We start from the raw sequence: 121,896 nt of genomic DNA on the forward strand, positions 1-121,896 counted from the left end.
CATTGTTGGGATTGTGCTTTTCCCCCAGTCCTGAGCAGACTAAAATTGCTGTGGTTTTGCTGAGTTTCTGGACGAGCTGGAGCCGTGGGTACAGCAGGGTAAGGACACTCAGTGGAGAATTTTGCACCAGAGATCCTGGGCAGCTCCAGCTCTGCTCTGCCTGTAAGCCCCACATCCTTACAGGAGAGCCTCTGGGGCCTCTTCTTTCCCTGCCTCGTGTTTCTGGGCACTCAGGGTGGAGTTACACTTCCTAGAAACATCAGAGATTGTGCCTCAGCTTTTCAGAGACCCAGAGAGAACTCTCCTGTTTCTAATGGACATGTAAATACTTCAAATCCTGGTCAGGTTCCTGCCCTAAAAGCCTCTCAAGGGTGTTTTGTGCTTCTTTCAGGACCTGTGGGCACAGGTGCTGCATGTGCAAGCTGCTCTTCACATCCCCTACAGCAGGATTTCCCTGATGCTCACTGCTGGCCCTGGGAGACTTGGCAGCCCAGCCACACCTTGGCCAGGAGCTGGGGCTGTTCAGCCTGGACCAGAAAATGCTCCAGGGAAACCTTGCAATGCCTCCTGGTATTTAGAGGGGCTCCAAGGGAGCTGGGGAGGGACTTCTGAAAAGGGCAGGTGGTGGTGGAGCTAGGAGGGATGGACGAGGGCAGGGTTGGGTGGGGCATTTCAGGGAGGAATTCTTCCCTGTGTGGGTGGTGAGGCACTGGCACAGGCTGCCCAGAGAAGTGGTGGATGCCCCATCCCTGGAAGTGTCCCTGGCCAGTTTGATGGAACTGGATGGCCTTTAAAGTCCCTTCCAACCCAAACCATTCCATGAAACAACTCTGTGGTCCTTTAAGAATGAACTGGAAGTGCAGAACAGCAAAATGTTTCATGCTTCAGTGACAGAGTGCTTGTGCCTCACCAGATCAATATCATGGAGACCATGGTGCACATCTGATTTTGGCCAGGATGCTCCAAAAATCCCACACCCAAACCAGAATAATACCACAAAATCCTGTGGGTGGTGTGCAAAGGAAAAAACTTCTTAAAAACTTTCTGTAGACCAAGCTGTGTTAACCTGCAAAACAGCACTGGTCAGGCTCCTTTTGCTATTTATATAATCACCAACCTTTATGTTGATTATTATTAAAATGAACATATCAACTAAAACAATGGATAAACATGGATAACAATTTGTTATCACTGAACTATATCAACTAAAACATGGATAACAATTTGTTATCACTAAAACATGGATAACAATTTGTTATCAATGAACTATATCAACTAACACATGGATAACCATTTTTTATCAATGAACTATATCAACTAACACATGGATAACAGTTTGTTATCAACGAACTATATCAACTAAATATGGATAACCATTTGTTACCAACTAGCTATATCAACTAACACATGGATAACAATTTGTACCAACTAACTATACAACTAAAACATGGATAACAATTTGTTACTCAACTAAAACATGGATAACAATTTGTTACCAACTAAAACATGGATAACAATTTGTTATCAACTAAAACATGGATAACAATTTGTTATCACTAAAACATGGATAAGAATTTGTTACCAACTAAACATGATAACATTGTACAACTAAAACATGGATACCATTTTGTTACCAACTAACATAACATGTCAAACTAACAACATGGATAACAATTTGTTATCAACTAAAACATGGATAACAATTTTTATCACTAAAACATGGATAACAATTTGTTACCAACTAACTACATCAACTAAAACATGGATAACAATTTGTTATCAATGAACTATATCAACTAAAACATGGATAACCATTTGTTATCAACTAAAACATGGGTAACAATTTGTTACCAACTAACTACATCAACTAACACATGGATAACCATTCGTTATCAATGAACTATATCAACTAACACATGGATAACCATTTGTTATCCATGAGTTGCCAGCCACACACATGACAGCAGTGATGCTTTCACAAGTGCTCTGTGCCACACCAGGCAGCACCTCAGGATTCACGTGAGGAGGTAACTTTGTCTTCAGCTTTTGAAGAACTACAGAAACCATGTTAAAAGTTGGAGGCTACTGAAGTAGGGAGGAAGTTGGGACTTTCAGAGGTAACTCAACTTCATTCATAAGGGTGGGATTCACTGGTGATAAATCCTTTTTGTGCTAAGTGAGGAGGACAGATTCTAATCCCTGGCTGAAGTTCCAGCTCAGCCAGAAGAGCTCAGCCCACTGGGTGAAGAGCACGGATCTGGTGGTCTGTCAGAGGCAGCTCTGCAGAGCCCCTGCTCCCCCAAGCACAGGGCTGAGGGGATGAAGGTGCCCAGACTGAAAATCCACCCCTGGTGCCTGATTCAGTTTGTAAATCCCATCAGGAAGGGGATGCAAGCACAGGCTCTGTTTGTACTGAGGTGAACTGGAACCCACACGAAAGAAATGACTCATAGGAGAGACTCAAGGACCTGGGAGAGATTGTAATACTGTGTCTAATTTTGGAAACCCTTCATGATTTGTGTCCTCTTTCAATGCCAGTGGAAATAATGAATGGCACTAGCAGGTGCACCAGGAGTCCTGGCAGTGGTGACCTTTAGGAGAGGGAGCTGGGATTTGCAGGATTCCCTGCAAGCACATCACACCACCCTGAGCTGCTGATTGTCAGGCTCCCTAAGATTTACTAAAACCCCCCAGCCCATACACCAATAGTCCAGCCCCCACAGGAGGGGAAGTTTCATAACAAATATCCCAGTCTGGAATTTTCACCAGGAATTCCCAAGACCCATCATGTTATCCAATATGATGGTTATTTTTATACTTTTGTATTTTTCCTCATGGCACTCATCAGCATTACACAGTGCCAATCCAACACTAAGGCTTTTTCCTTGCACACAGACACAGCAGAAACATGAGCAGGATGCAGAATTGGACCACCTGATACTAAAGTCCAGTGCAATTTCAGGCTTCTGGACAGCAAAATTAATTTAGGCACTAATGGAAGAACTTGCTTTTTTGCTGCTTTCCTTTTGAAGGTGTTTACCTAACTCACATGTCCACATCTCTTGTAAATCTCCTTTCCTCATAAAAGTGAAAAATAAACCCTGGAGGAGGCATCCCATTTGTGAGTTGAGGCATCAGCTTTCACCATCTCCCTAAAGTATGTTTGTGCACCTACAGATGTACATAAAAAAGCAAACCTTCATTTAGGAATTAGTTCTTACCTGCACACATTCATACAGGATGCTGATTGAGGTCTGCAAGCAATATGAACAATAAATTAGGGCTGGGCTGGATAAGCAATGCAGCACTTTGAACCAGACTTCTCTGAAGCAGTTGAGAACTTTATCTGTGCCCATTTCATTATAAAACTGTTGTTCCAGCTCTCCCAGCTTCATCTCTGGCCTTGCTGGGCTCTGGAGATGGAGACAAGCTCCAATTGCTGGGATTTTTTTTGTCCCACATAATACTGTGTTTTTCTTGACATAATACTGTGTTTTTCTTGACATGTGTGGACATGATGTGTGATAGTACCAGTTGTGGTTTCTCTGGCTCTGGACTGAAGGCACTGAGACAGTAATTCATGTTCACACTCAGGTGTTTATTATTTCTTATCAGTGAAACAGTCTCACTGCTGGGAGTTCAGCAGCTTTTCATTAGAAGGCACAAAATGCCCAACAATCTCTGGTTCCAAGGGCTTTGAAGACTGAACTATCCAATTAAGAGCTGACACCTGGATTATTTTCCCTTTTAACCCAATAACTGATCCCACAGAGCTGCCATGGGGACTTTTCTGCCCAATTCCAAAATGCCACCCAAACCATGGAGAAGGAGGAAGAAGCAGCATGAAGAAGAAACCCAGGACCACACCCTGTGCTCTCCATCTTGCTGCCATCCACAGCACACTAAAAACCCCAAACCCTCAATTTCTCACCCAGTGACACACCCACACTGCTCTCTATAATCTATTGCACACTTTTGTGGGGCTTTTCCAGCACTTGATACCCCAGGGAATCCTTTATTTACTGTACTCTGTGATCCAGTGGGAAGTTCTTCACACATTTCCTGAGCAGGGAGAAAACCCATTTCAACAACAAAAAAAAAAGATTATTTAAGTTTCAGTAGTGCAGTGCCACAGCAAAAAGTTGTTCTGCCTTCATAATATATCACTGCAATGTTTTATTTACAGCAGAATTTGTTCCAGAGACTAGTGACTAAAATATGCTGTAGGCTAAGGTCATAAATTTTCAGATCTCATCCAATAAGTTTTAGGATGTTAAGTGCATTACATTTTTAATTGAAAAGTAACTCAACTGCAATGTCATGACTTGAAAAGTTCAGAAACCTTATGAAGTCCAGCTTGCATTCACTGATACTAAAAACATAATATATATATATATATATATACATACTATTTTTGCACAAAAACCACATATTTCTATATGTGTCTGAATTTGCCTCCAGTTACACTCAGACTTTTCTTCCAGTTAAGTAAATTCACTCTCACCTTCAAAGCTGAAAGAAGTCCCAGAACAGCCTCTCAACTCCCAGGGCCAGAGGCCTCCCTCTGCCTTTAATACTTTTTGCAGCAGATCCTGGAAGAGCCTGTGTTGATAGATAACTTCATTTGTCACTAGAGTGGCCCACAGGCCTCTAGAACCAAAGTTTTATTAAACAAACATCAAAAAACCCCAGGATTTAATTTTCACATTCATAAGGGATATATTTTTTCTTGTATCAAGGCCTTTTAAAGATAATCTGTATGTATTTTTTAAAATCCAATTTATATCACCTTGAATGCTGAGTAAATTTACATGGAACAGCAACACATGCTGGCTTTTCATCAGCAAAATATTTCATAAGCATGATCCCAGCTTTGTCCAATCAGCCTGAAATGTACCAAATCTGGAGTTATCTGAGCCAAACTTTATTCAAGGATTTACAATAATGATAATCTTTGGGTGTATAAGAAGCAGAAGAAGTTTTTGCTACCTTTAACTGATATTTGCCTGTTTTTGCTCTGTAAAAATATTCAGTGTCGTGGCCTAGAACAGTAAGAGACATTGCTGTAATAATGCTTCCAGGATGGAATGAATAATGCTCAGCATTTAATAACCAAGGGATAAGCCTTCATCCTGATTGGAAGGCAGACAGGAAAACCTCCTGGGAGCCCCAGTGTGATCCTGCTCACTGAGGAGCAGAATCTGCTCCCCTTAGGGATGGGTTTGCTCCTTGCTGTGTCTCTCTCCAGGAACAGTCCCTGCACTGACTGTGCTGTGCTGTTTGCACTCAGACACAGAAATGACACTGCTCAGTCCAAGCCAGGTGCAGCTCATCCCTGTTTCACCCCAAATCAGCCCCACAGAAACAGAAGAAAGCTGTTCCCCAGCCCACCTCCCCTCCCTTTGCCTTGTCCATGAGATCAGGTGGCAAGTAGGGGTTGCTGCAAACACAGACCACAGCACCACCTGATTTTCTTCCCTTCCCAGCAATTCAAAAAACCAAAAAGCTGTGGCCCACAAAGGCCTTATGAATTTCCTTTATTGATTGAAATGTGAGACACAAGGCACCTCACAGCTCCTGAGCCACACAACAAAACCAGAGCGAGGACCAGCGATGAAAAAACACAGGAATGAAACAAAAGAAATGATGAAAAGTGAAGCTAGAGATCAATATGCTGCTCTCCTGAAAGACTGTGCTCAGCTTGAGGAGCAGAGTTGTTTGTGCTGAATGTTTGATTAGCTATAGATCACTAGAGAAGGACTCCAGACCATCTGGAGTCTGTTCTGTAAGCTGATCTGGAAACCTCTAGCTCAAAAATAGTCCCTGTGTGAAGGCACAAACACACCACAGCCTCATCAGCAACTCCCTGGAATGTATTTCAGATAAAAATATGCCATCCTCATCTCCTGGGAAACCTGAGATGAAAAGGAAAAGAACCCAAACACCAAAGGACTGGAAACAATTGGAGAAGCAAGGCATTGTTTCTTTAAGGAGCACCAAGAGGGAGGGGAGCACCAAAAAGCCTGATGGGCAGCTTTAGCTGCTAAACAATGAAAGATGCAATTATTCACCAATGTCAGATAATCACCCAGATGATAAATATACATCTGCTGAGCTTTAACAAGGAGCCCAAAATAAAACTTGCACTGTGGCAGAGGAACAGAAGCCCCCAGTGCACTGGGAGGATGCAGAAACTGGAGCATCACACAGACACTGAACAAAAGCTGTCTTGAAATAGAACTTGGAATGATGCCATGGTTAATAGCTATAAATACAGGGCATGCTGGTGTGTTAAACATGGTTCTCAAATACAGCTTTTATCAGAACAGAGAAGAAAGGCAAGCCTTGACAAAGATTTTGGTCACCATCAGCAGGGCGAAGAGAACAGAAATAATTCTAGACAGTGACTAGGGAAATACTTTTATTTTTATATTTAAATCAGGTTGGGTCAGACTAAAAGGCTTCCTGCCTGTTTCTATCCCAAGAATAGAACAATTAGCAGGGGTGTCTTGGAAGGAGAAGCCAGTCTGTGTGCAACACTTGAATTGCAGTCAGGTGGTGCAGCATCTCCAAGGGCAAACAGCAAATAATATCCTGGAGGTGGCAGAAGAAAGAGATCCTTACTAAGCAGCTGAAAATCAGCCTGCACAAGAGATCTTTGCCCCTAAGAACCAGGGGAAACCTTTCCAGAGTGCATTTTAATAAAGATGTGCTGGGAGTCTAAAGAATAGGACTGGAATCAGAATTTGGTTCATTTTTACATCTGGAAAGGTTTCCAGAAAGAAAGTCAATGAAAAAGAAAAGCCATAAAATACGAACTGCCTGAGTGTTAAAAAAAAGGAAACCAAGATGCAGTCTGGAAGTGATAAATGTGTCTCCAGGCTGGCCATGAGTGAGCAGTACAATCAGGCAGGGTCTCACCAGAGGCAGTCCAGGCAAACTCCCCAGGCTCTCCTTCCCACCAGGCACAGCCTGTGCTCACAGCAGAGCATCCAGGGGTGGGGATCTGCTCTCCTTTCTGACAGGGACCCCCTGGTGACAAAGACTATGTCAAGCATGAAACACATTTCCCTGTGACCCAGGTGTGTTGTGAAGTACAAATGTGGCACTTGGAGATCTTCAAGAGCTGGGAGAACTGCTTCCAGTGAAACCTCCAACAAAAATGTCAGGAAAACAAAAGGAAACCTTTTGTTTGGGGAAAAGGGAGTCTTATGTCATTGCCTTCTTGGCTCACTTTTGAATCTTGGGAGGAATGGTTTGATGAGTTTAGAATTTATGCATCTATTACCATTTCAGCAAGCTAAAATGATATAATCATGTGGATTAAAGATAAAGCAACAATAGCAAAACCTGCTAAGAAAGTAAAATAGAAACCCCCTAAACATTTATGTCAGAGTGATCCCAGACATGTTCTCCAGCCATATCTTTTTTTTTTCTAAAAATATTTTTTAATAGATTTCCTGTGCTTACAATGGTTCTGCTTTTGAAAAACCTCAGCCTGTGCAAATACATATTCTACCCCAAAAGAAAGGAAAATGGAGACCAAAGCTCATCACTCAAGCAGCAGAAATGTGAACTGCAGATGTAAAAGTGTGTGAGATAAACAATACCTGTTTACCCTCATCTCTCTAGTTTGTTTTCTCATTATACAAATCACAAACAAGCAAAGACACTGTGACAAAACCAGCAACTGGGAACAATTTCCAAGTGCTCCATGCTCAGGAACAGTCAATCATTTGACAGAGACCAGGCACAGGATATTTACTTTTTATTCCTAGCAGATGAAACTGAGCTTGCACCTAAAACTGTGTCAGTGCTTAGGAAGCTGGAGTGAAAAGATCCCTGCTTTAAAATGATGGATGAAATTTACTGCTGCCCCTTGTGCATTTAAATACTCAAAATTGTCCATTAAGGTGTATTTGAGCACTCAAAATCGTCCATTAAGGTATATTTGAGCACACAAAAGTGTCCCTCGTTAGGTTCTGTGAGATCTTATCTCTTGGCACATGCATCTCTGTGGCTCCTGCAGACAAACCAGCTTGTTTGAATCTCAGCATCAAAAAAGGACAAAGAGCTTTCTCAAGAAGGTGGGCTTGGCAGGGGGAAGCTGCTCCTTTGGAGGCAGTGAGAAGCTGCTTGCTTTGGCTGCAAACACCCTGCACACTGAGGTGTTTTTATTAAAAATGAAATGACAGCTGTTCTGTGCACTGAGGTCCACACACACCCTCAGCAGATGGCCAAGGCATCTGCACTGATTTGAACCTCTGGGCTCTAACAGGTTCCCTTGGTGGATGTGCATCCTTCCCTCTGCTTTGGCACACTGACTGTGTCACTCCCAGCAAAGGCTTCTCTTCTGTTTGCTGGGAATGTCCTGGCAAAGGCAGGAATGATGGATCTGACTCCATGCTTATGGAGATTTTATTATTTACTCAATTTATTAGTTATATTGTATTTATTTATAGATAATCATATATTTATATGTTTATATATTTATATATATTTCTTTATATTTCTTATTTACTCAATTTATTATTTATACTCAATTTATTATTTTATGACACTATATTATAATAAAGAATGCTATTCTAAACTATACTAAAGAATACAGACAGGATACTGACAGAAGGCTAAAAAGATCATAATGAAAACTCCTGACACTTTCCAGAGCCCTGACACAGCTTGGCCCTGATTGGCCAAAGAGTGAAAACAACTCACATGAAACCAATGGAACAATCACCTGTGTGTAAACAAACTCCAACCACATTCCAAAGCAGCAAAACACAGGAGAAGCAAATGAGATAAGAATTGTTTTCCTTTTCTCTGAGGCTTCTCACCTTCCCAGGAGGAAAATCCTGGGAGAAGGGATTTTTCAGAGAATGGGAATGGCACAGGTTTGACTCAGCACTTCCAGATGTGCCACAGCTTGACAGCTACACAATTTACCCTCCCTAAGAGAAGACAAAAGGCACTTATGTCCCATTATCCTCACCAAAGCCTGGCCTAAGACTGTAGGAGCATTGAAATTTCTCTATTTGCTGCAAAAAAGGAAACTCAAAATTGACTATTTTTTCCTTCTTTTTAAAAGGCTCTTGGTGCTTGGTTCAGGGCCCATTTCTCTGTCAGGCAGCTGATGCAGAGCAGCATTAATGACTGGTACAGTGCCTTTCCTCACAGCCCACCAGTGGTTCTGTGTGGCCACATTTCCCTCCCCAGAGAAAAGCAAGGCACAACTTCCCAAGGATATTTCCTGGGAATTGCAGCCAGGAACCCCAGAGAAAGAAAAAGCAGTTCTTATCTCATTTGCTGCTCCCATGTGTTGTGTTCACATGTGGAATGTGCTGGAAGAGTGTCTGGAGGAGTTTGTCAGTTGGATTCTGCTGAGGATTGTTTTGTTTCCCTGACCAGTTGGACAAAGCTGTGTGCTGGCTGTCCAGAGACAGACACGAATTTTCTTTAGTATCTTTTAGCATTCTTTGTAGTATAGCACAATAAAGTAATTAATTAGCCTGCTGATCTCATGGAGTTCTGCTCCTCATCCTTTCCAGACAGCAGGAGCTCCTCATGTCACAGCATTTCTGTGTGACAAACAGCCCAGGTGCTGAGTGGGACCTTCACAACCCAACAGCAGAGAAAACCAGGCCAGGTTCTTCACAGAAGGTGCTGATGTGGCTCCAGGTGCCAGGGGGGCAGCTCTCATTCCCACCAGCAGAAAGTGCAATCCTGAGCTTTCAGCCAGAGGACAGCTCCAGGATTGTGTGCTCCAAGGGCTAAATAATTCCAGCAGTGCTTCTGGTCCATTCTGGACTGAAAAGGACATTCTGGCAGGAGACATCTTCCCAAATCCACTCTTCACCTGGATCCCTGAGGCCAAGGTGCATTTCCAGTTACTGCATCACAGCAGGTGATGGATAATCTCCCTCTTCACTCTTTAGGCTCACTGTATTTTGGAATAAATTAAAATGGAGCTGGGAGAATCTATCAGTCTTATAAACAGGATTTTTCCTGTTTCAATGATAGGTTGATGAAAAGTGCATTTATCCTGGGAAAACTTTTAGAACTCTCATTTAATCTTAGCACTCTCTCAATACACTTTTTTCCTTAAGATATGATCCAGACCCTACTATACTTAATAGCAGAGGTTTTCATTGACCTCAGCAAGCTTTGAATCAGACCTGTAAATTAGAGCCTGACCCCTTTCACAGAATTTATGATCTTTACAGCCTATCCCTGCAAAATTGGCACATTGTGGACTCCATGCTTCACAATTCTTAAAAGAACTGCCAACAGAGAGTGCAAACTGTGCTGTTCATTTCAGGACATCCTTGAAGCCTGGATATTTGTCTGATTTTACTCCAGCAGACCCCTTGACCCTGATCAAGCTTCCTCCATCCCAGTGGTTCTAGGCCACCTGTCTGGATGAAGCTCAGGCATGAGAGAAAAGGAGGAGCTGCTTGGCCACCTAATCTCATATGAATCATTTAAAACAGAGTTCTTGCAAGTTTTTCTTCTGCTATATGAAAGGAAGCATAAGATGAATGGTTAGCAACAATCACCCTTGACTGTTGTAATATGGAGCATGGAGTTAATATTTAAATAATGTACACATTCATGTGCAGAGAGAATAAATGGTTTGGAGCAGAACTGATGGCCCCAGGACAGGGGATATCAGTGCCCTCAGATGACAGTGAGGGAAACAAGCTAACAAAACAAAACAAAACAAAACAAAACAAAACAAAACAAAACAAAACAAAACCAAACCCCCTGAGAATCACCTGGCTCAGCCTTTCCCACTTTGCAGCTTCCCCTGGCAAGGAGCAAATTCCTCTTCTGCCTGCACCTGCCAGCTGCAGTGCTCAGTGCCAAGAGAAAGGTGTGTGCTGAAGCAGCATCACGTCCTGCTGCCAGCCAGTGCCTCCAGACCAGAAGGGAGAATGTTAAACCCCTCTCCAGGAACTCACAGGCAGTTCTGCTGTGGCTCATCCTCCCTGCATTAAAGGGTTACAGCCCACTGTCACACCTGGAAAGCACTCAGAAAGAGGGGCTCTGATTTAGCAGCATTTTAAAGGCTCTCTTTGGAGGCCTGAGTCCACAGACAGGGAGGCAGTGAAAAGTCAAGGGTAGCAAACTCCTGTTATTCTGCATTTCTGCAGTTACAGAGGCTGGTACAGCAGCAGGAAGCTTTTCTGTCCCCATACCACATCCCCTGACAGCTTTGTAGCCCTCTCATCCAAACCTTTTACCATTAATATCATGTAGGTCTTGGAGGAAAATGTAGGCAGAGCCAAAAAACTTTTCTAAACTTTTCACAGCAAGGGACAAAGGATAGTTAACTATTTCTTATGTGAGAAGCTATTTGGCTGGTATATTTAATCATTCTGTAGGATCCATTCCTATCAGGAAAATAAAATGCTTCACTGGAGCCCAGCTGACACAATGAGAGAATTCAGGGTTTATTTGCATTACTTGCAAGTCCCTGACCAGTCAGGGTGACTTTGCTGTTCTTTCACACTCTGCTGGGCCACAGCTGCAGAGATTTTCTCTGTTCTGAGCCTCCAGGTTTCCAGGGGGCTGCAGTGAGTTTCTCCATTGGAGGCTCCCTCTTGGTGCCTCCAGGCTTTCCACAATGTTTCCTAACAAACAGATCTGATTTTAATTAAGGGAGGTACAGAACAGCCCAGGTGCTCTGCAGTCACACAGGTCCCTGGTCAAATCTTGTGTCAGAGCAAACCCAACAAAACACTGGCCTCGTGCTGAGCAGCACACAACCAGAATTATTCACTCCAGAGGGAGGGAAACACTCTGGGGTCACTGGGGTTTGGGATGCAGTTTGATTCCCTGGCAGCTCCTTCAGGTAAAAACTCACTTTTACTAAAAACCCCAGAGATAGCCTGGATAAATCTTCTTTCCAACAGGATTTATTTTGAAAGGCTGTAGCTAAGACAGTCAAAAGTGACCCAGAAGCTGATGCACCTGTTTAGGCCCTGAATCACTTGTGGAAAATTGCAAATACATGTGGCCAACACAAGCACTGTGATGAACTGATGTACTCTTGGAATTGACACCAAAATAATTACTCAGAGCTTTCCTAGGAGTAGGAAAGAGCAGGAGAATGATCACACTGAAAATAAATGGAGTCAAGTTTTCTGTCTGCTAGTGGGGATTTGCTGCAATGTGTGCATGGAATTAATCCAGCATTTAACATTGATGCTAGCTTACATCTGTTTACAAGTCCCACTTCCTACTCAATCGAGTAGCAGGACCCTTTTCTCACATCAGCCAGGAATATCATTATTAACTGATAACAACCTCAATTTGCAAATTACTTAAACCTAATGGGGCTATGTTTCATTACCACACTGGCTGTAATTCCAAGTCAACATTCATTACTGACAAAATTCCATTTTAATGCAGACAACTATGCATTGCTGAGAAGTTATTGATAATATCCTAAATATTTTCCTATGACAGAAATGTGCCCTTCTGCCTGGAAAAAGGTAAGAAAAAACCCAACACCACTGTGTAAAGAAATGAAGAGCTGGATTCAGGACTTCCTTGCCTACAATCATGTAGAACATATAATTAAAGAGCTATATGCCCAGACAAGGTTCTACACAGCAAGGAGGTATTCTTTCCCTTCCACATCTGCTTCCTCACCATATCAAGAGCATCCTTAGCCAAAACCTGTTATTTTCTTCCCACTTTCAAGCCCTAAAGAGCCAATTACTGCAGCGTGTTATTAATTCATTTCCAACCTGTGCCACACAAACATCTGAGTCAGAGCTCGTTCTTTTCCACAGTGCCAGGCAACAGGAGCACAGCACATCCTGGAGCTGTCACTGGTTCAGTGCTCCTCCAAGTCCCAGTGGCACAAAATCCTGGGGAAGGAGCAGAGGGACAGAGGAATTGCTCTCTAAGGACAGCAGCAGGTCCAACCACAACAAGCCCAAAGGGAACAGCTCTGGGAAGTTCCCCATTATTTGCAGCTCCACTGCATTTGCAGGCTGGATGTCCTGCCAGGCTGGACAGCTGCCTCCAGGACTGACTTCCTGAAGGAAGTTATATTTCTCCCAGGGGTTAAAGTCTGTGCCTTAACCCAGAGTCTGAAATGTGTCCAGCTGTTTTCCAGATTGGATTTTTGTCTGTCAGCCTGATTCCAGTCCTAGGGCAGATCAGTGTTGTGGCTCATTGCTTCCATTTCCTTCTCTCCCCTTGGATGGACAGCTCCTGTTTTCTACCTCTAATTGCATCTTTGTGGATTAATGCTCCCCAGCTCAGAGCCTGGCTCCTCTCTCCAGCAGCAGAAGATCAAACCTTACCTGGTCAGCCACTGCCACCTGAAAGAGTTACCTGATGGCAAGAAGGCAGCAAATTTAAATGCAATGTGCATAACCTGCTTCTAGCAGGCCCTTTTCCAAAAATTCTTTTAGGTAGGTAAAGCAAGTGGAGTTGCAGAAGTTTTCCTTGGATGGGTCACTGCCCATGAACTGTTAGGAAGCAACCCTGGCAATTTACTTTGCATGAGCCTTGGCAAACAGTCAGGAACACTCAGGAGTCTCAGGGAATGCCAGAGGCTCTTTTCCATTTCCTCTGTTGGGTACATTTCACACCTTCCAGAGGATGCTTATTTAAGCATAAGACATCACCTCAAACTGCTTCATCAGGAGCCAACCATTCAGAGACTGAGACTTTAGTCCCAGAATTCTGCTACCAACCAAGTATGAGCCAGGAATTCTGAACTCAATTACTCACTCAGTAACAATTTTAACTCCAGCAAATGCTCAAATCCACCAGAATCCAGAGGGGAATTGTTTGCAGCTCACCATGGTAACAGTGCACCAAGGCCAGCTATAAAAATTCACCCCTCTCCACCAAATGATTTTTCCTGCAGGAATGAACAGAGCACCAACAGCCCCTTGCCCAGCCCCCCTTGGATTCTGACACAGATGTCATTGCCAAGCTTTGGAAATGGTGTGGAGGTCATTTGTGGTATTTTCTTGTTGGGGTTCGGTTTGGATTTTGGGGCGGTGAATTTTTGTTTGGTTGGTTTGGGTTTGGTGGGGTTTTTTTTTGTTTGTTTGTTTGTTTGGGTTTTTTTTGTTTGTTTGGTTTGGTTTTTTTGGTGTTTTTTTTTTTGTTTTTTTTTGTTGTTTTTGTTGGTTTGGCTTTTTTAATTTTTATTTTTTAATTTCTGTACCTAACCAAAACACTGCAGAGCTCTTTGTGCAGCCCCTGTACAAGCCAAGCCTGCTCCCATCAATGCCAACAGAACCTCACAACTGACTTCCAGGGGGAAGAGCAGTTTGTTCTTAGGTACAGTAATACTTGTTAACCTCTTGAAAGGTTGATTTTTATGGGCAGCAGTGCCTGCCCCTGCTCTCAGAGGGGCTTTGCAAATGCATGGCTCTAACCTGCCATTTGATTTTCCACTTGATCTGGTGTCCTCTCCCAGGCAAAGAGCAGCACCAAGGTGTGTTGGTAGTGGCTCCCCCGGATAGATCCATGCATGTTTCACATCACACTGTGACCCTGGCAGGTTAGGCTCTGATTTTCCCACAAAAGGGGATTTGCATCCAGCTGGAGTCCTTCCAGATGGTGACCAGGGAGGGCACGGGAGGCTCTCACAGGACACCCTCAGCATTCCAATGGCCTCAGTGGGACTTTTTGAGTGTCACTGTGTGAGACCAAGGCCACCCTCCAGCAAGGACAGCTGCCCTGCATTAGCACTTTGCTCTCACCTGGCCCAGAGGATGCTTTTTAGTTCATTTGGTTGGCAGAAGGAAGCAAGGAAAACATCTGAGTCCCATCACAGGGTGCACCACACACCTGCTGTGCCTTCCTCTGACTCCTCCTGCTCTGAATCCTCGTGTTATCTCCCAGCTGTACCTTGCACTTCTGATGCACTCATTTATTGCAAAAGCATTTCTAGGCCATCCCATTCCTTTCTAATGGAGCATCTCAGATAAAAGCAATAAACAGGCTCAAGAATTGAATCCTTTCCTCTGCAGAGATTGCTGCAAGCTGCACAGAGTGAATTGCAGTGCTGCAGTTCAGGCATGGTTAAAGTGATGCCCTGTTCATTCTCAGGTATGGGGCTTGGGTAGGTCAGTCAAATAAAACAACAACTCTGGTTTGCCAGGGAAATGGCTGAGAAACATTTGATTCTTTCCTGCCTATAATCCCTGTCTTCTGATGGCCCTGAAGGAGCAACCTCTGCCTCCCTGTGCTCCCTCTCAGGTGGGCTGTGCTGCTGCTGTGCCCTTCCACCCCTTCCACAGCAGGCATTCCACACTGACTGCTGCTGTCTGTGCTCTCACACCCCACCCCTGTGCACTCACACGGGATCCAAAATTTGACCCCAAACTTCTGACAGTGCAGGTTTAGGTTTATGCAACAGCTCCACGTGAAATGGGCTCTGCCCTTTTGCTGCTCACCAGTTCCTGGGCTACCCCTGCTCCCTTCACTCCCTGCTGGTGCCCACCAGTGGCTCTGACTCACCTGAAGGACCCAGTGCACATAAATGTCACATCAGGATGGCCCCTCTGGGCTCACCAGGGACAGCAGGCACAGGTCCAGCTCCCTCCCTCCATCGGACAGCTCTCTGGAGAGGAGCTGGCTAATCCCCACATTCCAGGCACCCCTTCCAACAGCAGCTGCTCTGAGCGAAGTTTTGGAGCTGAGACACCTTTGCTGCTCCAGCACAGGCTCTCCCAGGCTCCAGGGCTCACAGGGTGGCTGCAGGGGGCCAGAGCAGCCTTGGGGTTCCATCTCCAGCCTCGTGTCCTGCTCAGAGCTCCATATCAGTGCTGCTCTCTCCTGCTCATGCTCTCAGCTTGCTCCCCAGGCAGGCACAGCTGCCCACTAGAAGTTTCTCAGACCATACAATTTATCATTTTTATAAAGATTATGAATGCAAAGTAGAGAAACAGATATCAAAAGAAAAAGCCATTGCTTTCCCCCAGGAAAGCACTGCCACCAGGGCTCCACACCTGGCTTCCAAACACAAGGTGACAGCACTGAACATGTTACCTGCAGAAATACTCCAGAAAGGCACCTCGGTGACACCCTGCTTGCAGGTAGCAGAGCTGGAATTGCCCTATCAGTGTTCTGCAATCTCCTATCCAGCACTCAAATGCCACCTCCCACCTCAAAAATTAACTCTGTGCTGACACAGACTATTAGCAAATTAACAGGACTTCAGTCCGTTCATCAGCACTCACAGCAACTCTGCTTTAATTAATGAGCCATTCTTACCATTTATGTAATGTTCACTGTCCTTAATGTCCCAACATCTCAATAGAAGCAGATTTCAAAAGTCATTATTATTCATGTAGCCTAAAGCCTTAAATTTGCATATTAATCTCTGCTTCCTAAGTCACATGGAAAGGTATTGAAAGGCTGGGCTCTGATCCTGTTAAAATAAAAGTGTGAGAATTATTCAATTCTCAGCACCTTTTGGGCAATGGCTCTAAGATCACAGATCCTCTTGTTTTTTCTCCCATGACAGCTCTAGGTCCTTCCCTGGGAACTGGGACTGGAAACAGTTTGATTCTGTTCCTGGTGCAGTCCTAGGAACTGGATGGAGGGTGTAGAGCCTAGAGTGCTGCATGGCAAAGAAATGTCTTAAATTAGTGAGTTTTCAAAGCAAGACTTTAGCACATCCAGGGTTAAAGCACAATGCTGATTTTGCTGCTTGTGTGATTGCAGCAGAGACAATTCCAGACAGAACAGGGGTGTAAATGATGGGAGGGGTCTTACCCTGGTCACCCTGGAGTCCTAAACCAAGTAGTATTTGTTAAATTAAAATAGAGAGCAGCACCCATTCCATCCACACACACACACACACACACACAGAGCAGCTGAAATGCACTCATAGCCTGTAATATTGGTGTGTCTTTAACACAAAAGATAAAAACCCCTTCAGACTTCCCACAGAAATGAAGAACAAATCCATTTAGCAGCACTTCACACAGCCAGGGAGCCACAGGGAAGCAGCTGGACTAAGCCCAGGGAGTGAACTTTGCCCCATCAAACAGAAGAGCATGGAAAAATAAAGATCCCAACAGCCTCTGCCAGTGTAAGCAAGGGAGAGAGGGTGGGAGAGAGGAGGCAATTCCCTGCTCCCCTCCAATCTGCCAACTGCACAGCAGATGGCATTGCCAAGCATGGGTGAAAAACATAAACAGGGTCATTAAGATTTCCCACAGGAATAACAGTATGGCACGTTCACACTCCCATCTTCAGTTCCTAGCAAACAAACCAACCCAGCAGAGGTAATGATGGGGAAAAAAAATAACATATAGTGGAAAGACAGGAAAAAAAATTATTATTCAATCCTTCAGGTAATTAGTGACAATCCTCAACTAAGATAATTGATTAAAACCCAAAGTTTAACAACTCTTCCTAATCCATTTAAATATTCAAGAGCCTCCCAGGGAATCATAGAGCTCCTTCCTTGAATTCATCAAGACCTATTTTCAAATCCTGGGCTCTTCAGCCTTCTGCTCTACTTCAAAGTTAATTTCCTAAATTCATAAATTCAGTTGCAGTGGTGAGCTAGCCATGAAAACACTGGGCAGAGCACAGAATCCCAGCTCTGCCATCCCTGCTGATGGCTTTGTTTAAGAACATTCAATAGCAGAGAACAGTGGAAATCTATAAACTTTATTATCGTCATGTTTCAAATCAAAAGAGGCATTTCATTACCACCAGGATTTCACACCTGGCTTCCAAACACAAGGTGACAGGATTGAAAATGTTATCTGGAAAAATACTCCAAAAGGCACCTCAGAAAGCACAGAGTGTTATACAGGAAATAAATGTGTTATTATACAGGAAATAAATGAGTTAAACAAAACTCCCCCTTCCTCCTCAAGAGCCTCACTGGCTGCCTTTTTCAGACATCAGTCCAACCCAAACAACCCCAGACTTTCCCATCATGTCTTCTCTACCAGACACAGCTCTCAACCTGGCTTCTCCCCCTGTAGAGGTCAGTTTTATCTTAGTTTTTCATCCTCATTGCTTTAGACTGGCTTTACCTTCAGCTGTAGTGCTGCCTCTCATTTCCTGCTCCCTAGATGAAGAGAAAATTAGGTTCTCAGTGCACATCCCAAATCCTATCTTCTTTCTTTCTTTCTCTCCTGCCAAAAATAACTGATTTCAGAGAGCTCTCTGGAATCATCACAGTGCTCAGATTTAGCAAGGCTGTTTTTTATAGCCTCTTTAAACAATATATTTGATGGTGTCCCATCTGCAGCTGCTCTGAACCAAACCAGAAATATACCCACACAGTATTTGTTAAGCCACAGTCTCCACAGTTAGAATCATAAATAATAATAATACACATGGCATTTCCTTCAGAGCCCCTTCCCTGCTCATCTCAAATGCTTAACAAATACTGTCTTGCTCAGCTAAAGTTGGACAACAACATTTGCAAAAAGCAAGACTTGCTGTGGAGGCAGCACGCCTTCAAAGCCTTTGAAATAAATTTTAAAGGACTGAGCCAAGGTTTTGGTTCCACCACAGCATTCCTGGTTACTTTGAAGGTGCTTTTCACCTGCAAGGGGACAAATCAGAACATAATCCAATGCCATTGAGCAGCACATTTCAGAGCTGAACTGACATGGGAAACACCTGGGAACGACCTTCAGGAGCAAGGAATGGTTCAAAGCCCCCACTTTGTACTCCACACACACATCAAGGTTCACTTGATATTTGGCAGGACCCTGCTAGTAAATCTTCACTCAGTGTGCAAGCATTAAGGCACAATTTCAGGTTGTTACAGTGCAAAAGGTACTGGGGATTTCCTTGAGCAATCTCTGAGCTAACGCCACCCAAACCTTTCTCCAAAGCACGTTACTCACTCAGGAGAAATCCTAAATGTGCTGCAGCCCCCTTACCTTACCCCCAGTCATTTCCTAGCAAGGGATTAGCATGCCACAGAGATTGCTGCAAGCCTGCACTGAGCCATGCACCCAAAGCTCTGCAGCATCAGGGCAGATGTGAGTGAGAGGAAATTATTCCAGAGACTGCATGGGCTGGGTTGGGGAGTTCCCAGTCTTCCAGAACACAATTAAAGGCTTTAGGCTGGCAGCAGCTGTTAGTGCTTGTTTGTAAAACACAGTCGAGGTCTCTGTTTCTCAGTAGATTTTTCTTCCAGTCTCACCCCACGTGTTCTCCACAAAACCTGCTGCCTGCCAGCTTTTGCTGCTGGCAGTGCCATCAGTGCACATCACTTGTACAGGTCTCTCTTCCCCCCTGAGGCTGGAATTACAAAAGCTCTTCCACAGCTCTGTGTCTTGCAGAGGAGTTCTCAGAGCCCACACCTCGCTTTGCTTTCAGTAATTTTCAATAACATCTGACCTTGGTGTTGGCAATGGTGGAAATGAAGCAGCTTTCCACACTCAGTGCAGGACACAAGCATCCTTTTCTCTTCTGGCTGCTCCTTCTGCTGCAAACAGTTCTGCTCTCCAGCTTTTACTCTTGCACACAAGGAAAGGAAGAAACAGCTGCCCCCAGAGCACTGAAATGCACATCCCTGCTCAGCCTCCTTGTGTGAAGAGTTGGGATACTGTCAGGGGTTTATCTCCTTTTTGTTACCTGTGAGAAAACTCACGGCAGGTTTCTTCCCCTGGCAGGTTTATTTATAATCTGGATCTCTGTAACAGCCCAGCCATGGGCAGTGAAGCCACTGCATTCCAAAGTGCAGCTGCTGCTCCTGCTCCCAGCCTGCTGCAGCTCCCACAAGTGGCACAGAGCAATCTGCTCTTCCCCAGGACTGCAGGGACTCCTAAACAGCCTGGATGGGTTGGGGATCTCAGCACTTCTCCCAGCTAAGCTCCCATTTCAAAGACTGAAAGCTCCCTGCATTTCCAGTCCCACATTCCCACATATTCTCTCCTTACTCAGGAGCTCTGCAGGAGCTCCTCTCTTCACTCAGCCTTTCCCTGGCTTCATTTCTATCTGCAAACTCCTTTACAACTTCTCATTTACCTTTCTTTTTGTTCCAAGACCCTTCAGCTTCTTCTCCAACATCTCTGAACTTACTGTAGGTCGTAATCAGTTTTTTATTTTCTCTTTCCTACATCTCCAACTGTGCAGTGGAATGTCTGCACCTACAACCTTTCACCTGCCAGGCGTGACGAACTCTACACAAATATTTAATGTACAATTTTACATCAAAAGTCTCCCTTGTCACCTCAAAGGATGTCTGTTTTTACAGCTCTGCTACAGCAAGGCATGCACCAGGCTGAAGTTGGGCTGTTAGCAAGGCTTGGAGCTGCCCACACTGCCTGAGAAGGTTTTCCACAGCCCAAAAACCTCTGTCTGCCAGATTTGTTACAAGCTGGTCCTGGATAAGCATCCCAGAGATCTGAGGATTTACCAAGAGGATTAACTTATATATTTTTACACATTAACAACTGAGCATTTCACCTTAACACCCTGCTTTTGGCCTTTATTTATTTATTATTTAACTCTCCCCCATCTACAAATGGCAGAATATGATCCAATTTCTTCTTAGCAACACTGTGTCAAGCAGAACATTGATTCATTTATTGTGCTCCTCTCTGGGCAAGCCAATAGAACAGAGAATGCTTGGGATTAGGTGATCTGCATTGTAGTTACCACACATGTTACCCCTTAAAAATTCATACACAGCAAACAGAACAGACACTCATCTCAAACCTGCCCCTGTAAAATCTTGGCTTCTGTTTTTCTGGTGTTTTTCAGCTTTAAGTCCATTCCACATCTGTTATGTGGCAGAAAGAGAAAGTGGAATGTTGCCCAAGGATCGCTTCTAATAAATCCTTTCCTTTATCAGCAGAAACAATGTTATTCACACAGAGCATATGTTCCTATAATTATGTTTTGGAGCAAAAGTATTAATGACATTTTGGCCATATGTCTAGTTATCCTTCTCAGAGTAAGTCTGGGGATTTTTGACACATTTGCATTGCATAATGGTCAGAAACTTTAATTAAAAGTTTGGGGTTTTAGTATCTCTTATTTACAGTAAAATAGAAGCCAAATGCAGCCCCATCCAAAGATTTTGAGCAGTGCTCAGCTACTCAAAATCATTTTTATGATTTTCCAACATTCCAACACTATGTAGGCCTTTGAGGAATCTGCTTTCCAATGGTTCATACCCTTTATCAGGGTATGAACAAACAGAATTTTAAATCTTTACCTCTGTCTATCCTTGTAATTCCAACACAAATCCTTAAAGCATGGAGAAGTGAATTGGGAAGGGGATTGGAAACAGAGCATTCCCCTGGTTTTGAGGGAGAAGTACATTAATCTGGTCCTAGTTAACAGTGTCTCTGCCCATTCTTTCATGACTGAAGCAAGTTTTGAAAAGGAAATAATCCTAATGATGTCTGTGTTTCTTCTGAAAATTCTAGTCATTCAACATGGCTTTCAGGAGCCAAGCAACTACCAAGATATTCTATGAAAATTGCACACATGGATCCTGACACAAACTTGGATTGGTATTACTCTAGCAATGAAAATAAATAGGCCATACTAAAGTCAAGTGTAAAGCAAAAATTCAGCATTTCCTTCAACCATCTGATATCTCTATTGTGCTCTTTACCTGCTGTTGTACTACATCCTCTGAATAACCAGAGAGGATAATGTTACCTGTTCTTTCTTTTGGTGCTTTTAATGCTTAGCAAGTGTGGGAAGCACTGACTTTCAAGTCCTTAGAAATGAAATCTGTTTGTTTGTGGGTCAGGTAGACAATTCTGGGATTAACACGGGGTAAAGCTGCATCAGGGAAGTTTTGCACTTGTCTTACAAGTGCCACTGTGAAGGTCAGGGACACCTCACTGCCCTGTGTCCTCCAAGTGTGCTTCCAGCCAGCCCTGAAAAACACAGGAAAAGCCAAACCCTTTTTAAATGCTTTCTGGAAGGATAAATTGACCTAAACACGAGTGTTTACACTTCTGGGTTAAAAGCAGTGACCCACAGACCCCATCCCTGCTGGTCAAACCAGTGAGAGTTGTAAAACAACCATATGAATTTCAAACCACTGATAACCAGAACTCTCATCCACCAGCAAGAGGAGAAATTAATTTCATATAGCCTAGTAAAAAAAATAGCTGCTGACTTTTACCAGTGTGGGTGGGATGTGAATGTGATCAGTAGCACATTTCATCACCAATTGCCTCAGTTACTCCATTTCCTTAAACAATCCCAGTTTTCTGCTACAGGCTTGAGTTCTCTTCCTCTTTAAAGCGGGAGGAGAAAAATTTCAATTTCGATTTCCTTTGAAAGCCAGGCTGGTCCTGCTGGCAGGATGAGTGAGGGAGGAGCTGCTGGAGAATATCACAGGCTGTGTGTGACCAGGAGGTCGGATCCAGGCTCTGTCTCTGTTTCAAGGCAGGAGAGGGGCAGGGATGGAGGTGTGCTGCCCTGCAGCAGCCCAAACAACCCCCAGGGTTTGGAGCTGCCCTTCTGAAGCTCTCCCTCACTCACTGCTGTGCCCTTGCAGCATCTCAGGATGCAGGCTGGAGGGAGACATCAGGCTCACCAATGCAGATAGCAGGTGCATTTCTTTGGTTTCCTTGCAGTCCCTGCTGGGGAGGGGCGAGGGAGCAGAATTCAGCATTCCTTGTCACCCAAGGACCTGACTCTATCCTCCCAACATCATTTATAGCCACAGCTTCCTTCCTTCAGCCTTTCTAGAGGTGTGTTCAAAGCCACAGAAGGAAACAATCCTGATGGAAAGTTCCTTTCTGGGGGGATTCACTGTGAATTGCTGAAGATGAGGAGACCTGCACCAATTAAAAATCCCCAGGTACATTAAAGAACAAATTAAAGACTCAGGTCATGCATTCCATTTGGCAAAGCTGAAACACAGGAATTTTGATATCCCTGAGCATTAAATCCAACACCTGGAGATGTCAGAAAGTTACACTTGCAGGCTGAACCTGCCTTAATCCTAGAATTGCAAACCAAGTGACTACCTGTCACTAAAACCATATCTTAAGCATGGTGGATGTTGAGAAACTGAAAGAAAATGTAAGAATTCCCTTTTGTGCTCAGCATAAAAGCTTTCAAGCAAATGAAAATACAAGACTGTAAATATTTTTTTGTTTAAGTATTATTGCACACCAGCCATTATTTCCTGGAAATAGTAACAGTTGCTATCCAGAACAGCCAAGTACATCTTCATTGCTATAGAAGAGGCATTTCTCCAGGCTGTCATGAAAAATGCCCTCCTGATTTAACAATGAAAATGGTCTTTATAAAACAACCATATGAACTGGAAAGTATTGTTCTTCAGCTCACAACTCATGCTGTGAAATCAAAATGGTAATAATAAAAAAGAAAAAAGGATCTGCAGTCTTGGGAAGCTCAACTTTATCCAGAAAACACAGTGAGGATTCCTGTCTTTCCAAGCTTTTATTAAAAATGGGTAAGGCCAGATTGGTAGGCCTGGTTTTAGAATCAGAATTCTGGTTTTAGAATCAGAAACAAACTTGACCTAATTCTTTTAGAAGTTGGTCAATGCTGCCCTGAAATAAAACAAAGGTGTTGCCCAGAGTTAACTGAAGGTCAGAGCTTCTGATGGCTCAAACAGCAGCTCTTTCATCTTTCCTGATTATTTATATGGGGAGGGAAAAAAATATTAAAAACCCCAGCTTGAATGACCTTTCTTTTCTCCTGTTTTTATGTTCTTACCCTAAAATTCTAACTCAGCTGTTGACTTCAGGGAGAGGAGGATCAAACCTTGAATGAATAAAAAGACTCAGTGGACATGGGGGGAAATGTGTGTCAATCTGAAACTAAATTCCTGTGAGTGCATTTGAAACAATCAGATGTTGCTGCTGAAATCTCAGGAATGCAACTGCAGTGTTAACTAGAGTCACAGCAAAAATGACACAGTTTCAACACAATTCATCATTTCCATTGTGAACACAGCAAAAAAAAATGAATGAAACCCATCCAGTCCATGCCTGATGCTGATCCACAAGCGCAGGTAACACAAATGAGCTATCAGAGCTTGTTTCCCATACTGGATAAATGGAAATATTCAAACATCCAGGGCCTCCTGGCTGGTGCAGGTGGTGTTATTCCCTGAAGTGATGCTGCCATCTTGTGAGGGAAAGGCTCAAATCCACTTTTCATTTCATTCCTGAGATGTCCCCACAGTGACTGGAGATCTGGGACACCCAGGGCAGGGATGGGAGCTGGACATTGCCCTCCCTCCCCAGACCAGCTCTCTGGACACACAGGGAGAGGACAGCAACACTGTCCAGGGGTTAAAATTCTTCAAAGCAAGCTCAGCCTTGGAGCAGAATATTCAAACTTCAGTGGGGCATTGCAAACAAAGAGAACTTGCATTTCAGGTGGGAATGGCAGCAAAGGAACCAGGGGCAGTCTGTGCTAAATGTTGGTGACTCCACTGCCTTTCCTCTGAATTGCACTATGCAGCTGGCACCTTGGGCTGCTGGGTGGGGAAACCCAGCAAATTTAAAAAATGCCCTTTGCATGGCCAGATATTCCATCCATCCACCAGTCCTGACAGCAGGGCACAGCTGAAGTGGACCAAGAAATTTCTTGAGTTTCTCACCAAACAACACACCATTGTTATTCTAATATAATATCTTACACTTTTCTAAATCTCTGTCTCCTGGTTGTCCATGCTCTCACCCAAGTGCACACAGACCAGATCTCAAGACAAGGACCAGGAGCACCTACAGTAGGACTGAATGTCATAGCAGGGGCTAAAGAAACACTGACTGCTATTAAATCCAGAGTGAAATCTCCCAGCAATGCTTCTACAACTGAAAGTGCCACCTCAAGTGTTGCCTGCACTCAGCAGGAATCTATTTTGGAAAAGCAATAAAGCAGCTTCAGTATGATCAAAATATTCTGACTTCATGTTTGGGAATGGAGTATTTAAATCTTCTCTTTTCACGTTTGTAATATGTAATGCAGAAAATACAATTTTATAACATTTCATCTCTTGAAAGCAACTAGAAAATGTATGGTATTCTAGAGGCCACACACCACAGAGTCTGTGCACATTCAGCATTCACATGGCAGTACAGAGCAATGCCCCTAAAATTAATTTTATTAAATGTAACCTATAATTTGAAATTGAACATATAATATAATATATAATATAATATAATATAATATCATTAATATAATATATATAATATAATACTATATATAATATAATATCACTATAATCATCTATAATTAATATCTTAATATAATTATTAATATAGTATTATTATAGTTTATATCATCAATATATTAATTATATAATATATATATGATTCTTATTTATCCATATCCTTTTATTTTTTTCATCTATTAATTTTATTACTTTATATTATTCTCTTATTTCTCTTTATTCCTTCATTTATTTATTATCTTATCTTTCATATGACCTAATTATATCTATAATCTATGATTATCTATTATTATTATTATCTTATATATTACCTATTATTATCTATATTATTATATATATATCTTATAATTATATAATATTATACATCATATAATATGTATTAATTTCTATACTTTATCTTTTTATTTTACTTATCTATCTGTATTCTCTAATTATATTATATTTATCTTTCTCTATTTCTCTTCTGTTATCTTCTATTCTCTTTTCTATTCTCTTCTATTATCTTCTATTATCTTCTATTATATTCTCTTATTCTATTATCTTCTATTCTCTTATCTTCTCTTATTCTTCGTTTCTTCTCTTATCTCAGCTTTTATTCTCTTATCTCCTATTATGTCATATCAGATTTTATAATCTATTAGATATTTGTATTATATTTATTATATATTTCTATATTATGTATAATGTATTATGTAAATTATCATATCATATTATTATATTCTAAAACTATACTACAGAAAGAGAAAGGAGACATCAGAAGGCAGGACAAGAATGAATAATAAAAACCCCTGATAGAGCAGAGAGTCTGACACAGCTGGACTGGGATTGGTCATTAATTAAAACAATTCACATGGAAGCAATCAAAGCTGCTCCTGTTGGTGAGCAACCCCCAGACCCATTCCAAGCCATCAGATAATTATTGTTTACATTTCTTTTCTGAGGTATCTCAGTTTCTCAGGAGAAAAATGCTGGTAAAGGGATTTTTCAGGAAATATCCTGGTGACAAACGATGTGTGATGTGTTCATGAGCTGGCATCAGCACCCCAGCATGCCCACTGTGAGCCAAGCACACCTTTTTCTCCCTGCCTGCTCCTTCAGAAGGGCTGGCAGAAGAGGGGAAGTTCTGCCCCAGGCTTCCCAAGGAACAGATCTTCACTGGGAAACTGCAAACCAGACAATCTGGCCCGACATAATTACAAAATGTTTTTGCTGCTTGACTTCACAGCAAGATCTGCTCTTTGTAATTACTTGGAAGAGCACTGAATCAAGAGATTTATTCTGCTGCCTCCTCTGAAAAACACATTGCTTTTTATTCACAACAACAATGGCCCTGAATTTTATTTTTAATTCAAAATGCTTAGTGAGTCTGGAGCCTCTACCCTCTGTATTCACTTACCTAATCAGAAATCACAGCCTAAAATAAACTGTGCCAATCAGAGATTAGAATGTGTTGTACTTCTGCTCCATCTGCAAACCTGTTGTGGGCTTTGAGCTGCATCCTCTGAGTCCTTGGTGCTCCACATGGCCAGGTGAGCTCCTGTAAATGTGAATGTTTCTGGCCTGAGAGAGGAGCAGGGCAGGGGAAAGGATGATGGGACCCACACTGATGTGAAAAACACCAATCACTTGTTTTTTAATTTTTAAATATTTAATAGTAATAAAATAGGTATAAAAATAGCAATACAATTAGAGTAATAATAATTTAGACAATTTGAATGAAGACAATATGAGACAATAAAAACAAAGAGTTATGGACAGTCCGGGTACCTTTTTCTGGGCAGCACAAGCCCGAAAAAGGACACAGTTAACAAAGGATTAACCCTTAAAAACAACAGCCTGTTGCATATTCATACACCTCATCCATGATGCATAAATTCCATTCAAACACAGGATTCAGCCTGGTCATCCTTAATTTCTTCCTCCTAATCCTAACAGCACCTCAAAGGCAGGAAGAAGTTCCTTTCTTCTGATAAGGGAGCAATAAATTCTCTTTCTCTGAAAGATTTAGGTGTCCTGTGGCTGCTATCTCACTGCAAGTCCTTTCTTTATAAAAAGTATCCTACATGGCACAGTTTCTATTTTAACAATTCTTATAACCTAAAACTATATTTACCACACTACTGAAGAGAATTAATGCAGTGTTACTTTCTAACACAACACATAGAATATTCACTTTAATATTTGCAAAAAGCCAATCATAAAATACACATTTTTCACACTGACAAGCAAAGCCCTCCCATTGCATTTCCTGGTACTGGTGACCCAGCTGACCAAGGGAGCTTTTTAACCTTCTGGAGTCTGAGAACTCTGAAAAATGGACTCAGGAGATGCCCCTGTTTCACTTGGAAAGTGCTTGACAGTGCCAGCACGCAGGTGTCCCTTCAAAGCTAAGAATAAATGGGATTTATCTCTCTATCTCACCTCAGAATGCTAGTCTGCCTGCCCTCAGGTGTTTCACCTCTCCTGCACACCTGAGCTTACTTTGCTGTTTTGAACCTATTAAAAATAAAATAAAATAAAATAAAATAAAATAAAATAAAATAAAATAAAATAAAATAAAATAAACCAACCCCAAAACACCCAGCTGCATTAGGACTCTGGAATACAGGGGACATGTCTGCAAGGATGGAGTGTGCACACTGCTATTCCTCCAAAACATGACAAGCCAGAAAACCCATCCAGGTGAGCAAGCAAGGACATCTCCAGAGTCAGCAAATGCCCTGGGGGGGCTCAGGACAGAGTCTGGGGGTCACTGTGTCCCCACAGTCCCTCTGCAGCCCTGGCTACCAGCCAGCCCCAGCCAGCAGCCTCCTGCAGGGGCCAGGAGCAGCTCTGGCCACCTGGCAGCCCAAATTCTGCTCCAGACAATCCCAGGAGTTTGGGAAGCAGAACAAGAACAAGAGGTCTGAATCCCTGAGCTCCCCTGAGCTGATTTGAGCTTCCTACAGGAATTCTCAGGTCAGAAAAACCTTTTCTTGGCAAGCAGTGAACATTCTCAACTCCATTGGAAGTGCAAAGGAGCTGAAAAGACTAAGGCAGTACCAGAGTTGCAAAATTCTACTTCCATCTTCTGTTTTCTTTAAAAGCTTTTATTCCTTCCTCCTTTTGAAGGAGTGTCAGTCATGGCTCCACGTTCCTGGGGAAGATCTACAAAAGCATCTCCAGCTGAGCTGAGCCAGGTATCCATCACACCTGCAGGGAGAGGATCATTACCAGTACCTGCAACCATCATCAATATTCAGATTTTAACTGCCTGCCTCTCTGGTTCTAAATGCACTTCTTTACAGAAAAGTTCTAAGAAAAATGAAAGATCACTTTCTCAAACTGGAGGAGTTCTTACCAAACAAAATTAAAAAAACAGTTTAGAATGAGAATGTTTGGAATGAGAATGTTTCTGAGCATTTTTCAGCAATGCAATTCAGCAACTTAAAATATCCATGTAAGTTAAGACCCAGCTCCCTGCTCAGCCAAAGCATGACTGAACAGGAGACATCCTGTTCCCTCTGATTCACAGAGGACATCTTGAGAACACTGTGGGGAAAACTGTCTATGCATTTATTATCTGATGAATGATGTGTGCTGAAACTGGTTTTAGTTGTTCATACAAGCATGGTAAGGGATGCAGAATTCTAAAAATTTCCAGGACAGTTTCTGGAAAAAAAGGTTATTTCCTGAATCAACTGCTAAGGATTCAGACCTGTTCAGGGTACAGTTGGCCCTCCCTCAAAAAATTAAACCAAAATACCAAGTGCTTCACCTTGCAGGTGTAATTTAATGTATTACACACATCAATTAAAGAATGACTGCTTATCCCAACTGAGGCTCTAAGAGAGATATTTTCCTTTATAAATGCTACACACAACCAATATCACTGCTTAAAAGAATGGTATTGTCCAAAATGAGATTTAAGAGAAGTAGCAGACTTTAAAGAAAACAAAATTCAAAGAAAAGTTACCAAAGACTTTATTTTTTTTTAATCACGAGGCTGCTGAAAACCATTAATTTCTAGAATAAATTACCCTCACCTGAACTATTCATCACACTTAAGCTTGTACTGGATATTAAACGACTTTCTTTTTATTAATTTCTTCTTTGGTTATCATTGCTGGCTGCAGTAATTATTTCTGCACAGCAAATAACCACACAACAATACACACAGTGAAATAATTACAGAGGAGCCAAAAATTAATGAAACCTGTCAGCACAGAAGTAAAGGGAAAAGGGAGCCCCAAATTACTTGGAATTTTGGGGAATGCAGGACATCACTTGCAGAACTTCCCTGTAACAGCAGGAAGCCTTCAGAAAGTGTAACCCATCCAGCAGAAAGCCCAAAAACCAAAGCAGTGGTGCTGAGGTCTTCTTGTGTTTTCTGGAAGATGTGAATAACAAGTTCTTGGATGAAAAGGCAGGGCAAGATTAAGAGAAGGGCAGCCTGGCCCTGTTCTGTTGGAGTATGCCTTAAATATTTAAGGAGTTACATCTGAAGGTGTAAAAAAGAATCTGTGAGTGGTGCAGATTGCTGGATGAAGGAGAAGGATCATGTTCCCTGCATACAAATGCAGTCCTGAATTTTACATTAATGCAGGGCTTTCTAGAAAATATACAAGAAGCACTAAAGAACTTTATTGAAAAAACTGCATTATTTCAATCAAAACTGAGCAGAATTCTTTTGATGAATGAGAAACTAATCTGCCATAAAGGATTACCAAGACCAGTAAAATATTTTCCTAATAGTTATGTCAGTATTTTTGTAAACAGCCAGAACACACAGCATTTCTTTGGCATCCTGTGAACTCCTTTCAGTGTGATAGCCCCAAATCCAACGTGCAGTTCATCCTTCTGCCTCCCTTTTTCTCGTTTCCCAGCACAACAAACAGGGATTTGCTGGGTGCTCCCTGAAACCCAACACATTCTTAAAGCAGTCTAACTAGAACCCACAGAGAGTTCTTGCAGGAGCTCCCAGATGGCCAAGGTGGACACACGTGGTGGCACCAAGGACAATTCCTGCAGTGCCAGAGAAGAGCAGCACCAACCAAGGCTTTTCTGGAATGCTGACCTCTCCTTCCAGTTACAGAACCCAGCATTAGCACTGAGTAACTCTTGGGCTTGAGTTGTTCAGCTAGAACCTCATTAAACTGTTCCCAGCTCAGAAATTAGAAATAAGTATATTCCCATAGACATCCTGACTGGCTGGTGGTGGGCAATGGAGCACAGAGGTCTCTGTTATCTCTAGTAGAGATAAATTCTTTGTCTCTGCTAGAGGTGTAATAATTTCAATTTAAGGGCACACTTCTTTACAATCCACTCCCTACATTCTACTGCACTGAAACAAATCAGCCCTAACAACTGCCAGTGAATCCATGTAAATCCATTCCTTGTAGTTTGCTCCGCAGTGGAACACAAGGATGTTTTAGTCTTATTAAATTCCTGGTGGGTTTGGGGTTTTTTCACCCTGTTTTCTGGCACTGGATTCATGCCTGGTGTTCTGGAAAACTCAGCATCTGAATCACCTTTGACTGCAAAGAAACAAGATTAATGTAGCAGCATCTGATCATAATATTAAATATTTATTACTTGGTGAAATCAGGGTTTTCCCTTTCCTGTGAAAATCCTACACCTGCAGGAAGATCTTTAATTGGCCCAAATATTTACACATGCTTAGAAAATACATGGAAATGTCAGCAGCAGCTTCTAGTGAGGAAAGCACTCCTTGTCATCACTCCTCCTAACTCTGCAGGGCAAACTGAGCCAGCCTGCAGGTGTTTCCCTGCTCCAGGAGGAGGTGCCTGGAGAGCTGGGAATGGTCTCTGCTTGCATTGCTGAGGAGTTTCTCTTCCCATCTCACTGTCAGGCTGCAGTGAGACACCTGACTCTCTTCACCACACATTTCTCTGCTCAAAGAAACCTGGAGAAAATGTAAAATGCCTCGGCATCATGGGGAAGGGAGAGGAGAGGGCAGTGGGCAAGGCTTTCCACTCCTGAGTGTGTCTGTTAGAATCACTCAAGAGCAGTGCTGGCAGAAACAGCTTCTGGGTTCAAAAAGCTCTGGTCTCTGCTCCAAAGCACCACATTTACCCACTCCCCCAGGGTCTGGGCTGTGAGGGAAATTAACCCACCAACACCTGAGGTTTATGGCCAAAAAGGAGACAGAGGAGTCCCTTTTTGGCTTTATTCCAGTCAAGGCAGAGGCCATGGGGCATCCCCTGGGATCTCTCACATTTTTGGAGGACGCAGCCTCCTTCTTATCCTAATTTCCAACCACATTTCCCTTCTCTCTTTCCCCATTTCTGAGGTACTTGAGAGGTTCAGACTTCCCAGAACACCTGATCTCAAAGATTCCCCTCTAATGTACAACCCTCCCTTTTCATTTTTAATTCTTACTGAATTTAGGGGTTTTTCTTCCCCGTTGCTTCTTCCATCTTTCAGTGTCTAATTTCATTTCTCAGCAAACCTACAGTTCATTTGTAAAAGCAAATATCTTTTTCCATTCATCAATCAATGGAATCCTTCCCAGTGTTTTTTGTATCTCCCAGTGCTGGTTTTATCTACTGTGAAAGATGTGTGGTTTATGATTGGCTTTTTGCAAATATTAAAATTAATATTATATGTGTTGTGTTAGAAAGTGATGCTGTATTAATTTTGTTAAGTAGTGTGGTAAATACAGTTTTAGGTTATAACATAATGTTAAAATAGAAACTGTGCTGTGTAAGATACTTTTTTAAAGAGAGGGCTCACACCAGATAGCAGCCACAGGACACCTGAATCTTTCAGAGAAAGAGAATTTATTGCTCCATTATCAGATAAAAAACAAACTTCTTCCTGCCTCCTCAGCCCTGCAGATGCCATCAGGATTCAGAGTTAGAAGCTGACCCTGCCCAGCCAGAATCCTGTGTGTGAATGGAATTGATGCACCATGGATGAGCTGTGTGAATGTGCACCAGGCTGTTGCTTTAAGGGTTAATCTTCTGTTAACGTGGGGCCTTTTTCGGACTTATTTTGCCCAGAAAGAGGCACCTGGACTGTCTGTAACTCTTTGTTTCTATTGTCTCATATTGTCCTAACCCAAATTGTCCAAATTACTACTACTCTAATTGTAGTACTATTTTTGTAACCATTTTATTATCATTAAACTTTTAAAATTTCAAGAACAAGTGATTGGCATTTCCCACATCTAGCAGCAGCCCCTGAGCTTGTTTGGAAAGCCAAATCCCTCCCTCCTCTCAGTGCCAAGCTCCCTGACCCCAGGGGCTCCCCTGAACTCAGCCCCTGAGCTCCAAGCTTCCACAGCCAGTCCTGTCAGGCTGGATGACAAAAGGGACACTGTGCTGTGCCCAGCTGTTGATTCCAGTGCCACTGGCTCCCAGTAAACATCCAACAGAGCATCCTTATGCAGTTTCCCGTTCTCCTCAAACCCTGCCCCAGTTCCACCCCAAAGCAGCTGGAGCATGGCCACAGAGCTCCTGGCCAGAGGTGTCCCACTCCTACAGCTGCCTCTCTGTCCTGTACCTTAGGCTCAGCTTCTCAGCAGCAAGATTATTGGGAGATAGAAGGAACACAGAGATTGATTTTTTCACTTGGTGTTCATGTTTTGGTGTTTTTATAATAGATTTTTTTAATCAGGCTTTCTCAATTATCACTGTCTAGTGCAGTACCAGGAAGTTGCTTTATTGCTTTTGCTTTCTGTCCTATAAAAGCACCTGGGCAAATCTTTTGGTTCTTCCCAGAATGTTTTTGGGTGCAAAAACAATAGAAAAAAGCAGCTGGACAGTGTCCTGCTTGTTCTTTTGAAGATGTTTATTCCTACTGTGATCACCATCATGGCTAACCATGCATTTTCCCAGGCACACAACTTTCATTTGTAGAGATCACATTTCACTTTCTTTTTCTCACGTTTTCTCTCATTCTTTTCCAAACATTTTGGATTTGCCTTTGACCTTGCCATGTCCATTTCTGGGAGGTTCTTTATCATCACGTTAACCTTCAAATTTACAAAACTTAAGCAAGTTTAGTTCCTTCTTCCAGGTTTAACTGGGAGAGCTTGGGAAAAAAACAGAAGCATTGAAATTATTGTGAACAAAAATCTAGGCTATGGAGTAATTTGCAAAATTTGAAGTGTCACAAATGGCATCATGCATGGTACAGACTAATGTTCCCATGCATCTATGCTGTGCTGTTCCCACACTTCCCACATTTGGAATTTCCATCTCCTTTTCACGTGCTCTCTGCCTGTGGGATCACTGAGCACAAGGAAACTCAGCTAATGTGCTGTCAGAGCCTGCTGTTACATTAGAAATGTAGACCCCAAGAGGTGGGAGTCTGTTCACATCAAACCTCTTAGCACAGTGACAGAGGAAGCTCTAGCCATGCTCTCAAGAAAACCCTAAGTTGCTGGTTTCCTAAATGAAATCAAGGCAGAAAAAACATCAGCTGCAGTTAACATTTCACAAAAGGATTCTAGCACCTAACCAGTTTACAGCAGAAGAGACTGCCTGAGTTACTCTCAGTTGTGAAAACCAGAAATTTCCTCCTCTGGGTTCAAAATAGCAGCACTCATCATGACTTTAATTATCTCAGGATTTGTATACTTGATACAAAACTCGGAGCTCAACTATTCCAGCTGTGACAGTGTGGACTCAGATGTGTGCTAAGCAGAAATAAACAATGCAAATAGGCAAAGGGACTTCCCTTTTAGAAATGCAAGAAAATGCAAAATTGCTAATGACATGTAAGTAGATGTTCCAAATCATAAACCTCAGCTATTTCCAAGACTCAAAGCTGCAGCAGCACTGAACATCTGATGTTCCTAAACAATAAATCACAGACTGCTGTGATGCACGGCAGCAATCAGCCAAGGGACCAAACATAACCTTGTATTCAAAATCAACCTTCTCACACTCAGGCCTCAAGGCTTTAGAAGATGAGGCAAGCACTGCAGAAGTGCCTTGGGTTTGTATTTCATCTCTCTCTTTAGTGAATGTCCCCCAGCTATTACAGTTTTAACCAGATTTCTTCACACTGCATATTAGCACCAAACTAGCTCTGGCTGAAACACCACCTTACCTAACCACTGTTTTACAACCCAGCAGTGCCCAGAAAAAAGGCATTAAGCAATCCAAGTGAACTGAGTAGCACCAGTCTCAGTCATATGATGGATTTTAAACAGCCAGAGCAGCACCAGTAACTACTCCAAAATCTCAATTAACAATCACTTTGGTTAAAGATTTAAAAAAATTGCATGTCCACTTTAATTCTTAGTGGTTTCAGTTTCCTCCCTTCCTCAATTAAAAAGAAAAAAACCCAGCTAAATATTTCATCCTGAGGCAGTGCCATGGTTGAAGCAGCCAAAGGACCAGAATCAGAGTAGCTGTGAGGCTTTGAGAATCATTTCTTATGCCATCAATTTATTTCCAAGAATTAAATCACAAAAGCATCTTCAAGACACCTTTGTATGAACATTATTTTTGTTCATTTCAGCAACTCAGGAATTCTTGGTTTCATTACCTGTTCATGAAAAGCTGCCCCTTCAGTTTTCAGGAGGCACCACAAAGTGCTGCTACAGCCAAGGACTCCCCTCAAGACCCTGATAAATCTCCTTTGGCTGTACAGAAAGGAGGCAATCAAAGAGGATGAAAGTCCTTGGATGTGGCAGGAACCACCACCCCGAGGCTGCCAGGAGCATGGATGTTATCATGAGGCTGTCAGGTCAAGCCTCATTAACCTCTTCATGCCTGAAATGTGTACTTCATTAGTGCCACCCTGGCTGCATTCAAATGAAAATGAAGAGCATGGGGACACAAAAAGCAGATTAACAAAAGACAAAGTACAGTTTCAACCTGTCTCTGAAGGAAGAGGCTAAGGGAGTAGCCATAAAATGAGGAAGAACAGACTGAGGAATGATCAGGGGATTAGCAGAAAATCTGCAGTTAGGAAAGTGTGTTATCATCCTGCTTTTATTTTTCTTAGAATTCAGAGGTCAGAAGAGATAAAAACCCTAAAAGACAAATACAAGTGCTTTAATTATCTTTGTTTATAACTTCTTGGGCAGCAGGGACAATAAGCCTCTGACTGTCTGAGGCTTGCATTTTCCCCATTTGAGAAACCCTCCTAGACTTCAAAAGCACAAACCTTGACAATCCCAGACCTGGGATGCAGAGCAGGACAGGAGCTTTATTGTGCATCCAAGTTTTCCTGCAGGCAGAAACAAACCTAGAACATCAAAATCTGATGGGTGACTCTGATCCTAGTAAAGAGCATTCCCATCAGCAAGTCTGGAATTTGGTTTCCTGGAAGTATTTGGATTGCTGGTGATATCAAAAGCACAGCTCTAGTACCTGTAAGGATTTAAAATTGCTCTGGGCTGCTTAACATAAATCTTTTGTTGCCATAAGGAACACAAAGGCAGCACCTATGCAAAGGCACACACTTCCAGCACAAGGAAGGGCCCAGGTTAATTCCATATGCAATGCACTGTGGTAAAGACTGCAGCAGCCAGCCTATGATTGTATCTCTGAGCCTGGCACTGAGACCCTGCTGATTCATGCACCCCTGCATTCCATGGATGCACACCACATTAGTCACCAGCCACCCCAAAAGCCCAAGGAGCCCTCTTCCTTTAACAGCTGCAGAGAAAAGAATGCCCTGCTGAAGACTTGAATCTCAGGAAAGGATTTGGATTCAGTCCAGATTTTCTGGAACCCGTGTGGACACCTCTGGAAGATGTGCTTGCATCCAACAGGCCCGATTAAGAAGCCTGGTTTAAAGCACAGGTGAGAGGTAAATGGGTAAGCATCTAACTTAAAATAGCCAGCACAATTCACTGCAAAGAAGTAACAATACTGAAAGAAAGCTATTTCCCCTTCTAACAGCAAACACAAGATTCCAATTCTGCAGCCAAGCCTTCTAATCCAAATGTTGAAGAAACAATTGCTCTCCAGACACATCTATTCACAAAGGCAATGATGACAAGCAAGAACAGTAGTTACAATTTTTTTTTTATTTATCCCATGTTAACTCAGTTCAATCAACAGATAAATTACAAACATTTGGAAGAAAAAGTCCATTAAAAGGAATTAAAATTCAGATACATGTGACAAAAATTACTGCTTTCAGAAACTACATTCTCTCAACACTCTCAGCACCCATGCTTTGCCCCACTCTCCCAGACAGAAGAGAGACTCCCAGCACCACGGGATCACTTTATCAGTGCACAGCCCACACTCTGACAGCTGCTGCCAGCCAGGGCTGAGCACAAACCACAAGAGCCAGCAGCGTTTCCGTGTGTATGACCAAAGCAGCTCGGGTGCCAGCCTGCTGGGAGATTGCAAAGGGCATTTCACCAACCACAGGATACTCTGTACTCAAGTCCCTGCCCTGACTGACTCACGCTGTGTCCACACTGCCATCCCTGCACTCGTCCTCTGACAACATCCCCCTGCCAGAGCTCCAGTGCTGGCAGCTGCTGTGCTCTGGCAGCTGACATTTTAAATGCTATGTAAGACCTCTGGCAGCTCCCTTTGCTGCTGCCAAAGGTAAAGCTACATTAATTAATGCAAGAGAGAGCTCAGCAACCCCCACTGCAGTGGCCCTTAAAGCCCCAGAAGGCTGCAGATGTTCAGGACACAGAACATTGCAAAACAAGGACAAGGTTGAGCTGGGAGAACCATGGAGCCAGCAGCTGGTTTCAGACCAAGCTATGCACAGACTGCCTAAAAGCTGCTTTAGAAAGGTCTCAGAACAGCCTGCTCCAAGCCCTGCCGTGAGGGATGATGGCAGAGATCCTAAACCAGCTATAAAATAACCAGGTCCAGCCCAGTACTCCTCAAAGTACAAAGTTCCTCCCAACACCAGTGGAATGACGTTCTCTGAGAGCACAGAGCAAAGCAGAGAGTGGTGCCAAGCACTGAGAGGAAGCCCCAATGAAGCAGGAATGGGGAGATGCTGACAGTCCCTTCCTGCCTTCCAGCCCTGCCCAGTAAAGAGGCTGGCAGGTCTGCACTGCCCAGGCCAGAGGCAGATCACATCAAGATCCTGCTGCAGCTACTGTCCTGGCACTCCATGCCATGGCACTTGAGACACTCAAAAGTTGCCTTTTCTTCCCTCTTCTCAGTGAGGGCAGCTGCGAGCTCTTTACACTGATTATCATGAAGCCTTACAAAGAAAAGTTGAAGAAAACAACTTTCATCCATAAGGCCACCTAGGAACCTGACTCTGGGAGGATGGAATGTTCTCTATGTGCTAGGGCATGCTGAGGATGGGAAACCACTTCCTGCTTGCCCCAAGAGCTGCAAGCAGCATAATTAGCACTGGCTTGGAATATGAAACGTCACCAGATGTAATCTGAAGGGTCACTGGGAAGCCCTGTGCAAACCCAAACTATTACATTCCCCAGGAGCCAAGGGCAGCTATAAATACCTTGACTGTCCATCCTGAGAGCTCCTGAGTACCGAGGGCACACTGAACCAGGCTGCTCTGCTCCTTTTGCACATGACAGCCTCTTGTTTCCTGCTGCCTTTGTGCTCCCAGGCTGACTATGCAACAGCAATTCCTCCATGCAGCAAGTGTTAATTCAGTGCTTTTAAATACACTGGCCATGGCACAGCGAGCTCTGTTTGAACCTCTAAAGTAACTGAACCATGCTGGTGACTTAATTATTGTCATGGTATGAACTCAAGGCAGCTCTCCTTCCTTCTTGCTTTCCCATAGGCAAGCCTTTCTGCGCTGTGCACACACTCCTCACCCCACTGCCACCTCAGAGGGCTGGATAACATGGGAGCCCACATCCCAGAAAGTATGCAAGCACTCCACCAGGCTGCACATTTAAACAGACAGCAGATTTCCAAGCTGCTGCACATGTCTTAGATCCAGCAGGGTCAGCCTGGCCCTGTGACCAAGCCAGCAAACTCCTTGTGAGATGCCCTTGGAACTCACAAGCTCTACCTGAGAGCAGCCCACGCCTCTTCCCAAACTCTCACCACACACATTACCCCCAGTAACACCAGGAAGGTTTTGACAAGTGCATCAAGAGGTCAAACACCGTGGAACTGTGTTTTGTTTAGGCTGCTAATGCCAGAAACTGCTCTGTAGACACACACACACACACACACACACACACACACACACACACACACACACGATGCTGACAATTTTAAGCCAAGCTGGTAAAAGAATTCAGGGTTAATAAAGGAATACAGGTCCTGCAAAACTCTGTGCAGTACTTCTACTTCTCTTTACAACTGTAATTTTGGCTCCAAACTCTTGTGGGAATTCATACATAAGATTAATGCTGTCATGGAAGAGACAAACAACTTCCTAAGCTAGTATCTGAACCCGTGGTGTCTTGAAACTAGAATAATAAGATAATCTTTAACAAAAAATGTTAATGAATCTAGGCTGCTGATTTATAATTAATTAAAATAATCCCCTACTGGTTTTGATCAAAAAGATCTTGGCATGAAATACCATGTCAGAGGAGAGAAAAGCACTTGCCTGTTCGTAAAGATTATGGCAGAAAACACTGCTTAAGAACTGCAGAACACAATGTTTAGCACTGAACAAAAACCATTTTCTTCCTTAATCTCATGACATTTCACTTCAGAGGGCTGCTTATCTACCTATTACAACCACAAGACCTGCAACATTGGTCCACCTAAAGCAAAATAATACTTTTTCCATAGTGTATCTCTTATTTAATGTTCTCCTTTCCCCCACCATTCTCAACTCTTTCAAATTATTTCTTTACTTTCTAAAATTCTGCTTCAAAATTTTCCTCTTCAGTCACAACAGTCTTTAGGGGGGTTTTAAAATACATATAATAGAAAATAATTTCAAAATGTTTTATCTTTAAATTAGTGTCATGATTCAAGTGCTTAACACATTCAGGAAACAGTCTAAAACACTAAAATATAAAAGCATTTTAACAGATTAGAATAATCATAAATAATTAGTGTTCTTTCTTCAAAGACCTTAATTTGCTCTTTAGCCTTTTATTGATCGGTTTCATACTAAAGGAGCTAAAATCAAAGAGATTATCACCTAGTAAAAAGGCCATTTAAAGATGCTGAATTCTATAATTTTCTCTTTTTTACTTCTACTAATTCTGTTTATTCTTCATATTAGTTCTCCCCTCTGTCCACGTAAGGGCTGAACTTACTGATTATGTTTTTAACTTTCCTTATTGAAAGGACTGGATGGTACAGGCAGATTTTCAGAGAAATACTCCAAATTTTGCTGTGCAATTGGGGAAAAGTTACTTGAGGCTCAAACAGCAAAGTAACCAGCAGTGCAGTGACCTGCTGGACTGTGATATCCTGAACTTTCACACACCTCCTCTTCTATCAGATGTGGAATTGCCAAAGATTGAAAAGGGAAGAGGCCTTGAGCTGTATTTTCTGAGAGTGCTGACAGTGCAGATGAGCTCTGGGTGAACACTGCTGGCAAACACACAAGGGCTGGGACATTTGGGGGAAATGGCAGCAACTTGCCAAGGACTGCAAACCTCATGTTCAGGGGTTTTGAGGGTTTGGGGATTTTTTGGGCTTTTTTAGTTGGTTGGTGGGAAGGAGGTTTTTTTGTGGTTTTGTTTGGTTGGGTGTTTTTAACAGGACAATACAGAAAAAACCAAGCAAGTTGGCTCTACCTCTGAAACAGGACATGATCTCCCACTGACAGCCTATTTGAAATATCAAACCCAGGAGTTTCAGAGAAGACATCCCAAATCCATGGCATTAATCTACACAATCCTCTTTCCATTTCAAAGAGGTAGGCTAACATTACTTTGGGAAAGACACCAGTTTACAGCATTTAACTGCACATATGAAAGAGCTAGATGGCAGCACTCCATTTCATTCTTAGAACTTTCTTCAAAACTTTGTTAATTATTTGTCAAATCCTGGAACAAGATTCAGTGACTCCTTACAGAGAAGGAGGAATGATAAATGCACAATCTTTAAAGAGGGATCCCATTCCTACAGACTAATTTACAAGTTCAGCATCCTTTAAAATAGAGGTTTGCCATTTACTTTAGCACACTGACAGTGCATAACTGTATTTCCATTACTCCAGTGCATACATTAGTGTGACAAGCATTGGACTGACTGAAAACTGACACACTGCAGCACTTGTGACTCTCATTAATGTGTCTCTGAGCAGGTTTGACAATCAACAGCCCAACAAATTTACCTGTGCCTGCAAATCCAGCATCAATCCACGCAGTCTGAGACATCAGTTTTTCTCCTTCACATTAACAACAAGTTAAACCTGGGCTGTATTAAATGAGCCTTTATTTAAGGCCAGGATTCCCTTCATGAAACTCAAATACTGAATATTCCTCTTTAAGAAGTCTCACATAAAGAGATTAAATGCTGTAGCATCCACAAATTACAAAAGCTCCTGGAGATTTAATTATTAACTAGAGATTATTACTCCATTAAAGATGTTTTATGCACACATGCTACACTGGATGTTTGCACAGTTTTAAAGGCTGACAGTAGGATCTAACAAAGTATTTCTTAAAAAAACAACTCCTGATTGTTATCTAGCAGGCACATATTTGTGGTAGCTACCTCTTTATTCTAACAGAACAATATATTTCAAATAAAGTCACTGAGTTGTGCAGCTTTTCCCCTTGTTATGCACAAAAAGCAGCAAAAAATAACGTGTAAGAACATCAGGTTTTAGAGAGTCCAAAGAACTTTCCAAAGTAACATCTTCTTGTCCCTGAATTCTGGATTCCTTATAACCCAGAGGAAGAATCCTCCAAGTCTGAGAGGTTTTGTGGGGTGTGTCCCCAGAGTGGGGGGAGAGGGGAAATTCCAGCAGACCAGTCAGTCACACACAGTTTTGCTTCAGTGCTTGGATCCCTTGTTCTGGAAGCTTGGCTCTCTTCTGGCTCTTCAACTCAAGCACCTGCTCAATGATCTCCTGGATCTCTGGGCACCTCTGGACAACTGGAGGTCACCAGGAGCTGTGCTCCTTCAAGCAGCTACAGATCTTGACATCATTTGTCACTTCTGCAGCTACACCTTCTCTCATACCTAGATGCTTACAAAAGTCCCCCTCAAATAAAACCCAACTAAATCCCAAACCTTTCCATGCACAACACAGCTGATAAGCACGAGGAAAACACCTCTTTTCAGAACAACATGAGTTCATTCATTTCACACTGCCTTTCCCATTAAAACCACCACTATTTTAGATATTTTTCATGCTCTTGTAGAGGGGTAGCTCTACAAAACCCCGTGCTAACATGAAATAACAGGAACAGCAGGGGACTCGCAGGTTCCTGTCTCAGAACTTCATTTTATCATAATAGAGCTCAAAGGTCTAAGATGAGGGGCTTTCAGGTCCAACATATTTCAAACCCACGGGGCAAGAGCTTCTGTGCCAAAGAACCCTCTGAGCTTAACAAGATAAACAACTTGAACCCATTAAGTTATGTAATGCAAAACAGGTTAGAAATATACTTCAAAACTGCTTTAAGTTTCTCAATGAGAAGATTTCTGTGCTCAACTCAAGGAGCAAAAATTTAAGAAAAAACAAACAAACCACAACAAAGCCAGAAATATAGCATTTCCACAGCATACCTGAAAGATGAAAATAAAACCACTGATGTTATTTACGGAAATTACCATTTTGAAGCATTAACATTCTATATGAATAGAAACACTAAAAACATATTCTGATTCTAAAAGATGCCACTTATCTCTGTGAAAGCAAGAGGAACCTGACAAGTTACATACTTTGAACATGAAAAGGGAGATGAGATCATTCAACTTTATCAAATCTTCAGCAGCCTCCAGTGAAACAGGTTTCAAAAATTACCCCAAAACTTCATGGACACAAACGAAAAACTATCCTCAGTACTGCATTTTTCCACAAGAGGACACTAAAATAATAAGAAAAACAGTTGTGCAGAAATGTACAGCCACCAAATAGCATCGTTGTTAGCCAAGCAGAATGCTTTTCACTTACAAACTATTTTGCAGTGAAGTAGACATCAACTACTTTCCCACTAGAATGACTACTTTTAGTCATTCTAGTGATTTGGCTTTTAGCGTGTTTCAGGTGGCACAAAAAAACCAGATGTAGTTCAGCTTGTCGTGGACAAAAATCAACAATAATCAATGCCACAGAAACAGCCTTGCACTCGGTTTGAAAACGAGCTATCAGCCTCGGATTTACAGCGAGCACACGCTGAACTCCATCGCATGACTTCAAGGAATAACTTCTGGGCACCAGGAAGGGCTCGCATGCCAGCGGGAGCAGGCTGTGCCTAGGCGTCCACTCCAGCTGGCACCATCGCTGTGACGGAGCGAGGGAATCACACCGAGACAGCCTCCGGTGTCCCCGCAGCCCGGGTTCCGGGAAGGGCGGCTGGGGCAGCGCTGAGAATGCACGGAGCTGCTCTGGCGGGGCTGGGCGCTCCGAGCACGGCCGGCAGCTAACGAGCTCCGAGACCGGCTCCGAGCCCCGCTCCCTGAGCACCCCGCCGGCCCTCCGAGCCCGCTCCTGAGCCCCCGGCCCGGCTCGAGCCCGCTCCTGAGCACGCCCGGCGGCCCGGCTCCGAGCCCGCTCCTGACCCCGGCCGGCCCGGCTGCGAGCCCCGCTCCCTGAGCACCCCGGCGGCCGGCTCCGGCCCGCTCCCTGAGCACCCCGCGGCCGCTCCGAGCCCCGCTCCCTGAGCACCCCCGGCCGGCCCGGCTGCGAGCCCCGCTCCTTCAGCACCCCCGGCCGGCTCCGAGCCCGCTCCTGAGCACCCCCGCCGGCCCGGCTCCGAGCCCCGCTCCCTGAGCACGCCCGGCCGGCCCGGCTCCGAGCCCCGCTCCCTGAGCACCCCCGGCCGGCCCGGCTCCGAGCCCCGCTCCCTGAGCACCCCCGGCCGGCCCGGCTGCGAGCCCCGCTCCCTGAGCACGCCCGGCCGGCCCGGCTGCGAGCCCCGCTCCCTGAGCACTCCCGGCCGTGTGCCGATGAACCCCGAGCCGCAGCTGGGGCAGTGCCCCCGGCGCGCTCCCTGCCCGCTCGCCTCCCACTGCTCAGTTAGTTAGAAAACAGCTCTGAGATCACCCAGTCCACCCCATGGCCGAACCCCACCGCGGCACATGCAGTCTTTCCCTAGATAAGTCCGCAGACGGCGCCCATTCCATTTATTGCCTCCCTGCTCCCCCGCAGGCCCCATGCCGCTCCCCAGGGCCGGATAACGTGACGGGGCCGCCGCGGCGGCCCGGCGCCATTGATAACCCGTGCGCGGGGCAGCTTTGGCCAGGCCGCCCACGGAGGTTCCGCGTTGCGGCTCCGACACCGCCCCTCGTGCTCGGTGAACACCGCGCGGCCAGGCCGGGCCAGGCAGCGGCAGCAGGAGCGGGCCCGAGCGCGGCTGCGGGACCCGCGGCGGCCGGGCCGTAAGCGATGAGCGCGGCGGAACGCAGCGAGCCCGGGGTGGGGCGGCTCTCGCGAGAACCGCGCCGGCGGCCATTTTGCCATGGATTGGCGGCGGGGCGGGGCCGCGGCGCTGCCCGCGGGAGCGGAGGAGGTGGAAGCGGAGGAAGAGGAGGAGGCGGTGGAAGAGGAAGAAGAAGAAGAGGAGCAGGAGGAGGAGAAGACGGGGGAGGATGAGCCGCGGGCGTCCCCCCGCCTCCCGCTGCTGCTGACGACGGCTCTCGGTTCAGCCTGCTGCGGGCTCCGCGCCGCGCCGCCGGCCATGGTGCCCAGCGAGGAGAACCAGCTCGTCCCCAAAGAGGTGAGGCGGGAGATGGAGGCGGCGGGCAGGAGGCCCGGGGCACCGGCGCCGCCCGAGGAGGGAGTGGAGGAGGCCCGGCCCGGCCCGGTCCGGCCTGGCTCGGCTCCGCTCCGCTCCCTCCGTGCGCGGCCCGGCGGCGCGGGCCTGTCTTTGTGCGGGGCCGGGGGTGATGGTGGTGCGCGGGTAAAGGGGCTGGCCAGGGGAGGAGGAGGAGGAGGCTGGAGCTGAGCCCGGGCTGCGCAGGGCCCCGGGCGGCCCGAGGGCTGCACCTGTCCGTGCCGCGGCATGCGGGGAGCCCGGCCTGCGCGGCGGGGCCGGGCCGGGCCAGGCCGCTCCGGTGTCACGGGCTGGAGGCAGCGCGGCTCCTGCCGGCCCGCGGGGCTGGGGCCGAGGGGCAGAGCAGGGAGCCGGCCCTGGTAACCAGGCGGGTCTAGGCCGAGGGACCGGGGCCGGTGCGGGGCAGCTCCGCGCTCCTGGAGCGGGGCAGAACGGGCGGCAGTGCCCAGGGTGTTTGCCGGAGGGAACGGGTTGAGCAGCGGCTTGTTTCCTCTGTTCTGGGCCCCTCATCTCTCCCCTGCTGTAGAGAGAAGGGGAAAGGCTTGGTTTTGGCCATAGGCTAGAGATAAGCGCTGGAGTGAAAGAGGAAGGCGAAGCCTCTGTCCTGCAGCGATAGGCGAGTGACACGTGTCAAGTTGGAGCGATACTGTGCAGAGGAAGGAGTTCGAGTGATGGCATAAAATGTTTGGAAACAGCTACTGGTAGAGTAGAATCAGCAGAAACTTTGTTTCCTGAGCAGGTACGCATTTTGCCAACTTTTCGGACAGTTTTGCAGTTCTGATAAACTACTCAAACCCTTCCCGGAGTTTTTGTCAAACGTCAGTGTTTGCTACATTTACCTGTTCCGCCGTGTGTTCCTACGGGAAGCTTTGTCAGGCAAGGGCTCCGTTTTCCTGATCCTTAAAAGGTATTCTTGAGTAGATCTGGGAAGGAAATAACACTGAATATTAGAAGCGATTTTTTGTGTAGGCAGCTCTGCATGTAAACACAGTATATATGAAGGAAAAAGGTAACTTTACCTTGTTTCCTTTCTTAAAATACTAAGGCTATATTTTGTCTTTTTACAGGAAAGTGAAATCTCTAGAAACTTTAAAAAAGAGATGGAGTGTAGTAGCTAAAATACTTAATTATTAGCTTTTAACAAAAATCTTCACAAATATAAAACTAGGGTCAGAGGACAGAGTAGCTGATTCAGATTTCGTTTCAAAACCAAAGAAACAGATAATGGATAGTGGCAGGAGAAACATTGTGGCAGTAGCTGTAGTTAAGTGGAATAGACAAGATATTAATAAAAGCAGCTAGCCAAGGCTGTGTCTTTAGTTATATGTATTAATAGTATCCCCCTTGGCTTTAGAGTTGTATTCAGAATATACTTATGATTCAGATGTGTATTTTTAACTGACTCATTGGAGGAGGCTTTTGAATGCACTTTTATCTGTAGGGGGGGAAGTATGGGGAAAGGAAGATGAATATATGTGATTATAGATATGGATATCTTAAACAAACAGTGTGAAATCTATAAACTTTGTACATTGATAATGCTAGTGAGAGGAGTTGTTTTTTCTCAGCAAGCTTTGTCAAGTTCTTTGTTGTGTCTCTTTGCATTTTTAAGATGAATTAAACTGAACAGAATATTAATGAAATCAAATTGAGAAAGAAAACAGATGAACTACTTGTGTTAAGTCCATCTGGTTATATGTATATATATGTTGTAACAGAAGTTTATCTTCAACTTTTCCAGTGTTTTTCTGTATGTCCGTATTTTTTTAGTGACAGGGAGTTTTAACAAATGCTACACTGCAGCATTCCCATTAAGTGCTTCTGAGATTCATTAATAGTCCCATTGCAGAGAACACTGAGTTATGAGTAAACAGAATTCTCCAAGTCTCTGAGTTCTCAACAGCCTGCTCCTAAATATTCCTGTTATGCCCCTAGGAACAGTTGGAGGCAAAGCAGATCCTTTGGAGTTTCAGCTGTGCCCTCCAGGGAAGGATAAAGGAGCACAGTCGATGGTTTTCTCCCTTCCTGGTGGGCTGGTTGTATCACTTGTGCAGCTCACTGTCTGTGCTGCTTCAGAGACTTCAGCTGGGCTCTGAACCAGCATCTGCTGAAGATGAGCACGCAACCAGATTTGCCTTGGCATTGCAGTGTGAAGGAAGGAGAAGAAATGTAATGATGTTTGTTTTAGGCTGGTTTAGGGAATGACTAATCATCCAAAGCTCTGGATGGGAAAAGGATTTTGGTTCTTGTCTACAAGTTAGTGATGCCTTGGTAGATAAGTGGTAGGAGGTGTCTCTAACACTACCAGTCTGCGTGTGGTGGAGTGGAAGGATGGGTATTAAGTTTATTATTTGTGGTTTTATCCATATTTTTGTATATTAACAGGAGCTCAGGTTGCTGTTTGCCAAGTAGAATTGCTAGGAGTTTTTCATTAGGTTTTGTAAGTAGTACTATGTTTTCATGGATACAAAGTCGATACAAAGGTTCATCTTTTATTAGTCTTTTATGGAAGGTTTTCCTTTGGACATTGCATAGCTTCAGCTGCTTCTCTGAAGTCCAAGTAATCAGGGATTGTTATTTTCTCTTGCTCATAACTTTGGGACAAAGTTCTTTTTCCTTTGGAAGAGCTGTATGAAAGCAGTTTCTAACAAATCAGTGTTGGGATTTCTTTTTGCATAAAGGTTTTTGCCTGGGCTGTGCAGGTACTTAGTAAGTTCATTCTTGCATCCCTACTGCTGCCTAATGCTTTCCCATTTGTTCCTGCGGTAGTGTGACCAGTAATTCCCTATGGTGGGGGCAGTTAGAGTCCCTCTTCACTGCATCTGGGGTTCAGATCTAGTAGCAAACTGGTCCCTGTTCCTTTTCCTTCCTTCCTTTTCCTCATCCTCAATTACTTTGCTACCTTCATCTAAAAAATGAAAAGGTTCAATTCAGTTTTCTTTTATATCCAATAAACAGAAGGCACTGAGTAAAACACTCTTCATTGCTGGTAGCAAAATTTGAGCATGTTCTATAAAAACTGCTATATTACTAGGTGTGGATTTTTACTCAGTAACCCTGGGAAGGGAGGGCGAATAGTATGAGTTAGATAAATATGGAAATAAGAAAATGATGCTGTCAGAAGGGCAAACATTTCCATGGCTCTCAGTGTTTCTTACGGGAAAAATTGACTTGAAACTTTTGGGAAAATTTACCTCAAATAGAAAATAATAAAATATTCTTGTCAACACAATTGGTGAGAAAGATGCCTAAGTGTGTTTAGTGGTAATATAAGTGAACTTTACAAAGATTTATCTTGAAAATCGAGATGTATGAGAACTTACTGAGTGTTGGTCAAAATATGAGAAGTGTGTTCTGCTATGAGGTTTTTGAAGTGTTTGTGCTACTGATTAAATAAATGCTGTGCAGATGCTTTTTCAACATGTTCTAGCCTGAACTATCTAAAGTACACCTGTCAGAATAAATAAATATATATATAAATATATACTTGCTGCCATTAAATCGGGCAAGGTGGTGTGAGTTCTCTCTCAGCTCACTAATGTGAGTCTTCTCATCCCTGCACTAATGAATCCATTTTAATCATCTGCACTGAACAAATCAAATGTGTCTCTTGATGGATATCATTCTGACTTCCTCATTAGAAGAGCAGGAATCTGATTAAGATATTTTGCAATTCTCTTTAGTAAAGGATGCTGTTCTTTTCAATGCTGATGACATCCTTGTTTTTTCATTCCCATGTATCAAAAGATTCTACAAGTGGTTGCAGCTTGCATAATTTATCAGTTTTTCCTGCTTTCCTTCTCGTGTGCTCCATTAGAAAACATAAAGGCATGATTGTGACAACTAGAGAAACTAATTCATTGACTGAGAAGGTATTTTGGAAATCAAATTTGGGAAACGAACAGAAAATCCTCATGGAATTCCACCAAATAATTTGTTCCTTGCAAACAGACACTTTCTGGATGATGTTCATGTAGGTATTGAATTTGGTGAATAAAGCTTGGAGTAGAATTCAAGAGCATTCCTGCTTTTTTCCAGCCATTGGCTTCCCAGTTAGCCTTTACTTTCCCTTGCTATCCCCTGGGTGTTTAATCTGCAGCATAGAAAGGTGATCAGGATAATGAAGTATCAGCAGCTCTAGACCATCTGATGAAATGTTTTTGCCTAAGAGCTACCAGCTGCCTGATGGGCACCACTTGGGACTGGAGCCTCAGACTGGAAATGCTGCTGGCAGAGGTTACTACTCAGAATAATCTGACAACTAAATAACTAAATACTTCTTTTTTTCCCTGCAGTGATACATTTTGAACACCATCACAAACAATAAATGCCATTTTATGTCATTCATGTTTTGTGTGTCACTGGTGATTAAAATTTCAGAATCAAAAGCATCTGTAGTGAAAATATTTTTTTGGTCCCATTTTCTGTTCTTTTTAAAACCTGTGGATATAATCAAGGCAGCTGTGCATTATAATTTTAAAATGTTAGTCATACAAACACATACATAGTGATTAAAATTATTATTGTGCTGCCTCTTTTTCTGATAGAATGTAGTGATATCAATGTAAAATTAAAACTTACGGTGATTTACTGAAATAAACCAGTGCCTTGAATTTGTGCTACCTTTGAATTACATGTTTCAGTCTTGTCAGAATTAAATGGGAGTGGGGGTAGGGTTTTGTTCTAAACTTCCCCACCAGTACATTACACTGTAATGCACTATATTATGTACAAAGGTCCATATATATACATAAATGTTCACAGATATTCACAGCTTCACTCTTTTTGTTGTGTTTGAAAATATGTTGAGTTTTATCTAGGAGAATAAAGGTGAAAGCTACGTTTGTAGAAAATTGAGTGATTAAATTACATATACATTTTCAGCCTTTTTATTCAGTTTGAAAAATTTTTATTTCCTTTGTGAATATTTAAAGCTGCTATTTTATATTTTTCCCTTTAAGATTTAATGTGGTATACCTTTGGGTAGGCTGCCATTTAGCATCTTCTTATTTTTCTTGTCTTGAATGAAATGTTCACAAAACAATGCCACTAGTTACTAAAGAACTGATAATTTTGAATTCTAGTAAGTCACAGGTTTTTTTGTGGAGCTCTGATAAATTAACAATGAACTTGACCACAGTTTTAGGCACTGTGAAATGCTGGGATTTTTATTTTCTTTGGTTTTGCAATGCTTGGCATGTAGTCAGCTTGCACTGAGCAAATGCTCTTGCACAGCATTGGCAGATGAAATAATTTCTAAAAAGGATGTTGTGCATGTTCTAAAAATACTAAGGGGTGAAATTGGTACAGATCATTTGATTCAATATAATTGTTGAGATTGTGATCACAAGGATGCTTTAGGTGCTTCTGAAAAATGGCAACAGATTATTTTTAGATTGGCATTTCTGTGAATAGCTTGGAGCTGGGTATCGTGCTGCAGTTCAGGTGTAGCTTCTCAATAAGCACATGTGCTGAAAGCTGCCTCAGTAACATGAGCAAGTGTGCCTGAATTCCTGAGGATTGGTGAATGCCCTGGTTTTGGAGCTTCATGAGAAATATGTTTGATATAGTGTGAAGGTTTTCCCAGTAAATAATGGCTGAACATGTAAATAGCATTTTCTGAAGAAGTTTGGCAGCGAAGGAGCCAAAGGAATGGAAGGCAGCCATGCTCACTGATTTGTGTAGGTATGGGGTTGAGATCAGCAACACTGAGGGAAAAGAAAAAATAGCAGGTACAGAAACTCTTAGGTAGTACCTTTTTTTTGTTGTTCATCAGTTTGTATATGGAAAAATTGTCTAGGTCCTTTCTCACATGTGCATTGTCATCCCTGTTCCTTCTGTGGGGACATTGCTCCGGAGTTCTGTGTTCTCCCTGCAGCCCTTGGTGGCAGTGGCAGCAGGCTGAGTTTATGCCCAGGTGCTTCCATGCTGAGCTGGATCCTTCATTCTGTGCAGAATTCCCAGAGAGCTGCACAAAGAAGGCCTGCTAACACACCTTGCTGTTCAGTTTCTAGCTTTCCTTCCCCAACAGAAGCTGGACAGCTTAAAATTGGAGAGCTGTTAAAGAATTAAAAACTTTGCCTGTAGTCATGTTTTAACGTTTGAACTGTATAGGATTTTAATTTTTTAGCGTACATGTCTGTTGGTGATTTTGTAGGGAAGTAAGCTTTCATTTCCAAATTCTCCTTGAGAATTCTCCATGGAGAAAACTCTTCTGAGTACTGGTTTTGCTCAGACTCTTAATTTGATTTTATGCTAGTGTTGCCTTTGTAATTCAATCCAGCAGAAAGTTCTTCAGAATAGAAGCAGCAAAGGAAAATGTTTCCATAAAATTCATACTTGAAGAAATGAAAGGCGAGTTCATCCTCTACTTCTGCGACTCTCAGTAGGAGACAAACATTGCAAGTATAGAGCAATATATAAAAGTGTAGTGAGTGTCTTGTGGTGTTCTCATATCCCCTTTTTAGCTTTTATAGGTTTTGTATTTTAAGGAAAACTGAGGAGCATGCTGATTAGGAAGGTGGAGAGAAGTTACAAGCAAAGGAAGCTGTATAAAAATGAGGCTGCTTCAGATCTGAGTGTAAAGGTTATACTGTAATAAATGTAGAGAGTCTGGCAGATAGATTGTGAATGTAGAGAACTTCATTGACATTTAATTCTCACAATTATTTTAGTGTGGTTACAAAACCCTTTGCGAGTTCAACAGCTTTGGGTCAGAGGAAAGAAAATAGGATCAGCTGAAATTATAACTTTTAAGAGTAAGAGAGTGAAATACAATGTCTAGTGGTTAAGAGGTAGCTATAGATATTGAAACTATTCTTTATTACCCCTGAAGAAAACTATGTTTGTTCTTGTGTGGTCTGCAGGTATGACCAGGAAATACTTGCCCACTTTTGTTATTGACAGCTGCTTTGTTTGACTTTTTTAAAGGAAGTAACTAATCTTGAAACACCTTAATTTACTGTATTTAAAAGACCATAAGGAGATAAGTGTGAGAAGACTGGTTCTTCAGGATGTCCTTAGTAAGACATATTTAAAGTCTTACTTTAAATATGAAAAATACCTTCTGTAAAACTGAAAAGTGGATCTTTTGGTCTCTAGTTCAGCTCTCCCAAGACATGTGTCCCCTTACACTATATCTTTCTCTATAGTCTTTGGAACAACCTCCTGGCTTGTACTTATTTCTGGCCCCATCCCAAGTTTTTTGTCATTCCTATTCTTTTGTTAGTGTTTTTTACTAATGACCCAGTAATACACAGCAGTGGGAACAAACTCTCAAAGGGAAACACTAGCCTCATAACACACTCTTTATTTCTGAGGCATAGGGTTATTTTTGGACATGTTTGGAAAGTTGGAAATAGTAGACTTTGAAGTGTATATGTATTATAAAAATAATTTGTCCCTGTACATTTTCCAGGAGTGACAGTTGACAGCTGGCGTGCAATTGATTCAGTGAGGTGGCACTTCCAATTCTTTTTAGCTAAAATTTTGTTACTAAGGAAGCATTTCTGAGAAGGTGCCTTTGAAAACAATAATAATTTACACAGGACAGAGAAGAGAGTAAAACATACACCCCGTTTTCCAAAGGGAACAAGATCACAGAGGCTCTGTTACAGAACTGACTTTGTAGCTCCTCCCTGAATCGGGTCATGCCCCATAGGGAGAGCATTTGAGGGGTTCACTTGGCATGGGTGTCAGTGTGGGTTCACTTAGCATGGTGTCAGTGTGGCCCAGCTGCCCCCAGGACCTGCCCAGGCCATGGTGTCGGTGTGGCCCAGCTGCCCGCAGGGACCTGCAGCAGTTCGCCTGTACGTGTGCAGGTGGGAACAATGGCAGTGCCACAGCCGTGACACTTTTTGCTCTTCTAGGCCTTTCCAAAGAGAAGGGGGAGTTACTGCTCTTGTCCCGTGAGCAGCACTGCCATTTACAGACTCATGCCCTACCTAAGGATGGAGGGTCTCATTGCAGTCTCCTAGGATACCACAGAAAGTTACAGTATGTCCAGGTGGTGTTGGTATTAGTGATGTAAGCACTACTGCATGTAATACACACTTTTAAAATACTGCTACTACTCCTCTGCTGGTCCTGTTAACTCCCCTGAAAGCCCTCCAGCAAACCAGGAAAGGGGTAAAGGTCCAATTATTAGGAAAATGGTCAGAGTCAGGATATATATTCTTGAGTTTTGTTGTATTTTAGGCTTGTTGTGAAGCAATTTTTTTCCTTACTTGTAAAGAGACAGAAGACCTCTGTTTAGTTTCACTAGCTTCAAAACACTACTGTTGGATTTTGCCTGAAGTCTCCCCAGGTATAATGAAGAATTCAAAGGTGAGGATAAAGTATGTTGTTGAGGTACTCACAAACCTGATACTTCAAAATCAGTCAGATTCAAGATTAAATGGTTTTGTCTAAAGGTTGTTCAGAATTTTTTTTTTCTTCATGAAACATTCCAACACACAATATATCAAGTGAACAGCTCAAAGTTACTCTGTTTAAGACCTCCTGGGATCTGTGTTTTAAAAAGTGTGTTCAGTTTGCCGCAAGTGTGCTATAAAATATGTCTTTAAAGTGTTTCGGTTCAGACATTTGTAACAGGATTCTAAGTGCATTGTTCTCTTATTAACTCAGGCTGGGCTGTGGCAAAGCTCCTGTGTTGAGTAACAAACACCTCAGTGCTCTGACAGGATTAGTTTAGTAACCTGTATTTCAAAAAGAAGGTGCTTCTTTCCTGTGAAATAAAGCCTGATGTGAGTCTGAGACCACCTGCTTAATGCCTCCTTCATTATGAGAGCCTTTATCACCCTGTGTTCACCTCCCTTCTTACCTGGCTGTACCAGGGAAGTTGGCCTCTGAAAAGAGCTTCCTTGGGCTTGGAAAAAGCCGTGCAGAATGAGTAGCTCTGCTGAGGGTAAAAGGGGGTGGTGGGTTGTAAGGACTCTCTGGAGTCCGTGGTTCAAAAGCACAGGGTAGAAAGAGAGGAAATGGTGGACATGGGTGGAAATGGTACCCCAGTGCTCACTGACTGTTCTCCCTTATTTGCTGTCTATTGGAAAGATCTTTGATCTTTGCATTTTCTGCAGGAAGCAGTGCTATCCAGTGTGACATTTAATGGATTGGACCTCTTGAAATAGGAGGGCAAATTCCTCAGTTATGGTTGTGGATTCTCAGGGAGGTGATTTGGTAGTATTTGGTCATTGCTGAGAGAGAAAGAAACATTCAGATGCTAACAATGGTTCAGCTGAACAGAAGCTTGTTTCAACTATGTGATTATACTTCAGAAGTAAAAGATACAGATGCAGACTGCTTGTGTGTCACTGAAGGTTCCAGATTTCACTTATCCTTGTAATTGCTGGAAATGTGCATCCAGTCCTTTACACAGACCTGGAATGTGCACCCCAGAGTTTGCCCAGCAGTGACTGGCAGTAGTCACTTATGTGCACTTCATATGGGAGTCTGAAGTTACTGAAGCTACATTAGGTTTGAGAATTGCTGTCTTAGGCTTAATCATCCAAATAATTCTCTGAACGCGAGTTTGATATCTGCTGCTTGCTACTGATCCCTTTGTCTTTCCTCTGTACTGCAGTGATTTGTGAGAATTATTTACAGGGTGTGGACATGTAGAGTCTTCTCTAGTGGGGATCCTTTTAAGTCTCAGTAGGCCATTAAATTTACTTAGCAGTAAAACTTGACTTATCTAACGGTTCAACTCTTGACCATTTGGAAATATTGGGTAGAATCTGTATGTAGTTTGACCTTAGCTTTAGGTTTTGCTTTCAATCTCTGAAAGTAATTTTATAAAAATGAAGCTGGAGTTAAAATAGTGAAATGCTGCTATAGAATTTTAATTAACTCAGTGATTCAAGGCTGAAAAATAGCAAGCCACATCTAAATGCAGTGTTAAAACCACTGCAGTTGTACATTTGAATATTGTTGTGACAGGTCTAGTAACACTCTATTTTTATTGTTCCTTTATTTTCAACAAATACAGAACTTATATGGTCAAAGCAAATGTCTGTCTTGCAGATGGCACTAATAACAATGCTGCCTTTGTATATACAGAAATACAGCTTGAATTGCTTCAGTGCAACAACACGCTTTATGCTCTGCAACTTGCAGGTGCAGATCTTTTATGGAAGAAAGATGAAATATGTTTTAGAAATGGGGTGTGAATTCTAGTGTAGCTTGGCTCTGTAGAATGACAGACCTATGTGTTGATTGCACATTTCTATTGTAAAGTCTTTTATAAGTCTGATCTAATAGTCAGAAATCTTGTACATGCAGGTTTATCATCATCACCTGTCTAGAACTGGAGCAGTGTAAAGGGCCATAGAATGGTGTGGGTTGGTAGTGACCTTTAGCATCATCTAGCTCCACCCCCCTGCCATGGGCAGGGACACCTTCCACTAGAGCTGGTCACTCAGGGCCCCCATCCAGCCTGGCTGTGAACACTTCCAGGGATGGGGCATTCCACAGCGTCCCTGGGTAAACTGTGCCAGTGCCTCACCATCCTCTTGTAAACAATTTCTTCCATATATCTAGTCTAAATTTGCCCTTTCAATGTGAACCCATTACTCCTTATCTTGCCACTACAGTTCCTGGTGAACAGTTGCTCTCTGGCTTCCTTGTATGCCCTTCAGATACTGCTGCTGTGAGGTCTTTGTGCAGCTTTCTCTTCTGCAGGCTGAACAGCCCCAGCTCTGTCACCCTGTCTTTGGAGGGGAGGTACCTGAGTCCCCTTATCAACTTCATGTCCCTGCTCTGGACTTGCTCCAACAGTTCCATGTCCTCCTGATGCTGTGGGCACCAGCAGTGTCCCCAGCACCTGGGGCAGGGGCTCACAAGGGCTGAGGGGAGGAGGAGGATCCCCTCCCCTGACCTGCTGGTCACACTCCATTTGATGCAGCCCAGGATACTTTTGGCTTTCTGGGCTGCTAGCTTGTGCTGCTGGCTCATGGTGAGTTTTTCATCATCATCACCCCCCAGTCCTTCTCATCAGGGCTGCTCTCAGTCACTTCTCTGCACAGCCTCTAGGTGTGTTCAGCATTGTCCCAACTCAGGTGTAGGACCTGCACTTTGCTTTGTTGAAATTCATTAGAGTCACACAGCCCCCCCCCCCCCAAGCTGTCAGTGTCCCTCAGGATGGAATCATTTCCATCCAACAAGTTGACAGCACCACACAGCTTACTGTCATCAGCAGACTTGCTGAGGATGCTCTCCATCCCACAGGATTCCCACCCTCAGCAAGATGGAGTGACTTGGGATGAAAGTGTTGGTGTTTCAATATTTTTTTAAAATAAAGTTAACAGTTGAAATTAAAATTACAAATATTTGCTGACCAAAATATTAGCCTGAGAAGACTTCTGTGCTAAAATAATCATGGGATGATTTTGTGAATTATAGCCTTAATTAACAGTCTGCTTTTGCCCTTTAGGTCCTTATGCAGTTGAGGGTCTGCAGCTGAGGGTAAGCTTGTTTTCCTAAGCCACTGGTGTACTATGTCACACTTTGGCAAAGTAGCAGCATGGAACTTTGAGCACGGAGCTTTGAGGACTTCTCCCAAGTACTGGATAGATGTGCTTGCTACCTGAGTAGTTGCTCTTACTTCTTCTGAGGAAAAGGCAGTAAGGTGTTTCTGCATTTGCCTGTGAATAGTGTGTATGTTAATTTGAAAGCCTCGAACTGTGTAGTTAATTGCCTATTGATTTAGTGAGGTGCAAAAGTAATTGGCTTGGTGCATTCCAGAATAACTTTTATCAGGGTAAAATTAAACAACTCTATAGAAGACCTTTGGTCTCTTAATTGTACCTTAAATATGTTTCCGTGATGACAGGAGCTTTTTTGTAAAATGTAGAATTGCACTAGTGGTTATTATAAAGTTGATTTGGAGTGTTTGAGTGAAGGCTTTAATTGAAAAGTAGAGAATGCTGTATTTGAGAGATGGACACATCCTTGTGATTTCAACAAGGCCAGGTGCTGTGTCCTGCACTTAGGTCACAGCCCCATGCTTTGCTACAGGCTTTGGGGAGCCTGGCTGGAATGGGGCCCAGTGGAAAAGGACCTGGGCTGCTGATTGACAGCAGCTGAAAGTGGCCAGGGAGGCCCATGACACCCTGGCCTGTGTCAGCAATAGTGGCCAGCAGGAGCAGGGCAGGGCTGTCCCCCTGTGCTGGGCACTGGTGAGGCCACGCCTCGAGGGCTCTGTCCAGTTCTGGGCCCCTCAGTTCCAGAAGGACATTGAGGGGATGGAGTGGGTCCAGAGAAGGGCAGTGGAGCTGGGAGGGTCTGGAGAAGCAGTTGAGGGAGCTGGGGATGTTCAGCCTGGAGCAAAGGAGGCTCAGGGGTGACTTTATCCCTCTCTAGAACTGCGTGACAGGAGGGTGCAGCCAGGTGGGGATCAGCCTCTCCTCCCAGGCAGGCAGTGACAGGATGAGAGGACACGGCCTCCAGCTGCACCAGGGGAGGTTCAGGCTGGACATCAGCAGGAATTGCTTCACAGAAAGGATTGACCAGCACTGGGAGGGGCTGCCCAGGGAGGTGGGGGAGTCCCCATCCCTGGAGGTGGTGCTTGGTGCCCTGGTCTAGCTGACATGGTAATGGTCAGTTAAAGATTGGACTCAGTGATCTTGGAAGTCTTTTCCAACCTGAATGGTTTTGTGATTCTGTGACTTGTGATTTGTCTTGTCAGAGTAGCTCTCAGTTACTTCTAAAATTTTTGAACATCATATAAACAGTGTAATTTATAAATCTGATTTGTTTGATGTGTTACATGGAATTTGTTTAGTGAGGTAGCTCTTGAAAAATCTTCCAGCAGACCTTAACTGAACAAACAAGAGCTGAGAACCCAGCAGAGGAATATTTTTATAAAATAAGCAACCTGTAGATAGTTCTGTGCAGGTGATACCTGGAGCCTGTCCTTCCCTTCCAGCCTCCACTGTGTGCACCAAGTCAAACAGCACACTGCAAAATTACATGTGCCCCTGTGTGTACCAGACTTAGCTTGCCTGTCTCTGGAGAGAAGGAATTCAGGCTGAAGTCAGGGTTCTTTGGAGTCCCTGATTAGGAGGAAAATTGGAAGTCTTAATTAAGTCCTTGACACAGGGCAATGAATTTGCTTACAATGATAATATTACAAATCAGCAGTTTCAGATTTGTGATTCTGGGGCTCCATTAACCTTTGGGTTTTTTAACAAAATGTATATGGCTTTTGATTAGGAGCAGGTAAAACCAGAAGGCAGCAAAACATTTAAATTGTGTGATTTAAATCAGAAATCTCTCAAATCTGAAATTACAGACTGGTGTGTAAAGGAAACTGCTAGACACAGTCTTGTCATATTAAAACTTCCAAACTGGATCTTCAGTTCAGTACGTGAAGAAAAAAATCCTGGGGCAAACAGGGCACGTCAGTACAGATCATGTCAGTGCTTTTTGTTTTGGTAATCTTATCAAGGGTGCAGTTGAAGGAGTTTGGAGATCAGTGATGTTATGAGCATCTTCATTCTCACTTCCTTTTTTTTCCTTTCTGGAGGAATACCAAGTGTACCACTTGAGATTCAGAAACTGGTTAATCTGATGTTCAGTCAGAAAACAATTTCGTGCAGTTAATGTTTGTCGTTGAATTTTTGATGATTCATCAGAGATACCAGGGCAGGCGTTCTTTAAGAGTGGTAGGAGTAAAATCAGTCACTTCATCTCTTTACTACCTTCAGCTACTTACATAAAAATGGGCTCATAATAATAAAACTTCCCTACAGGAAAAAATTCAGGCAGGAAAGAACAGTTTCCTATGAAACTGGACAGCTTCATAATTTATAAATGCATTAATAAACAGAACTGCAGGGTTATATGCTAATTCTGCTCTTGAACCATTTGAGGTAAAATATTTGCCAAGGTCTGTGGCATGTCTTAAAGATAATCAAGGAAAGTAAAGATAATCAAGGAAAGTGTTAATATGAATTTATATCTTGAAATGTTATTTACAATTTCTTGTCCTTTCACTTCTTTCTTTATGAGATGTAGTCTGTGTATTACAACTTAACTGACATTGTAACACTGCTCTTATGATAATTTAAATATTAAAATAGGATCTTCCTTCTTGAGTTACTCTGTGAATGGTGTTTCCAAACTCAGTAATGATATTTTTTTATAGTATAAAATAAAAGTCGATTTACAACTTTCAGTTATTATGACTTGTTAATTTTGTTTTTATATACTGTAGGATATGTTTTGGAGTTGCAGACAGAGTATCTTTGCTGAAATGAAGAAGAAGTTTTCACAGGTAGACAGATGAAATCAGCTTTACAAAATGATAACCAAGAAATATAGCAGCAGCATGATGCTGTAGCATCTATTTATTTTAACATGAGCATGAGCTATTGACACTAAACTCTGTGCATGTTCTTAAATACAAAGATGATGTACATATTCAATTCAGCCTTAATGGCAGCTTCAAACTGAGTCTGTGTTGATATGCTTTTACACTGGTGTGTGAGGCTTTGGCTGTCTCTGTCTCTGCATTAAAGAAAGGAATTGTTTTGCTCTCATATCAGATTATGTAATGGTTTAAATTAACTTCTGTGTTCCTGTTGTGGATTTGGTTTGATAACAGCCTGTCAGAATAGCTGAGGGATCTATCACTGGCCAGTCTTGCTTTTCACACTATTTCTGTAGTAAAGTAGCCCCAGAGAAGGTGTTGCATTGTTGTCTCCTAGTTCAGCTGGTGTGTGTGAATGCCCTTCGTGAGTAGAGTTGGGCTGAGGTTATTTTTGCTTTATCTATTTACTACTAACGACTTGAAGTGGTGACAGTGTGAATGAATGACAGCTTAATACCTTTGCTATAGTGACCCTGAGTTAAAGCAGTTCAGTCTGTCAGAATTACATCTGTGAAGAAGAAAGAGAGGATTTGTGTGACGTGCCACATCCAGCAGCCCAACCAGCAAATCTTCTGTAATCGTCTCTAATTTGTTCCCTTCATGTTATTTCCATCCCTCAGATACTGTGCCTAATTATTTTCTGTAGCAACTCTAGTGCAAGTCCCAGCTGATTCAGCATCCAAGGTACCAGGGAAAGTGGGAGTGGGAGGAGTTCCCTTCCCAGGGAGCTCCTGCAGGGAGGAGGGGAGTCAGTGTTGGTTATGTAAAGGCAGTACCACAAGGATCTGAGTCTCCAGTGCAGAACTGCTCATGACATGATTATGCACAGTTACATCAAGTTACAGCATCAATACAAAATCAGCCTGGGGATAATTAAATCCAAATTAACTTCTGTTTTTGGAGATGATCCTGGATGAATAGTAGTAAATGCCTCCTAACCCCCCTGCAGTGTTCTGTAGAGGAGGGTGGGCTCCCACCCAGAGCAAGCCTTTACCATTGCTGAGGCACCTGCATGTAAGTTTGGGTTGATCTTACAAGTTTGTTGGGTCTTAGCAGCTGCTCCCCTTCTCAACAAAAAAAAAAAAAAAATCAGAAAAGAAGACCACTGAACAAGCTTTACCTTCTCTTTCCTAACCAAGCAGTGAATGAGAGAACTTGCTGCTTCAGCAAAAAAGAAAAAAAAAAAACAAAAAACCACCAACAAAATAAAAAAGATGCTGTGCTGGGAAATTTCAAGGGAAGAACCCAGGAGAAGAAATCACTGGTGAAATTTAATTTTAGTCTACCTAAGTACAGCCTTGTGTGTCTCTGTGGGTGCTGTAGATGAAAGTGAGGAAATAATACGTCAAAATTACTTTCACTTCCAAACTGTTTTCTTCTTAATGTGTGGTTAATGTTTCAGGAATAGTTTAGTGTGTTTTCTTGGAAAGTAGTTCATAAAAGTAAAATTCTCCCATAAAGATGAAATGTATGAAGTGTTACAGATTTGCTGCAAATAACACTTTGAATATTTTGAGCGTGCAGTTAATGAAGGCTTCCACACAGGATATTTCATTTAATAAACCTAAAGAAATTGGACTCCAAAGTCTTTAAAAAAATCCAGTCAAAAGCAAACTAATGTCATACAGATTGGATGGAGGGGGGTTTTATTTGCCTTCCTCTAACAACTTTTTTGTGATGCTGATAGGAATAGATGCTGCAGTCAGCTAACATTTTATTCTATCCCTGTGTGAGCACTGCCAGCAGATCTTGCAATCCCCTGGAATGAAGGCATCAGCTGGAATGTCCGTGTTCCTTTTCCAAGGGTTTGGTGATGTGAGAGCTCTCAAAAGGGGCTGTACCACTTTGGTGGTGCTCATCTGTGTTGTGTAGAAATACAGGGGATACTGAAAATGTTCAAATTTGCTTTGTAGCTCTCTATTCTCTAGAATCTGCTTGTGATGTGGCTGAGAGTTTGAGCATGAATGTAATTATTGCCATTTGTTGTTCTTATCCCCTGGGAATCCTGATAGCACTGCATGTGGTTTTTGCCTTTTTGGGTGCTGTGGCCTTTAGCCATGGACTGAGATTTGGGCACTCTGACAATGCATTACTAATGCTTCTGTGTGGTACAACTTGAAAAGACTGGGTCCCTGAAGGGCTAATTCCTTTTACTTACCTGATCTTTTCCTTTGAGATGTGTATTTAAATATCAGTTATTCTTGTTCTACAGTTTTGGATATTAAGATAATTAATTGATTGTGCTTAGATTTTTTTACTTCCTTTGTTTTCAGTGTTGGAAAAATGCTGTTTTTCTTGACTTATCTGGGTCCAGAAACTTTTATTATTATTCTATTACCACTTTCATTCAAGACCATTATTGTTGTGATTTCAGATACATTGAAGTTTCTAGTTAAACTCTCCTTACTTTGTCCAGTAGCCATTTGTTCTTACTTTGTTCCTGCAGCTCAGACAGCTGTGGAGTTAGTTGAAGTTGGTGGCTTGATTATGAAACTTTTTGTTTAGTGGTCAGCTTCCAAGGTTGCTTGGAAGCTTGCAAATTTTCTGGGTTGCATTCCTGAAAGTCACAAAAGGTATATTCTGCCTCAGCAGGATTTATGATTGTGTCAAAGCTGGGAGTGATGACTTGGAAGTCTGTTCCTGATTTTCAAGGAGTCTCCTATCCGCTTGCTTGCTGGAATTCTTTGTGGAACCTGAGTGGTTTCTCTGTCCCCACACCAAAACAAATTCCTTCTTGTTCTATAAAAATGAAGCTTGTGTTTATAGATTTTTTTCAAAACTGGAAGGTTCTTCATTTTCTCATGCTCACTTCAGAAAATAAAGTCCAGTTTTAGGAACCTTAGTTTTTAAAAGTGTACTACATTTTATTGGTGAAGTCTTGTTTTGAAGTCTTGTTTTGATGTTTCAGTTAAACTCCTGAACACTCCTGCCTTTGCTCCTGAATTGCTGCGTGCTGTCGTTGCAGGCAGAATGTGCTGCCGAGGAGCCCAGGGTGCTGTGTATAATCCAGGACACCACCAATTCCAGGAGGGTGAACGAGCGCGTCACCCTGAACCTGCCCGCCTCCACCCCGCTGCGCCGGCTCTTTGCAGACGTGGCTGCCAAAGTGGGCTACGTGAACGGCTCCTTTGACCTGGTCTGGGGCAATGGAGACAGTGCCACTGACACGGTAGGGCACCTGGGCTCGCTCTTCTCTGGGCAGCAAGCCCTTCACACTGCACAGAACCTCCCTCTCTCTTGCATGGTGCTGTGTAATTCCTGTAACGTTTTGGGCTGGGCGCCCCACAGCAGGCTGATGGCACTGTGGTGATTTGGCTGAATTTTAGTCTCAAAGTGTGCTCTTTAATGATACATCTGTTTAATCATTAAACAAAAACTAATATGATCATTCAAATGCAATATTAGTTTTTGTTATCAGTATGTATTTTAATAATAATACCATGATAAATAGTCTCAATTTCCTGTAGCCTTTTTTGAGAAATGTTTTCTTCTCAGCAGCAGCATGTTGTGTAGTGAGTCCTGATGTTTCTTAGACCTATTTGAATACAATTTTAAAAAATTAAATCACTCCTATGCTTTATTGTAAATCAGTGTTGATTTTAGTTAATATTATTTCATAGATGCACCTAGAAAACTTTATAAGATTTGTTAAGAAACAGACATTAGTTTATTACAGGTCATGTTTATCCCTGCTGAAAGTATTTTTTTCTTCTTCTTTTAAAGAAAAAAAAGTGCATGCTGTAGAGGACACTGGCTAATGTGATGTTCACAAGAAACTTACAGGCCAGTGTCTGATTCCTGAATAGATCAACAAACTATTAAGATTAACTAACTGCATTAGACTGTAATGTTTCTTAAACTGTTCCTGAGTTATTTCAGTACTGATGATGTGTGTATTGTTTACTGGATAATTATTTATTTTCATTTGGTCTTATGGTGTCAGCAACCACATCAAGCAATGTACTTGGATGGAATCTGTTAATTTCACATAGATCTGTTTCTAAACAGTGTTGTTTCTGTTGTTTTTCTCTATTTGAGCAGACTCCAATAGATCAGAACAGTGACAAAACCATTCTTGATGCTGGTTTTGAGCCAGGGAAGAAGAACTTTCTGCATTTGACAGACAAGGATGGTGAGCAGCCTCACGTAATGCAGGTAAAATCTTCACTCAGCTACATAAGGCAGTGTTGTGGGAGAGGTGTGTATTCTTTGTAGTGCTTGTGTGAGATCAGAACATGAAATAAAACTGGGCTGAATATTTCATCCCAAGCTTCTTTGGGAACCTTCTCAACAGACTTGGACTGTATTTACATCTGTGTTCACATTTCTCCTGAGTGCCACCAATTCCATTAGTAATGATTTGCTGTCATTCTGTTCATGCTTGTCAATATTTATGTGATGTGTTCTGCAAGCAATTTTCTAAAGTTATATAATTAATTAATCTTTGGCACATTCAGAGATAAGTCTTAACAATACCTATTTAATCATATATCCAGTCCCTTTCCTCTGGGTGTTTGAAAGCAATGTTTGGCCTTTCTGGCAGAATTCTCAGAAATGGCAGGCCTGCATTGACAGCAGTGAGCTGCTTCCACATTTATCTTTAGGGAAAAATGAATGAATAAATTAATAAATAATTATAAAAGAAGAGTTGGCAGTGTTGCTAGAAGCCACTGTTTGCCGTAACAAATACTTCAGAATTTTCTGTTTCTCAAATACATGATGCACACAGCTGCAGTATCCTCAAATCAAGGATTGGATAGACTAGTTATATATTAAGATTTATTACTTAGCTCTTGGATCAGCATAATGCTGGCTTACTTAGCCTTTGTTGTGGAGTTTAATTACCTGAAAAATAGGAAAGAAACCCCATGTGAAAATAATGGTGCCCAAGATCAGAATTTAAGAGTAACGGAGTGGAATTTGTATGTCTGGAAAAAAATCTTACTCTGTATTGCAGTGCAGAAAACTTGAGGCACAGGAGATGCTAACTTACCAAGTTGCTTGTTGAGTACATAGTAGGAGTGTATTTGGTTGTGCAGTGTTCCAAAGGACCTGTCTTTCTGCCAGTGCTAAAGAGCAGTGTGTCAAGGCAGAACTAAAGTTACACTGTGTATCTGCAGTGTTGAAAAATTGTGTGATGTGCCTAGGAAAATTGGTTTCTTGGCCACAAGAGAAAAGTAGATCTCATAGGTACTTGAGTAAAAATGTGTTGTCTAACTTGTGCACTCCATGGGTGTGTTTGTGTTTCCAGGAGGAGTCAGGTACAACAGAGGATGGTGCACAGGAGAGATTTATAGGCCCCCTTCCAAGAGAAGGCTCCATTGGATGTACCCATGACTATGTCAGTCAAAGCTATTCTTATTCTTCAGTCCTGAGCAAATCAGAGACAGGTATTTGGTTCTCTCTTGTAAAGGCAATGCTAGTTTGTAATTATTTTAGCACATTTTCAAATAGCAGCACCTCAAGATTTATTTTTTCTTTAATAAATTGCAATTTATTTTAAAAATACCCACATCACTGCTACATTTTTTTATTCATGTTTTTTATGGTATTCTCCCATCACTTTAGAAATGGAAGAACTGTGTTCCATCCTTTCCTTACCTGGGACAGGGTAATTCAGACTCTGTCAGGGTTCTCCTTTGCAGTGTTGGTGTGCTGCCCATCCCTAGTTCATATTCAGGGTTGGATCAGCAGAGTGCCCAGCTGAAGGAGGACTGGATACCCTCTTACTGGGGGGGCTCCTGCCACAGCTCTGCTTGGTATGGGAATTCCTGCCAGGGGCTGCAGGGAGAGGAGGCTTCCCCTCTTGGAGAGGCTCCTTCTGCATCCCCCAGCCAGCCTGGGGCTCTGGGAGGCTGCTCAGCAGGGCAGCAGGAGACAGAAAATTACAGCTGGGAGGAGGGTAAGGGTACTGAGCAGCCACCAAGCTGGCACTCAGTTGCACTACTTCTCACCTGCTTGAGGCTTTTTGGCAAATAACAAAGTTTATCTGCCTTTTTTTCATTTAATAAAACTGAAAAGATGATTTATATAGTGTGGAGTAAAAACTAAAGTACAAATGTTCTGATTCAGTCACTTCACAGAAAATGCCTGTGTGTGAAGTAGCTGCCTTTTCATTACTAGTATGGTGCTGAGATGATTTTTTTCCAAGAATTTTCGGAGTATAAACAGGCATTTTTAATTCCTTTATTATACAATGCTTGCTTATCAGTTGTTGCTAATATTGCATATTTTGGAGAAAATCTTACCATTACAGCTTAGATTAATATAAGTAAATAATTTCATTTTCAGCTAGTAAAAATGACAGTGTTTTAGTAGTTCAGTTAGTTTTTTTAATTAGTTATTTAAGGGGGAAGGGTTTAGAATAGTAGTGTTGTGTGGGCACTTGGGATTATGGTTTTTTATTTCTGATTTGAAAACAATAATAAAACCAGTGCAGATACAAATTATAATAACATTATTACTGGGATACTTTTAGCAGACATAAAGCAATAAGCAAGCTGATACACAATTGATTCTTAGAAAATTCTAGTTTATTCTGTAAAATATTTAAAGATGCTATTATTCATAGTTACCTACATCCCCATTAGTGTAGTATTCAGCATTAAATATTGCTTTTTAATGTGATTAAAAAAACAGCTTCATGTCATTCAGGAGAACTATTATTCTCTGTTGCTTTCAGAAATTATAATATTCCCTTCATTTATAGTGTAAATAACAATAAATAACAACAGATGAATGCAGTTCTTAAACACTGTCACAGAATTGTTTTCTTGTCAAGTGTTTTAACTCTTGAATTGATGTGCCATCTTTCTGCATTATTTCCATCTCATTATTCTCATATTTTTAGGTTATGTGGGGCTGGTAAATCAAGCAATGACTTGCTACTTGAACAGCCTTCTGCAAACACTTTTCATGACTCCTGAATTTAGAAATGCATTGTATAAGTGAGTATATAGAATCAACAACTTCTTAAATTTGTGCTGGTTCATATTGGTAGGAGACCCTTTGGAATTTCACCTGTCAAAATTTCCTTGTTTGGAAATCATAATGAAAGTCAAGCTGGATAGACTTAAAAATGATATCTGCTTAAAAGCTTCAGCTTTTCAGTAAAATACAAGTTACTGGTTGTGGCATGGACACTTTTGAAAGAATCTTGAAAACATCAAACTGAAAGTTAAATTTGATGCTAAGTGCAGTTCATGTCTGTACAGTGAATGTCTTCAAAATTTTTGGTTTTATGTTTATACATTTGAAGAGTATCATTGCCACTTACTGCAGAAATGGAAAGCAACTGCATTTGACTTCTCCCAAGAAAGAGAGCTGCACTTAACCTGGGACATGGCAGACCTGAAATATAGTAAATTTTGATTTAATGCCTTTTTCAGTAATGTTTTCAAAGCAATTTTATTTGTCAAATATCTTGTGTTCCAAATAGGTGGGAATTTGAGGAATCTGAAGAGGACCCTGAGAGGAGTATCCCCTACCAGCTACAAAGACTGTTTGTTTTACTGCAGACCAGCAAAAAAAGGGCAATTGAAACAACAGATGTTACCCGGAGTTTTGGATGGGACAGTAGTGAAGGTAATGGCTGTTAATCTGCTATGGTTTGCCTCAGCTGCTGCCTGCTGGGGGCTAAACTGCTGTTCATGGGGGAAAATACCAGAATAATTAAGAGTAATTAATAGAATCGACTATTTCTGTGGAAACAAACCAGCCTACATGGATACTTTGTTGTGTGGTATGTTTGATTGTTAAAGGAATGGCATCTGTGAGTTTTAGGCTGTTTTAAGTAAAAAGCATTTTTTTGTAATTAAACTGTCATTACGCATGTAAATGGTTTCTAAAAAAGTAATTCTTTATAAGAAACTTGCTTCTGTTTTGAATCACAATTGTCAAATGCCCATGTTGCATTTATGGAATTACCCATATTATTGTCTACTTCAAATTAAGCACTGTGTGTGTCTTTTAGCACATGATGATGAGAAGTGGAAGTTGGGTTTTGGAGAATCAGTGCTAGGTGGGACAGAAATTAGAAGCAATTTGTTTTATGCCAGAGTACAGTAGCAGTTTTGTATTTTTCACATATTCTTGCTTGTGTACACAGTTCTTGTTTATGTACAAACATAGTGAGCAAGCTGGTTGTTATTTTTCTGGCTTACATTGAGAGGCAGCTGCCTGTGGAATTGAACCCTGGCCCAGTAGTGAATGGGTAGTAGTGTGGGTACACACTTGAACTAATGAGTAGTTTTTTAGGAAGCATTCTCAGGCTACAGTCAGTATTGGGACTAACAACATCTCCTGTTTTAACTAATAATAACTTCAATTTTTAACAGCATGGCAGCAGCATGATGTGCAGGAGCTTTGTAGAGTCATGTTTGATGCTTTGGAGCAGAAATGGAAGCAAACGGAGCAGGTAAGCTTGGAGAAACTGTCTTCATTCAGTGGTATAGTATTGTGGGCATTTGTTGGGTTTTCTAATGATTGCAAAAATCATTTACTAAATTTTAAATACCAGCTTATTGAATATCTGTGGCAGTTTCCAGTTTTTTGGTTCCTTGTGATAGTTAAGGTACTGTGATGTATGACTTTGAAGAGTGTGGCATCTGTTTTCCTGCCCCAATTAAAAGTTGAATGTTCTGCATTCTGGAATATTATACTCAGCCTTTACTTGAAGCACAGAAAGTGACTGTGTAACTCCTACAATAACTTCCTTGCTGTCAGTATTTATTAGGCTTTGTTGTTGCCTCTAGAAGCTCAAGCTCTGCCTTCTTAATGCAGGAGAAAGTAAAGAATATATTCCTGGCACAGGATACATTCTGATAAATGGCCACCTTCTTGCAGGCCAGTTTTGGTAAATAGGAGTAACTGGTAAATTGTCTCTGGAAACACAGGAAAGGACTGCAGGGTCAGTCTGTTAACAATGTCTGCAAGATCAGACTTGTTTTAAAATTCAGTTTGGTGCTTTTGTAGTCACTTAAGACATGACCATAAAGGACAAATGAAATGTATGTAACGTGATTTGAGAAGTTTGTTTGACACATGTTTTGGGCAGGGGAAAGTTAGAAATCAGGAGATGGATGTCCTGCTGGGGAATGGTATTTCAAATGTGTAGCCATGCAATTAAGACTTAATTGACAAAAAATATTTTCTTGTAAAACCAAAGAAATAGAGTATTGGTCATTTTTTAAAAATCCCTGTTGCTGCATCTGTTTGTTTCAGGCTGATCTTATAAACCAGCTGTACCAAGGCAAACTGAAGGACTATGTGAGGTGCCTGGAGTGTGGCTATGAAGGCTGGAGAATCGACACGTACCTGGATATCCCCCTGGTCATCCGGCCCTATGGCTCCAGCCAGGCCTTTGCTAGCGTGGTGTGTACTATTATGGTCCTAATAGTGCATCCATACACACATAGAATACATAATGCCCCAGTGGTAGAATTGGTTCCCTGGTAAGTATCATCCTAGATACTCCATCTTGGGGTGTTCGTCTTTGTGCAGTCAACCAGCTAGCAAGTTCTAGAAGATTTTTCTTTTTTTTGCCTTTTTGGTTTATTTTTTGTTTTAGTTTTTTTTTCTTTTGCCCTTCAATGAGTCCTACTGGTGCATGTATAAGGGGAGGGGAAGTGCAACTTTATTGCCTTAGGGCTGCAGTAATCAGTTATTTTCTTCCTGATAAAATCTTCAGCACTTACTTGAGAGATTTTTATGAGATCACAAAGTTTTATTTGGGTTGGTTTTTTTACTGGCACATCTGCTAAATTTTCCTAGCTTTATTGAAAGTGTTAGTGAAGGAACAGAACATTGACATAAAATTTTTACTTTAATTGCCATGTTGTTGCTGTGCTTTTTAAAGGTCACTTCTTAGATACCACATCCTTTTAATAAGCAATTTGATGATGATTCAAAAATCTTGTTCTACATCAGTGTTTGTAGTCTCTTTTGCTCCAGCTTTACTGATGCTGGCAAGCATAACTATTGCTTAGTAAATCTGTGAAAGTTCTTTTGTTTGAGTTTTTCCACCCTGATAAAAAAGTATTACAAACTGTGAAATTCCACAGTATATTGTAGATGGAGTTGTGAGAAAGAATAAGAATAAATCAAACAAGTCTTTCAGTAAAGGTTGTTTTAAACAAACACTTGTGTAATTGGCTTGTCTGTTAAACATTAAGTATTTTTCCTCTGGATTTAGTGTGCTGGCAATGTTTTTAAAGCACTAATAGTCCATAATTCTTAACAGTGATTCTGTTAAGAATTGTTAGAATTAATTTAAACTGCAGTGTAGCTTCAAAGTACTTCATACTTTGAAACTCAATCTTGAGAAGTAGTAAAGGTGAGGGAGATTGATCTTGGAAAAAGAATTCAAGTTAGTAATGTCCTACAAATTCTTTTTAAGATTGCATCAGAATTTTCTGGAATTGTCCAGCTAATTGAAGCTGTCTCAATACAGATTGATATTTTATACAGATGGCTTCCCTTTTCACCTTTTAACCCTAATTTCTAGCAGTATTCCCTGAACTAAATTTTATTTGTTGTAATTGTTATTCAATAATTAGATTTTTATGATATAATAAAAACAATGAAAACTCTTCAGTTTATGTAGTTAAATTCTGCATTTAACAATGCATTGTTCGTATGTCTCAAATGGAAAGGATTTTTCTTCAATGGACAAGTCTGTAATGGAATGCTAAAAAAAGACTTTGTCTCTTTGTAAAAACAGAACTTGAACAAGGACTTAAAGATCAGATTACTTTTAATAGTACATGATATTTTTCCTTTCAGTCAGCATTTACTGGATTCACTACATTGAGGAATGTAGTTTTAAGATTTTTTGTTACACAGACTTACATGGTTGCAACTTGTATTGATGCTTCAATTTTTGAGCTTTTTCAATTCCTATTCTGATTACATTCAGTTGATTCTCCTCCCTGCATATGTATGATCTATGGCAGAGGTAATTTTTAGTTCTGTAGTATTCAGCAGTGGGGAGATATGGAGGATACTTGCTTTTGGAGAAGGGAAAAATCGCCTGTTTCTAAATGGAATTCTCTGAAGGTAGTATCCTCCATTGATCCATAGATGATGTGGTTTAGTAGGAGTAGGTAAAAGGGTCTGAGAGATCAAAAACTTCACACATGCGCTAATAGGGCTTATGGAAGGGAATGGAAAACTTTTTAGACCTTGCTAGTCAGCTCCTGAGGGAACTTGCAGCAGGCGACACAACCCAAGATAGGGGATCTAAGGAGGATACTACCTTCAAAGAACTCTAGTTAGAGGTAAGTGATTTTCCATTACTTTCCAACAAGAGAGAATGGATGGATGAGCCTTGAATATTAACCTGTAGATTGCCAATAAAGGGCATTATCCCACTGTTTGACATTGTGTATTACCAAAGAAATGCAGATACTTGAAACGTTGCATTAATTTATATGTGTATTCCTTCTCAATGCATGGGGACATGGAAGAACTGGGAAGGATTATGTCATGCTTTCTTTATTTCCTACTGTGAACTAATTCTGAAATTCTTCAGTGTGGTCTTAAGGTTTGCATCTGGAATTTCTCTGATTTCCCACTCTATCCCCCAACTCCATGTAGCCTAGCTGCAAACTCACTAGGGCAGCTCTGGGGCATTGAGATGTTGTCAGTGTGTGACTCAAGATGGTTTCTGAAAAAGCACTTATATAATCTGCATTGTTCAAGGGTATGGTGTCAAAAAAACCCTGAATCAGGCTTTTCTTGAGGTCAGTGGAAATCCAGACATAAAAACACTTGCCTTATTTCAGGGAGGTAAACAGGAGCAACAATTCACCTTCTGATTTTTATAGGTACTAGTGTCTTTTTGAATTTAACAGCACTAGGCATAAGCTGAAATGTTTTGCAGTAAAAAAAAAAAATATTTTGCAGGATGAACAGTGGAGAGAGAGAAAGACACAACTGGGAGCTAGCAGTGATGCTGAAATTCTGATACTAAAACAGTGAGAGTTGATGTGCAGTACCAGAAAACTAGTAATGATCCAAGTATTCTGGAGGTGTAGCCAATGCACTTGTGTTTTGTTAAGTATTGTTAGTTTTCAAGATGTTTTGTACCATAGCTTTTCTTTTGAGAGTGTAAGTATGTGTGCAAGCAGTCCTTCTTAGGGCAGAAATTGCTCTGAACTTTATGTGAACTTACTTTGTGGTGTCCTTGCCAAACTGTTGAAGGCAGAATATGGACGATGTGATAATTCCTTTTTGTTTTTAAGGCTAGATCAGTAACAACGAGGTCTTGTATTTTTCATTGAATATATTCTTTGAGCACAGGAAAACTGATGAGCTCTGAAAACCTGAGATGGCAGTTAGTTTCTGGCTTTTTCCAACAGCAGTTTTGCCTAAATGCCATTTGTTGTGTAAGGCTTCATAAAGGTCCTACTGCTCCTATTCACAGGTTTTACAAATTTACACATTTCCCATGAATGCTTGCAGTATGGCACTTGTCAAACTACTGACTAGATCATAATGCATTTTTGTGGGGAGAAAGTTCTCTGCAGTGCCTCTTAAGACAGACAAAAATTAGGTGGAATTGTTACAGCATTTTAGTGTGCTAAGTGATAAAAATCTCGGAATATTCAGAACTGAATACACTCAGAACTTGGCTGGACAAGGCTCTGAGCAATATGCCTAAAGTTTGACCTGATTTGAACAAGGGATTAGGATCAGATGATCTCCAGAAATTTCTTTCAGCCTGTATTGTTCTTTTGATTCTTTGAACTAGAAAGAAGTTTAAATAGCTTTTGTCACCCTAATCTGTAGCTTGATCACTTAGGCTTTATTTTGATGTGTGTGTGTAGGGGATTTTGGAAATGCTCAGTGACTCCAAGGGTAGATAACAGCTGCCAGGGTGACGGTAACTCCTAAGGTAACCCTGGCTTCTGGTGGCACTGCAGGGCAGGGGGTGTGTGCTGTGAAAGGCTGTGCAGCTTGGCAGCCTTGTCCCTGGTTTTGCTGAATAAACTGTCAGAGCAGAGAGCAGGGAATTGGGATTCACTGAATTGGGAATTCCTTAATGCAGGAATTGTATTAAGAAACCTCCTAATCAACAGAACTAACCTTGGTGTAAAGATTATGTAAGAGGCAAGAGAGTCAGCCTGGGGAGCAGCAATGGTCACTATCCAAGGATTGAAAAATACATGGCTGAATATATAGTTCCAAAGCAGTGGAGGTCCCAGGAGCTTCAGTCAGGCCTTTCAAAACACAGCTCACTATGTGTGCTAAGCAGTGAAACCTCAAGAGTGATGTAATAATGCTTCATTGCCTTCTCAGGGGTCTAAAACATCATCGCTTCTTACCTTAGGTAAAAATTTGTAGGGTCTTTCCTTGTTAAATTGCACATCACATGAGTCTACATAAGCATTACACAATAATTTATGTCCCATCCTCCATATATTCCCATTTGTATTCATGTTGATACATGAGCTGCAACTTTTTCTTACACTTGAAATATATTTTTCTTGCCTTAACTGGCATTTGGCTCACAAGACAGTTCTGTCACTGACTGTGATGTCATATGTGATGTTTTCTGATTCATGTTTTCTGTGTTGGCTTTAACTTTTGTGCTTTCACTGAAATAGTTGTGAATAATAGTCAAAATACAGCAATGCATTTCTTCTGCTTTCTTTTTAAGCAGGTTCTAACTTGTTTAGTCTTTTTTCCTTACATTTTAGGATGAGATTCCTCACATTTCAGTACATAATTTTACTAAACACTAGCTGTCTGTGGCCCTGGAGTAAAAAGCAACTCGGCTTCTGTAGCATTTAGGAAGTAAAGACATAGACAGTAGTTCAGTTCAGACTCTGAAAGGTTTTCACAGGTCTGGAGAGTCTCTGCCCAAGAGCTGTGATTTCAGGCTGTTCAAAAGCCTTTCTGGCTGGCTCAAAAAATGGGAATTTGAGATGACTGCCTTCACTGTACAGTTGTTTGGTGGAGTTTGGCAGGTCTTTCATTGTGGATAGTTGTCACCTGGAATAGAGTCCATTTTTTAAGAGTCCTTTCTCCTAGAATAGCAACAGAGCTTTTGGAAAATACTTGCTTTGTTGTTTTTGCTGCTTGCCTCTGTTCTTGGAAAGAAAGAAGGGAGGAGGGAAGAACTGGGGACTTTTGTGAAGAATTTTGTCATATCCTTGATTTGTTCCCAAAGTGGGATTTGCCAAACAACACGTTTAGATACCAGTTGTAGGTTCTTTGCCAGCCATGTTATGACTGCTGAGTTTACTCTGCCCAGTTAAGCCCCTTCTTACTTACTCAGTACTTCAGGAGAACAGCCACAGACCTTCATTAACACGTGATGATTTTAAAAATGCTGTTGCAAGTTGTATTTGTTTTCACCTCCATGGCTGAACAGAGAACTTTTGGCTGCACTTGGAGTTCAGGAACCTGGAGCCTATTGGCTTGCATGCTGACTGGGTTATAGGTTTTAACTTTGAAAATCTCTGGGTAAAATTCTTCATTGAACCCATCTCAATACTCCTAGTGAATTCTGTTTGAACAAGTGTGTTCTCAAGTATTTACACCTTAATGTGCAGTGTCATTGCTGCAAATTGTGTTAGGGAAAGGAATAATGATCAAGTTGGTTGTATTTTGAATATTGATTGCTGTAGTGAGGAGCAAAGTAGAAATCATTGAAGTCTTGGGTGTAAGCATTCATGACAGAACTTGTGGGGTTTTTCGAACTACCCCAAACTAGGCAGCTGTCAGAAGACAAAATTCCAGTTGCCTCTTAAGGTTTAGCTAGGAAACTTCTTCTGTCTTTATAGGAGATGACCTTTTCTGATTCTCACTCCTTTGGGAGCAAAACTCAAATACTCTTGCCCCTGTCCTTTCCCCAGCTTTCACTTAAAAATAGAATCCTCAAATGTAATTTCCTGACCCTTGGTAGAACAGGACTAAGGCTATCTTCATGCAGGGCACTGAGAAACTGAGTAACATTTTTTTTCTGCCCCTTCCTCTTTCTCCCTCTAAATATCAGATTGGATCTCTTGAGAAAAACTCCTTTAGAAATGCAGAAGAACCATCTCAAAATTCTGGGAGAACAAGGACAAGGCAGGGTTTAAAAATAAGCTCATTTTCACAGCAGATGACATTACAGACATGACTAAATGTGATGTGCAAGGTAACAGGATTGAACTGAAGACAGTTGGGATTGATCAAATACTGAATGAGATACAGTTAACAGTAATTGTGGTTTTGCTGGGTAGAGGTGTTGATTTCTGGTCATGTTTACCTAAATACTGTGTCTGTACCAAAGTTTGTCAATCAAATTTTGGTGGTAGATTTAAATGAATTATTTGTATGTGTTTGTAATGTGATTGTAAATGTATACCTGCACAGTGAACACTCTTTAAAAATGGGGTACTGTGTTTTTATTCTTAGGAAGAAGCACTGCATGCTTTCATTCAGCCTGAGATCCTTGATGGCCCAAATCAGTACTTTTGTGAGCGATGTAAGAAGAAATGTGATGCAAGAAAGGTAAAGACCAGTCAAAGGATTTGCAGAAATAATGAATCCCAATCCTGCTACCAGGGACATAATCTCGTCCTTGTTCCATTTAGGGTCTGCGGTTCTTGCACTTCCCGTACCTGCTGACGTTACAGCTGAAGAGATTTGACTTTGATTATACCACAATGCACAGAATTAAACTCAACGATCGCATGACGTTTCCAGAGGAGTTGGACATGAGTGTCTTTATTGATGTTGAAGATGAGGTAAGGTATTTGGTTTCAGAGAAAAGCATTTAACTTCCTTCAAGTTTCTCTTTCAGAAAATCAAAATTCCAGTCTTATGAACCCACTTTAACAATATTATTCAGCTACATAAAATGTTCTTTATCTTTGCCAGTGCTATAATTTGAAAATTTTAAATTTGTCCATATGGATTTATTTTTCTTTAATATTGCAGACAAACATGTTCTCTGTAGTTGGGGTTCCTGCTTCCACAGTGAAGCTGTTTCAGATTTCTTATATCTTCAGTCAACAAATTTAAAGACTTGAGTCTCAGGGGTTCTATATATATTGCAATTCCAGAAGGGAAGATTTATTTGAAACTTGTGTCTGAATCGTGTTAGACATAAGAGGTGATGTAAATTTTCAAAACTCTGAATACTGAAGTTAGTCCAGAAATCATTAGTAATGAATTTCTTCCCTCTGAATCACCATGTAATATAAACTGTAGAAGTAGGATTTAAATTTTTTTTTCCCATCAGTCTTCTGGCTTTTTACTTTTTGGGTTTCAACCAAAATTCATGTTGTGCAGTTACGTTCACCAAGTATTTACTGTGGGTTTTTCATTGAAGACCAAAGTAATTCCTCTAATTTCATTCCTAAAAACATTTGTTGGCTTGCACTGGTATAAGAGAAACATGCCTGGAAGTGCATATTGAGAGGCTGTTCTGGCTCTCTGCAAACCCTTGTCTTAGGAAGGATCCCATGTAGACAATTTGATACCTCTCAGAGTGAGTGGGATAAGTGACAATGAAGATTGATCTGGGAGAATAGAACTCAGATAAAATTAAGGACTGTCAAAAAATGAAAACAATTATCCAGAGTCAAGAGGATCAGGTAAGAGATGAGAATACTGAGTGAGCAGCATTCACAGTGCTGCTGACACCTTCCTGTTAAGCTAGCAGAACACTAATCAGTCTTACTGTAATACCTTGGCTCAGTCCAGTGAGTTGAAATGGAAAAAAAGTCTTTGATTGTGATTGAAAATACTTTCAGTCAGTTCTGATTAACAGGGCCACGTTACAACAGATTTGTTGGTTGGTATTAGACTACCAGGTACTGAACTGGGAGAGCTAGTGAATGGAATAGGCTAGTAACAAATATAACCTTGCCAAGTCTGAAAGCTCCTCATTACTGTTCAGTTGCACACAAAGCCCAGGGATACTGAAGAGGTGGACTGAAGATACCAACAGAAACAAGTCTGTTCTTGGTGCTGAATTGCAGAGGTCTCTAGTTTTTGAGGAGTTTAATTGCTTCATGGAGTGGATTTTTTTCGTTTCACAAACACTGTTATTTCCTGTTCCATGTAGCTTTTAATGTATAATGTTAGTGTGTGTGTCTTATTTTTAAGAAGTCTCCTCAGACCGAGAGTTGCACTGACAGTGGAGCTGAAAATGAAGGCAGTTGTCACAGTGATCAGATGAGCAATGATTTTTCTAATGATGATGGAGTTGATGAAGGAATCTGCCTTGAAAGCAATAGTGCAGCAGAGAGGATCTCTAAAGCTGGCAGTGAAAAGGTATGGGAACTCTGGCTGTCAGGAGGGTGGGCAGGAGGCTGCAAGGAGGGACACAGCTGGAAAGGCTGACCTGGATTCACCACCAGCAAATTCCATGCCAGATTCCCTGCTGGGCACCACCGTGCTCTGCAGGAAAAACTGGGGGCTTTCCAAGGTTGCTGTTGTTCAGAGACTGGCTGGGCATTGGTCTGCTGGGGGGAAAGGGCTGGGGCTGTGTGAGTAACTCCTTTGCATCCCTGCACTAGTAATTTTTTTTGTGTGTCTCCTTTATCCATTAAACTGTCTTTGTCTCCAGCCACAAGTGTTCCCACTTTTGCTCTTCTGATTTTCTCCACCATCCCACTTGAGGGGAGTAGTGACTGACTGGCTGGAGGGATGCTTTGTTCTTGGCTAGGGTCTACCCACCACAAATGTAAATGATAAAAATATAATTAATTCTGACATTGGAGGTGAGGGAAGAGGTTGGAAGTGTGTGAGTTTATTTGAATTTTCAAAAATTGACATTACAACAAAGGGGAAAATTCAGCTGATTTTGGAGGTCACCTGAGATACATAAGGGTCTTCCCAGCTTGTCAGACTGAGAATTTCCAGTAACTTGTTTTGCCAGCAAACCCTGAAACTGAAGACCTGTTTTGCCTTGTGAGCAGTGGTTTTACTTTGACCAGCTGTCAAAAGTCTGCCAGATTTAGCTGCAAAAGCATCTTGAAGAGTAGGAGAAGATTGGGAAGTTTTGATCAGTTTTATAGATGAAGCTGAGGGTCTAAATGTTAAATATTCCTTCAGTCATCTTAATATAAAGGAATTAAATAGCAAGTCAGTCTAGGATAGCAGCCACCCTGCTGGGGGACATCAGGGTTGGTAGAGATTGCTGATGAACTTGGTTGAGTTTTCATCAAAAATTTTGAACTTTCTGGTAATGTCTCCAATATGTACTTCATGTATTGTTGTTCAGTGAACTCATCTGAAATTAGGCCAGTAGCTTTCATTCAATCTTTGTAGAAAGCTGTTTGGCTTTTGTAAAGTAACAGTTTTAAAGGCTGACTTGCATGTTAATCTGCACATCTGGCCCTGTTTGTATTTACCTTGAACCATTTGAGAGAGTTTTTTTGGTATATATTCTGAATACTGTCAGTCTTAGTTGGAAATGATGAAAAAATTAATTCTAGTTGCTTGACTGGAACAAGACCAGAATATTTTTAATATGTCTGTAATGCAAGTAGGACATCCAAGTATTGGCCAGTTATTTCATACTACTTGTTCTCAAGGCAGACAAGCTGTCAAGGCAAGCTTTTTGGTTTGGATATCTTAATAATGGATGTGGGATATGCTGAGAACATACAGTGTTTCTTCTACATAGTCTAAAAATATTCTTGTAACACTTGTGAATCAGTAGGGTTCAGGTTTATTTTTTAATTTATATGCAGGATTGAAGGCATGTACCTAGTGCCCTGTATTTCCATCTATTTATCTATGGAAAAAAAGTGTATAACATCAAGTGTGGAGAGGGGTGATAGCAAATAGACCTAAGCTTTGTAGCTACAAATACAGTTTGTAGTTTAGCATAGCAGAGCTATGTGAGGTTTTGTTCAGTGTCTTTGGCATTAATTAATTTCTATTACACAGATCTACTCTTTACATCCAACTACTTACATACCTGGGTTTGTGTCCTTATTTTAAAACGTTTTAAAATTACCATTTGCTTAGCTTTTCTTCACTGGATACATTTCACACCTTTTTCTTCTCTCCACAGAGTTCTTTGTTGTATGAGCTCTTCTCTGTCATGGTTCATTCTGGAAGTGCTGCTGGTGGCCATTATTATGCCTGTATAAAATCTTTTAGTGATGATCAGTGGTACAGCTTTAATGATCAGCATGTTAGCAAGGTAAAAATAGTATTTTTAGTTATGTTTTCTACTCACAAATGGACCAATAAGTTTCTGTTTTGTGGTTTTCCACTTAGCTCCCCATAAAACCAGTTTCTTTATATATATTTAAAGTATTTCCTTGATTGAGATGATTCCATCATCTCATCCCAGTGTCCTGCCATATGCATATGTTTCACTCATTAGCTGATTTCTGGGGGTTTTGGAGAGTTTTTATTTATGTCTTTTTGTGTGGTGGGGAAAGGAGTGTTTCTCCTTGGCAGTGGTGGTGGGATGGTTCCTAAAGAAGCTTCATTCATGTACAGACCAGGCTGCATTTTGAATTTTGTCTTCTGTACATGTGAAGAGCATTTCTTGCTTAGAGAAGTGTTTGTAGGTCTGTTACAGTCCAGGCTGTGCTCTTGACCCTGTTCCAGCTGTCATCCATAGGTACTACTGCAAGCAGGAACCTGTATCTTCTCTCTAAAAAGTTCCCACTTTAAAAACTAAAAAAGTATGTTTGCATTCGTTATAAAACAGAGATGCAAATCACTTTGAAATGGTTTTTGGAAGTCAGCAAATAAGCAGAAATATTTTTATAATTGGAATTATTAATATAGTGTGTTGTGTAATGCCATGTTTCCTAGTGAGAATAAATGCATCTCGATTAGTGCAAGTTTCTCAAATAATCATTACATTGATTTTCTGTTAGATAACTCAGGAAGATATTAAGAAAACATATGGAGGATCTTCTGGAAGCAGAGGATATTATTCCAGTGCTTTTGCTAGGTTGGTATTACTGTAATGTTGCTTTTCTTTCTGGTAGTATTTTAGTGTAATGATATGAATGGCCAATGTGCATATGCCTAACATGTTACCTTAAAATTATTAGCAGAGGCTTCAGATAGTTTTAAGAACTACCCTGACTCCTGTTTCAGATCATTAAAATAATATTAAATTTATTTTTAAAAGCCTTCTTGGTTAGTGTATAACTTAGATATGATATAGCTCCTTACTGAAAGATAAAGATACCAGAGCAGCTTCTGATGCCAGTATTGTCTCCTGAGTGATAAATTCAGCTGTCTCTTCTCTTCCCCCAGCTCCACAAATGCTTACATGCTGATATACAGACTGAAAGATCCAGCAAGAAATGCAAGTAAGTTCAACAGCTGTATTTGCAAAAGTTGGGGGTTTTTTTAAATTTTAGTGTTGTTTGCTGTGGTTTTGTTTATTGTTATGAAACAATGTCATAAAGTACACTGACCTGCATGAAGTGCAATATTTATTTTATCACAATATAGATGATATCTTGAGACTTTCATTATCAACTAATTCACCTTCTGGAAGGGCATTTGCATTTATCATAAACATGGATTAAGTGCAGTCATCAGCTTTAGTGTATTTATCTAGTACAGAAAAGCTTCACTGGTACTGGAATCTTTTGCTACTATCACTTTCTTGTGTTGCTGATAACATAAGGGGAGTAAGAGGCTGACTTCAGTTTAAGTTAAATTATGAAAAAGAGAACAGGGCATGGTGTAGTGGGAAATTTGTGTGGAAAAAGAACGGGGTGAAAAGGCAAGAAAGCTAACTCAAATATACCTGTAATGCCTGAGGGTGGAAATGTAATGCCTGCTGTGGAAAAACTGTATTTTTAAAAAACTATTGCTTTGTTTTTACTGGCAGAGTTTCTTGAGGCACATGAATATCCAGAGCACATTAAACAATTGGTACAGAAAGAGAGAGAATTAGAAGAACAAGAGAAGAGGCAGCGTGAAATTGAGCGCAACACGTGCAAGGTTAGAATTTCTGCTGGACTGAGTAACAACACAAACAATGCTAGTGGGAAACGTTTCTACAGTAAACAGTGGTTTTTTACTACAATACAAGGACTCCTTGATGATAAATGTTTGCACTAACAATTCTTCTAAATGATAGCACACCTTTTGGAAAGCTGTACATAGTGCAGGCATCTGTTAGAGGTATTCACCAGACATTTTTGTTGAATTCATCTATTGCATGTGGATTTGAATTGGTATTAAAACCAAAACAACTTATCACTTATTTTAAGCAAAATTACTTCCAAAGAATGTGTAATGCTGCACATTGTGTTTTGTACTGTTAAATCTTTTCATATTGTGACCCTTGACTTTGTGCAATGGTGTTTCTTAAACTAAATAGTTACTTGGCAGAAAGAGCAGAACTTTTTCAAACCCTAGATTTAATAGTAACAAAGCAAATAGGACCTCAGTGCCTTACAAGCATGGCAGTCAGCTGCTCTATCTATGAATCAAGTGATTGTTTTATGAGGAAGTTCTCTCATTGCAAAATGTGTAACTCTCTATGTGAAAAAGGAATTGCACATTCATTGTTCAAATGTACATTTGGCTTTGGAGCATTTGCTCACTGCCTGTGCCTACAGGATGTTCTGGTTGCAGAAGCTGTACCCTAGCTGGGAGAAAGATTCAGATGCACACATACACCTCGTGTGCCTTTGACATATTCTGTCTGCAGTTGTGTAACCAGCTGCAAGGAAACCACCCCACAGCTGAAGCAGAGCTAAAGGTGTATTTCATATTAGATTGCTTGAATATGGTGTTTTCAACTTCAATGGATAGACATTTGAAAATGCCTTCATGATAATTTTTCTTCCTTTTGTATTTCATAGATTAAATTATTCTGCATGCATCCTACAAAGCAAATAATGATGGAGAACAAATTGGAAGTTCATAAGGACAGAACACTGAAGGAAGCTGTGGAAATAGCTTACAAGGTATGCCATGTGTAACAGGATAGTTAAATTGTTTGTTGTGTTTTCTGCTTTGTGTCTTCAGGTTTTAAATTTGTGATACTGTGGGAGTGTTTGAGAGGGCTTGGCTGTGGGATTTTTTGGGGGGTTGGTTTTGGAGGCTGCTTCTTGGGAAGTTCTGTGTGATGGGTTTTTTTGTTCTGTTTATTTTAAAGGTGTTCTAGTTTGCCATTCTTGACTAAGTTTTCTGACAGTAGCCATCAACTGATTGCTGACTGGAGTGATGCAGCCTGCCCTTGTAAAAGGCAGCATGATCTGGCATACCCTTATTTTAAAATCAGACAGAGAGAGCTGCTGTTAGGCTCACCGTGGCCTCAGCAAATTGAAAGAATTCTGAATCCTTTTATTGGCATTGCAGTAAAAACCTTGTATTAGATACATAATAACAGAGTTCTTGAGAATCTTCCTGGTAGCTAATTCAGTAACAGGAGTGAACACCAAGGTATCTGTTGATCTCTGCCTTCCTCAAACAGGTGGGAGCTGAAGACATCAGTTTTTGCTCGCTACTTGTACTTTTTGTATGTGTTTGGCTAGGAGAGCACCAGCAAGGCACTTAAACATATTTGGGATGTGCTAACATCTCCTTGAGATGCACAATTAGTGGATGTGACTCCCTCAGGCCTCTAAGATGCCATCTGGTAGAAGTGATAGGCAATATATTCCTCTGAAAATACTTCTGGGACCTGTCTTCATGTGCCTCTGTACATACTTTTCAAAATTCCCTCTTTTCTGCATTTTCATGCAGGTTTCTGTTTGAATTTGGAAACGTGTGTATATATTGCATGTATATATGCATATATAACGTGTATCTATATTGCAAAATATCTGTGATGTGTTTTCTAAAACCAGACTGACTGTTGTGAATTCAAGGGATTCCTGGATGTAATAGCACACAGAGAGGTATTTCTAGCTTGCAGGTTATGAGCTAAGCTGTTACTGATGTGAGGGGGTTCTGTGTGTGCACGTTGCAGCTGATGGATTTAGAAGAGGCTGTTCCCTTGAGCTGCTGTCGCCTTGTCAAATACGACGAGTTCCATGACTACCTGGAGCGCTCCTATGAAGGAGAAGAGGATACCCCCATGGGTTTGTTACTTGGAGGGGTCAAGTCAACCTACATGTTTGACTTACTGTTGGAAACAAGAAGGCCTGACCAAGTTTTCCAGTGCTATAAACCTGGTGGTAAGACATGTAACCACATATATGCTTTTAGTCTGTCCTTATCCATAGTGTGTGATGGCACAAGCACAGAGCTGTAAAACAGCTTCAGGATGAGGTGTTGAAAGAAGAAAACCTAGATTTTACAGTCAGTACTCAGAACTACATAATGTGCTGTGCTGCTGACTTGCTCCAAGTTGAGGCAGGTCTAACGTATATTAAAATTTGTCAAACTGGAAGGTTTTTTCTTTTTTGGCATTAAATTTGATCAGAAAATGTAATTCTGAAAGTGGACTGCTTTTCAAGTTGTTACTGTTTGTATTCAATGCAGCCCTTTAATTATTACATCAGACAAGCACACATGTGTTTTCTTTGTCTGTTGAATTTTCTCTGTGTATATATGTGACTTTGTTTTCTTTTTTCTCCTCCCTGCAGAGGTCATGGTAAAGGTTCATGTAGTGGACCTGAAGACTGAATCTGTTGCTCCTCCAATAAGTGTGCGAGCTTATTTGAATCAAACAGTTTCAGAGTTTAAACAGCTAATTTCAAAGGTAATTTACAGTCCTAGTGGACTTGTGTTAAAGAGTTTTCATTCGTTGTGACGGTGAAATGTGTCATAATTTCCATACCTCAAATGAGAGCCTGCACTTTTTGCAGATCCTGCTGTGAGTCCTGTCCAGCAGGGTTCAGTTAGATGCTGCAGCTGAGTTTGTCCACCTGCTCACTCCTGCTGAAAGCAGCAGGCTGCTCCTTGCTTCCCTCCAGAGTTGTACCTTTAACAACCTCACTGAGAGTCCAGCTGGTGACACAGCTAGTGAACTGTTACCACACAACTGAACCTAAGTGTAACTTCCCCCCCAGCTTTACTGTTTGACCCCTAACATCCAAAGCTGTCCACGTCCTTCAATCTCTCCTTTTCTTCCCAGAAGCCACTTGTTACCAAGATGCAAATTGATTTTTGCACGGTTTGAAACCAAGGGACATTACTGCTTCCATTGCATTGGAAGACAGAGATTGCATTTGCACATTTCTGTGTAAAATAACTCATTAGCTGGTGTAAGTTCATAATATTTGTTATAAAATATGATTCCAGGAATTTGAGTTCAGTCTAAGAATTAAGTGAACACTGTGCAAAACCTGTTGTTCAAGAATATTTTTAATTTTCAGTTGGTTCATACATTAAAGATAAGACTATTGTCATAAATGATTTTCCGGTTCTCTGCAAAGCCAGGCCATTTTATGCTTCTGACCTTTTGGAAAAACTGACACTTGCTATATATAAAGGGTAGAGGAAAGGCACTGGGACTGAACAGGTTTGGGAAGTTCCCCACCATGTTCTCTTTTGCAATTTCGAAGTTGATGAACAAACCTGCTCCTTTCCCAATGAGTAATCCCAGGAATGCAGCAGCTTTTTCAGTCTGGAAGGTGTGTGTGATGCCCATGTTATGTCCCTGTCCATGCCCTGTTTCAGGCCACGCACCTGCCTGCTGAGACCATGCGGGTGGTGCTGGAGCGCTGCTACAACGACCTGCGGCTGCTGAACGTGTCCAGCAAAACACTGAAAGCTGAAGGCTTTTTTAGAAGCAACAAGGTACGTGCTCTGGGTCTTAAAGTGTTCATTCCTTGTGTTTGTGTTTACCTCTTGTGTTGGAGAAGGCATGGAAGTACTTATGGAATTGATGATGGATAACTGTCCCGTGTTGTGCTCTGTAGTGTGGGGGGTTTCTGTGCCTGCCACAGTGGTGCTGATGGGTACTCTAGGCTGTGTGTGAAACCAAGTGTACATAGGAGAGACTGGACTGAGAATCAGACATCTGGCTGTTACTCTGGTTCAGATGATGCTGAGCTTAACAGCCTTGTGAAGAAGACTGTTTAAAGTCAAGCATTCTTAGGGAGCAAAGATTGGTATATTGCTATGAAGCCTGGATGTGTTTGGTAAAAGCACCTGAACAACTGTACCTACTCTTAGTATTATTAAACTTCTTAAAAAAGAAATGTCAAAACTAAAAGCAAGTTTTTGGTGGGTTTCTATCTTAAATTCAGTAGTTTGCATTGTGAAGATTCCCCCTGGACAATTTACGTTATTTTTTCAAAGAAGACTTCTAATAAATATTTCCAGTAATAATTGGATGATGCATTCAGAAGAAGAGCAACTTAGCACTCAGATAACTTTAACATTTTAAATGCATACATTGCCCTTTTATACTGCAGTAGAAATAGCCCATGTTTTACCACTTTTTGCACATCCTCTGTCTCTGATGCTGAAGCTCAGTGTTAAATCATCTTGATGAAGGAAGATTAAGGAAGGCTTTGATGGCTCACAGCTGAGCAGAGCAGTGGCACTGAGTTGTTACTCAGTTGCTTAGAGGCCTTTCTCAATCAGTGTCACTTCAACATGGAGCCCTTTGACAAAGGAGAGAGACATTTAATTTGCACTGTTGCTTGAACATGTATACCTTTAAAACTTCCTTATGACACTGTACTAGAAAGTAAAGACACAGTCTGCTGCAGTGGTGGGTCTCATTGCTGCCATAACAGGGCTGTGCACAGGGAAGGGTGTACATGGAGTGATCTGTGAATCCACTTCTGAATGTGTTTCTGAATGTGCATATGCCTAACATGTTACCTTAAAATTATTAGCAGAGGCTTCAGATAGTTTTAAGAACTACCTGCAGCTGGTCAGTATGCTTAGAGTTCACTCCAGTCTTAACATGGTTGTGAAAACGAGGAAGTAAAATCTTTGTTATGCTACAGACTCCTTGGTCTGTCTTTTTCTAAGCGTGTATTTTAACATCTTGATAAAAGGTGATGTTTCTTGATGACATTATTTCTAATGTGTGCTCACCCCTGTGTTTGCTGTCGCATTTTTTGAAAATGCCACTACATGGTACAACACTTCTTTCCTGTTCAGGTGTTCATTGAAAGCTCAGAGTGCTCGGACCGCCATGTGACATACACAGACTCTCAGCTGTGGAAGCTGCTGGATCGCCACGCAAACACCATCAGACTGTACGTTTCATTGCCAGAGCAAGCTCCTGGCTCTCAGCTCAGACGGGCTCTTTATCAGAAGTCTGCTGGGGCTGCAGGCAACTTGGAGGAACCTTGTGAGAGAGTAAAAGGACCTGTAGGTAATATGAAATCCGTAGAGGCAATTTTGGAAGAAAGCACTGAAAAACTTAAAAGCTTGTCCCTGCAGCAACAGCAGCAGCAGGAGGGAGATAATGGAGACAGCAGCAAAAGCACAGAAGCCAGTGATTTTGAAAACATTGAGTCGCCTTTAAATGAAATAGACTCTTCAGCATCAGCAGAAAACAGAGAACTCGACAACCAAATTCAGATTTCTGATCCAGAGAATCTGCAGTCCGAGGAGCGGTCGGACTCGGATGTCAATAACGACAGGAGTACGAGTTCAGTGGACAGTGACATCCTGAGCTCCAGCCACAGCAGTGACACTCTGTGCAACGTGGACAATGCCCCCCTGCCCCTGGCCAACGGGCTGGACTCTCACAGCATCACGAGTAGCAGGCGATCAAAGGCCAATCAGGGCAAGAAGGAAACCTGGGACACAGCAGAAGAGGATTCTGGAACAGACAGTGAATATGATGAAAGTGGCAAGAGCAGAGGGGAAGCGCAGTATATGTACTTTAAATCAGAGCCCTACACTGCAGAGGAGGGTTCAGGAGAAGGGCAGAAATGTATGTATTCTTTTTTAAGTGTCTTGAAATAATTCTGTGGGTTTAACTACTGAATTCATATGCTGTGTTAAAAAAGTCTAATGGCAGTATTGAAAAACTTGATTATAACGTCAAATTAAAGCTAATGAACATGCAGACAGGATGTGATGTTCAGCAAAGTGATTACATATTTGAAAAGTGTCTTGCTCTTTTGTTTCTAAGAAAATTGAACCTCTACTTAAGTGTATTGACAGTGTTCCCTGAAGAGCAAGCTGAGTTGTCTTCTAGTGAAAGGATCATAGTTGCATCTGCTGCTGCTGATTCACCTGTTTCACAGTGCACTTATTGAATGTGGTTAAAACAGCAGATTTCTGTTACCATTTAGATTAACAAATCTGAAAAGCCTTAGTCATTTGACTGTAAAGAAAATTCAGATATACTTGATATTGATAATTTAATTCACTAACTGAAATTCTGTGGGTCCAGTGAGGCATATAGCTGACATGAAAGTGTCCAAACAAGTTCAGTATAATTGTCATAAAAAATGAATAATTTCAACAACACTCTGTACCTGCATGTGCTTTATAACTAACAGAATAATAAAAAAAGAATAGTAGGATGTAAGATAAATATTTTCAAAGGCAAAGGCTTTCATGTCAATCCAGAAATTTGATTGTAATAATAATAGATAAAGAAGAATTTCTCACAAAGAAATTTATTTGCTTCTACTAAAGCTTTGATAAAATTGCTCCTTTAGCTTGGAATGGTCTTTCCTTAGGGCTAATTCTGAACTGCTTTCATTTGTCCCTGTTTTGTTTTGGTTGGTCTAGTTGGATTCAGGAACTGTTGTTTGCAGTAATTTTGATGTTATCATAGTACACATAGTACACAGAAACGATTATCCTGAGGGGAAAGCTTTTATTTATTTTTAGTATAATTCATATAATTTATTTGTTCACTTCATTATTTTGAATAGTTTATTCTAGTGTTGTGAAGTTACATAATCATGATATAGTTTGTAGTGTAGTACAAATTGCATGTATTAAGAAACACAATTTCTAAAGGTAAACTATTCCCTTTACGTTCCAGGATTTAATGTTACTACATTTTTTCCTTGATTACAACATTATTCCATGAAAAAGTCCCTTAATCTGGATTTGAGCCTGTCTTGTGATACCCTGTGGCCTTCCAGAACACAGAATTTACCCTTTTTAGTGCTGAAAGCCAGGAAGGAATATAGAAGGGGTTGGGTGGGCTGTGCCCAGCCAGTCCCAGCACCAGAGCAGTTCCCTGTCCTTTGAGGCAGAGAAAGCTGCAGCAGGATTTAGCAGTTGCTCCATGTGGTTCTGTTTGTTTTCTTTCTGAACAGACAAGGTACTGCTCTGCTGAATGCAAGCCAGGGCAGTTTGGAACTGCTGTGTCCCCCAGAAATATCTGCCCATAACCACTTAAAATACAGCAAAGCTTTTACATGTTATGATAACATCATTAGATAAGATGTAAATGTACCATGAGCCTGAATTCAACCTTTTCAGTACTGTTTTGCTGCAAGTGCTAACTCTGAATATTTGGAAATTGTATGTGAGAGTGCTTTTTTTTTTTTGATAGCAAGGTGTTTCATACCATTTTTATCTTTATTTTTGCTTAGGGTTGATGGTGCATGTTGATAAAAGAATTACACTGTCTGCCTTCAAGCAACACTTGGAGCCTTTTGTTGGAGTTCCATCTTCTCACTTCAAAGTGTTTAGAGTCTATGCCAGCAATCAAGAGTTTGAGAGTGTTCGGCTGAATGAGACCCTTTCATCATTTTCTGATGACAATAAGGTTATTTAGAAGTTATTTTGAATCATTGAAAGTATGTTGGTACAATATAGATAATTTGCAGCAGGTGAAATAATTCTTTTGGTCCTGGTAGCATGTTACAAAATACAATTCTGATTTTGATACAGTTCTGACGGATATTCCTTTTGCATTCTAGATAACTATTAGACTTGGAAGAGCCCTTAAGAAGGGTGAATACAGAGTTAAAGTCTATCAGCTCTTGGTAAATGAGCCTGAGGTAAGGCATTGAATGTTTCAAGGCTGATTCATGAAAATATTGATATGTGCCTTGGCCAAGGTTTTGCTTTGAAACCTTGGAAAAAAAATGAAACTCCCTTTCTTCATATTTCTCTGCAAGGGATTTAGAAAGGATTTAGAAGGGAAGTTTGAGCTTATTTCTGTTCCAAGTAAGCAGCTGGAATGTGATTTACACTGTCTCTCAAGTGTCTCTATTTCTGTACTGTAAATGGAGGACAAGTGAATTGTTTCCTTGTTTCCCTTAAATGTGTGACAGTCATGTAGCATTCTCTCCAAAGAAGAAACTGTGTTTGCTGTGGCTGTGGTTTTCAGTGATGCTGAAGTGATCTAATTCATCCATTCATGTGCTGCAGATAGTGCTTGTCAGGAGGCTTCTCTGGGTAATGGTCCCTCTGCATAAGGCAAGGCTGAAACAAAAGTGCCTCTCTTGCAGTAAAGCAGCTCAAAAGCTTGTTACATCTTGTGGGACATGAAAAATACAGAAGTGGTTACATAGACTGTAGACTGGATAGAGTGCAGTCTTTAGAAGTTGACTCTGTGTGCACTTTAATTTTATTTTTTGGACAAAACTGCAGAATTTGTATTAATAATGAATAAGAGACTAAGGTGAACTGCTAAAGCAGGGAATAAGATAAATTTAAAAGCAAACTCCATGGATGGAGCTGCATCTGATCATGAAAGCCAAGAAGTGGCATTTTTATGATGATGTGGCTTATTTAATTGGAAAGCTGCTTTGCCATTGTGTCAATGTGAGTGTAATGGTAGCAGTTAGCAGCACAGCAAGGCAGTGTTTCTGCCCAGGCAGGCAGAGGGTTGGAGTGCCCTGCCAAAGGGCTGCTGCTACACTAATTAGTCACACCCCATTGTAATGAATTCATTGCCTGCCTTGGTAACCAGAAACCTACTGATCTTTTTGCCAGGTGGATGGTCACAAAGCATAAACAGTGGTGCAGTTTTCTGTTCAAAAGAATTCTGTCTTTTATCTCTTTTTATTTATCTTCACAGCCCTGCAAGTTTCTTCTAGATGCAGTTTTTGCTAAAGGAATGACTGTCCGACAGTCCAAAGAGGAGCTGCTTCCTCAGCTTCGAGAACAATGTGGCCTAGACTTGACAATTGACAGGTAAACCTGATGAAATATCATTTTAGAATGTGTTTGGGGATTTCTCTCCTCTTGTGGAGAAAGAAAATAATGAAAGCTGTGGTCTTTGAATCAGTTTGTGAATACAAACACTAATTCAGCAATTCTTGGCTTTCATCTCATGCAGAATGAATTCTGTAGGGGATAATATTTATACAGAATTGCCTGTGTGCAACATGTTTGCAGCTTTAGATCTCTCTAATGATGATTTCCTTCAGAAAGGGGAACATTAGGTAAATCAGCTCTTAAAAGAGCCACCTGCTCTCTACATGCAAGCCCAGCATAGATCACTGCAGCAAAGTGCTTGTGCAGCATCATGGTGTGTGTGTACAGCACTGATCTGGGCTGTCTGCCCTTTACCATGATTGGGTAATCCCTAATTAGGAAATGGTTTTCTTCCTTTAAATCCCTACATATTTCCTGCATTGAACAAGTGCAATACAGACTTGTTTCCCTTGAGTTTATGAAGGATTCAGCACCAAGCCAGCAGTGACGCCCTGCTGTCAGGACTTCTTCTGAGCATTAAACTTGTTCCTGTTAAACTTCACCAAGCCTACAATCAATGAGTTGTAGTGTTTCAGTTTTGTCAGAAAATACTCAGTTTTGATCTCTGCCAGTGCTAAGTGTTCATGAGCAGATAGAAACTCACTGGGCCTTTTTGTGATGTATTTATAGGTTTCGCCTACGAAAGAAAACCTGGAAGAATCCAGGCACTGTGTTTCTCGATTATCATATCTATGAAGAAGATATCAATATTTCCAGCAACTGGGAGGTCTTCTTAGAAATACTTGATGGTAATGATTTCTTTTTAAATTAGTATTAGTGATGACTAGGTAGCTGAAATATGTGCATGCTGGTACATAATGCATTTGTATAATTTAAGTTGGCACAGCAGTTCAGTCATTTAGTAATTTTCAGACAGGATTGAAAACACTTCTGTCATGAGGGAATTTGGACCCAGAGCTGCTCTTCGTCAAAACAATTTTGGAATCAAATATTAGAGAGCAGAATGTTTCTGAAATTCTGCTTAAATATAATTTAAATTATGCCATTTCTTAAGCATTCCTTTGCATATACACTTAAAATTTTGATTCTGAATTCAAAAGTGTAATTTAAGGGTAAGGAAAGTGGGCCATGCTCTTTGGCCTCTAGATTAACAGATACTGCAGTTAATGTATAGGTGAGGAATGTGAATTCCATTCACTCAGGAATTTTCTTCCTAGGCATACCTGGTTTAAGAAGTCTCACTTAGCTATTAGTCAAGTATTTTGGGAGCTGTGTTCAATTCTGGTATTTTCAGTTTTAACAGAATTATGCCAATGAAAGTATCAAAATTTGAAATTAACCTGGAGATTTAGGAAGCCTGCAGATTCCTATGGACATTTGTATCGGTTCCTGCTGCAGTTCAAACTTTGCATTCAAAATTTTTATTAGATTTAGATGGCTGCTGTACTGTTTCTGTAGGGACTGGGTCTTGGAGATGCAGCTTTACACACTGTAGGCCACCTAACTCACAGACAGGTTGTGGATTACAGGGCTGCCAAGTGTTCTGCAGCAGTTTCATGCCAAACAAGCATGTAATGTTAGCCATGAATGTCTAAGCATTAGACATGAATGTGTAATCATTCTGCATGCTAAATGATTAATTAAAGTTATAGACTAATTAAAAATAAAAAATAAATCAGCCCTTGGATATCGTTTCTGCTTATCTAATTGTAATATCAACAGTATTGTTCCATCAGCCAGAGACAGCTCTGAAACCTGGAACAAGGTATAAAAAGGCAGCACATAATAAAACTCTTGAAGGTGGTGGGTGGAAAGAAGATTTCAATAACAAGTGTGGAATTGGTGAGGGAAATCTAGAAGTTAAAAGGGAAAAGCACATGGTAAAAGGGGGTGAAGCACATGAATAAATACCAGCTAGCTGAGGAAGGTCTCATGCAGATGCCAGATCTGGAGTCAGCCTCTGGTTAGGGGGATAGATCTGCCGTGGGTAACTGAGCTGGGCCTGTGGCTTCAAGGAGATTGTGCCCAAGAAAAATTCATTTATAGGAGCTGATAACAGAAAACTTCAGCTAAATCATGGTCTTTTCCTCTTCCCCTTTTTTACAAGTGAACTGCTTGCAGCACACTGCGTTACTTAATTAGTGCATGTCTTCCCTAGTAGAGTATCTTTAAGCTAGGGACAAACCCTCATTTAAAATAGGATATTTTGCAACATTAATACAAAAAATTTCTCTTTCTCTGCTAGGAGTAGAAAAGATGAAATCCATGTCACAACTTGCTGTTTTATCGAGACGATGGAGGCCGTCAGAGATGAAATTGGATTCTTTCCAGGAAGTAGTACTAGAAAGCAGCAGTGTTGAAGAATTAAAAGAGAAGGTAAAATGTGTAATGTGATGCAAGTTTCTTGTGATGACCAAGAGCCTTTTTGATGTTCTCTGGTGGGAAGCACAAGGATGTCATAGCTCCAAAAATCTTGTTGCATGGTGATTATTTTTCCCCAGGAACAGATAACCTATCCCATCCCACTACCAAACCACATGAATTATCAACTTTACTTCTTAGTTTGCTCTGAAAAGTATTTGAGTGAATACATGCAGAAAAAGAAGTCACATGTTGAAGGTCAAGCAGCTTAATAGTACCTTTGTCCCTTATCATCAAAAACCACACATGAAAGAAAAGCTGAGCTATTGCCTCCTGGTGCTTTTTCGAGGTGATATTTTGTTATTCCAAAATACCAAACCTTTCAGCCTCCTCCTGTTTGAATTTGCCAGCTGTTGCTGAGGGGTGGTGTTGCTGTATGAAGTAGGCTGAACTATGTTTTGGTTGGAAAGCAGTGTGGCTGTGGTATGGTTTGGTTTTACTTGAGGCCAGGATGCTCTAACGGGGAAGCAGACCTGTGTCATGCCAGCAGAAATGTGAGACTGTTTTGTTAATTCAGTGTATCACAGGGTTCCACACTTGGAGAAATGTTGATTTATACGTGGCAATACCCAGTTGTTAGGAGGCCACCTTGGATGTTGAAGCCAAAATACCAGTAAACACTGACAGTAAAAATGCTGGTGTCAGTGACCCTGGGAATTGATAAATGAGGGGTGGTAGTTCACAGGCTGGGTTTGTGTTATACACAGGTTAAGCTGTAGACTGCTTTCTTGCATTCCTCAGGTAGAGATGAAGTCATGGCTGCAGGTTCTTGCATGCAGCCAAGAATTCCTCCTCACTTGTGTCTGAAGGAAGAGTTGGCTGCACTTATTTCTTGCCTTAAGCGTTGATGTGCAGGGAGCAATTTTATTTTTAAAGTTCTGGTAGGAAGTGCAGGTGTGTGGAGGTGGGTCTTGGTGCTGCATTCTTTCCAGCTGTGCCTGCTCCCAGATTGACTGGATAACACCTTCCATGTGACACAGGGTTTAACATGAGGCATTTGGTCTCTTTGTATCTTGGAACTTGAATGCTATTAATTAATTGTTTCTATGAACTTTTTTTGTCTCCCCTTCAGTATTAAGAGAAGTGTGATGAAATGCTGTCACAGCAGGCGTCACTTGTGACACACACTGGTAACTTCAGAAATGTTAAGAATGTGTTCTTGTCACTTTAATTTTGTACACTGGAGGACTTGCAGATAATTCAACTTCTGGATTTGGCAACTGTTCACTTTATGTAGACACTCTGTAATGTTGCTTTGGAATACTATTAAACCCACCATTTCTCTTCACAGCTAAGTGAAATAAGTGGAATACCCTTAGAAAACATTGAATTTGCAAAGGTAAGTAAAATTTTATGGTTTTTAACCTCTTAATGGCACAGATGTGTAATTGTGTGTATTCACTAAGTAATTGCTTTTTTCAGGGCAGAGGAACCTTTCCCTGTGACATTTCCATACTAGAGATTCATCAAGACTTGGACTGGAATCCAAAAGTATCTACATTGAACGTCTGGCCCCTGTACATTTGTGATGATGGTGCAGTAATATTTTATAGGTATGTATTTCATTACAGTAAAATAAACAATGCAGAAAAACCCCTGTGGTTGACATTTGTGGGGTGATGTAATGGACAGGAACATAAAATACTCTTTGTTACCTTAAAGAAAAGGTTTGAAACATTCAGCTGAAATATTTGTGCTCCTCAGCTTCCTAAAAGCCTGAATATTAATTAAGGTAAAGAAAACAAGAACTGCATCTTTTTACTCAATCCTCCCTCCTGAACCACTGAAATTAAAGCTAGTTGCTATGCTTGAGTGTGTATCTGGATTTAATTTCTTAAAATAGAACCATATCCCATGTGGAGTTAGTGAGAGTCTTGCTGTAGGTTTTGGAGAGCAAGGATTTCATTGTCTAGGTTTATTCCTTTGAGAAATTAATATGGATTCTTTTTAAAAAGCCTGTTATGCTAAAAATTCTGTTAAATGTGGGAAATGTTGATCAGCTGGGGGCGGGAGTTGAGGACTGAGAGCTGGAATATTGTCATTTCTCCTAAACTTGCTGGGGCAACCTCGTGGACACATTGCTGTGGCAATTTGCATAATTGCATGTGAGCTGGGGAAAAGCAGCTGGTTAATAATGTGCTGGTCCTGATGAAAGTGACTGAACATCTGGTAAGGACTGGCTGACACTCTGCTTCCAGCTGTTGACACTGAGACCAAAAGCAGAGCAGAGCTGTGGTTGTCCGTAAAGAATAGGAGTAAGAGAGATGGAGGAGTGTGGGCTTGTTTCTTGCCCTGGTTTGGAGTCAGGCAGAGCACTGAATGTTTCTGCTGGAAAAGCAGGTTTAGACACATTGCCTGTTCCTGCAGAATAAAGCAATCCCTGAGAAATGTTATGCTTAGTTGTGGTTTTTACTGAGTTGCTCCAAGCAAAAAAACCCCAGAAGTCTACTTGCGGTTACTGTATTGATCTGAATTTGAACATATGTTTACATTTTAGGGATAAAACTGAAGAATTAATGGAATTAACAGATGAGCAAAGAAATGAACTGATGAAAAAAGAAAGCAGCAGACTCCAGAAAACTGGACACCGGGTAACCTACTCTCCCCGTAAAGAAAAAGCACTAAAAATTTATCTGGATGGAGCACCAAATAAAGATTTGACTCAAGACTGATACTTGCTATAGCATTTTCCCTGGGGAATTTTTTTTGTTTCCAATCAAAAGGTTCACTACTACTGTGTAGTGCCATTACGGCAGGACATTCATTAGGTGTAAAGCGCTGCCACCAGCACGGCCGGGCGGGGCCGGCCGCAGGCAGGGCCCGCTGGCCCCGTGGGACTTGGAATCATGTTGTGCACTATAGTCACATGTACTGTAAAGCTCAAAGGGATGTGCAAATAAAAGATTAGAACTCAAAAGTGGGCGGGGAGGGAAACGAGTGGAAATTGTTGAGGACAGTGTGCACATAGTAGCTAGTGAAACTAGCCTCCAACGGGATACTCATAGCTTAATAATAAAAGCTGTGCAAAGGCCATGAAAGAATCCTTTTCTCTGTTTGTTTCACTGATACACGCATTACCTCATCAGAGAGTCCGGAGTAAACGTTAACACATCGGTTCTAGGGGAGCGGCGGGGAAGGGCCGGGCCTGGGAGTGCTGCAAGTGTCAGCTTCTAGAATATTCTTCCATAAAACAGGGGTCAGAGAGGTGTCTGCAGGAAGCTGCTGGCAGGCCTTGTTTGTTTGCAGAAGTGCTGTTGTAAGGTAAAGTGGTTTTTAATAGGTTACCGATGAGCAGCTCTAGTGTATTGCGTTCAATGTGTAAATAAATAAAATCTGCCCTATCCATTTACCAGACCTGCAGTTCAGCTATTTACCATGCTATTCTTTACACATATCAACATTCATTGTGTACATTTGGAAGTATAGTTGCCTATTTAAATCTGTATTCATTTTATGTTTGACGATGCTGGGTACTTTAGGCTTGTACTTCCCCTTGTTAATGAAGTTTTCGTTCTGTTCTGCTACTTTTTGTACATTTTGTTTTTAAGACTATTACGAGTTTGCATCTTCTCCACCTGCTGAAAGTCAGTTTGTTTTTTCCCAGAGTTGATTCCGTAGCTCTTTGTAGTCAAATATTGGGGCAACCTCTTAACACCTCAACGTACAAACTCGGTAGTTCAGGCTGTGGTGCAAAGACTGATGCAGTCAACATGATTTCATTGCAAAGCCTAGGAACAGCAATTTTTTGCTTTGGTCCATAAAGATCAATAGAGAACAATTCTCCATAGTTTTTGGAAAAACCACCTAATTTATAACAATCAAAAGATTTTGGTAAACTTTTTCATGCCAGATGCTGTTTACAACAATGAACATGCCAATAAAACATTTGTTCATTCTGTTGTGTTATTTTAATCATTAAAGGCTGTGTTGTTTATTTTAAAAATTATGGAATTGTTTTGTGGAAATACAGACTTCCCCAAGGCAGTGCTGGAGTTGCAAGGCTGTGTGTTTGTGTGTGTGCACACCCCCTCCATGTACAGAGTGTTACAGGAGCTGGTTCCTAGCCTGCCTGCTGCTCCTCTTTACATTCCTGCCAAATTTTTCTTCAACTGTGAGTTTCCTTTTCCAGAACTGAATTTCTCACCAGTGAAACCTCCAAGTTCCAGGTCTGACTGGCAGCTAAATTCTGCTCCAGAGGGAAAGGGGTGTTCAATAACAGAACCTTCAGTTCTTCCTTGCATGCTGGCCCACAGCAACCTAAAAATGCTGAGCAATGTGGCAGCTTGAGAAGCAGGCACTGCTCAGAGGCATTCCCTCATTACTCCTCTTTGGACTGGCCCATGCTGCCTCTTGCCAGCACAGGTGAGGTTGGAAGTGTGGGCAAAGGGAGCAGAGAGGGAAATAGCATTCCCTGGGTAGGGGGGGATTCATTGAACTGCCATTTACCACAGATGGAGACTGCTAAAGCATCCTTAGAGCTTTTGGAAGAGAGAAATGGATCATGAATTTTCCTCAAACTCGGGTGTGTGGAAAGGCAAAAATGTGGAGATCCAATCTGGGGATGGCAGCACCAAGACCTTGAAAGGAGAATGCTGTCCTTAGGAGGGCAGTATTTACAGAGAGTTACTGCTCTCATGGATGTGCTTTTAAACAGGAAAACAAGAGTGGCATTTAATTCCTTCTCTTTGTATGGAGGGGGCTGTCTAAAGCACAATCATTTTATTGGGGACAGAAAGGGAGGGTAGACTCAGTGAGCTCTCAGAGAGGATGTCTGTGTGTGTGTGTGTTGGTGTGAGAGAGGGTTGTAGAATCCTTAAACCAAAAGGAAGATAGTTACAATGAAATATCATCCTCCCTGTTTATAATGGTGTTGGCTATTAATTATTAATCTGGTACCCAAGGAATTTATTGAGAAGTCTCCTTACACCAGAAGAGGGGAAAGCTGTGCAGATTGGGAGCACAGTCTGGCACCTGCTCTTGTTACTGGTGGGCTGCTGTTCCAAAGCAGACAGGAGCAATTGGGATTATCTGGGAAGAAGCACCAAGAAAAGTTACTTGGCTGGAACCTCACACCTTGTTTTACCATGTACAACACCAGATGGTGAAATCTATCAGAAAACCATCAATAGTGGAGGAGCCATGGTAGCAAACTGGTGGGACAGCTGGTAGCTGGGGAGTTTGGGGGGTCAGATTTTACTCTTAGCTTGCTATTGATTTTTTTAAATCAATGATCTTTTAAGATGGTAAAAATAATCACATCTTGTAACATGCACAGATTTATCCCTATGAAGTGTATTAAAAACAACAAATAATTCTAGAGAAAAAAATTAAAACTCCTTTAAAAATTCCTTAAAATTTATGACTGCAACAGTGTCAGAGTAGATGGCTCTTTCCCTAGAGAAATAAAACAACCCAGGACATCCATACTCAAAGATCACTTCTGTAGTTTCTAGTAACTTTAAATAATTTATGCCTGTGTGTATTTTTTAATGAGTACAAGTACAAAGAAGTTTATTTCTGACATACAAGAGGAAAGTACAAATCCAGAGGAGCACTCCTATGGTTCCCATTTGGCAGAAGGTTTGAAGGCAGGGACTGAATGAATTCCACAGTAGCATGAACTGCACAGGGCCATGCAGGATTTGTGCACAGAGAAGGATGCTCCTCGAGTACCTTGGTTATTGCACTTCTATCCAGTAGTGTGTGTTTAGGCTTCAAACAAGCAAGATACTAAACAATAAAAATAAATCTAGAAATAACTAACTAAGCTGGTGCTTTGGGCTTCAGATTTCAGATTTCATCTCCCAGAACCAGCTCCTGAGCTGCCTCAGGCTCAGGCTTCCAGCCTGCTTGGTCCTCCAGGCTTTCTAATTCTCTCCTCACTTCCTGGATGACGCTGCTTTCCTCGTAATCAGAGAGGAGATCTTGAGGGATCAGGCTGAGGAAGGGCATCTCATCCATGGTGAGGGGATCTTCTTTTTCAGGGTGCTGTGTGTCATTGGCAGACAGCTGGCATACAGATGTGGTGCTGTGGCTGTTGGGAAAAGGCACATCTGGTCACACAGTCCATCATTTTGTGTTCTGCTAGCCTGTGAAATTCTCCATTCCCTCCCCAGATGAAAAGATGCCAAAGGCACAATGGGTCTGCCCTGGCTGACTTCACCAGCACCTGATTCTTACAGGCTTGACAGCTGGTCAGTCATAAATGGGATTTCCACATCCAGAGATCCTGACAGCACAAAATGTTTGATCCTGGTAAACGACAGCAGTGGCCCTCAAAATAAACAGGTAACAAAAAAAGGTTACTTGAATCTTCAGAAGTTTCAGATAGAAACTTCTGGGCAGTTCAGCTACATTCACACCCCAATTGATTTCTGGGTTTCTGTATCCTCATCTGAAACGTTGTTCTTGCTAGACCTGACATTTGCTGACAGAACTTCCCTGAGGTTAGTGGCACATTAACAACAATTTTGGTGCTGATGGGATGGGATGGGATCAGCTCTGCTTGCTTCCTTAAATGACATTTATGAAGCAAAATGTTACCCAATTCCTTTTCAAGCATGAAAAAACAGAGTTGGACACAGAAGAGAGAAATATTAATCTGCATCTCTATCCCAGCTATGATGTCCTGTTGGAAGTTTAGATGATGCTGGAAGTGTAGGAGAAAACTTGGAGAGTTCATTTCATAGAAAACATCGGTTTTCTAAAAATGCTTTTAGCAGAACTGAAATGATCTCACTCTCTGCCAATGAAATTGCTGATGATACAAATAACTCCTTTAAAAGAAGTATTAAAAGCATGACCCATGAAAAGTTTGTATTAAAATTCCTTTAACATAGGAATTCCTTTTATATTCTAAAACAAGCAAAAATCAGGCAGAAACCCAGTGTCCCACGGAGAGTTGGTGGGCAGGGACTGTGTGCAGAGGATGGAACTGGAATGGTGCATTTCAGCAGCTGGTAGCACTGGCTGATTAAAGAGCAGTACCAGCCCATGAATTCACACACTTCATTCACCCTGGACCCCTGTGCTGCCAAACTCAATCAGGCACACCTGTGTGGGACACAGCAAAAGGTGTGGATGCTGCTGATGGCAAAAACTGCCAGAACCTTTCCTAGCGAGGCAGAATCTGAGTTCTGCAGCCACTGACCGCAGAACAAACCCCTCCAAAGCTCCAGGCCGGGTTTGGTGCTCACCTCTGAGGCTGGCAGCTCAAGCCACCTGCACAGGGACACTGCTCCAGCACCCCATCGGGCTCCAGGTCCCAGGTGATGAGGTTGAGAAGTCTGTTGGAAGGATCATGGCAGGGCTCCCCCTCCTCGGGTAAGGGGGTGCACACAGGGAACAGAAGCTCTGCAGGCCAAGGGAAAGGCATTTTAGGAGAAGTCTGCTAAACTGGGTGACCCCATGTTTAATTCTGTTTGCAAGATATAAAAAGAGGCTCGACCTCTTTTCAAGTTCCCTGAGGTGACAGGGAGCCATGAGCACGTTTTTCCCACTAGGTGGGAGTAAGACATTTGAAGTTTATCCTTAATGAGCAAGATCAGCCCAACTCAGACACTGCTGTCAAGGCAGCTCCATCCCTTGGAGATCCCAAACTCTTCTAATCCCAAGAAAACTGACAGTACAGGGAATCCTTTGCAATGAGTGCCATTGATGGTTTGAAATCTGAATAGAGACATACCTCTCTGTTATTTTTTTCTATTTCTTTGCAGAGGCTGCAAATACAGAGCAATTGGTCAGAAACTAGTGAGCTTACAAGAACTGCAACTCAGATATTAAATTTATTTTATCAATTCTGCTGTGGGCAAAGCTGCCTGTGGCACATGGGGCTTGGCACCCTCGTTCCTACACGGGGCTGAATTTCAGCCTGTGTAAGAAATTAGTTAGGAAGGCTGTGTCCTTTGGGTTTCCTATGTCAGTAACTCTCAGTCTCAGCCTGGAATTCAGCTCTTCCAGATGCTCCTAGAAAACCTCCCTTCTTCCTCTTGTCTCCAGTCACCTCATATGGCAGGATGAAATATGAGAAGAACTCAAACTCTATGTTTTTGGTCATACACCTCATCTATGTGTGTGTGTGCATGCACAGACACGTGTGCTTTAATGTACATGACCTACCAGCTCCCAGGTTCAGAACATTCCACACTGAGCAGCAAATACCCCCCAGTTTACTACAGCTTTATGTAAAAACACACATCTTCATTAGCACTACCCTTTGCATCTCTCTAGTGATGGAGAAAGGCCTGGAGGTCAGGCCTGACCTGAAAAACCCTAAAGCCCTGCTAAAGCACACAGAGAATAAAAATTCATTGCTAATAATCAAGAGCACTATTTTATGTGCTAACAAGAGTATTCTATCAATATACATCAATGTTCTTTACCTACTGAGATATATAGATATAGAGATATAGATATAGATATATAGAGAGAGATAGATATAGAAAAATAGATATAGAGATAGAGATCTAGAGATAGAGATAGATAGATATAGATTATATAGATATAGATATAGATTATATAGATATAGATATAAAATTTTCTAAATTTTAGTATTTTATCAATATTCCTCAATGTTCTTACCTACTGATATATATATATATATATATATATATATCTCAGTATATATATAATTTGCTTAATACCTATATATCTTGCTCCTTCCTAACCAAACTCACTTAGCAGTGAAGGTCCACTGTGCAGTGCTCAACATCACCATGGGGAAGCTGAGCAGATCCTCTCCACTTCTCAAAGGTGCTGGAGCTTTCTCCCTTGTTTTCCTGGAATGCCCTGCAGCCTGATCCAGCAGCAGGCTGAGAGTGGGACAGGCCCAGCCATCAGGACAAGGTCTGCTCTGGCTCACAGCAGGGGAAAAAGCTAGGGAAGCATGTGCCTGGAGTAGGGAGCTGGCTGGAATTGTGTCCTGTCACTACCAAAAGAAATAGTGACAGGACACCAGTTCCTCACTGATAAATGCAGTGAGGAGCTGGCGGGGGTAAAACAGCAAAAGAATCTGGACCCCAACCAGAGAGGGCTGGGGATTGATTTCAGGTCCAAGAGCTTCTCCCCAGTGCTCCCTTCCGTAAATCAACTCTCACATTCCCACGTGGGCTGAGAGCCTGATCTGGGACATCATTCCTGTGTCTCTTGGCTGCCTGGGCACCAGTGCATGGTGTGATGGCCTGGAAGGCTCACATGAAACTCAGAGCATGAAATGTGTCTGCAGGCTGACTCTGATGGGCTGCTTGCTGGGAGGAAGGAGAAGCCACTTTCAGCCAGCTCATTAATTCCTTCTGCACATTTGTAACCCTACCATTTTTGCTCTGTTGTGTGTCAATTTGACACAGAACTCCCCTTTGGAAATGTGCATTTTTGTGCTTCTGCTGCTCATCTCTAGTGTGCAGCAGGCTTTGCTCCCAGCAGCATGCACCCTCCAGGCTGTTCCTCACTGCTCATTCTATCAGTTTCTAATGGAGTTATCCCAGTGCACCCCACAGGATCAGGGAGAACAACCTGCTGATTCTGTAGGGGTTTAACCACTTCCCCTGGGCAGCCCCACAGAGAAAAGCAAGGCACAACCTCCCAAGAATATTTCTGCGATTCACATTCCCTGAACCTCAGAGAAAGGGAAAACACAATTCTTATCTCACTTGCTGTGCCTGTTGTGCCACAGCAGAATGCAATGTGGAGACTGTTCACCCACAGGGATGGGGTTTGGTTCCCTTGCCCTGTGTGTGTGTGTCAGGACTGTGGTGACAGCCACGAGATCCTGGGCAGTGTGAGCAGGGTTTAGTGCTTGGCAGAGTCAGTTTAGATGCAATGTAACATATGTAATATAAAATAGAATAATATAGTACAATAAAGTAATTAATTAGCCTTCTGATATCAGTGGAGTCAGATGCATCATTCTCCTCCCCCTCGTTGGGGTTGCCTGAAAATTTGATATCCCTGGGCTAAAAATGTCAGCCTGCTGAGCTGGGCAGGGCAAAGGCCTGGGTACCTTTGTGGAAGGCACAGCAGGTGCCAGGGCTGCAGTCGTGCTGGCTCTCACAGATGGTGCCGTTCTCCCCTCTGGAGATGGAGCTGCTGCACTGGCCCCACACACAGAGCTGCTCCCCACAGCACTCCACATCCCGAGAGCAGGCCTGCAAGGGAAAGGCAGGGCACAGAGCTGGGCACAGAACTGGGCACAGAGCTGGCACTCCAGCACTCAGGGTATGGCATCACACAGAGCTGGGCACAGAGCTGGCACTCCAGCACTCAGGGTATGGCATCACCCAGAGCTGGGCACAGAACTGGCACTCCAGCACTCAGGGTATGGCATCACACAGAGCTGGGCACAGAGCTGGCACTCAGGGTATGGCACCACACACAGCCCCACTCAGAGCTGGCCCTGGCCCTGAGCACCAATTGCCTCCTGGAAAGATCTGTCCCATTCCCACTGTTCAGGCAGAACTGCTGCATCCCTCACCTGCAGCACACACAGAACTCCTGCCAGACAGAAGCTCCCCAGCTCCTCCATCCAGCCCAGCCCTGGGCACTGCCAGGGATGCAGGGGCAGCCCCAGCTGCTCTGGGATCCTGTGCCAGGCCTGCCCACCCTGCCAGGGAACAATTCCTCATTCCCAATCTCCCATCCAGCCCTGCTCTCTTTCAATTTAAGGCCACTGCCCCTCCTCTGTCCCTACATGCACTTGCAAAGTGTCCCCCTGCAGCTCTCCTGCAGCCCTTTGGGAACTGGAATGCTGCTCTAGGCCCTCCCTGGGCTCCTCTCTTCTGCAACCAAGGGAAACAAAGAATTAATAAATGAAATATCATCAGTGGAGAACATTACTGATTTTTTTTTCCATTGCCAAATGCAGTCAGGAATTGACAAAATTTCCAGAAGAATTGTTTTCAAAGAGCAAAGCAAAAACCAAGCCTTACTAAAATCCATTTTGGAGTTCTAATGAGAACCAGACCTCATTGGTAACCAAGAATCTTTGAAAAAAACCTCTCTGAAATAAATCTCCTTGTGAATTTCGAGCTGAAGGTTGCTTTGTGTGAAACCCAGTGTTTCAGCTGCACACACCTAAGGAATCAAGCTAACAAAAGCTGTGTGTGTGTCACCTGGTTTCCTTTTCCAGGTAGCTGGGTTAACAATCTGAAACAGTCAGAGCAGGTCACCATTTCAGCAGCTTTTCCTGTCTGGGCATCCAGACAAACCCTGCATTTCCTTCCCAGGGGGTCCCACAGGCAGTGCTTGAGCCAGGGCAGGGAGCAGGACTGCACTGGCACTGCTGAGAGCTGCTGGTGGAAGGGAAAATGCTCTGCAGCTGTGCAGGCTCTGGGGCAGGAGCTGATCCACCTCCTCCAGCCTGAGCTCACTCCACAGCTGGGATCCAGTTTTTACCTTCTTTATCCTACCTGAGAACTGAAAAGAAAAGGTGGGGAGGGGGAGTAGGTGTTGGGCCATCACAATCTTGATTTTTAATTACTCCCTGGTAACATGGGAATTTTTTTACCCTCATGCAGAAATCTTTGCAGCTTCTTTTCTGTCAATTTTGGCTTGCTGACATCAGCAACAATAACTGCCTGAGTTTCTGAAGATCACATGAAAGCCCATCCCATGCAGGACTTACTGTGTGCTGGGGCTTGCAGAGCTGGCATTTGTACTCCAAGGTGGAGAACTGGCAGTACCTCCCTGGCTCACAGTCTTCATCAATGATACACTCCTGGAGGAAAGGACAAAAGAGGGATTCACCAAAATCCATTCTCCTTGAAACACCACAGGTGCTTCTCTGTTTGTATTTCTTATTTGGGAACCTGGACCAAAGCTGGCTGGGGTTCTTTGGTCAGTCACAGCTCTGTAACAGACCAGGGCTCATCTCAATCCTCTGGCCTCACATTCCCCTCCCTGAGCCCGAGGCAGTGAGCAGAACAGACAGGGAGAGTGAGAGATTTTTGCACCCTCATGTCTGGTTCACAGGCAAAAATTGTGTGATCAACCCTCTTCTCTAAAGATATTTTATTTTCTCCAGGCTGGCAACAATTTAATCAACAGGAGAATAACTCATAGCACTGTCCTGAGTCACCTGTGTGTGACCTGTGCAGCGCTGGTTTGCACCATTGCTAGTGGGAAGGAAGAAGGGGAAAAAGGAAAAGGGATTACACAAAAAATCCCTGAATTCTCTGAAGCAAGCACTGGACTGCTCTTTGGCACACACTGATCTCACTGAGATCAGTGCAGCCTCTACTGACAGTTCCCTCTGAGCTTCTGGTTTCCTTCAGATCTCCCCCAGATCCAGCCTGGGGGGGCTCTGGCTCTGCTCTGCAGCAATCAGCCTTGTCCAAGTTACCCATTCTGGCCACCTCAGATGTTTCCCCACAGTTTGCTGCATTCATCTTGTGCAAATTCAGAGACCTCCAAGATCACAGAGCCCAGCCCAGCCCCAACCCCTCAGCTAAGCCCTGGCACCCAGTGCCACATCCAGGCTTTGTTAAACACCTCCAGGGATGGGGACTCCACCACCTCCCTGGGCAGAACATTCCAGAACTTTATCACCTTTCTGTAAAAACTTTTCCCTGATATCCAACCTGTATTTCCCTTAGCACACTTGAGGCTGTTTGATTACTCAGAACACAGAACAGAAGCTAAACCCAGTCTGGGGCCTGATTCTTTTCAAGTCCACCCCTCAACATTTATGATGATATGTTTATAATTCAGAATAATTCATTTTAGCTGTTTTAGGGAATTAGTTTCACCAGGCCTAGGCTGCTATAAACTATTGCAATGTTTTTCTACTTCACTATCCCAGTACTGTGTGGGGTTTTTGTTTTTTCTTTTTTTTTTTCTGTTTTTTTCTTTTCTGTTGCTACATAACCAGGTGGCTCAAATCCCAAAAATCCCAATGTTATGCAGAATGTTGGAGGTTTTGTGGCTCCAGGTGAGCAGCCAGCCTCCCCCCTTCAGCAGCTCCTCTCTTCTAGGCCAGCTCTGTGTTTGTGGCTTTGTCAGCTGCTTTCATGCATGCCCAGTCTAAACCCTACCCAGAACAGGCTCTCCCACTGCTGCTCCATCCCCTGTCAGGCAGACAGCCAGCCCTTGCTGTAGTCAGGTTTTCCAGCTGACAAAGAAAACCCTGCCATGATTGCTGTAAGCTCATGGAATAACTCTAGCTCTGAAACCACCTAACACCAAAGCTGCAATCCTCCAGTTGCAGCTTCCTGCTGAATTAATGAGTCCCACACCAAAAAACTTTTTCCTCTCACTGAATTGTGTCCCACCAGTTCAGACATTCAGTTTTATGAGAGTTTCCAGTCAGAGGAAAAAAAAAAATAAATCCCTTTGTGGTTTTCTTTCCTGGCATGGCAAAGGCTTCCCTTCAGATGAGCTCTGTGGAATTGTGTGCCACACTCCACAGTTAGTGAGAACCCAGTTCTGCTTACATGCAGATCTGTAACCATGCATTTAAAAATTATTTCTTTTTCCTTATTATTTATATTTCCTTATTTCAGGCAACAGACCTTTTCTGATTCAGCTCCCTTTAGACAGAATAATTGCTGGACAAGGAGCAAATCTGAGCTGCAGCAGATTCCATCAGCTGGAATCTGATTTTTTCCTGGAATTGCAAAACTAAATTATCTCTCAGAATGTTTTGCCATTCACCTGGGTGAACTGAGGAGAGGGAGTGCTGGCTTCTGCTGAGCAGCAGAGCACAAAGTTGGGCAGGTAACTCACAGACAGAATCAGCACACTGATATTGATGCACACCTCTCTGAAATCCCTTCTGGAGTAACACCAGCTGCTGCTGTGGCAAAGGGAGAACAACAAAGAGTGAAAGCAGCACTGCCTATTTATTAATGGCTGTGCTGGCACCCACCAACAACAGAGGCCAGGGTGGAGAATCCCATGCCAGGCACCTGCAGGGACACACTCAGCATCCTGTGGACTCTTATTGTAATATCCTGCAGCACCTGGAAGCTATTTGGGCATCAGGATCTGTTCCAAAACCAACAGGGGAAAAAAAACCAAAAAAAAAAAAAAAAAACCACCCAACAAAAAAATTGAAAATAATTGAATAGGTTCCTAAGTCTGCTGAAAGAAACTTCAGGTTTCATGCCTTTGGTAGATTCTGTCGAAGATTGTTGCTTTCCTAAGGAATGATTAATGTCCATTTTATTTGAAAACGCAGCAGTGAGAGATGTTGGTGATAGCTGAAGTGGCAGCTCCAGACACTGCAGAGGCTGGGGCAGGTCTGACAGTGCAGGGCAGAGCTGGAGGGACAAGCTGGGACAGCAGCACTTCCCTCAGGCCTTTGCACACACGTGGAAGGAGAAAAGAGTTTCTGTCTGTGTGCTGTGCCAGCCTGCAGCCCTGGGCTGGGAGGGGCTGCAGAATGGGCTGTGTGGAGAATGCAAATCACTTGGGTTTAAGATTTTTAAAAGTTTAATAGTAATAAAATGGTTATAAAAACAGCAATATATTTAGTGTAATAGTAATTTGGACAGTTTGGATTAGGACAATATGAGACAATAGGAACAAAGAGTTACAGACAGTCCAGGTACCTCTTTCTGGGCAAAATAAGCCTGAAAAAGGCCCCACATTAACAGAGGATTAACCCTTAAAAGCAACAGCCTGGTGCACATTCACACAGCTCATCCATGGTGCATCAATTCCATTCACACACAGGATTCTGGCTGGGCAGGGTCAGCTTCTCCCTCTTAATTCTAACAGTGACTTCTGGCTGAGTGAGGCAGGAAGAAGTTCATTTCTCCTGATAATGGAGCAATAAATTCTCTTTCTCTGAAAGATTCAGGTGTCCTGTGGCTGCTATCTGGTGTGAGTCCTTTCTTTAAAAAAAGTATCTTACATAGCACAGTTTCTATTTTAACATTTTTTTATAACCTAAAACTATATTTAACACACTGCTTAAGGAAATTAACACAGCATAGCTTATCTAACATACCAGAGATAATATTCATTTTAATATTTGTGAAAAGCCAATCATAAAATACCCATTTTTCACAGGCTGGAAGGGGCTGCAGGCAGCTCTGCAGCTGGGCTGGAAGGGGCTGCACTGCACCCACCCCAGCCCAGGGTGGGCCACGTCACCTCTGCCCAATTCAGGGAGGATCAACAGGGACAAGCCAAGAATTTCTCATTTCAAGTCATGAAGGCAGAACAACAAGCCAGAGTTAACCAGCTTCCATAAAATCCACTGTCTTTGGCAGTGCTCACCTGCTCACTGTGGCAGTCAGTCCTTCTAATGCTGGTGAGACTGTGTACTGAAATAACCCTCATTTTGCTTTGATCTTTTCCCCCTCAATCCTTAATTAAAACCCTAATTTTAGACTAAAAATTATTCTGGTGATGACTAGCCTTCAAAATGGACTCGTTGGTTTTAAATTCACAACTGGCACTTGATTTATCCATTCCCTCTCCCCACTCACCCTGCCTCCACATTCTCAGAAAGTTCTCCAGAGGTGACTTTAAACAAAACTCTTCACTACTCCTGTCTTCAGCCAATATTTCTCAGGGACTGTCTCGAGTGGGACTTTCTCTCCTGGGATCTTTACTCTTTAGTTTAGAGCCCAAGGAAGCAGCAGACAACATTTCAGTGGTTCTCTGGCATGGGAATGGTGAGATTCAAGGAAGAGAATCCCTTTTAACCTGCATCCCTGTGTAACCTGCATGGCTCACTTTGCTGGCTCCTTGTGATCCAGGCAAAGTTTGTGCCTATGAAGTTCTGCAGGAGCAGAGGGGAGAGGCAGGATTGCTTTCTGCACAGCTGGCAGGCCAGAGCAGCCCTTCCAGAGCGCTCACTCCTAACCCCAAGGCACTGCAGGCTCTCCAGCCATGAGGTGTGGAGGCAAAAACCAATGATTTTGGAGAGGTGAGGAAGCTCTGCCAGCAGAAACACAGCCCAGGAAACAATTCCACCAGAGCAACTGGTGTGACAATCAGAAAATGAGTGTTAGTAACAACCTGGGAAATGCATGGGAGCACCTCTCACTGTTTTTCAGACAATTTCCTCCAAAAGCTTCCCTGAACAAAAGCCCTTTCACATGTTTATCAAAAACTTCTCATACAAGGCAATTCCCTTCTCAAAATCCTGTAACTCTGGTAAAACTCAGTGTCAGCCTCCATAAACCACAGGCACAGATCCTTCCCAAACAGTGCCAGAGCTCACCCAGCTGCACCTGTGAGACAGCAGCAGTTCCAGCTGTGCTGCAGGGCCATGCTCACACTGGACTGATGTCTCAGCAGTGAGTCCTTCTAAGAGTTAATGTTTCTGTGTTTGCCAATCCCCCTCAGGTTTTGTTTCAATTTCTGCAAGTTGTTTCACGCAGGGCTGCTCTCCATTACTGTAGCAGATGGCAAAACTGCTGAGTAGCAAGGAAAAAAAAAAGAAGCATAAAACCTGGTTTATATCCTACATGTATTTAAGAATTTAAAAAAAGAAAAAAGGCAGAATTACATAGAATGGAATATTGTTTTATGGAAACTACTACCTTAATTTGAAATGCAGTAGCATTCCAGTTCCTAATCTCTCAGTTGTCTAGACAGGGCACGTAATGCATTTGTCTTTAATGAGATATGGATTAATTTGCCTAGAAATACCTCAAAACCTCTGTAATACTTTCCAGCAGTGCAAGTCTCTCACTGCTGTCCTGCCAAGCACTCAAGACTCGTAAAATCAGGAACTTCTGTTAAAAAGAGATGTCCTGAAAAGAGCAGCCCTGAGCTGAGAGCTGTGCTGGGGGTCAGGGCTGAGGGGAAAGCCAGCTCTTTGGGTGGCTGCTCCACAGGAATGTGGCTGCTGAGCTCTGAACCAATAAACAACAGCAAACAAGTCCCCAGGCTTTGTCCTGAACTCCTCCACAGAGCTAATCCCATCCGAGTCCTTCTCCCCCATTTCCCAGAAACATTTGATTTGGAAAAGCTTCATTTCTGCTTCTCCACATGACACAACATAAATGGAGGGAAAACATGTCTAGATGGCACAGCTGAGAGTGGCCTGAAGGCACCTGAGCTTGGCTTTGGAAAGGTTTCCTCACTGTCAGAAAGGGAATTACTGAGGCAGGCTGTGAGCCCCAGTAAACTGCTCACCACCAGTGCAAGAACTGCATCCCTTCCTGCACCACCTGCTCATTGCCCCCACACAGACAGAGATCCTGTCACTGATCAGACCCTCAGGCAGCTCATGCTCAAAGTCAAAAGAAGAAATAAATAAAACACAATCTCATCCACGGCTTCAAGGAACCGACTCCAACGAAAGAGGAAACTACACCCAAAAAACCCCAGAGAAACAAAACCAAAAAAAAATCCTGGCAAATGCCTCAGAATAGTGGGAAAAATGGTGCCTAGGTGCTCTCCCAGACCATGCTCTCTTGGTCAAAATCTCTCAGGATGCCTTGGAATAATTTGATAGCAGCTCACTCTGCAGAAGCAGCCACTTTGTTTTCTTCCCTCACCCTTTTTTTTTTCCTCAGTAACAATAACCTGATCTGGGCAGGACCACAGCTTCTGCAAATGCTCCTGTGTAGGAAACACAGTGCCAAGTACTCATTTCAGCCTGGTTTGCAGTGGGACCAAAGAGGGCACAGGAGAACTATTTCCATTTATGAGAAAACCCTCATAAATTATATTTCTGTCAGGTAATTAACATAATCTGGAAACCAAGAGCTATCTAACTAGGAAAGGAGAAAAGGACTGTGTCTATGTGTGTGTGTGTGTGTGTGTATTTATTTATTTATTTATTTATATGTGAGGTCAAAATACTGATGCACATTTATAATTAAAGTTTTCCTGATGAGTTTGCAATTAATGGTCCCAACTGAGAAATGCATCTATCTGTGGATCTGTGGATGGGAGAGCAACAACTCTTTGATCACCAGGAGATGTGTCTGAGCACTCATGCTCTGAGAGACCCTGGGTTTTACTGCAGATGTGCTGAGCTCCAGCAGCAGTTATGGAGCCACTGCAGGGCTGTGACACAAAGCCCTGAAGTGCCATTATCTGTGAGCAGCAGAGATCCCACAGCCCCAGCCTGGAGGCAGAGATGCTCCCTGGGAGCTGAGCCTGAATGCAGGCTGCTCTTGTCTCTGCAATTGGCAGCTAAAAAGTTCCAATGTGATTCACTACTCAACTATGGCAGTCTTGCAAATCTGTAAAAGCAAAACAAGGCAGACTGGCTGTACACAGCGAGGATGTGACACAGCTGGATGAACAGAAAAGCCTCTGAAAACAAGATTTCTGTACTTAATGGCTGCTGGCTAATCTTCACCAGCACATTAAGAGTAGCACACTGAGAGCAAGGTGCTGACCTGTGCCCCATCCCTCACTGAACTGATTTCAAACCCTGACTCTTATGGGTTTGTTCCTTTATAATGTGCTTTTTTTGCTAGTCTGCAGTTTCAACAGACTGATTAATTCTGTTAAAGGTGCCAGCCAAAGGTAATAATAATAATACTGCAACAGAAGCACATTGGGAAAGATCCACATTCAATGGATTTTGCCCATGGCAGAGTTGACAGTGTAGGAGACTGCTTTTACTGCAGAAGAAATGGAATAGTTCATTTTCCAGGAGCTGTAGGATTTGAATTACAGCAACAGCATTGAAATAAATCAGCTCCAGCATGAGAGGATTTTGGGAACACCAGATCCATGTCTACCTAAGGATGGAACAGGTATTTGGGTCATAGGTGTGGACTCTTGGAAGCTTTGTCAAGACCTCCTCTTTGGGGCACTTGTTGGGATTACAAAAGAGCCTCTCTTATTTTATTAGTCCCTTATTTAATTTTCCATCTGAAATCTGGAGGATATCAACAACATGAGATGATGACTGTTCATGAAGATTCATCCCATTTCCTAAACAAACTCAAATGAGACAGAAATGAAAAAGGGCCTTCAGCACACTCTTTTTGTCCTTCCAAAAGGACCATAAGAATATGAATGTACTGCAGATTTCCACCATGTGTGAGGTCCAAGACAAACACCTACCAGGGGACCAAACCTTTCCCTTGCTGACAGAGATGAGATATCCTGGACCAAGGAAAACCACTAAGGCTCCCCTTTGCCTGACTCTCACATGTCCTAAGATCCTGCTCCTCCCCCTGGGCTTTCCAAGGGAAGAAGCTTGAGGGATTCCTCATATGACATAAAGTCAGGAGCAGGCTCTGAGTCATTTCCACAGAGAATAACAAGTAAACAGACCCAGAATTCCCACCCCACCCTGTGTCCCTTTAGTACCACCGTGCTGCATCACAGTAGGTGTGACTGGAAGGGAGAAGGGGATTTGTTCTGAAGGTGAGGATCAGGACAGGCAGGACAGGGGAGGGGGCTCTCTGTGGAAGCTGCAGAGGTGAAGGATCACCATGATGCAATCACCAGTGTGGTGTCCCTCAGTGCTATCAGTGACTCAGCCTCTCACAGGCCAGGCAGACACTCACTGCACAAAACAAGCCAAAATGCTCCTTGTGAATCACATGGGAGGAAGGACAAAGCTGAGACTCATTCAGCTGACATAGAAATGCATTTCTCAAGGCTTTGCATGTCAAACCACCATTCTACAGAGCTTCCTTCCTTCCTTCCTTCCTTCCTTCCTTCCTTCCTTCCTTCCTTCCTTCCTTCTTCCTTCCTTCCTTCCTCCTTCCTTCCTTCCTTCCTTCCTCCTCCTTCCTTCCTTCCTTCCTTCCTTCCTTCCTTCCTTCCTTCCTTCCTTCCTTCCTTCCTTCCTTCCTTCCCAGAAACAACTTCAATTCACCCCTTTCCTTCAATTTCCATGGTTTAGCTTCATAAATTATAGTGCAAAACATCATCAAGCTGGACTGGTAACTTCTCACACCTCTTCCTGACTCTACACAAATGCACAGAAGGCTGAGCAATTACTGATAACATTCATTCTCTCCCCCTAGGCACTGGTGTAAAACCAGAATCATTCCACACATTTTGTAGAATCTAACCCTCCTCAAGTCCAGGCAAAGATTACCTAAGCCTTGGGCTCATCATGTATGGAACAATGTGTTCTTGGGCCAGCCTCCCAGCCACAGCAAATTCTGCCACCTTACCTCTGACAACACAGATGTAACAGCTTTGACCCATTTATCTGCATCCTCTGTATCTATCTCAACCAGTCCAGGATTGTAACAGATGCAAATAAAAGATTTTTAAAAGAAAAACAACTCTGCAATACATCCAGAGCTGCAGCCTGTATTTCCTAAAGCCTTAGCTACTGTTGTTACCTTTCAGCTAAGGCTTGCTGCTTAATTAGAGAACATGGTTTCAGCTAAAATCTCAAACAAGCAGCTGCTGGAGCAAATGGATTAAGTCATGTAATCAAAACCAGTGGAAAAAAAAAATTCTCATTTGCCTTAAAGCTTCTCCTCTCCTGGTTAATTTGTTACATGTGTATGGCAAGAGGAAACACTGCTGATGAACCTTCAGTGAAGGAAATCCATACCATGACCTCTCAACAGATGTCACTAATCACAAAATTGCCACCAGCACACATAAAAGATTCCCTCTTCTGCATGGATGTCACCATAAAGAGAAGAGAACCCCAAACATTTCTCCTAGAATAAACAGGTTGATCTAGGAGAGGCAGCAAACCAAACCATTCATGGTGACTTGTTTTAATGTCTCCCTACAACTTGGATGTGATCTCTAAAATACAATGGCACAGCCCTGGATGGCCCAGCTCAGCCTGCTGTGAGAGGGAGAGCTGAACCCAGCCCAGGGAAAGGCAAACAGCCTCCCTTTGGCTCTTGGCTTGTTGGCAGAGGAGATGTGGCAACCAGAGTGCAAACAAGGGAGAAGCAGGAACCTTCACTCCTCCCTGCACATGGAAAGCTTCAGACAGGGCAGGATGTATTCCCACAGCCAACAGGAACACTGAGGGCTTTAGAAGAGGTGCATGGACACTGCTGGAGCACTGGCTGGAAGAGAGAGCTTTGTACCCTTCAGGAGAACTCCCTGGTTTTCCAATCTTCTCTCACTGACCATGCCCAGAGCATGGAATCAGCTCTAGGCACTGCCACTGCATTACAGGGACAGGTCATTCTTGGTGAGGGGACATTAATCACAACCAGAGCCACTCAAAGGGTAACAGTCCAGGGAGAGAAAGATGCTGAGGTGACTCTTCAGCCAACTTGATAAAAATATTCTTTTTCTTTGGGGTTTAGCTGGAATAGAAATACCACATTACAGCACATGAGGATCTGGGAAATTCCTTAACAATTCTAAATACAGGCATGGACTGGAATTGCTAATGAAGACTTTTGGAATATCTGTTAGTACTGCACAGTTTTGTTTTCCTAACTTGATGGAAAACAAACAACTTAAACTAAGCTAGACTAACAGAAATATGAGAGACATCCTAGTCACTCTTCTAGTATCTCTTTTCATTACTAACCAAGTAAATTTATTAAAGTTATCTAAACTGCTTCAGACTCCCACTGATACAAACAAGAGCAGGATTTGATACCTTTAATTAGGAGTAACCCTTTGGCTGTTCCATCTGTTTGCTTGCCTGGAAATCTAAGCCACCATTTAAGAGGAAAAAAAAATTACAAAAAAATACTGATGTGTGTTCTCTGCCATGGCTGGTTGTGTTTTCAGCCAGAACACCTGCCTGGCTTGGCCCTCAGCAAAAGGCACCTTGTTCCTCCTGCCCCTGGTAAGGTCTGGCAGCTGCTCCCACTGCTTTTTTGCTCAGGGTCAGTGAGCCCCAGAGCTGAAGTGAGCCTCACTGCTCACACTGTGGCCACTGCACTGTCACCAACATGACTATGAAAAATCCTTTCCTTAGGATTTTTCCCTCCTGAGAAGCTGAGAGGCCTCAGGAACAAACTGCAAACAAAGATTCTCTGCTGCTGTGGGATGCACCAGGTGGATCTGGGATTGGTCTCATCTGGTTGTTTCTAATCAATGGCCAATCCCAGCCCAGCTGTCCAGACTGTCTGGGTCACAGACAAACCTTTGTCATTCATTCCTTTTCTATTCTTAGCCAGCCTTCTGATGAAATCCTTTCTTCTGTTCTTTTAGTAGAGTTGTAACATAATATATATCATAAAATAATAAATCAGCCTTCTGAACATGGAGTCAACTTTCTCATCTCTTCCCTCATCCTGAGACCCCTGTGAACATTGTCACACTGCACCCTGCAGGGTCACACAAGCCCCTGATGTCTGTGCCCCCTGTCCCCTCTGTGTGCACCCACAGCTTCTCAGGGAGAAAACCAGCTCAGGGTGGAGCAAGCCCAGCAAACAAAGATGTGGGCACTGGGGAGTGTGCCAGGCAGCTGGTAATTGCAGGGATTTCCCACCTTCCTCCTCAGAGAAGTTTCTTTGTACAGGATCAGACCTGACTCTTGCATTTCAAACTCCTCCTGGCAGCTCTTTCCATTCACTGAGGCTAACATTCAGATTGGGTTTTGGCCAGAGCCCAGTGAACATCAGATGGCTGTGAAAACCACTGGCTTTAGATACTCTGTGACTGGCAATAAGGCCATCCTCTCATCCATGACCTAAATTAAATCTCTTAACAGCTTTTGCATCACTAAGGAGCATTTGGTGCTCATGGAGTTACCTGTGAGTCTCAGAGATAGGCACACAGTCCATCACTCCTTTCATACAAGAACAAGTCCCTCTCTACAAGATTCACAGCCTGAAAACACTCCAGGTTAATAAGAGCAACTCAGGATGTTAATTAAACAATTCTTCTCCTCCTTAGCTAAATCCTCTTTCCCTTTGCACCCTTCTCCACACCATTTTCTACTCTAACAAGCACAGGCTACTTGTCCCCATAAACTATTCCCACTTGCCCCAAGGCTTCATATTCTACATTGCCAAGACCAAAACTGAAAAGGGAACCAAAACAGGGGGTTCAGTGAAATATTGAGAATTGGCTGAGGATGTCTGACCATGCCATGAGGAGCCATGGCTCTCCAAAACAAGTACAGTTTGCCTTATCTGCTCCTCCAGCAAGGATTCCCTGAAGGGTGGGTGCTGTGCAGAACAGAGCTGCACTGGCCCAATGGTTAATGGAGCAGAGCAGGCTGCGCAGCTAGCAGAAAAGCAGACTGAGAGTACCAGGGAATTAAATTATTAAGTATACAAAACCTACCAGATTTGGATATTACGTGATTTTTGGCTAGACAGAGACCTGGATTTCAAGCCAGGAATGCTCTTACTGTGTCTATTGATAGTTTAAGGCTGTTGAGTGCAAGTCAGCAGGGACTAAAAGTTCTGTGAAAAAAGCAACAAAAACATTGGACCCAAATAAAAGACTGCCCAAAACAAGTGCCCTCCCTGAGATACTAGGAAGCAGAAGTCAACACCAAGATGCTGCATTTTCAAACTGCTGCCACTGACTCCTCTCCTGCAGTGCTGCTGGTGGAAACATTGCAATTTCCATTCCATGGATTCTTCCTTCTCAATTTCCAGAGCTTCCTGTCTGCAGAGCACTGGTAGGAACTGCTCTCCCTGGAGCAGTGTGAGCCTCAAAGAGAGCAGCTGCAGTAAGTGTGGCTGAGAATATGGTTGGTGAAATCATCAGACAAGGTGCCCAAAGAGGAACCAAGTGGTTACTTTGGCACCTCTGGATATGGGCAGGGAACTGGGAGCATGAAGAGCTGCAGCTCAGCCATTTAAACCACTCTTTTCTCTAGAAAAGAGGGGAATTGAACTGTTTTCTTTCTCTTTAGCACTTTCCTGCTGGAGTAAAGATCAGGGCTGCCAAAGGGTTTGAAGGAGGCTGTTACAGAAGGGATGCCATCTGTTCTGTCTGTGCACATAGAGCAGAACCTGCCAGGTCACTTGTAGCAGCTGTCCCACAGTGACACCTCCCTGCCCAGAGCTCCAGAGCTGCCCTCACCATGGAGATGGAGGCCTGGGCATGGCAGGCTCTCCTCCTAAGGACAGGCTGGTGTTTGACATCCCTGGGAGCAGCTGCTCTCAGGGTTTGCACAAGGTGTGGCCCCAGCACAAGTGAGCACACAGCACTCCCACCCTGCAGGAGGAGCAGCAAACACAGAACCACACCAGAGAACACCAGGGCAGCTCTCCTCACCTCCCACAAAGGAACTTTGACCTGTGCTGTGGCACCCAAGAGGAGGCACAGCCCTGCCCTCAACAGCCTCTGCCACCAGGGGCAAGAAAAAGAAAGGATCTGTTCCACAGTGAAATGAGAAATGTGCTATATCCTTCCAGTTCCCTGCTTCACTCTCCCTAGACACCAGCATCATTAAAAATCTCTTCCAAAAAAGAGAATTGAAAGCTAGCAGATATACTTCTACTAAAATTTGGGGGGAAAAAAAACTGCTAAAAAACTCACAAAAACAACCTAGCTAAAAAGAGGTACTGCTTTTAAAAAATTATTTATCATACTACTAGAGAGAAGAAAAAAACTCAGGTACTCTAGCTTTGAATTACAAGAGAGAGTTTGTAATAGAAGAGAGAGTAAATTACTGCTCTGAATGGAAGTGAGAAGAAATGCAACTAATCTTTCTGTAGCAAGCCTTACCAGTACCAGTTTTGCTTCCTTTTATTTTTCACCCTAGCTTTCCCTTGGTTAGGCTAATTTATCATACTTGATACAGGCCTAGCCAACCAGCTAGAAAAGATATTGATTTTCACAGGATAATGAGGAATGCTGTTATTTTTTGCTGTGTTCTGTGCTTGGACTTTTGACTGAAAATACTTGATTAATTTGCAAGCTACCCAATGCTCCCTGAAGAAACAAATTACAGAGTCTTGGAGCCTGAAATCCAGGAACAAATGGATGTCAAGCCCTCCACAGCCTTTATGCCCATCCAGCTACCTCTTGCCTGTGTTTGGCCTCTATAAAGACACAAGACTGCTGGATTGAAGCCTGACATGCACAGGGGTGCCTGCCAGCCCTCAGTGACATCTGAGAAAGTGAATGTGAGTCTGGGAATGTGCAGGGGCCTCCCAGAAATGCAGTGCCTCTGAGGAACTGGAGTGCACTGCCAGACATGGCAACGAGCCCAAGCCCACTTCTGGAGACTCCCACCAGCCCCAGCCACAAAAGCTCTGTCAGAGGAGCCACCACTCCCAGAGAGCAGCCTGAGGAGAAAATGCTGCTGGGATGCAGAGCCAGGAAGAAAGAGGCTGAAAGGGAAAGTCTGTGTGGGGAGGATCCTCCCTCGTGTCTCTGTAAGATCTGCACTTTCTGTACATGTACATGCTGATGGTATGCTCTGTTGGTGTGTGCATTGGTACCTGCTTCAGGAAGACAAGCACTGGGATTTGAAATGCAGGCACATTTTAACCTCTTTTCCATGGAGCTGCTTCTCCAGTGCTGGATTTCTCATTGCAGTCTGTCAGTGGATTGATTACTGCAATGCAGACACTTCTTTGCTTTCTTGTGAGGCTCTCGTGTCATCTCCAGAAAGGTGACATGAAAAGCTTGCAGTGATTTCAGAGGCTGATAACTCAGCCCAGAAAATAAATGTGAACTGAGGAGGGGTAGGGATCCAGGTATCACAAATTACTGCAGTGATCAATGACTCAGAGTTTCAATTTCAGAGCACGTGGTTTGTGACAGTGCTTGGCAAATCCTTCTTTCTACCAACCAAATTTGTAAAGAGCAGGAGCTGTGGGAACCCTTAACTTGTACAAGTTTGGATACAAACAGCTGTGGAACCAGTGGAATCACTCTTCCACCACCTGTGGTCTGGGAAGCCTGCTGGAGAGTGGCCAGGACATGTCACAGTGTCACACAAAACTTCAGGTATGAAAGTTTGTGCTCATAAAAGTGACCTAAGGGCCAGTGCAAAGTTTTCTGCAACTCATTTCCCAATACTTTTACCTTAAGTTGACAGACCTAAGCAACAGTGCCTTTTCATTTGGACAAAATTTTTCTTCTGCTTCACAGACCTCTCCACAGCACCACTCCTTTCCTTGCTGCAACCCAAATCTTCCAATGCTTAATTGCATTACTCCTACAATATTTCTTTGTCCTTCTAATAGCAAAAGTGATTCATATTCCCCTTTCATGTCTAGAGTTTGCCATCACTTTCAGATTTGCTCCTTTTGGGCACCTCTCAGTCACATTAATTTCACTCTCTCCTCAAACAAGGACCAACTACATCTGGAGGCTGCTTCTCCTCCAAGTTGGCAGCCTCTAAATAAGGTGTTTGTACCCTGGGCATGCTGAAAGTTCAGAATGAGTGTGAGGGGGGAAATGAGCACTGACAGCTCTGCTCCAGCAGCCTGCAGGGGTTGCTGGGGACCAGGGGCTGCAGGATGTCACTGAGGAGGAGCTGGCAGCCCCAGCTCTGGCTGCTCTTGCTTCAGAGCTGCACCAAGGCTGCCACCACAAAATCAGACAAGAATCCTCTGTGCATTCAGCCCTCACATCCTTCAGCTGGAGCTCTGAGAGCACTGGGAGAGCTCTGGATGCAGCACTCAGTCAGGCAAGCTTCCCAGATGGAAAATGCAGCTGTACCTTGATATATGAAGCTTATAAGGAACTGTGTATGAAAGCTGGAGAAAGGTAATTCAGAAATAATTTTTACAGCTGTGAGAATGACTAGCCACCACAGGCAAGCCAAAAACATTATGAAACATCACTAGTGTTGTGTTGCAGTGCTGAGAGGGTTAAAAAGTTTGCTTTTGTACACTGGGATTGAAGATGATGATCACATTTGCTTGGAAAAAAATTGGATTGTCTTCATTACTTATTGAAAAGCACTGTGTAGGATGTTGACTCTTTGTATAGAATCAGCTGTAGTTTAGAATAGTTACAATTTGCTTTATACCCTGAGTTTTCACTTAAGCTACAAGCTTTGCAAAATAGTAAAAAGAAAAAAAAGGTAAAGTTGCTTGTGTGTGCTATATTTTGCTACTTGCCATTTTCAAGCTTAAATAGCAGTATTAAAACATGAGCCTGCAAGAGGGAAAACTTTAGGAAAGAGGCACTAATTTAAGGTTCTGTATCCATTAAAAATCAGAACTACTGACATAATTTTTCCATAATTACATTTGTGAAATGATTTCCATAGTTATATTTATAAAATCGTTACAGAGCTGCTTCTGTGAAAGAGCTGGAGGTAAGTTCTTCTAAAAAAAGCCAGGCTATGTTGAAGTAAATCAAATTACAAACTCAGTCAGATGAAGCCAGCCCTCAGAGGAAACCTGGCAAGCCCAGTCTTAGCAAGAGCACAAAAAATAATCCATTTTGGTAAGACTATAACAAAAGAAAAAACAATTTTGTAAAGAATATTCTTGATCTTTGAAACTCCTTTGAGAATCCTTAAACAACCATATTTTGAGGGGAGGGGGATTTATTGTCCCATCTCTCTCTTCTCCTCAAAGTGGCATTTCAGAATCAGTTGTCCATCACGGTGTTAGGCTTGAAAAGCAAATAGAGCCATATGTTGTTCTAAAGATTCCTCAGAAATGAAGGATTTGGGGTTATTTTCAACTGTTTAGATCTGTGAAGCAATTTTTAAATGGAAGACAAGATCACTGTTATGCCAAGGATTTATCCACACTCACTGGAAAGGGCTGTGGAACTATCTCTGCTATTTGACATTTACATTTGACAGACAAATAGCCAAACATGTCTGTTAACCACAACACTGGAACTCTGTTTCCAAGCCATATTATTCCTAAGTTAAACTAATTAACACCCACATTTTTGTTTTAATTAAAAGACATTTTTGACTGCTTACCCAATAGTTTTGTGTTTCAAAGCATTCTAAAATTTTGTTAGGTGAACTCTGTCCCAGTCTTCTGAACAAGGAACCCAAAGTTTTTGTTTGATTTACAAAAAGAAAGAAATGGGCTCACTTACATGATTCCTTTTGTTTTCTCCATCTCTTATGGATGTAACAACTGTCTCAGAAAAAACTGTTGATCCAGTTTTGTTATCTGTAACCTGATACCAGAAAGGAACAAAATATCAACCTACAGTTTTTATTAGTCCTTTGTTGCTCTCAGCCCTACATCCTGCAATCATTAACCCACTCCCACCCCCTCTTTTTTCCCCATTTTGCTGTCACTCTTAATAAACCATAATCTGAGGGGAAAAGTGGATGACAGAGCTACTCCCTGTCTAGTTCAAATGACACTGTAAAGGAGCCAGCTGAGCAGGAGATGGTTGGGTTTTCATTCCCCATGAAATGGCTGTAGCTGTGTCCTATTTTTAGCAGGCCCTTTTTCAAAATAAATTGTTATTTCACACTAACCTTTTGTGACAGGTGTCCTTAACACTGTCACACACAGAAGATACAATCAAACCCCAAAGTAATTATCATCAGGGAAATTTACACTCCAAATTATTTTGTGAATGAACATGTAAAACTGGCCTGGGGGTAGGGGAGGTTTGAAGAAAACGTGTTTAAGAATGGAGAGCTCAGCAGATACAAGTTTTCTCATACCTTATCAATTTCTTGATGGGTCTGGACAGTTCTGTTGCCCACTCTGGTTTCTGTGTTGGACTCATTATGGTAGTTGGGAGGTAAGTCCTCAAAGCTGACTTCTGACAGCTTTTTTGCCCCTTCCTCTTCAGCTTCCATCTGCCAAATTAGAAAACATACCAAAACAACTGAAAAAATGTCCAAAATGTTGCAAAAGAGACCAAGCCAGGCTTGCTGTGCAGACCCCAGTGACAGACACTACCTGCCCCAGACACTGCCTGCAGCTGCCCTTTTCATGGGCCAGACAAACAGGGCTGAGCTAAACCCCTCAGCTCTGGGCTGCTGAAGCCAAAGTCACTCCCTGTGGGGGAAAAAGGTGTGCAGGCCACTGGCAATTTGGTATCTGCACAGGCTGGTGTCAGTGGAGAGCCCAGCTTTCTGCTCTGCACAGAAAACCACTGAAAACTTCAGGCAGACTTTCCATCCTGACCAAGAACAGAAAACTTCCTGGCAAGGGAGAGAAACAAAAGCCCCTTGAAGTCAACCCTGTGGATGAGGGTGCACACATCCAGAATTTAATCCTCTGTTTCAGTTCCTACTGTCTTTGTGGGATGAAGAAGGGCGTGAATCTTGTAAACACACAGAATAAATCGTGTTCTTTTATTTGCAACCACCGTAACAGGCCAAAAGTTCAACCAGGATGAACAACAGGATTTTTCCCAAGACAAAATCTCTCCTTTTGGTGTGTCTGTTTATTTTAAATAACAGCTGCAAATCTAAGTGCAAACCATTTATCTCCTTAGGCTCTGCTCAAACAATTCACACTTTGCACTGCACCCAGGCAGCAATCCAGAACTGACTACAGAAAAACAGACAGAAATTCTGATTACACCCTTAAGCATCTTCACAGCATTGTAAAGAATGGTTTGTCTCAATGTATTTGCAGTCTAAATGAAGTGGATAACAGTGGTAGATTTCAGAAACCGTCCAGAGGAAGCAAAATATCCGAAATTCTTTACTTATAGTAACCCAAGGTCTATTTCTGCAGCAGGTTGTCAGTTAGAGGTTTTTGCAGACTAAGTATTTTTGAATGAGAGGAAAAGAGAGCTTGAAAGGAAGATTCTTAACAGGTAGGGGAATGAAAAGCACACAAGAAAGGGGAGTGCAGGGACAAGGTGTTTTGACAACCATATGAGACAATGGTTCGAGGTCTGGTCTCAGTTTCTGGCTTTGAAACAGATCCTGGGCATTTCTGGGCCAGAAATTTGAGACCAAGACATGCAATTACACCACAGGCAAGCTGCCCCTCCACACGTTTTCAGGACACTTACAGCCCTGAAGGCTGGCTCGGGATACCCTGGTGAGCTTTAGCTCCAGCGGCACAAAGACCATCCCGTAACTCTTCCCTCCGCTCCTCCCTTCATCCCTTTGTCACTCCGGGCTCCAGCCAGATCATGGCCCGCACCTCTGCCCGCCGGCCCGGCACATGCCATGCCATGCCATGCCATTATCCCATCCCATCCCATTATCCCATCCCATAATCCCATCCCATTATCCCATCCCATAATCCCATCCCATCCCATCCCATCCCATCCCGGGATGCACACCGGCCGAGCCCCGAGGGCCGGCGGGCACCGGGCCGGGGAACCCGCGCTGCCCGCCCGCAGCCGCTCCCGGCGCGGCCGCCCCGGCTCCTTCGGGGCCGCTCCGGGATGCTGCCGGCGCTGCCCGGCCGGGGAGCTCCGGGAGGGGAGAGCCCCCCGCGGCCCCTCACCTCCTGCACGGCGTTGCGCAGCTTGTGCTGCGTGTCCTCCATCAGCGCCTCCACCTCCCGCAGCATCTCGCCCAGGCTGGCCGCCCGCCGCCGCCCGCCGCCCGCCGCGGGCCCGCACAGCGCGGCCAGCAGCGCGGCCAGCAGCGCCCAGCGCCGCATCCCCATGGCCCTCGGCTCCCTCGCCGTCCCTCCGCTGTCCCTCGGCTCCCCCGCTGGCCCCGCTGGCCCTCCGCTGTCCCTCCGCGGTCCCTCCGCGCTCAGCGCCGGCGGGCGGGCCCGGCCCGGGCGGGCGGAGCCGCAGCCCCCGCCCTGCGAGCGGGGAGGATGCTGAGACACGGGGGGAGATGCTGAAAGGATGGAGCAGTGAGAGTTTCCCGCTCAGACCCGAGAGCTTCTCGGTGTCTTGGACAGGTTTGATAGGAAGAGGACGGTGGGAGCTGCGTGGCACCGCCATCGTGGGCTTAGCTTTCCAGTGAAGGTTCTCAAGAGATGCTCTCGGCTCGGAGGGGCGACACGACCTGCATCTGGCTGGCCAGCGCCCCACTCTGCCTGACTAATTCCCTTCCAGTTTTTTCTAAAAAAGATTCAGGCAACATCATAATTTTGTATCTGAGTGTGTCTTCCCCAGTTTCCACGTCGTTTTTCCTCTTTGTGCCGTATCCCAAGAATTTCACGGACATTTTTTGCTGCAGTCAGCTCACAGCTCCAGGACAACTCTGTAGTGCCAGGATAGAACTGTCCTATAAGTCTCATTTTATTGTGGAGCCTGGGTGAGAGGTGATGGTGGGTAAACTGTGAAAGTCCTGAAAATTCCCTGCAAGTGCATTATTCCAATAATCACCAGTATAAACCCAGTGTTCCTGGCAGGCTGGGGCAGCTTCAGGCAGCTCTGAACGCTGGCAGAAATGCAGCAGAGCTGGGGATGTGCTGTCCCCAGAGGCAAACCCGTCCCTCCATCTCCCAGCAGCACATCATGCTTCTGTTCAGTGCCACAGAAGGTCTCACTCTGGCCACACCATGAATGTTAGCTTACTGGTAC

General features: G+C 42.6%; 2 protein-coding genes across 4 annotated transcripts; one reads left to right on the forward strand and one right to left on the reverse strand.

The window, feature by feature from the left end:
• Positions 1 to 43,613: 43,613 nt before the first annotated feature.
• On the forward strand, positions 43,614 to 94,616 carry USP47 (ubiquitin specific peptidase 47). Of its 3 annotated transcripts, none has more exons than XM_050974792.1 (28): positions 43,614 to 43,880; positions 61,271 to 61,474; positions 62,347 to 62,460; positions 63,557 to 63,695; positions 65,156 to 65,252; positions 65,744 to 65,889; positions 66,642 to 66,721; positions 67,528 to 67,677; positions 73,711 to 73,806; positions 73,890 to 74,042; positions 75,388 to 75,576; positions 77,327 to 77,458; positions 78,150 to 78,226; positions 78,538 to 78,593; positions 79,124 to 79,236; positions 80,106 to 80,210; positions 81,218 to 81,425; positions 81,837 to 81,952; positions 82,873 to 82,992; positions 84,313 to 85,096; positions 86,724 to 86,899; positions 87,054 to 87,134; positions 88,160 to 88,275; positions 88,969 to 89,087; positions 90,545 to 90,675; positions 92,012 to 92,059; positions 92,143 to 92,273; positions 93,218 to 94,616. In XM_050974792.1, the coding sequence occupies exons 1-28, from the start codon at positions 43,623 to 43,625 to the stop codon at positions 93,390 to 93,392; spliced, it is 4,314 nt and encodes a 1,437-aa protein (XP_050830749.1). In that variant the 5' UTR covers positions 43,614 to 43,622; the 3' UTR covers positions 93,393 to 94,616. The 3 variants fall into 3 exon arrangements, with proteins under 3 accessions (XP_050830749.1, XP_050830750.1, XP_050830751.1); XM_050974793.1 differs by having other exon boundaries at positions 75,409 to 75,576; XM_050974794.1 differs by having other exon boundaries at positions 75,412 to 75,576.
• A 1,584-nt stretch (positions 94,617 to 96,200) lies between these two features.
• On the reverse strand, positions 96,201 to 121,037 carry DKK3 (dickkopf WNT signaling pathway inhibitor 3). The gene is made up of 7 exons (XM_030239686.2): positions 120,858 to 121,037; positions 119,105 to 119,242; positions 118,519 to 118,602; positions 102,338 to 102,430; positions 100,718 to 100,862; positions 97,917 to 98,073; positions 96,201 to 96,754 (listed from the first exon to the last, which is right to left on the reverse strand). The coding sequence occupies exons 1-7, from the start codon at positions 121,020 to 121,022 to the stop codon at positions 96,511 to 96,513; spliced, it is 1,026 nt and encodes a 341-aa protein (XP_030095546.1). The 5' UTR covers positions 121,023 to 121,037; the 3' UTR covers positions 96,201 to 96,510.
• Positions 121,038 to 121,896: the final 859 nt, after the last annotated feature.

Source organism: Serinus canaria, chromosome 5, assembly GCF_022539315.1.
Source record: "Serinus canaria isolate serCan28SL12 chromosome 5, serCan2020, whole genome shotgun sequence".
Taxonomy (NCBI): Eukaryota; Metazoa; Chordata; class Aves; order Passeriformes; family Fringillidae; genus Serinus; species Serinus canaria.

What these genes read in the sequence shown, in the direction of transcription:
- USP47 (XM_050974792.1), top strand. Translation starts at nt 43,623, where the DNA reads ATGGATTGGCGGCGGGGCGGGGCCGCGGCGCTGCCCGCGGGAGCGGAG. An exon ending in TTTAGAAATGCATTGTATAA is followed by an intron (nt 65,253 to 65,743) that starts GTGAGTATATAG and finishes TGTTCCAAATAG; the next exon opens with GTGGGAATTTGAGGAATCTG. An exon ending in TGGATGGGACAGTAGTGAAG is followed by an intron (nt 65,890 to 66,641) that starts GTAATGGCTGTT and finishes AATTTTTAACAG; the next exon opens with CATGGCAGCAGCATGATGTG.
- DKK3 (XM_030239686.2), bottom strand. Translation starts at nt 121,022, where the DNA reads ATGGGGATGCGGCGCTGGGCGCTGCTGGCCGCGCTGCTGGCCGCGCTG. An exon ending in TCTGCAAGCCCCAGCACACA is followed by an intron (nt 100,863 to 102,337) that starts GTAAGTCCTGCA and finishes TTTCCCTTGCAG; the next exon opens with GCCTGCTCTCGGGATGTGGA. An exon ending in TTGAGCTGCCAGCCTCAGAG is followed by an intron (nt 96,755 to 97,916) that starts GTGAGCACCAAA and finishes TTTTCCCAACAG; the next exon opens with CCACAGCACCACATCTGTAT.